Genomic DNA, 116,316 nt, shown 5'->3' on the forward strand with positions numbered 1-116,316 from the left:
CATGCCCCTTTAACTAAATTATTTAAAAAATGCACAAAATAAACATAAGGGTAAATTTATGATCCCCAAAAAAATAACTCACAACAGAACTCGGTCATTTCTTCATCAAAAAGGTTGAAAATTGGGCCATTTGTTTATTTCTATCAAAAATGAAAGTTTGAAAAAATGTTGATTGTATAATAAGAACTGTCTGGAAAACAAGTTACGTTAAAGTTCAATTTGACCCCAATTTGTTTCTCTTATAACTCAGATCAACTCGACAAACACAGGACAGTGATGGAAATTAAGAGTTGCAGGAGATTGAGGTCCAAAAATGCAGTTTTTACTAAAATACGGCTTACTAAAAATAAATAAATACATTTGGTATCAGTACATTAGTCTGACATTAGACTGAAAATAAGCCTCCAAATTATATATATAAAGTAAAAAAGTATATTATTTTATGGCTGAGTTATAAGAGAAATAAATTGGGGTCAAACTGAGCCCAGAGGAACTTCAACATAACTCTACAGGGAGGAACACACAAGGGTTAAACTAACTTATGACATTGGTTCATCTAAGACCGTATAAATGTAACAAAATGTAATGTAAAATAAATGCAACTACTTTTTAATCTTGTTAGTTAACCATTTCTATATGTATTACTTATTCAGGTTATAAATATTGCGTATGGATTTGCATAGATTTAAAGAAATGGCTGTGGATCTGTGTATCTCCTGATAAACTGATATTTTAAGACCATCATACCGTTTAATTGACGTTGACCTTGTCGCGGGCCACATAAAATGATGTGGCGGGCAGCATTTGGCCCACGAGCCTTGAGTTTGACACATGTGTAATAGGCGAACAAAACAGGAAGTGATGCGCCTGACTTTGTATAAACTTTATCGACAACCAAACCAATACAACACTGAACAGATAACTTGCACTTCTATGGGGTATTCACTCGCTAATGCACAACGAAAAGGCTGTCGATTCGATTCAGTTCATCTTTATTCCAGACTCATGGTTCATTTTTAAAACAGACGAGGACAAAGACGGTACAAACAGTGAACATTTACGTTTTAAAAAGACAACCACACCAGTGTCTCCACATCTCGATGGTGTATTTGCTCTTCTTATGTTTGTGAGTGACATTATTTCCTTTTCTGACTTATTCACCTGCAAATAAAACTGTACATTAAAGTTCTTAGTGGAGCAATTTGCAATTTCAGTTCAGTTTATTTTTGTAAAGCCCAAAATCACAGCAGCGGTCGCCTCTTTAGGGCTGAGCGTGAGAATTGATTTAACCAACAGAAAGTTAGAAAATCAACAATGAAACAGAAACGAGTAAATTCATCTGCAGGAAACGAGCAAATGGAGAAGTGTCCCTGCACATCCTTTGTCCTTAGACCCTTTTTCAATATTCTGCGCCTTCAACATGGAATATTTTTTTAAAAGTCTTGAAATTACAAGAACTGACTTCAATAGTTCAGTTTAAATCTATGTTGAAAGGTTTGGAAATGAAGTCTATGATTTGTAATTGCTTTTAAAAATCCATTTTGTGATGTGTTGAAATGTCTGTGTGTGATGTAAATGTAACTCTGCTGCTGTCTTGGCCCGGACTCCCTTGAAAAAGAGATTGGTAATCTCAATGGGACATTCCTGGTAAAGTAAAGGTTAAATAAATAAAAAAAATATATAGAAAAACAGTGGGGAAAAAGAGAAACCTCGAGGAGAACCACAGTGAAGGACAGATCCACTCCCAGGACGGACGGGCTGCAGATGTGTCCAGGACTAACGCGCATCTGTTTACAGAAAGAGTCCAAGTCTGTAGGACCAGTGTAGCATGTATTTGCGTGCCAACTTATATTTATTAATTAATTGTTAATAAAAAGAAAAGTTACTGTGTGAATTGGGCTGAGTTTGACTGAGATCAGTAGATTGAGATTCTGCTGGAGCTGATGTAAGAAATGCAGGAGGCAGGAATTATGTTGGTGCTGGTACCGTATATTGAAGTGAATTATATTACAAAATAATATTTACAGAAACAAAAACAGCAAAACACAAAATAGTAATAATAATGACAATAATGAAAACCCCCGAATATTTACAGTCGGCAGATTTAAACCGGTAAGATGTGATAGATAAGTGCACTTTAAGTTCTAGTTGGTTGAGATGAGTCGGTTGCAACAAAAGGAAAAAAATGAACAGAAATAATCCGTACAGGTGGAGTCCACTTATTACTGACTTTTCAGTATTTGAGAGTATGTCTTTGCTTAGTATCCATTTGTATTGTTCATTAGAATAGTGTCCATTGGCTTTGATTATAGTTAAAAAGTCAGTAAAAGATAGAAAGAGTGGAGCTGTGTCACCTCCTACCAGACCCGTAGGTGATGAAGCTGTAGGTTCTGGTCTCAGCTCGCCATCGTAATCAAGAACACCTGACCTGTATTTGAATAAACACGACTAAATAAAAATCAAATGTCTAAAGTAATTAACCTTAGCTGAGTCACATTGTTCAGTTCCAGTGTGTACACAAAAAAATTTACATTTAAAAAGGCATTAAATGTGTTTTACAATGAGCACAAACAAGAAAACAACGTTAGCCCGAGCATGCTAATGCTAAGCTAATTAGCTTAGCATCGGATGCTAGCAGCACTTTACATTCATTCAAACTCACCAATTCCCCAGTTTAACATCACATGATGGCGGTGACTCCCCACGGACCGGAGGTTTAGATCTACAATGTTCAGAGAGGAACTACTGAGTTTGTTGAAGCTTAGAAACACAGAAAAGAGCGAATATTGTAAATAGTTTGGGACTGACCTTTTCACACCTGCCTCGGGAGCTTCCCCCACAAACTCTGACCCGGAAGAACCGACACAGAGTGAAAAGACGCTCTGCTGTGATTGGCGGACTCGGGTCACGTGATTAGGGGTGCGGTTACGTAAGGCACGTATGAGACACGGAGGGCAGAAATAAATATATAAATGTAGCTTTTATATAAACAAGATTTAACGGCAGGTCAAAGCAGGAGTTTAATAAAACATTTTAATAAGACAGAATTTTAACCTGGTTACACCAGAGTCACTCAGCTAAGAGACAGAGAGGGGTCCACCACCCAAGGCAGGACGGGAGCCACTACAGCCAGGCACCGGGTCATCCAGCCAGGAGAGGGAAGGGAGGGTCCAGAACATCAGAGCACAGGAGGGCATCCAGGGTCCAGTCATCACCGGGCGATCAGCGGCCAGCCAAGGTGTTCGCAGTGATAAACATCTCAGTGGCACTAGTCCATTGTGGCCTCTTGAAGAGCACCTGTAAAGCCTCATTATAATCCTCCTGCAGCCTTTGGAGAATGGCTATATTACTTTAAAACTAGTTTGTGTCATAAAACTGCATTCTATTGTCAGAAAATTGCATTCTATTGTCATAAAAGTGCATTCTATTGTCAAAAAACTGCATTCTATTGTCATAAAACTGCATTCTGTTGTCAGAAAACTGCATTCTGTTGTCAGAAAACTGCATTCTATTGTCAAAAAACTGCATTCTATTGTCATAAAACTGCATTCTATTGTCAGAAAACTGCATTCTGTTGTCATAAAACTGCATTCTATTGTCATAAAACTGCATTCTATTGTCAGAAAACTGCATTCTATTGTGGCATTAAAATCAGCATCAAGTAGACAAACCTATTCCTTTGTATTATCAAGTTTGAAATTTTAATATCATGGCAATACTAATACTGTGCATGTTTAAAACCTAAAGAAAACATAATAAACTAAATGGTCCAGCTAAGGTTGGGCCCCAGGAGCTGCACAGCTTCTGACACTTCGCCCCAACAGCGTTTAAGGACGTGTCAAATGCATAGGACACATTTCCCTGCAGGGACGATTAAGTACTTTACAGTAACACTTCAAAAACGTGACGTAAATCATGCTATGTCAAGTTCAGGTCACATAAGTTTGAAATCCAACCATATAATCATTTCTTAGAATCAGACGTGACATAGTGGTAAGATCTTAAGCCCGAGCCCGAGCCGACCCGACCCGAATTTCGGTCCGGGTCGGGCCTAAAATGTCAATCATTACGTTTGGGTCGGGTCGGGCCGGGCTTCTCTCTACCTGACTTTTTAAAAATAAATATATGTTTATAAAAATGTATACTAAAACAATGTGTGGATACTAAACTTAGGAATACTTGTTATAAAAAAAGTAATTTGGATAAAACAGAGAAGGCGCTGTAAGGTAACTGCTATTTAACTACTAAACAGGAGCCGCAGAGCCAGAGCACACTCTGCACACGTGAACGCCCCCTCTTAATAATCTTCACCTCCGCAAGTCCACATCTATTTTGACCTGGTATCGCTGATATGGAGCAGCAAGAAGTAAAGGATAAACTAAAGACAGGGGAACTGAAAAGGCAAACACGCACCGGCAAGAGTGAGGTGTGGCTTCAAATTGATTGTTGAAAATGCTACAGAAACTTGCGTTGGCTTCGCTGAATGTAGTCAATGTGGCGCTTTGCTTTCACACGAGAGCAAAAAGACTGGCACCTCGACGCTGAGCAGACATTTAAACAGCTGTACTGGCAAAAGTGATGATCAAACATCTATATTATCATTTGTCCCACAGACCGCACCTCTTCGCGCTAAGCAGACCATCACAGACAAGTGCGTGGACTTTTGCTGTCAGGACCTTAGACCATTTTCAGTAGTTAGTGGCAAAGGTTTTTTATTAGTAGGCTTATTTTTACGCATGTTTAACTTTGTTTGGTTCTTTATTTTTTTTATTTATCCTCACAAATAAAATATGAAATTTCGGGTTTGCTTCGGGCTCGGGCCTGCAAATCAAGTTAATTGGTCGGGCTCGGGCCGGGTCGGGCTTTAATACCCGCGGGCCTGGGTCGGGTCGGGCTGGATTTTTTAGGCCCGATCTTACCTCTAACGTGACATAGTAATATATGGCAGTGAATGGTATGTTGTTTGCGTTACTACAGCGCTGTTAGCTTCAGGCCGCCTCTGAAGAAGATGGAGAGATATTCACTGCTGATAATTTACAGCTCTGATAATTGAGTTAAAACTGCTGACATGACGAGCGTTTTGACGCCTTTGCTGGGGTCAGGCTAGGGCGCTGTAGAAAGTTAATATGAGGAAAAGTCCGTAGAATACTTGTAAGAGATGTTGTTTGCTGGAGTAAAAATGTAAGTTACAAAATTAGTAGTAAAATCTGTTGCACAATTCTTAATGGGTGTTTTCACAGATATTAGCATCCTGGCTAGCTCTATTGTTTCCTTTGTTTGCTTTGGGTCTGAGGATGGAGTTATACATGGGGGATAGATGATGCTAAAGGATTGTCTTTCCTAACAAAAATTGAATCTTTAACTCTCCTCTCAAACCATTTCTTTTCTCTGGCTCAGATCTGAACTTCACTATCTTCAGAGGAGTGGTCAGTGTCTTTGAGATGGAGATGAACAGCAGATTGTGGCCCTGAGCTGCTCTCACACCGGTGTTGGTTTATTCTCTTATGAAGTGGTTGTTTAGTTTCTCCAGTGTAACACTCACTGCGTCTTCTCTTCACTGAATGGAGTCGACACATTACTTTGTTTGTGTCTCGGGGTTTGGTCCTTTGCGTGGACCAGTTTCAGTCTTAAAAGTGTTTGTAGGTTTGAAATCGACTAGAATTTCACACTCTCTGAAGATTCTGTGAAGCTTTTTGGACATACCAGCTGTATAAGAAATAGCCAACCTTTTTTTTTTTAGCTCTCTTAGATCTATTGAAAGCCCATTTTGGATGTCCTTGAGTCGAGAGTTCTTTCTCCACATGTTGCTCCTCCTCCGTTTTTCCCTGTGTGTTTGTGGACACTGGATCACTCCGACTTTGTGCTGCAGTGGATGGTGTGAATCAAACCGCAGGTATTGGTCAGTGTTCGTGGCTTTTACTCAGACATTTTACGCAATCAGTGATTCTCAGAGTAGATGATCTTTATCTCAGCAGAAGGTTAAAAGTCCTGCACCTAAATTTTCCCATGTATTTGAGTAACATTTTATAAGCAGCTCTTCAAAATATGATTAGACCGCAAGCTGCAAACATAATTTAGTGTCTGATAATCGGGAAGTGAGCGTTAGTATGCAAGTTGCCTTTAGCTAACAAGCAACGAGCACGCACCACCTTCTGAAAGTTGTGAAAAGTGCTTATAAACTTATCACGGTGCATAATTACGCTGCTCAGAATGCATAAGGTAACTGAGGAATAACTTTGGGCCGTTTTTTACCGCAAAAAATGCCGCAAAAATCAGGTTCAGCGCATTTAACAAAGTCGCTATTTCTGCTATTTGTGTCCACGTTAGCCCCCGGTGGACGAAACACGACTCAAAAGGGTTACGAAAAGTATAAATAAATAGTTTTTTTGTTATTTTAAGTTCATTTTAATGTACTTTTAAATGCCAAAAAAACACCTCCCACGCCCCAAAAACAACGTTACAACAGAAAAGACAAACCGAACAAAAACCCCACACAGGGTCGATATCACTAACCCAAACTAACGTTATCCAACGGAAGGTGAAAACAGGACAGCCTCAGAGCATTTGGAAGCGTAGATTTCGAAATGCTCCCGCAGAGAAACCAGGTATTGTTCATACTGGCACGCGATCGTACTTAATGGACTAGAAAAGTGTCCGTTCGCATTAGCCCGCTGTGAACGGGACATCAGTTGCCGTCTTGTTGCGTCTTGCCTGTTTGTTCACGGCTGTTTTTCCCTTAAGGATTTCACACTTTTCTCATGTAGTTATTCATTCACACAGACACTGCTTCACATAATTTATCTCACAGTTTGACGAGGCGTTGACATTTACAACTACACATTTTGTTTTTCTATTCCCTGAGCGGGACAGACAATTTATTCTAACTGTAATTATTTGAACGTATGCCATGAACGCTCGTGTCAGTGATGGATCCATAATTAACAGCGATATGCCAAAAACTTAAAGAGCCTGTCCCATTATTTGTCATGTATCTGAAGCTCTTGAGGTCAAAATAAGTTACTGTACTGTCTGTGTTTAAGTTTAAAGTGTTTTATTCACCGATAATCAGGAAGTGCATGTTAGTATGATAGTTTTTGTTGGCTTAGCTGGGACAGATGCTTGGACTGCATGAGTTAAGTGAAGAATAACTTTGTACTACTGCAAAAAAAAAACAGGTACAGCGCAGCGTAATATCACATTTTTTTAGACTTGTTTGCACTTAAATGTGTGTAAATGTTCGTCATATATATAATCAATAACATCTGCAGCTTTTTAAAATCTAAAAAACATTTAAAAAAACAGACTTACAGAGACTTATCCTGCATTTGTGTCCAGGAGGTTAGACTCACTGGCCTCTCCAAACGAGCCTTAAAACAGAACAGAATATCCAGAATATCCAGAACACTGCTGCTCGAGTCAGGACTAGAACCAGGAAGTACTTCACACATGTGTCCTGTGGCTCAGGTCTAGAACCAGGAAGTACTTCACACATGTGTCCTGTGGCTCAGGTCTCTGGCTCCTGTGGCTCAGAGACTTTAAAGCAGCTCAGTGTGAACAAGTCTCTCCATGGACCAGCACCAAAGAACATCTCCCACATGAGCCACAAGAACCATCTCACATGAGGAGGACTAAACCAGGACTAAACCAGGACTAAACCAGGGGTAAACCAGGACTAAATCAGGACTGAACTAGGACTAAACCAGGACTAAACCAGGACTAAACCAGGACTAAACCGGGACTAAACCAGGACTAAACCAGGACTAAACCAGGACTAAACCAGGGCTAAACCAGGACTAAACCAGGGCTAAACCAAGACTAAACATGTTGAATCAGTGTTTCAGTTTTCTGCAGTTTAAACCTGGAACATTCTTCCTGAAGATGTGACTCAGACCTCGACTTTGACAATGTTTAAATCCAGACTCAAACGGTTCTGTTTATCTGTGAATACGACTGAAAGGGGTTTATTCTGCACTTTTCTCTTTTAATCTTAACTTTATGACAATTATTTATGTTTTTATTTGTTGTATTGTGTTGTTCATGTCTTTTTTTTATTCTGTAAAGCACTTTGAATTACTTTGTGTACCCTTCCTTTGCTTTGCCAGAGCGGAGTTTCGCCGCCAGGTTAAAGCTAGCAGCTACTAGCATGATAACGCACATTTCCTAATAATCAGACAAGAAAACGCCTCATAGTTGCTAGTTGATGCAGAAAGTACACAACAGACATATTTTGACCTCAAGACCAACTTATTCAACATATTTGTACTGGGGCGAGACATTTTTTTGCAGATCACGTGAGAAAAAATCCAGCGTAAACATCCACCCGACACCCAGGGCTGTGTTTCATAATTATATTGGTTCATTCATGTAATTACACTCATTAAATCCACACCTCTTCCAGACGCCTGAGACGACTGAATCAAAGGTCGTTCTCATGAGTTTTTCTTTAATCAAACCGGTGACGATCACTGAGAAATCATCAGTTCATTTCAGGATGTAGAAAACGAGCGTGCACCAGTTGTTTTTGTGGATATTTGTTCGAGTTTGTGATGATGCGCTTCCCCAGAGTCAGCTCAGGTTAGCGCTATTCGAAGCATCTGTGTTTTAGTAAAAGAACTGTTTTTTCTTTCTCTTTATACAATGAGAGCACGTAGACGCTCTTTTTCACACAATATAAACAGAAAAAAACAGTATTTACGTCAAATGATCTGGGGGCCGCAGGAGGCAGAGTCTGGGTGAAGTATTCCACAAAAAAGCTTTGTTAAAATCTTCTCAAAAGTCATTGCTGTTTTCAACGTACATGAAGTAAATATGCAAATTATTGTGGATTTTATGAATAAACATTGTTATTTGTTGAATCTTTTGTGACGGGAGTACACAGCGCAATTGACACGTGCGTTTGGGGTTTACCGATTTGGCGGAACCTTCTACACGCAACATGGTAATTCCACAGTAACACTAAACTTTCATATTGTCCTGCGGGCCACAAAATATTGTCTCGCGGGCCGCAATTGACCCCCGGGCCGCAAGTTTGAGACTCATATAAAACATTAAAAACAGGAGCAGGTGTGTGTATAAATGTTCGTTACCATCGTTCGTTATTAAATTGTGATAGTTTTTCGCTTTTTATTGTAGTGTTTTTGTAGATTTTGGAGTAAACGTAGCTAGCATTAGCATAAACATCACGGACGCTCGGCTACTTCTAAAACTGTGGGTCAGAACTTTTGTTTTGTGATGGAGAAACGAAAAAAAAATAAACTGGATTTGATTTATATCCCTTTTCGGTGATGTTATTGTTTATCGCTTTGTCTAAAATGTCACACTGTATGGCATTTAACTTAAACTTCTCCATGGAGACGAGCAGGTGACGGCAGGAGGTCGGGTTACAGGTCGAGAAGACGCGAGCAGCAGACAGTAAGAATACATGATTTTTTTTTTTTAAGGGATTTTCTTAAACCGTATAAAAACATGTGTGATGGAATAAATGCATAGAACGTTTAATGTCATACTCTGGAACATTACGTGCTTTGTCCTGGCTTTGGGGTTGTTAGGCTGATGATCGGGTGAAACTTACCTGTGCTGTACTGTATAAAAGGAGCAAACCTCAGTCTGTGCAAAGTGAAGTTCCTGTGTGTACAAGAGGTTACTACTATGTTGATTTTTTTTATTTTTTTATTTAATTTTCCTGTTTTTGTAAATATTTTTGGTGTTGGACAATAAATGCACTTGAGTCTGCACTGGACAAATTGTCTCAGCTCTGCTCTGTTCCTCGTCAGACCCCTAAGTTTGCTATCAAAGTCTAAATACAATTACTGCTAACGTTTACTTGACTTTTTTTGGGTTGTTTTTTTGTTTTTTTGCATTGGCTACTACCGCAAAATTCGCAGCGTTCTCCTAATTGACCCTGCATGACCTTCAAGTATTTCTTTTTTTACATCCATCTTCCACCACTGAACCACTCAAGAGCTGCAATCTGAAGGCCAAATTCCCAGACTTCCACCTCCCCAGACACTTCACGCTGCGCTCTCACAATGAAGCATGACACTTGAGTGAAAATGTACTTTATTTTTACATTTTGAAGCGTGTTATGTGTTTTCGTTAAAGAGTAATTTGTTATTTAAATGAGTTTTGAAGGAGGCAGCTCAGGACAGAAGTGCTCTGCAAAAAGATTAACCAATACTTATGTTACTTGTTTATAAGTCAAAGCTGATTGAGGTTTGATGAAACGTTTCCACCTGTTTGTTTACACGGAGACGTCATTACTTTGCCTGTAATGTATTGGTGTTTATCTTCAACTTCAGCGCCGGAAAATGCTCTTAATCATCTATTCATGATGCTTTTTAAACTGGAAAATTATGAGGTCCTGATTGTTACGACTCAGCTTGTCCAAGGTCAGGGAAATAGCAAAAAATAGATGGAAAAATGGTCAAATAAAGAAGTAATTTAATGAACAGGAATGAAAAATGCAAACTAAATGAAAGGGATCTAAAATATTGAAGTGAATGTACAAAAATAAAAGAACCAAAACTAAGAAACCAAAAATAACAAGTTCAAGAAATAGCAGGATTTGCGTCTCTCCTCTAGGTAAAGTTTTTAAAGTTGGTCTATCGCTGCAGCAATTCGACACTTTATTTCTGTCTTTTTCTCGTTCTTTTTTTCTCTCTTTCTTTCTTCGTCAGCGCCCTTCATTCGCCATTGACCCCACGGTGAGGTGGGGAAAGTTGAGAGCTTTCGAAAAAAGTATAATATGTCATTCTAATGTTTTCAGATATATTGTTTTTGCTAAAAATATATATATATTTTAAAATTTTTATTTCTTCCTCTTCTGCTCTTTGAGCAGGAATTTGACCCCTGACCCCCCACCAAATTTTGCCCAAAATTCTGGTCTGCTGAATTGGGCATAAAAAAATGGCACGACAGCGCCCCCTGCAAAAGTCAAAATACATTGCGTCAATGGGAGACGTCCTGACGTCAACTTTGCTGTAGAGCCACGAAATTCGGTACACATATTCTACAACTAATGCCAAACAAAAAAATGTACCCATTCATGGGAACAATATTGGTTTCATGGAATAATATGAAAATCGGCACAATGACTCTTCATGTCATCCTGATCAAAAAAGTCAATTGGACCCCACGTCATATTTTTCACTGGGTTGCCATGGCGATGCGCAAAACAACCCATGTTATCCTAATGGGGAAATTTCAAAGTCTTATAACGACTTATTACCTTCAATGACAAACATGACATTTGGCACAGTGATTCTTCGGGTCGCCCCCGTCAAAAAAGTCCTAAGGGCAAAGTTTGTATTTTCCACAGTGTTGCCATGGCGATGCCTGGAAAAAACATATTTTTGCATTATATCCATCTGCGCTTCCAATGTCTTTTGACTTTGTTTGGTGACAAGTGCAGCCCAACGGCGCAATAAAACAGAGGCAAGTGGCGTGTCAGCGCCACCCACAGGGAGTGCCGGGTCGGCCGTTCGATGCCGCTTGCAGCTTTAATTGTTCAATTTCCTCTTCATTGAAATAATATAAAATAATTTCTGATTTTCTTTTTTTTTTTTTCACTTATTGTAGATAATGTTTGTACATATTGTACATAATCAATGCACTGATTTCAAACCATTTCTAAATATTCCAAAAAGGATATTTTACTAAAGATTACAAACTCATAAGCTGCAGAACTTCAAACAGTCTTTAGTAAACATTCAAAAAAATTTGACCTGGCAAAATCATTGTCTTAGCTGCATAAACGCCTGACATTTTTTATAAGAAGGGCTGTGAAAACCTAACCCTAAGTATAATCTGCATAGTCCCTTCTATAAATATTGATTATTGTTCAAATATGTTTTATAAAGTGTTTCTGAGCTGGACCGATAGTTTTTTTTATGTTTGCTTGCATAAAAATTACACAAAAGTACATTCCTTTTTATATTTTTCTTCTACTTAAACTGGTATTACACACTTATTTGATGCATCAAAAGAAAAAATAAGAATGGATATGTAAAATAGAGGTGGTTGTGTGAAAAAGGGCAAAAGTACAGGCTGATACTTCATTTAACATGATTTTTATGGCTAAAAAAGAAGAAAAAAAAAAAAAGTCTAGGCGAGCTATAGTGGTCTATAATGTGCTCAGTCCTTAAAGGGTTAATAACACGCTGTCGGCTCCGTTACCATAGCAACCCGAAATCTCGCGATACCTCGTGGTTGCCCCATGCGGAAGTGTGACCTCGCGTGTAGAGGATAAACAGCAGATGACCCGGTGGAGATGGAGGTGGAGGTGGAGGTGGAGAGCAGCTGCAGGTAGATCTATAACTCCTAAAACTGTCAGTTCATGTTTTTTATGTTTATATGTCTGAGTTTGTGCCTCTGAACTTACAGACACGTCCAGTGTGACCGCATCACGTGAGGCCTGTGTGCTGTTCAAAGGAACTGGTGAGTGTGTCACAAACGGAGCTAATGCTAAACGGAGCTAATGCTAAACGGAGCTAGCGCTAAACGGAGCTAGCCGAAGCTAATGTGAAAGCTAATGTGAAAGCTAATGTGAAAGCTAATGTGAAAGCTAATGTGAAAGCTAATGTGAAAGCTAATGTGAAAGCTAATGTGAAAGCTAATGTGAAAGCTAATGTGAAAGCTAATGTGAAAGCTAATGTGAAAGCTAATGTGAAAGCTAATGTTAAGTTTAGTGTTTTGGCACGTCCTGCCTGTTTTAATCGTGGATGTATCTGAGTATTTAAATGTTAGCTAGCAGTCACTCGAATTTGACCCAGTTAATTCTGCTACTGTCCGTAAAGTTTGTTGTTTGTGACTAGCCGCTAACTGCGCTAGCAACTGTCATTCATTCATTCATTGAGGGACCATGTTTACACACTTATTTTGAGTAGTCTAATGTTTTTATACTGTGCAATTGTGAATTTATTATGGTAGTGTGATGTACATCTAGAATTATTTTATCTATTACAATAATGTTAATGAAAAGCCAAATACTGAAACTGAACTGGAAGTTGTTGTACTACTACTACTACTACTACTACTACTACTACTACTACTATTACTTGGATTGGATCTGAACTGTCAATGTCCAACAGACTACTACATGAACGATACTGCTAATGTGTCGGAGGCTCTGCAGCAAAACACATTGGCTCCACCTCCTCCTCCACACCTGGACACACACACACACACACACACACACACTCAAACTCTTCCTATCGTTTCCTCTGCCTGGTCTCCGTGGTGTGGATTATTACAGTGGACTGTATTGAACTGTAGAACTCTTTTAAGTAGAGCTTATCAAACTGAACAGTGCACTTTGTAAATATTGTACATACTTTTTTTTGCATACTTTTGTCACAATACATCGTACATGGGCACCACGTCCTGTTGCTGTTATTATTGAGTACTGTCTCTCTTCCCTCTGAGCCGAATCAGATCTTCTGAGCCCAAAATAATTTTTTTTGCTCACACAGCTGTTCCAACGGGTTCAGCCCTGGTTTTGTCCTCAGAGTGTGAGATGTTCATGTGGCTCTTACATGTTGGAGATGTTCTTTGGTGCTGGTCCATGGCATTCTGGATGTCCTGTTCTGTCTTAAGGCTCGTTTGGAGAGGCCACTGAGCAGGACGTTAGATTCGTCTAACCAACTGGAGACAAATGCATGGATAAGTCTCTCCAAGTCTGCTTTTGACAGTAAACCCTAGATTTTTGCAGTGTTTCTTAGATGTTTAAAAGCTGCAGATGTTATTGATTTGATGAGGCTTTTAAAGTTCAAGTTTGAGTCATAACATAAATAATGGGCCATATCAGTTAATGTTTGACTAATTGATTGATTGAGTGTTGTAAAGGGCTCTATAAATAATCAATGTGTCCAAAGTGCTTTCCAATAAAACCAACACCATATAAGAACATTCAAAACATTACTAACTGTACAAAGTGCCACTGCATTACTAAGTATTAAAAGACAGTTTGAATAAATACGTTTCTATCACAGGCCAAAGTCGGTGCTAGTGGCAAATCATTGGGAAGTTTGTTCAAAGTCTGAGCCCAGCGACAGAAAAAAACCCATCACCCCAGTGTGTGAGCCTGGCTCTGGGGACTTGCTTGGCCTTAATGCTCTATTTGAGCTGTGGACAGACAGGAGGCCAGTCAAACAGGAAGGAGCAAGGCCGTTAAGAGCTTTAAAAACAAACATATAAATATCAACTGGCTGGAGAATGAGTCTGAAACTTTGAAAGACCTATGCAATGGCCAGAATCTCACAAATCTAATTGATCTGATCTTAGAAATGTAAATAAAAACACACTCATTGATAAAATCTTAACACGCACACCCCATAACTATGAGGCAGATGGTCTTTTCGTATTGGATTTTAGCGAACAATTCAAAATACAAAAGTTAAAGAGACCGTGATCTTTTTGGGAGTTCAAATGTTGTCCCCTGAACCCAGCTGTTTTCTATTTTCCGTACAGAGGTAACGGAGGGAGCACGGTTTGGTCAAAGAATGCGCTCACAAAAGGACAGCACAAAAGCTTTGAAGTGTGTGTACTTTTACATGAATGGCCTGTGTCCAGTTGGCCTGGTCTGGGTTGGTTTTACATAATCCCCCTGTCTTTGGACAAGGGTGAGCTCAGGGCAGCTGATGTGCCCACTTTCACAAAAACACTGCAGTGTGTTGCTAATATCTTGGCAGTTCAACAATATGAGCACGTCCAGAAGAATTGAGGTGAACTTACTCAGAGCTGTGGGGTAACTTCTGAGTAGATAAAACAAACACATGTATCTTAAGTTACTCAGTTTGCATTTGTTTGTTTAAAGCTCTGTGGACTCTGAGTGAAACCCACAGATGTGTAAAGAAGCGAACTAAGTGAGTGTGACGTTACCCACAATGTTCGGCTTCAGTGAAATGAAGCTCATCGAGGCTAGCAGTTATAGCGGCGAATTTGGAGCCAAATTTCATACTTGAAATTACAATTACGTGTATCATAACAATCGAAGAACCAATCTGCAGTGACGTTCTTGAAAGTAACGCCCCTTCCTGCCCCTGGTTTAGGAGGGAGCGGGCGCTTAGCAATGCGGTCAGTCAAATCTGTTGCTAATGCTAGCAGTAGCGACCTTTGGAAGAGAAGGTGCCTTTTTTGTCTGTTATTAATCTTCATATCTTGATTTAGGGGGAAAAATGGCAAAATAAAAACACCAGGATCTGAATCTGAACATGACGAGACCAAAATGACGCGCCCTTCGTAGTGCCCTTCAATGCGCCCTTCAATGCGCCCTTCGATGCATGATTTAAAGATTGCAGGGGTCATTTTTGCATAATATACTGTAGGACCTTTAATCTCTTGCAATTTAATAAAAACAAATAAATACATTTGTTGGTATGCATTTAATACAGAATAGGACCATACAAAATATATCTCTTTTATGTAAATTGTGTAAATGCAGACATTCTATTGAAGTATAGTCCACATATGTCCCTCTTGCCCAGGGACACAATGTCAGAATACACTTTCAGGCTTGTAATCAGAAGTAATGGCACAACAATTAAAATGACAGTGAAATACATTGACATTTCATTATTTTTAGTACAAAAAACAAACAAATGTGCAGTGTTATTAACAGAACATATTATCACCATGTTACTTTTTAGTGTTTTGAAAAAGATTTATTTGCCCTAAACAACATATTAACATTAACCGTTTCATTTTTGACACTGAGTCCCCCCTCCCTCTCTCCCTTCAGCGTTTTCTCATTACGGGCCACATATAAAAACACAAAGGGCTGATTAAGGGCCATAAACTGGTCACGAATACAGTGAATACTTCAAAATCTGCATTATTTTTACAAGTTAGACTGAACCACTAGACCTTTATTCATTCTTATTACATCCTCAATAGGACACATTAAATATTTGATATGGGCTTGTTTCAGAAATGTGCAGTAAAAAGTACTGTTTAAACTACTTTAAACTTCACCCTGAAGCTTGAGGGCCAAGAAAAAATCAGTTTGAGGGCCGCATTCAGCCTCCGGGCCGCAGTTTGGGCATGCCTGCTCTTACGAAACTTCACATCACGTCAGGTTTGTGAAGTTGTAAGTTGTTGCTTGGGTGGTGTAAGGCTTGTGGGCGGAACTTTGCAATTTTCCATGCTTTTTCACAGTGTACGATCGTGCATTGTGTTCTGCGTCCTGATTGGCTAAGTGACCATTGTCCATCAGTCTCCTCCGTGCCGTGTCTCCTGTCCAGTACAGAATGTGTTCACACAAATTTACATAAACGTTGGATCGCAGTGTGACTCTGAAGTGCTGTACGTTTGCAATTTGTTTTCTCCCCGACAAAACCCACAATGTCGATGAAACGTTCTGCACCGACAAAGACGCCGACGAAGGTTTGAACTTTGAGAGAGTTTAAACGAGAGAGAAATGTGAGAAAATGTTAACGCCTGTGTGAGAAAAGTGTATAAAGTGTGTGGTGAGGGGTTTTACAGACAAAAACAAATAGAGGAGTAAAAAATAAAGCTGATACTTCGCGGATTTCGTCTATTGCGGGTTATTTTTAGAACATAACCCCTGCTGTATACCGTTCGGGTTCAAATAGGTAATTTTAAGGCATTTTTTTGATGAGGAAATGTTAGAACATGGTAGAAAGCTTAAAACTAAAAAATCAATGTGGCACAATACCGCCTCCTTAAAAAATCGTTTACTGTACAACCACATAAGGCATAGAGTTAAAAAAAAAAGACAAAATGTTTACAGGTGAGTCCCTGACATTCGAAAAGACTCGTTATCGTGAAACCAGGCCACTTGTGATCTTTAAAAACACTATAGAGTTAATACTAAATCATAATGCACATCATATCAACATGACTAACACCACATCTGTTCTTGTTGATTTCTTATCTTGGCGTTTCCAGAAGTTCTTCACGCTGCAAGCTGCGTGTTATTGGTCAGCTGTTTGAGTTCACTTGGATCTGGTTTGGTAACTGGCCATTTTTGATTCGAGCTGAATTCGTCCGAGGGCTGGCAAAGTTTCAGATACCGCTGAGGGGAGAAGACAAACAAAAAGACTTGAGATGAGTGAGTAAAGAACATATCTGGGGTTCAAAACAAGACACGAGTATATTTCTACGGACAGGGGGAGGAGATGGCGTGCTGGTTGTGTGGATTAGCAGTGGGAGAAGGTTAAATAAGGAGAAGAAATCTGTTTACTGCCAAGACGAACCCACACGACCCGTTTATACACAGCCCCCGTTCAGCGAGTGCACGACTTTATGAATGGGGAAAGAGTAAAACTGACCATACATTTAAAATACTTTATATAGTTTTACTTTTAAATGGATATAAGAAACAAAAACTGAACTTTAACGACAGGTGAGAAAGAATGGGCCTGTTTGAAGAATTTTAATATTTTCTATTTGAAATGACATAAAATTTGGTATCTGGGTAACTGCTTCCTCCAAATCAGTGTTGTAAGTAGCTAAAATGATGTTGGGTATGATAATGAGGACCTTTTGAGACCTTTGGATTGTACAAATTAAGCTGTAATATATATATTTTTAACTGTTCGTTGCTTAAGTTCCACAGTTCCAGGCCTTATTTCCAAAAAGTATTTGGATTGGTGGAGTTATCTGCTTGTCTTCATAAAGTAGATTTTGTCCTGGTTTTATCATGGTTTTATTATGGTTTTATCGTTGTTTTATCCTAGTTTTATCATAAGTTTTATCATGGTTTTATCATTGTTTTATTCTGCTTTTATCAAGGTTTTATCATTGTTTAAGGTTTTATCATTGTTTTATTATGGTTTTATCATTGTTTTATCCTGGGGTTTATTCAGTGCTGTTTGAGCCTGCTGTGGTCATCAGTACAAATGCACAAGCCTCTAAATCAGGGGTGTTCATTACGTTGATCGTGATCTACCAGTCGATCACGAAGGCATTTTGTGTAGATCACGTCCCGTCATCCATCCAGTCACATGACTAATATACAGGACAACAGTCAGATTACACCTGACTCTAGGTCACATCATGGGCGCTGCATAAACAAGTGCGAGTTAGTTTAACCCTATAGCGTCGGATCCTATCGTCGCCGTTAGACTCGCGGTTGCGGTTTTTCCAGCAGCGTAACTCCAAGCCCAGTCGTGCTCTCATGTAAATTCAAACGGCGTCTCAAAGCGGAGACATGGGGCTATCTAAATATTTTACCATCATTACGGTAAATCTGCCTCTGTTGTCCTGAAGGTGACGAATGAGAGCGCGGGGCTGCGGGGATTTTCCCAGTCATTTTTTCGATGCGTAAAAGAAAAAATACAGATGGATGTGTAAAATAGAAGTAGTTGTGTGAAAAAATGCAGTAAATTCTGATACTTCATTTAACGTGATTTTTATGGCTATAAAAAAAAGACTAAACCGTAATCAACATGATTAGCTCTGTTATCACTTTCAAACGAAAAATGCAATTTTACTCCTGGCTGTCAGAAGCTTCTGCCCGAACTCTGCATCCCTCACTGATTCTATTCAGTGTCAGAGCAGTAATCATCATTCAAGTAATTATGAACATGTAAGAAGTTCAGTTGTGTTGTGCAGTATTATCTCATGACGTTGTTCAAAGTACATCAAAATGCACTGTACATGTAAGAATTCATAATACATTTACAAATAAATATATGTTTAACATTTTTGTATTAGGTGGTAGATCTTTCAGACACGATCATTTTAAAAGTAGCTCACATACTGAAAAAGTCTGAGCACCCCTGCTCTAAATGAACCTGCCGCCTTCTCCGGGTGTAAAAGCATGTGTGGAGAATGTGGAGGGGCATGGCCTCCGTAGCACAGAACAACAACACAATGAAAGGACACAATGGACATCCACAGTAGATGCAGTTTGCTCAGTGGCCAGTAGGGTGTTTTAAAGAACACCAACTTCAAACATGCTCCAAACAGGCAGAAGTGAAGGAAAAACGAGGATGTATTTATAAACTATTTACCTTTTGACACACTATGATTTCAGATTGTGTTGGACTCACTGCTGCCTCTTGCTCACCTGTTTCAGAGTGCCCTTTCCGTGGACGAGCTGGTAGATGATGAACAGTGGGATCAAGGACAGGGACACGGTGGCGATGAACCAGCCCAGGATGTTGGCCCACAGCGGATAAACGTAAGAGTTACTGAACTTCAGAGGGCTGTACCTCACTATGGAGAACACGAACGTGCCCTGAAACACAACAACATGTGAGAATCCCTGTGGGAGTTGCTTCATAAATGCTAACAATCACTTAAGTAACATTTGTTAAAGACCAGATATTATGGAAAATTGACTTTTTTTGACCTTTTGACCATGTTATGCTGTTGTCCCGTCAACAAAAACACACCTGGAGTTGTATTTTTGCTTCATTCACACACATCAGTACCAGGCTGTGTGCGCATCACTCCTGGAAGTATCTTTAGCCTAGTTTTAACCTCAATTACTCGGTTTAAATTCTAGATTAAAGTTCTAATTGTAGTGCACACAGTTTGCATAGGGACTGACAACTCTAATGTGACGTAGGCTTAAAAATGTAAAGTATAGATACTGAGGTAAAAAGTTACTCAAGTAAAACTATCACATGAACACATCTACTTAAGTAAATGTATTTAAGTACCCATTTAAACATGTACTTTTAAAGTAAAAAGTACTTCAGTAAAAAGTATTTCACAGATATTTTGATAAAATGTTGTTAAATGTAGTGATATTGATTAAACATTATGCATATTTTGGTCAACAGTTGCAATATAAATCACTTATTTTTTCTCATGAATTTTGTGTTTATTTTTATTTATTTTTTTTCCGAAGCTTGAACTCAAAAACTTTAGTCAGGATGTTTCCACGAACATGGTAAAAATAACCCCTCAGATCATATGAAAAGTACTTTTTACTTTTGTCATAAACAAAATGTAGTCAAGTAAAAAGTACAGATACTGCTCTGAAATGTAGTGAAGTAAGTACTACTTGTACTTCATCACCTTTTACTTTGACTTATTTGCAGTACAAAACTTGGTGTTGTTAATACTCAAATGTAGTAAGTTACATAAACACAGAGTAAATGAAATACTTACAAAGATTACAAACGGCGTGACATATTTCCAGCAGTATTTCATGAATATGTTTGGACGATATCCAATCATGTGTGAGATGTCGTCATAGAAACGGTCTGCCCCTGAGGACAAAAGAACAGAGAAAAGTTATTTATTTAGCGTAACCAGGTGCTCTTATTACACCTAAAACATGTTAGTGTTATTATCTTGTAAACTTAAGAAGAACATATTATTACATACACCCTGGCTGTCCATTTTGATTATTTAAAGCTGCACTATGTAGCTTTTCTGATTAATACTTCTCCACTCCAGTCTGAACTAGGCATGGGACACTATTGAAATTCAGTGTCACGATAATCATGGCTAAAATAACTGCGTTTAATGATTATATCACCATAATTATTAATGTTGATGACAGTTTAAAATGTTCTGGATATAAATTATTATCATTTTAATCTAGTAATAATAATAATAATAATATAATACATTTTATTTATAATGCACTGTTCATTCCAAAGAATCTCAGAGTGTTACAATAAAACAAGAACTTTAAACCAATACTAAATTGCTAAATGCTAAAAACATCAACAATAAGCTTTTCTAAATAAAATAAAAAATAAAACTATGAATAAGTTCAACATTTAAAGAGCTGTGATGGTCTTGTACTTTGTCGTCAGTGAAAACAACTATGATCTAGCGCAAAATATTCTGGATGATCAGGGCCGTCAACTGAAATTTGGGGGCCCGGGGCAAGACGTCTCACATGGGCCCCCCTCTAATATAAATTAATAGGAAGAGAGTCCAATTCTGGGCCCCTCAACCCTGGGACAACAGACCTCTTTGTCCCCCTCGTTGACTTCCCTGTGGATAAGTTTTTATTAGTTTTTGTTTTTTTCTGCACATTCTGGTGATATAATGACAATTATCTTTGTTGGCAATTATCATGATTATATTAAATGCCCCACAAACGATTACTGTCGACCCTTTTTAAACGATTTATTTGTTTATTGTCCCATCTCTCTAGTCCGAACACTCTAAGAACAGGTGTTTTTAATAGATTTGTTAAACACCGTATTGCGAAACATCCCAGACAATAACATCTTAATGGAGAAAAGCAGCTGGCTCAACTGAACCAGAGTAAATCAAACCTTTTATTTAACCAGGATCAAGTCACTGTAGTGTAGGATTTTCAGAAACTTATTTTTTGTTTCCTTTGGCGTCTCCTGGACTCACCGTAGACCCATCCGATGCTCACAGCCTGGCAGAACGACAACAACAACAGAGTGGTCCCACTGCAAACGTGGTGGTCCAGCAGCTGAAGCAGGTACATGCCGCCCTGGAAAAATCAGACATGAGTAACTTCAAATACATCCAAAAGTACTGATGTTCTGTCACCAACTTTCTGCGGGGAGGTGACGCTAACTAGAGGCACTGCTAAAGCTGAACTGAAGCGCTGTTACTCAAGTTAGACGTTTATCAGAGCTTTGTTTTAACACGATCTGACGAAGAGGCCGTGGTGGATGAAGTACTCAGTTGTGTTACTTAACTAAAAGTACCGATACAGAGGTAAAAAAGTTACTCAAGTAAAAACGACTTAACCTCCTGAGACCCGAGCTTTAATCAAATAAAAAAATAAAAAAATAAGTAAATAAAATAAAATAAAAAATACAAAAAAAAAATAATAATAAAAACTAATAAAAATAAAATAATTAAATAAAAATAATTAAATAAAAAAAATAAACAAAATAAATAAATATTCTAAACTCTTAGAAATATTCAAAATTGAACATGTTCTTGTTGCTGTTCTTCTAAAAATCTGCACTGTGGCCTAAACAACCCAAAATGTGTTGTCCACAGATGAGGACACCAGGTCTCAGGAGGTTAAATGAAAGTATTTAAGTTTAAAAATGTGCTTAACGAGTAAAAAGTAAAAGTATTTCGCAGAAGTACTGTTCATTTCTTATTAAATGTAGTGAAATAGATTAAAAATTATTCATATTTTGGTCACAGTAACAATATGAATCCATTTCTTAATCGTTTGTGTATTTATTTTTGTTCGCTCAAACCTGAAACTTGAACTCGTAAACTTTAGTCAGGATGTTTCCACGAACATGGTCAAAATAACCCCTCAAATCAGATGAAAAGTACTGCACATTCTGGTGATATAACGGCAATTATCTTTTCTGGCGATGGTCACAGTCATATAAAATGTCCCACAAATGATTATTGATTATTGTTGCACTTAATGATTGTGTGCTGCTTTTGGGTCCAAAGTAAAACTAGAACTAAGATTAGCCCAAATTTGAGTTCAATGTAAAGACGTTTATAGGTGTAAAGGAGGAAGTTCTTACCTCTGTGACCAAAGAGAGTCCCAGTAAACAGCAGACGGAGCAGATCAGCAGCAGGAGGAGCTCTCGTCTGAAGCCTTGGCGTAAATAAACCGGAAACAGGTCCACCAGTGAAGTCATGAGACACTCCAAGCCCACAAACTGAGATGACACAGGGGAAAGGTAGGGTTTTCTTTTATTATGGTAAATACGAGGGTCATTCAATAAATAAGGTGAATTTTTCAGTATAAGGACTTTTAATACAGTTAGAAGCTTACTTTTTTTTGTTTTTTTACTTGTTTTTCACATGGATTTAATTTCTTTTGCTGATTAAAAAAAAACGTTGAGAGTTTCGGCGATTTAACAAAGATGGCCGTCCAAGAAGCGTGCTCCAGGATTGGTCGGCCATCTTTGTTAATCGCCAAAGCTCTCAAAGTTTTTTTTTTTTATCTGCAAAAGAAATTAAATCCATGTGAAAAACAAGTAAAAAAAGAAAAAAAAAGTAAGATTCTAACTGTATTAAAAGTCCTTACATCGAAAAATTCACCTTATTTATTGAATGACCCTCGTATTAAGGATGTGCAATGTAAAAATAAAATGCTAAAATCTAAAACTGCCACGATTATTGCCATTTCTCCTGTGTTGTCCTCCCTGCACTGGCTCCCTGTCGGCTTCAGGACTGACTTTAAGATTCTGATGTTTTTTTTAATGTCTCCATGAGTCCGGCCCCTCACTGTTTCTTCCCAGTAGAATTTTGAGATCAGCACCAGATGATTTTGGATGTTCTAAGATCCGAGACTAAAGACTCAAAGGGCCTGGGCTTTTGCTGTAGCCGGTCCCAGACTCTGGAACAGTCTTCCTCTGAGTATTAGAACAGCCTAATCTTTAAATATTTGTACATATTTGTTGAAAACTCATTTGTTTGCACTGGGTTTTACCACAAGCTGAGCAGGACTCTTGTATTATCTTGTATTTGTATTGTTATATTGTGTTTTTGCATGTTTTGTTTTATGAGATTGCACTTTATCGCCTTTATACAAGACTTTGGGCATCTGGAGTCGTTTTAAATGTGCGTTAGAAATAAATTTGACTTGAGTTGACCAACAGTATGTGACCAGATCTATTTATATATTTGTTTATTTTATTTTTGATATTTTTTTTGTTTTTATCTTTCACATTTTACTAACCTGAATTTTAGGCTTTTTATTTAATTTTATTTTATTTTTTATCTTTCACATTTTACTAACCTGAATTTTAGGCTCTTTATTTAATTTTATTTTTTAAATATGTATTACATGTGGTCATATGTTCTTATTTTATCACTATTCACTTTTGTATAAAATCTCATCGGACTATAAATTATACAAATAGAGAATACCAGTGGTGGAAGAAGTATACAATTTTCTTAAGTAAAAGTAGAGATACTGGAGGAAAAAAATACTCATTAAAAGTAAAACTATCATGTGAAAAAATCAACTTAAGTAAAAGTATTAAAGTACCTGTTTAAAAATGTACTTAAAGAGTAAAAAGTAAAATAATTTTGCCAGATTTTGGTGTCATATAAAGCTTCAAATTTGGTGATTTTGATAAAGATTTTTGCTTTATTAATCAATCTTTTTTTTTTTTTTTTTAGTTTTTATTTGTATATTTTTGTTTGCTCAAATTATGAACGTGTTAAAAATAAACCCTCACCCTTTTCAGCAGGTCTTGGACAATAATATACTTTTACTTTTCAGTCCAGCTCAAAAATGTAGTGGAGTAGAAAGTACAAATACTGCTCTCAAATGTACTCAAAAGTGAAAAGTATGCACTCAAGTAAAGTACAGATGCTTTAAATGTACAGTACTTTTACTTTGTCACGTTCCACCACTGGAGAAGATGCCCAAGATGTTGCTAGCTGGCTAATGTTGAACTGTATATAATTAGCATTATACTTGACTGACGCTAACAGACGTACTTGTTTTGTTCTTCCCGCTCAGTGTCTGTACCTGGCTGTCGAGGCTGAGGAGGATGATCATGAGGAAGAAGCAGACGGACCAGACCTGAGGCATCGGCATCATGGCCACCGCACGAGGGTAAACGATGAACGCCAAACCGGGGCCTGTGCACGGGCGACACACAACACGAAGGCTTCAACATGACCGTTTTTCAAATATGGTTCAGTTAAACTCCATCAACTGCACGCCATTTTGAAATGAATAAATGGATAAATGCATTTTTTTGTATTTTTAAGTTAAAAATACACTAATAAATGAATAAAAATGATTGAATTGGCTGAGATTACTATATTAACTTTCAATACAAGAAAAGCAGGAACCTCTGTATTTATGGTAAGTATTTTTTCTTTACAAAAATGGGGAGATTTGGGGGTATTTTTGTTGTAATATAATATTTGAGCTCTGGAGGGGTGAGTAAGTGTCTTTTATGGCTAAATATTGGTACGTTCTGCTGTTTATTCAATTAAAAGACGTGAGCTGCAACAAATAGTCTATTGAAAAATGGTTTACTGGGATTATCTTACATTATATAAATCTTAATTGGCGCCATAAAGTGTCAGTATTATTACTTATCACGATATTTCTCTGTAGCGAAATATCATGCTTCAAAATGAGTTGCCGTGACAGATGTAGATAAGATAAATTTCAACGTTTTTGCTACATATTTGAGTCAAGTGTTCAAACTTAAGCTATAACGGCCTCCCCCAGATTTTTTTTCTTTAAATATTTGTACAAGTCTAGCCAAAAATAACAGTAAACCAGATTCATGGTAAATTTACAGGATGGAATTCCGACCTCGAGTATCTTAGCAACCAAAGAGCCAATCTGGGAGCAGGAAGAAATCGAGTAATCCTCCATCGACCACAAAGCCCGTGCCGAAATGGGACAGGCCTACACCACGGAGCGCACGTCGACCACCGTCTGTGCGCTTACGTTGCGTCGCTTATGTCGCGTCGCCTAGCAACCGTGACGGCCGCTGACTAATGAGCGAAATGCGTAAAATGGAAATATTTACAGTTTTATTTGGAATTCTTTACTAGTTCATTGAAGAAGAGTCAAAGTGTCGTCGTCACGGTTGTTTATTTCTGTTTAGATTGAATTAAGTGAGGAATTAATCTTTCCCTTTGTATATATAAATGGACATGGCTATTAATATTCAGTCTATGTTTCCACCACATTCGCAAATAATAGGACACAAATTAGGATATTCACTTTTTTTTCTTTTTTTTTACTTGACCTTTAACTTAATTTGAACTTCTTTTTTTTTTTTTCGCACTGTACTGTCGGGTCCCTGGAGCTTATAGACTCCATAAGAGGCTTTCTTCTGTCCATGTGACTAAATGTATGAAGTACAAAAACAACACTGGCAGACAGAAGGGAGCAGTCATGCCTCTCACAGCAGTGTTTGGGCTCGGTGCCAAAAGCAGATGGTCCCTTCTCAGGCCACACAGGAACCCAATAACATCATTTTATATAACGCAGTACGAGGTTAAGCTTTACTGCATGTACAACACAGACCAGGGACCCGATTCTTTACACTAAATCACATCAGAAATACCATAAGGATGAGGATTAAACCAAGTCCAGCCTCGTCCCGGTGCTGATTGCTGACCCCGAGGACGACCTTTGAGACATTTCCTAACTTAGGTCAATGCATAGACTATTTCTAAATGGACAAAGCTAACCTGCTAGCCGCCGTGTTCCAAATAGGAAGTCATCATGGGCGCACTTCCAGCTCCATCGACTAGTGTCTACAGTTTATGAGAACAACAGGGCTACCTCGGATGCTAATAGGTGTGAAATCACTCATTAGTGGCTTGAAAGACTATGCTATGTAGGACACACTTAGGCCGTGTCCCAATTGGCCGAAGTGCCCTTAAATGCGCAGTTCAAACGGTGCATTTAAGGGCTTATGTAACTTCCGGCTCACCCAATGAATGAAAATGTGCCCTGCGTTTCCATGGAGATCGACCTTAGCCGAAGCGTGCACCTGAGCCGACTACTGCTATATCCCATCATGCACCACGCCTACGCAAAAAAAGATGAAAATGGAGTACGCTACGCAATACACGTTCAAATGTAAGTACTGGTTTACATCACCTACAACAGTGCGACATGAAACTGTTAAAATGTGAGTAAAGATCTGTCTGAGGCGACTCAACCTCAGCGAAGTCGAGTTCATTTGGGTTTAATCACTGTGTAACTGACCAAACGGTGAGCGGAATTATCCCTGACACTTGTACATTAGTGTAGCTGTCGTGATGTTTAATATTTATCCTTATTTAAGAATATTGTTTTGTCTTTAGGAAGTGACGAGCAGACGGGGGGAGAATGGGCACTTATTCACTGGGGCCAAGTTCTCAGCGGTTGAAGTACGCTCCATGTCCTTTTTCGTCAGGCAGGTACTTTGAAGGGTACTTTGAAGGGTACTTCCGAGCGGTGCATTTGGCAAATTGGGATCACAATATACCTAGCCTACAAACAGAAACTAAACTATAGCTTTTTTGAGTTTGGGTGTAATTAGCTTCTCCCTTCAGACAGATTTATTTCAGTGTCCAGCAGTAATCTGACCAGAACTGAAGAAGCGACTTGGACGAGCAGCAAAACGGCTTCACTCCTACAACGTTTTTGTTCAGTTGACATAATTTTACTACTGAAGCAAATTTATGCCACTGATACAATTAAAATAAAACAAGATAATCCCGATCAAACATGTTTAAATAGACTGTTTCATGAAGAGACGTGAGCAGAATGAGAATAAATAGACAAATCAACCAATAATTAGCCACAGAAGTTACTTATTCAACACTGTACAGCTCAGATCTTATTATTACAACTAAATTTTGCAAAGAAAAAAATACTGATTCCACATTTTGAAAGATAAGTTGATATGTCATTACTTATGTTCTGAACTTTTGCTGCAGAATCAGGTTTTCCCATCGCTCCAATAAACCTACAAAAGACCCTATGATCAGAAGAAACCTGAAGACCACCTAAAATGCCCATATTTTCCAACATTTAAACCAGCTAATTAAAACATTTTCCTTTAGCGGTTCACTGATCCCGAACGGAAACACCACATCAAAAGTAACATGGGATTAGAACATATGACACCAGATTTGGCACCAGTTCAAGAGACGATAATACAATAATAAGACCTGAAGTTCTCACCTGATTCTGCCACTTCTGCGATGTCCAGCCCAGTTTCATAAGTCATAAATCCCAAAACGGAGAAAATGGCAAACCCGGCCACGATACTGGTGCCGCTGTTTAGAAGACACAGGTAGAAACAATCCCTGGAAAAAAAATGGGAACGGGAAGAAAATCAGACATAACTCACACAAACCTAACACAAAATGGACTTTTCAGAGCTTTTAATCACGTTATAGTTATCCGTTTCTTTCACTTTTACCCGTTCAAAGTTGTATTTAAAGTGATTTGCGCAATCTTTAATCGCTTATTTCCGAGACGCCATATTGCCGATCAACTCCTCTTTTCACTGTCCTCTGTATGCACCCGCTTCTTTGTACTTACTTCATTCTCCAATTTAATTTTCTTAAACAGCAATTTTTGTACAAATGGAAAAACATCAGCTATACATCGAAGGCGCCGACTCTTTGTCATGACGTTTTACGGTGACGTCAACTCCCACTGGGCACTGCGGTTTTATCTGTACTTTTAAGTAACAAAATGAAGTGCTTTTTCCACCACTTGTTTGCTGTTAGCGCTCGGCTCCAGCCAAATGAACCTAACCGAGGCTAGAGCAGTTATAGCGGCGAATTTGAAGCCAAGTTTCATATTTGGAATTCGAACCGCGAGTATCATAGCAACCAAAGAGCCAATCTGGAGTGAGAATGGAGCCGGAAATGCAGCCATGATCACTTCCTTTGTGGTACATGATGGCTAGCGCATTAGCTATGTCCATTTATATATACAGTCTATGTTTCTACCACAGAAGTGAGCGGACATGTTTCGTTAAGTCGTTTTAGATCAGGGACGTCAAACTCATTTTCACAAAGGGCCACATCAACAAAATGGTTGTTCTCAAAGGGCCAGATGTAACTAACTCTAAGATAAATGTCACTAAATGTAACCAAATTTAATGTAAAATAAATGCAACTACTTTTTTAATCTTGTTAATTAACCGTTTCTATATTTATCGCTTATTCAAGTTACAAATATTGCATATGGATTTGCATAGACATGAAAAAATGGCTGTTTGTTTTTAAGACAGTCATACTTTTTAATTTCCTTTGTCGCGGGCCACATAAAATGACGTGGCGGGCCGCATTTGGCCCACGGGCCTTGAGTTTGACATGTGTTTTAGATGAATATTTTGATTTAAAACATCCAAATTATAACGTGATGATCCACGCGTGTCATAAATGATAACTATACTGCAGACTATTACCCCTAACGAGCGCTAACTGGATATTCATTGGTTATTATAAGAGACGAGAGATGAAAAGGTAAGAAGTACTGTATTTTCCTCACTTTTTTCATAGTTTGGCCGGGGATGTGACTTATACTCAAATGAGATTTATATGTGATATGTTTTTTTCTTCATTATTATGCATTTTTTGGCTGGTGCGACTTATACTCTACAACATTTTTATCCCCATTAAAAAAAAAAGTCCATTCTGGCAGTACATACTCACTTGTAACAGTCATTTTGGAATTGGTTGTAACTTCCGAGTGACGTTAGAAACCCCAGCCCGATGGCGTAGGAGAAGAAGATCTGCGTCCCGGCGTCCATCCAAACCTACAGAGTCACACGTGAGATTAAACCGTGTCGATTTAGACTGAACGCTGTCATTAAAGGGACGGTTGTTGTTGTTGTCACCTGCGGATCAGAAAGACGTGAAATATCGGGGTAGAGGTAGTAAACGATGCCGTCGACCGCACCGGGCAGAGTCACTCCTCGGATCAATAAGATCAACAGCATCGCGTAGGGAAAAGTCGCGGTGAAGTATGCGGCCTGGAATTAAAGTTCAGATATTAGGAAACATTTTATAACAACAAGACGACATTCATAATCGAAAAAAATAAATAAATATTGAGAGTAATTCAGGATTAGCTTGATAATTGCGGCGATTGATTAATAAGTGATTAAGGGGATAGATTAATGAACTAATTACTAAGCCCTGTGTCATTCTTATTTGCTTTTAGTTTATTATGAATGAACTTTAAAGCCTCCAGTGCGGTTCTTTGCACTTTGATTGAGAAAATTTTTTTAGGTTATACTTTATTAAGTTTGTGTTTGACAGTATTAATTTTATAGATTATAGATTATAGATTTTATAGATTTTTTTTTTTGTATGTATATTTTTTTTACTATTTTTCTGAGCAAATCCCATGCATAAAATTGGAAATGAATGAAATGAAATGAATAATGATCATTTTGTAGTGTAAATGTTACACTTAAAATGCAGAGAATTGCATATAATCTGCTCAAAACTTCCAGACCCTTAAAAACACTTCAAATACGTCCACATAAATACAAAATGTTACATATTTTTTGTAATGTAATAGCTCCAAACAGTCGACTTACTTTTAAATGAATCGATTAGTCACTTTGTCTTGTTACTTGTAAAAAAAACATGGCTCTTTCTGACTTTCATTTGGTTTGAAATGGTCCGGCTCTTTTAAACTGCAGACGTCTGGACTAGACTATTGTAAAGTGGATCAAATATAATTGACTCAAAAAAAAATATATATATAAAAAAGAGAGAGAAAAAAAAATATATATATATATTATTATTAATAATAAAATAATAATAATAATATAAAAAATAATAATAAATAAATAAAAAGAATAATAATAATATAAAAAATAATAATAATATAAAATGAATAATAAATAAATAAAAAGAATAATAATAATATAAAAATAATAATAAATAAAAATAATAATAATAATATAAATAATAATAATAATATAAAAAATGTATATAAGTAATGTATGACTTTTTTTTTTTTTATTAGACTTTTTACTGCTAAATAAAATAACATTCTGCTGCTGTGAGCGTAGGTCACACATTTGGTCTGGTGACGTCGACCGCTTGTCTTCACGGAGGTAATGCCACACTGCTGAATAACATCTCCACGGAAACAAGCAGGTGACATTACGCTCCGCCAGAAAGGTTACATAGTGCATCTTTACATACGTGGTTACTTAGGTTTTCATCATATATCCAGACAACTTATTTGCTTTAGAAAACATCTTGTCTGTATATTTTACAGCAGATTTCACACAATGTCCATAATAAATCAGTTTTCTTGTGTAAATTTGTGTAAATATCTACATAATAAGGGGCATTTAAGTCTAAACACTGGGGGGGAAAGTTACCAAACTAGAACATCAGCTGATTTAATGCTCGTCTAATCAACTGTTTAACATTTTCTGAGAACTATAAGCTGTGTACGAAGAATGTTCACTGCTTTCAGATGCATTCAGTTCATTCAGACATTTTCAGGGAGCTGCAGTTTGTCTGAGCTACTGTGAGTTTATTTGTCACTATAATCACTATATCCACTTATTGTTCTGTATATGAAGCTGGAACAGTATTTTTGGGGTCAGTTTCTTCGCTGTACTGGGAAGTTTTGGATTATTTTTTGTCTTTATGATCAGATTTAAGCCGTAAAAAGCCTCATTACAAATACAAACTCAGTCCTAAAGTGTCTCATTTTGCTGTTTATTTATTTCCGCTCCTGATTTTTAACAATATTGCACATTTAGAATAGTTTCTGTGGTTTAAATCTGCTTTAAATTAGTTTCAATGTTACTGTTTATCGTCTATATTTACTTTAGAAATATATTAAACGTCATAATTTGAAACACAGCTGGTGCAAAGTAACAGGACTGACGCAATAAAGTCCCATTCACTCATTTATTTACCGTCATCAAACCTGATCGTTTCATTAGGAACTATTAAGAACTAAAGGTTGTGGCCTTTGCATCCCCCATCTTGGTTAAACTGCAGTACTTTTTTTTTATTAAAACATAGTTAATATTATCTTTAAAGTGGAACAAAAACACTAAATCCACTTTTTTTCACTCCTTAACTGTGTATATGGTCTTTTAATTTTGTTCCTTGGCAATTTTTTTGGCAATTTTCATGCAAACTTAGGCACATTTGCAGTTTACTGAACAAAAAGCTCTAGATCTAAAGTCTAAAAGTGCGTGCTGCCTCCAGTGGTCAATGCAATTTCAAGTACTATGTGACATCACGCGCCTCTGCCTTGATTACAGCCAGGTGTTTCAGATTAGAAACGCTTGGCTGCAGGGGGCGGAGTTTGACATGTGGATACCTGTTAGGCTAATTACACTGCTCCTTACGCCTCCAGACCCCGCCTCTCCAGGTACTGCTCCTCCTCCTTTAGCCCTCCAGACTCCGCCCCTTCTCTGGGTGAAGTTTATATGTTTAGTCCCACTTAGATTTTCCTATGAATTATGTCTAGTTTTGTCCATTTTTTTGGTTTTTCTGGTTAAGTTTATAATCATTTTACTTCCTGGTTCGACACGGGCAGTGAGTGACATACACACAGGTAATTCCAGTTGTGTTACCTAGCAACAATAAGCAGTAAAGCTCATCTAAACTATGTAACTGTTATTTTCACTGCGATAATTTAGAATACTATGTTTATTGGCGTTTTAGTGCTTTTATTTTGGTCGCCAGGTGGGAACTATTGTCGTTTTGTTTGGTTCCGTTGGACCATTGATAGAGACGCACGCCCGGTTTACGAGCTGTGGTGTGGCGCGTCTTCTGTCCAAGCCAATTACAGTAAAAATAAAGTTAATAAAAGTATATTTAAAGGTCATTCTAACTCCTAAGTTTGGGCCAGTCAGTGAGGTATGTGTAATTTGTAATTTTCATGTTTTATGTCTTTTATTTTTAAACATTTTTAATTGTAATTTATGTCAAATACTTTATTCGTTGCATATTCAAATTCAAGACTGTACAAGCCACAATAAAGACTAATCGAGCCATCAGTAAAATAACTCTTAATTGACTGGACGAGGAGGCAGTGTGACAGTTATAATTAGACTAATGAAGATATATGACACTTTTATTTAGTTAAATCAGTGTTTAATCTGTCAGAAAAATATGTGAAACTTTCCCTCTAGACTTTTTTTCCCCCACAAACTGTCACTTAACTGATGTAAAACCATGACAAACATTTAACGCAGAGACTCTCCCATCAAACCAGCCGAACAAAAACATAAAAACTTGTCATATAAAAACTCCAGAATGTCCTGACTTCATGTGCCACCCTTCAGTATGTGTGTTTTTTGTATGTATATTATGTACGCTCTGACCTTCCCCGTGGACTTGATGCCCTTCCAGACGCAGAAGTAGCAGATAACCCAGGTCAAAATGAGACACAGCACCAGCTCCCACCTCAGGCCGCCCACGTCCTCGATGCCCGTGGAGATCTTCAGCACCCGGCGCCTGCCAAACGAGACGAGCCACATCAGCATTAAACTAGAGAAGTATCACGATCTGTACACAGCAGGCGCTACAGTGTCGTACAAGTCAGTGGGTTAATAGGTGACAGGTTGGGACAGGGTTTAGACACGAAGGAGAAGTTGGAAGTCACAGAAATGATGCAACAACAGGAGCTTACTGCCAGTACTCCACCACGGGGAGAGTGGTGTTGTATTTGGATATGACACTCAGGCTCGCGTTGGGCTGGCTCGGGTCCAAACAGGAGGCTGTCAAAACAAAAAGGAGGCTGTCAATAAAAACAAGTCCTGGGAATCGGCAGTACAAGTCGGACACGTGAGATTTTCTTGTTTTAAAGTCATTTGTTATTATCAGACTATAAATTATGTTTTTACTTGTGCAACTTTCTTGGCTAGCGGTAACTCCTGTTGTAATTTTACCTTATAAACCTATGAACTAAGGCTTAATCAGACTTTAATCTTAATAGTGCTAAACTTTTTTTACTTTTTGAACATCTTTTTTTTATTATTATACTAAAGTTTGTGTTATTATTAATTCTTATGCAACTTTCTAGACTACAGGTAACTCCAAATCCAATCAAACTGCTATAAATTTACCACATTAAACTATGAACTAAGGCTTAATCGGACTTTAATCTTACTGGTGAACAATCTTTTTTACTTTTTAAACATCTTTTTTGTTTGCAAAGGGACTGGGTTAGCTGTACTTTCCCTGGATTTCAAAAACACTGCCCCATTTGTACATTTAAGAGTCATTTCAGACCTGTGTTCCACTCGTTTCCACACGAGGCCCAGGGCAGGTGCGCGCTGAAGGATGCAAACAGGTAAAAGAAGGCCCACGCCATAATAATGATGTAAGACGTGGCACTGAAGGAGATAATCAAGTGACTGGCATAGCCCATTCCTGGAATAAGAAACACTGCGTGAAAGTGGTCATAGCGCCAGATTTAGGAGCGTAAAACTGCCAATACTGAGCTTCTGTCCAGCGCATTACGCACAGCTCTCGCGCGTAAAGGTCACCACAGGTTCAATTTACCTTGAAAAAGCGGGCATATCTTTTTCCAACACGTGATTCCTCCTTGATTGGTGAACTGTCCCAGCGAAGTCTCGAGGAAAAACAGAGGAATCCCGCACGTGAAGATGAACAGAATGTAGGGAATGAAGAAAACACCTGCCGCAACCAGAAGAGGCACAAGTGCGTCAGATGGAGCAGTGCGTTATGATAGTTTTACCCAACTCAGAGCTGAAAAAACCACCTCCTCCGTTCCTGTAGCACAAATATGGAAACCTCCAAACGTTTCCCGGGCCGATGATGGCGCCCATCACCGTGAGGATAAACTCAGCTTTGTTTCCCCAGTATCCCCGAGACTGTGAGGCGTTTGGCTTCTCTGCGCATCCTCCATTTGGTACAGCCACTGTTGTTGCTCCTGGATGTTCGTCTTTAGTCATGTTTTATTCAATCAGCATAAACCAATCATTCAGAAATTCAACCTAACCTATCTGTGCGTAAAAGCAACCCGTGTGTAAAAGTAACCAATTTGTGCGTAAAAGTAACCCCTCTATGCATAAAAGTAACCTGTCTGTGTGTAAAACTAATGTATCTGTGCGTAAAACTAACTTGTCTGTGCGTAAAACTAACCTACCTGTGCTAAACCTAACCAATATTTGCGTAAAACTAACTTGTCTGTGCGTAAAACTAACGTGTCTGTGCGTAAAACTAACCTATCTATGCGTAAAGATAAAGTTGGCAAAATGGTCCTGGTGGAAACGTTTTCAAGTTTGTCCTCGGCACTCTCCTCTGATAACAGCGGACACAGACAGAGGCCGAAAGTTTTTAACTCAGAGGATGTGTCCCAGGGGGGCGGGGGCGGGGGCGGGTGTCACTCAATAAACCGAGTTGAAAACTGTGCGTAAGAGGCGGCGCTCGTGTGCCACTGGGGCCTTTCCTCCACGTGCGCGGGGGACGTAACTTTTACACTGTAATTATATATTTATAGACACTTAACGCGCGGGGATCTTCTCTGGGCAAAGGTGAGATTTAAGTCAGATGTCTGCTCCTGAGTTTCATGATGTTAACTTTTCTTGATTGCTAGAACTTATTTGATCAGTGCCAGTTGATATTTTCTGCTGCTTAATAATAATAAAAGACCTAACGAAATGAAATAAAAACTAAAATTCAATTGTGTTGTTGCTTATAGGCTGCATGCTTCACCTACATCCTGTTATTGCACAATATCAAACCTCGCCAGAAGGGGGCAGCAGCGCGTCTTTCTTTATTTCTTAGAGACACAGCTGTGAGTTGATGCAGTCGTCGGGATTTCCTCTGTGGGATTTTGCGCAACTGTAAAAATGTCCAGACTAATTAAAAAAACATCAGAAAATATCCAAGTATTATTTTTGTGCGCAAAGATTTTTACTATGTTTCTGCACTTCTCCCCTTTTAATGTTAATTCCATGATGATTATTTGTGATTATTTATGTTTTAATTTGTTGTATTGTTTAAATATCTGTTTTTTTAATTCTGTAAAACACTTTGAATTACCTTGTGCCATATAAATAAACTTACCTTGCCTTTCAGGTTGTTAAACGTCAAAGTATTTTTTAATTTTTAATTGTTAGCCAAATTGCGCGCAGATTTCCAACCAACAGAAATCATTTGTGCTATTTTTCAACACAAAATTCATAACATGTTAAAATCCTCACGTGGAGACGCCTCATATTTTGCACGAACTCGCAAATAAGTGCCTCTTTTTGCACGTCTTTGCTTAAATCCACGCATTTTCTTTGCGTAATCTGTTTGTTTTCCATTACTTTCCACAGGTATTCCACTTTACACGGACACGAGACACATTTCCACCTCGGCACCCACCTCCATCCGGACTTGTGGTGGTTCCCGGTACTGCCCCGGGGCCCAGCCGGTGTGTGAGCTCACTGTGTCAGGCTGCGCGCAGAGGAGGAGGAAGAGGAGGAGGAGGAGGAGGAGGAGGAGGAGGGCGGGGCCATCAGCTTCATTGTACCGACCGCTGCTGATGCTGGCACCGAGCGAATCCCTCCTGCCCAATCTGCGTGCGATGGACGAGATCTTACCCACAACCAGCCTCCACATGTGACATTCACGAGGTAAGGAACGTTACCAACAGAAAAAAACAACGTTGGGTTTGTTGGATTCGGTTTGGTTTGGATCCGGAGTGTCTGTGTGAGCACTAGCGGGGCCTGTGCTGCTGCTTCTTCTCGAGTCCGGATGTTGCTTCCTCTCGTGTGATAGGCTGCAACATATTGAGCTAATTTTAGTCCAGCGTTGATATCCTCCGAATTGCATCAGATCCACAATAATTCGCTTTGTATTTGATCAAATCTGGGAGCGTGAGTGCGGCGTATCGCGTGAGCCGGTGCGTTTTGCGTGTAGCTGCAGGGGAAAATGATGCTTGGCCTATGTGAGTGCTCTTCAAATGTGACTGTGGATGTAGGGCTTATGTTGCACTGGGATTTTCTCGCGTCTCGCCATCGTTACGCACGGATGCTCCTTTTGCGTTATGGCTCTTTTCGCGGTTTTACGCACGGCTGTTCCTTGTGCCATTTGCGCTCGTTTGAAGGAAAACGTCGTGTTCTCGTCGTTACGCACGTTGTGAGGAGGATGCTGCAGCAGGAAGGATGCAGGAAACCACGGAGGACGGGTAGGGGCCTGGTCTCTGTCCAGCTACTCGTCCTGGGGGGGGTGTGATACTGGCCTGGTTTTACCCACAACACATTGCGTTTGTCACTGCAAAGCCCATTAAAACGGGGTCAGTGCAGATATGGGGCTAGCAGGGACAGGTTCTAGTTAATAGAGTATGGATTGAGCACTGATGGAGGGGCCAATCAGTTATAATAAGCTATTGATCAAATAAAAGTAACGCGTGGAAAGGCGCAGGGTAACGTTGTGTCGAGGTAGGAGCTGAAGTAGTGTTGTTTTTCATACATCCATCAGCCAAATACTCAAAGGGAAGCCTGGAGAAGAAGATGAGAAGACCTACAAACGCATACATGTGGATTTCTCAGAGGGTATCCTATGTAGGCTTTCTTATCATCCTCTTATAACCACAGAAATAAGGATTTTGTATTTATTTTTGGACATTTTATGAGTGTAATTGCAATATTTTAAAAGGTACATTGTCATAAATATAACACTGTATTGTAGAAGTCCATACAAAAATGAATAGGCTATAAATACTGACTAGATTACGCAAAGTTTGTAAAATAAAAAGCTGGATTTAATGTTAAGTGGTTTATTTTTATATTTATTTTACGTATTTTGCGCTCAAATAACAGAATATTAGACCTGTCCCACCAGGAGGAGGCCCCAGGGAAGACCCAGGACACGCTACAGGGACTATGTCTCTGGGCTGGTCTGGGAACACCTCGGGGACCCACCGGTGGAGCTGGAGGACTTGTCTGGGGTGGGGGAAGTCTGGGAGGGCCTTCTTAAAGTGATGCCCCCGTGACCCGGCCCCGGATAAGATGAAGAAAATGGTTGGATGGATTGTAGAAATCAATACAAAAATAAATAGGTTAAATATTTACTAGGTTACATAAACTTTGATATTAAATCCAGCTTTTTATTTTACAGGTTGCCTTTTTTCAGTTTATTTTATTTATTTATTTTGCAGTCAAATAACATAATAAAAAGGACACAGGATATAAAAAAAACAGGTGCAGGAAGAGGCAAAAAACCCAAAACGGCTTATATGAAAGCCTCCACCTTGATGACGATATTCACGATTATCATGGTGAAAATAACTGCGATTAACGATTATATCTCGATAAAAGTGATTAAAGTTCTTATGGGTATGAATAATTATAACTTTAACAGAGAGTATTATAGATGAGCAGGGCTGTCGACTGAAATTTGGAGGCTCGGGGCGATAATCCTCACATGGGCCCCCTGTAATACAAATTAATAGGAAGAGGGTTCAATTCTGGGCCCCCTAAGACCCTGGGGCCCCGGACAACAGGCCCATTTGTCCCTAGTGTTGACTCTCCTATGGATAAGTCGTTTTTTCTGCACTTTCAGGTGATTATCTTTGTTGACGATTATATAAAATGTCCCACGAATGGTTATTATCGACCCTTTTTATCACGATAAACGATATTATTGTTTATCGTCTCATCCCTAGCAACCAGTAAGCGCTCATATGACTTTTTTCACATGTAAAGTCAGAGAAGTGCTGGTACACAGATGTTCACTTTGTAAAATAAAAATGGCAAAATAACTCGGCGTCAGCTCAAATATTTTCGCTTCACAATTTAGTTTCTGTAATATTTGTGACACTCACATTTGGCATCGCGACGTCGTTTCACAGATGTCAACAAAGCGAATGGATGAAAGAGGAGTTTGCAGAGTTGTGGTGGAAATAAATGAATGAAAAGACGATAATTTTCCACGACAGGACAGAAATCTGCAGAACCTCACCCTTTGGAACTATACATCATAACGATAATGTCAAGTGGAGCTGAATGACATTTCCACATTGAGATAGAGGGATGAAGAGCTCTAAAGTGCGACTTTTATTTTACAAAGTGAACCGCAATCTGTATGTCAGCAATCCTACCTTCTACCCGCACTGCTTTTTTGTGTCTTTGGGCAAAGCGTTTCCTCAGTTTACACGTGAAAAGGTCAAATATGCACTTACTGGCTGCTAGATTTCCATGGATATGTCCTATTCTTGCACATATGCCTAGTGTTTTTAAGATCATATTTCATGAATTTGAATCTACAACTAATGTAAATAGCGTTTTTCTATCTTTTAAGGCCCTCAAAGTTAGGTCTGTCATTATAACCACTAGATTTGAGCTGTAGAAGGTTGAAAAAGTAAGTTGTATGGCTAAATATTGTTATTGTATCAGTGGTAAAGTAATATTTCAGTATTATTGTTTAAAGGTTTAACACGTGCATCTTCTTGACCAGTTTAAACAAAGACTAAACCAGAAGTGTGATCAACTCAGGCCGTTTAAATTTATCCCAAGCCCGATTTAAACCAGGATTAATCCAGCAATAGACAAAACAAGACCAAAATCAAGACGTTGGGTTTCAATTTGAAGACCACATACGAACAATTTGCCATTTACAGTAGAGACGGACCAATATGGACTTTTTATCACGTCATTTATCAGCCTTAAATCTCCCCTATGAGCCAATATTTTTTTGTTTTGGTCGATCTGCTGCCTAGAAAATACACACAAAGCTTTATTTTAACACCTGTGTAATCACACTAAATTACACTGCTCTTTTATGGGTTTCTGGTAAAAATAAAAAAAAAGGGATTGGAGTCTATAGTGAATTTAAATGGCATAGTTGGGGGAAAATAATCAAAATTAGCTTTACATATTGGCAGAGATTATCAGCCATCTGTCGCTCTGTATTCTAAACAATCTGAATCGGCCATGAAAAAAACATTGTTCAGCCTTTAATTTACAGACACATTTATGACGCGTGGCCACCGTGTGATCAAATTACACTTATAGGGATCATATAAAATAAAATATGTTTTGTCATCTGCCATTACTAAATGTAGAACCTTTTTTGGCTGCGTAATACATCATAAAAATCTAATAAAATATCCTAATATGTCTGTTTTTTTAATAGAAAATTGTGTTGTACCTATAGACTGTGTAAAGACGTGGACTAAGTGAGTGTGAATATAGAGATGAGTTACATATTTGGAATTCCGACCACGAGAATCATAGCAACCACACCACTGGTTTAGCCGAGAGTAGGCGCTTAGGCTAGTGGGAGCGACCTCGGGGAAAGAAGTCACCCGATTTGTCTGTTATTAATGTTCAAATCTTGATTTACAGACACAATAGTGGAATAAAAACACCAGGATCACAGGATGTAGAGTGGGTTAATACGAACAGTTTTAGATTAAATGATGAGAGTTGATGAAGCTGGAAGTGCGCGTCATCAGCCTACGGGGAACGCGGCGGCTAGAGGGTTAACTGTGTCCATTTATATAAACAGTCTGTGGTTGGACCTGTAGTTTTAGACTCTACAAACATGTTCTGAAATGCATGAGATTCTTGTGTTAGTTTATCAGTTCATATTTGGGTTCTTCCTCTTCTATTTCTTCTACTTCTTTGACTTCTTCTTTTACTTCTACCTCTACTTCTATTTCTTCTTCTACTTGTACTACTTTTACTTTTTATTTGTTCTTCTACTGTTTCTTCTTGTACTTCTTCTTCCACTTTTACTTCTTCTACTTCGACTTCTTCTTTTACTTCTACCTCTACTTCTATTTCTTCTGCTACTGTTTCTTCTTGTACTTCTTCTACTTCTTCTATTTCTTCCACTTTTACTACTTCTACTTCTATTTCTTCTTGTACTTCTACTTCTTCTACTTCTATTTCTTCTACTACTACTTCTACTTCTATTTCTTCTTGTACTTCTACTTCTTCTATTTCTATTTATTCTTGTACTTTTACTTCTATTTCTTCCACTTTTACTACTTCTACTTCTATTTCTTCTTGTACTTCTACTTCTTCTACTTCTATTTCTTCTACTACTACTTCTACTTCTATTTCTTCTTGTACTTCTACTTCTTCTATTTCTATTTATTCTTGTACTTTTACTTCTATTTCTTCCACTTTTACTACTTCTACTTCTATTTCTTCTTGTACTTCTACTTCTTCTACTTCTATTTCTTCTACTACTACTTCTACTTCTATTTCTTCTTGTACTTCTACTTCTTCTATTTCTACTACTTCTTCTGCTTCTATTTCTACTTCTTCGACTTCTTTTACTTCTACTTTTACTTCTTCTACTTCTATTTCTACCTCTTCTTCTTCTTCTTCTTCTTCTTCTTCTTCTTCTTCTTCTTCTTCTTCTTCTTCTTCTTCTTCTTCTTCTTCTTCTTCTTCTTCTTCTTCTTCTTCTTCTTCTTCTTCTTCTTCTTCTTCTTCTTCTTCTTCTTCTTCTTCTTCTTCTTCTTCTTCTTCTTCTTCTTCTTCTTCTTCTTCTTCTTCTTCTTCTTCTTCTTCTTCTTCTTCTTCTTCTTCTTCTTCTTCTTCTTCTTCTTCTTCTTCTTCTTCTTCTTCTTCTTCTTCTTCTTCTTCTTCTTCTTCTTCTTCTTCTTCTTCTTCTTCTTCTTCTTCTTCTTCTTCTTCTTCTTCTTCTTCTTCTTCTTCTTCTTCTTCTTCTTCTTCTTCTTCTTCTTCTTCTTCTTCTTCTTCTTCTTCTTCTTCTTCTTCTTCTTCTTCTTCTTCTTCTTCTTCTTCTTCTTCTTCTTCTTCTTCTTCTTCTTCTTCTTCTTCTTCTTCTTCTTCTTCTTCTTCTTCTTCTTCTTCTTCTTCTTCTTCTTCTTCTTCTTCTTCTTCTTCTTCTTCTTCTTCTTCTTCTTCTTCTTCTTCTTCTTCTTCTTCTTCTTCTTCTTCTTCTTCTTCTTCTTCTTCTTCTTCTTCTTCTTCTTCTTCTTCTTCTTCTTCTTCTTCTTCTTCTTCTTCTTCTTCTTCTTCTTCTTCTTCTTCTTCTTCTTCTTCTTCTTCTTCTTCTTCTTCTTCTTCTTCTTCTTCTTCTTCTTCTTCCTCCTCCTCCTCCTCCTCCTCCTCCTCCTCCTCCTCCTCCTCCTCCTCCTCCTCCTCCTCCTCCTCCTCCTCCTCCTCCTCCTCCTCCTCCTCCTCCTCCTCCTCCTCCTCCTCCTCCTCCTCCTCCTCCTCCTCCTCCTCCTCCTCCTCCTCCTCCTCCTCCTCCTCCTCCTCCTCCTCCTCCTCCTCCTCCTCCTCCTCCTCCTCCTCCTCCTCCTCCTCCTCCTCCTCCAGCTGGAGTTATTTACGTCGTGCGCTCTGAGTAGAATCATGTTTTAAACCCGCTCTAAATGTTGCCCCTATTTACCCACTTAAATGACTCTCTCTTTTCACGTCTGTCCTGGATAAATTCAGTCGTCTCTCTGTCTCTCTGTCTCTCTGTCTCTCTCTTCTGCTGTTTTGGAGTTTTGACCTCATTTCTCTGACGGATTTGAAATAATTTTGAATCCAAACTAAAAAAAAAAAAAAACAGGGAGAGAGAGAGAGATAATGGCCTTAATCCGAACGTCCGAGTCGTCCGATGGTGTGGCTGTGGCTGTGGCTGTGGCTGTGGCGTGGCTGTGGCTGTGGCGTGGCTGTTGCGTGGCTGTTGACATGTCGCCGGGGCAGAGTTGGCATCGTTTTGACTAAATTCATCGACTTTCTTATGCAACATGGATTAACTAGAAAGAGAAATGTCATTAAAAGGTATTTCAAAGGAGCAGCTCTGACGTATGAGGATCAGATTACAGGAGAAATGTTTGTCTGGGGCTTTTTTAGGGCAGCTCTGATGGTAGACGAGCCTGTGGAATGATAAAGGGATTTCTGTGAAGTAGTTCCGGTTTGAATTATGATGCACGATAAATCGATTATGTTTCCAGACCAGGGTTTACTTTGTTTTCACACCCGACTGATTTAAACTTGTCCAGCCTCCACCGGTAGAAACACGGCGCCAAAACAACACCTCCGTCTGCGTTTAAGGGGCATTTTCACTCTCACACACCTGGAATACTGTCCTGAAGAAGTCGGACTGCAGGTGGCGCCGTCGTCCTGCCTCCGCCATAAGAACACAGCTCCAAAACTTGTTAAAATCAGCTGACCGGACACTTCGCAGCAACATCACGTGACCACTCTGAGGCGCTAGTGAGCAGTCCAAACTGTCAGGGATGAAAACAAAAACAAACTAAACCTTGGTCTTGAAAAAATAATGAATTAAAATAAATGAACGTAAAACCAGATGAATCTCTTTGGACTAGGAGATGTAACTGTACTAGTGTCCAGGTCTGATCCATGGCAAAAGACAAAGTTTTAAATCTTCCACATAACTGGACAAATCCTACAACGATTTGTCCAGTTGACAGATTTAAACTTCGTCTTCTGCTGTGTACGAGTGTTAGCATGCTACCGCTACTACAGTTGTTGTTTTAATAGTAAAACCTGTAAATCTGCACCTGTAAAACAAATAAGTTCACTTTTTACATCTGCCTGTGTTCATGGCTTATGGTTGATATATCTGCAGGTATAAACAAGTCTAAGGGAAGTACGTTTTCAGTGTGGCTTCCATTGGTGTTTTCCATTGGTGTTTTCCATTGGTGTTTTCCATTGGTGTTTTCCATTGTTTTCCATTGTTTTCCATTGGTGTTTTCCATTGGTGTTTTCCATTGTTTTCCATTGGTGTTTTCCATTGTTTTCCAGTGGGGTTTTCCATCGTTTTCAGTGTGGCTTCCATTGGTGTTTTCCATTGTTTTCCAGTGGGGTTTTCCATTGGTGTTTTCCAGTGGGATTCCATTGGTGTTTTCCATTGTTTTCCATTGTTTTCCAGTGGTGTTTTCCATTGTTTTCCACTGGTGTTTTCCATTGTTTTGCAGTGGGATTTTCCATTGGTGTTTTCCAGTGTTTTCCATTGGTGTTTTCAGTGTTCATTGGTGCCGTTATTTAATCCCAAAGCTGTGATTTTCCAGCTTCCATATATTAAGTTGATATCGTAATTATCATCACGGCGGGCCCACTGACCACTTTAATAATAATAATAATAATAATACATTTTATTTATAATGCACTTTACATTTGACATCAAATCTCAAAGTGCTACATTGCAAAAAGACTTTAAAAACAGAAGACAATTAAAAATCAGTGTAAAAACAATAAAACAATAGCCGGTGTTTAGCTGTAGGCCAGGGTAAAAAGGTGAGTTTTTAGTCCTCCTGAGATGGTCTGGAAGGGCGTTCCACAGACGGGGAGCAGTCACTGAGAAGGCTCTGTGGCCCATGGTCTTGAGCCGTGTCCTGGGCATGACTTTAATACTTAGGTTACATCTGTAATGAGTCGTAGAAGTGATTAATTCAACCTATTATAGCTTAAATCTGATCATAAAGCCAAAAAATACCCCAAAATATCACAATAGTGCAAAGAAAACCTACACACGAAGAATACGGACCTCAAAAATTTAGCGAAAAGTGTGTGCAATGGTTTATTGCTGTATGTTTTTTGCTGTAAAACCCCTCACCACACACTTTATACACTTTTCTCACACAGGCGTTAACATTTTCTCACATTTCTCTCTCGTTTAAACTCTCTCAAAGTTCAAACCTTCGTAGGCGTCTTTGTCGGTGCAGAACGTTTCAACGACATCGTGGGTTTTGTCGGGGAGAAAACAAATTGCAAACGTACAGCACTTCAGAGTCACACTGAGATCCAACGTTTATGTAAAATTGTCAAGCTGAACTGTTTAGTGATTATCCGGACAGGCCAAGGTACAAGATCGTTCTTTGCAGAAGACGTCTCAGCTGGAGAACGATGAATGGCGCGGTATGGATTCGCGTGACGAGGCCGTGTTTATACAGTAAGCTCCTACATTTACACATAAATTTGCACATTTACACCATAAGTCGCCCCTCTGCCTGCCACACGTCTCGAAAGCGTAACGCCAGAGGAACTCGCCGGAGCAGAGACGCTGTATAATGTCTAGCTTTAGGTTGGCACATCATTTAGAATCTAAACCGAATCAATATTCCTCTCCAGTTCTTTCGCTGGCAGAATCGTGCACGGTACCCACTCATGTCTCATTTTAGCTGTTTCCAAAATCAATACAAAATGGACACTTGGACCGCTGAAGGTAATTGGTCAGAGAAAAGCTTTTAGCCGTATAAATCAAAGGGAAATGTCCTATACTGTATTAAATCTGTTTACTGGACTAAACTAGGACTAAAATGAGACTTTAGCATGTTAATCTGTATACGCCAAAGAACAAACCCGGACTAAACCAGGTCTAAGACGTACCCAAAGAGCCCCATTTTAAGTTTTAAACAGAGGTGGAAAGTAACGGAGTAAAAAACTGTACTACTACTACTTCTACTAATAATAATAATACATTTTATTTGTTAGGCGCCTTTCAAGGCTCTCAAGGTTGCCGTACATCAAGACAATAAAACAGTGCAAAATGATTAAAAATACATAAAAAAAAACAAATATAGATTAAAGCAAATATAGATTAAAAGACAGAGCAGTTATGGTCAGAGTGGTCAGGGTGAGAAGGCCTTTCTAAACAGATAAGTTTTGAGTTTAGATTTGAAGTATGAGAGTGAGTGTGTGTTGCGGAGGTCATGGGGGAGGGAGTTCCAGAGCTGGGGAGCGGAGCAGCTGAAGGCTCTGCTCCCCATAGTGACAAGACGGGCAGGAGGGACAGTGAGGTGCAGGGAAGAGGAGCGGAGGGAGCGGGCAGGTGTGGAGATGTGAATGAGGTCAGACGGGTATGGAGGGGCCAGGCTGTGGAGAGCGTTGTATGTGAGGAGTATGATTTTGTAGTGTACACGGTGCGTGATGGGGAGCCAGTGGAGCAGGACAGGTGTGATGTGAGGGTGTGTGTGTGATAGTGCGGGCGGCTGAGACCACAAATGCAAAGTCCATTAACAATGCAGTTATCAGAAAAATCATAATTCATACGAGCAGCGGCTGCCAAAAAACTTCCGTTTCCGTTTTCTGTACTTAAGCAAACATTTTAGGTACTTATTTTATGTATCTGTACTTTCTACTCCACTACGTTTTTGAACAAGGCTGAGAAGTAAACGTATTTTTTATTATTGTTTGAAAAGGCTGAGGGTTTATTTTTAACACGTTTATAATTTGAGCATAATAAAAAATATACAATTAAAAACCGATAGGAGGAAAACTACCAGATCAGTTGTTTCTGTTGAACAAAATTCACACAAATTTATTTATCAAAATCACTACATTTGAAGCTGTATTATAGATATCAAAGTCTCTATGAAATACTTTTACTTTTTAACTACATTTTAAAACAGGTACGTTAATAATTTTACTCAAGTCGACTTTTTCACGTGATGCTTTTACTTTTACTTGAACTTTTTTATTGCTCCGGTATCTGTACTTTTAATTAAGTAACAAAATTAAGTACTTCTTCCACCGCTGGTTTTAATGAAGAGCTTATCTCTCAAGAGGCACATGTAGTTTCACCCATAGACTGAATAAACCCCACAGTGTTCAGCTCCGGTAAAATGAAGCTCCTCGAGGTTAGAGCAGTTATAGCGGCGAAACTGGAGCCGAATTTTGACTGCAAGTATCATAGCAACCAAAGAGCCAATCCGAAGTCTGTTATTAATGTTCATATCTTGATTTACAGACACAATAGCGAAATAAAAACACCGGGATCACGTAGAGCGGGTTAATACGAACATTTAAGACCGATCTACTGCCGGTCTTTTTAGTTCCTGCAGTAGATTTTGTTCACTCTTTGGCCAAAAGAGTGAGACGCCGAAGACGAGGAAAGCGGGCAGGGGCCTTGGTGCGCCTCCGGAGACGCGGCGCTCGCACGCCCCTACCTGGAATTTTCCTGTCTAACGTTCGCTCACTCAGCAACAAGACGGACGAACTGGCGCTGCTGATGAGGAGAAACAAAGACTTCTCTTCCTCTTGCGTCTTATGCTTCACGGAGACATGGCTCAATGAGCGTATCCCGGACTGTGCGCTTCAACTGGAGGGATTCCAGCTCCTCCGCGCGGACAGACAACGGGGACTCTCCGGGGGAAAGACGAAAGGTGGAGGTGTCTGTTTCTTCATCAACAACGCCTGGTGTACGGATGTGACTGTGATCTCCCAACACTGCTCTCCCGCCGTGGAATATCTTTTCATTAACTGTAGGCCTTTCTACTCTCCACGTGAGTTCACTTCATTCATTCTGGCCGCTGTTTACATCCCTCCGTGCGCGGACACGCACGAGGCCCAGCGCGTGCTCGCGGAGCAGATTCTGGATGTGGAGCGAACCTTCCCGGACTCTTTACTGATCATCCTGGGGGATTTTAATAAGGGAAATCTGAGCCAGGAACTACCCAAATATAAACAGTTTATTAATTGCCCGACGAGAGAGCAGAAGACGCTGGATCACTGTTACACAACGGTCAGTGGAGCCTACAGAGCCGTGACCCGCGCTGCTCTAGGATACTCTGATCACGTCATGGTCCACCTCATCCCTGCTTACAAACAACGGCTGAAACTCTCCAAACCTGCTGTGAGGACTTCTAAGAAGTGGACCAGTGAGGCTGTGGAGGAGCTTCGCACGTGTTTGGACACTACAGACTGGGATGTGTTTAAGGCTGCCACAGACAGTTTGGATGAGTACACAGATACTGTGACGTCATACATTCAGTTCTGTGAGGACAGCATCATTCCATCATGCACCAGGGTGACTTTTAACAACGACAAACCCTGGTTCACACCCAGACTTAGACATTTGAGGAGGGAAAAGGAGATGGCTTTCAGGGCAGGAGATCGTGAAGGCTACAGGCGTTGCAAGTATGCGTTTAGCAAAGAGGTGGAAAAGGCTAAAGCGAAATACAATACACGTCTGGAGCAGCAATTCTCCACCAACGACTCTGCTTCTGTCTGGAGAGGGCTTAGGCAAATCACCAACTACAGGCCCAAAGCCCCTCCCGCCGTGGACAACAAACAACTAGCAGAAAAGTTAAACGGCTTTTATGCGAGGTTTGAAGTTTCACACCCCTCCCCCTCCTCCCCCACCATCATGGACATTACCTCCAAACCCACCTCGGACCCCCCCTCCTCCCCCACTGCCCTCACAGTTGTGGAGCAGGACGTGACTAAGCTTTTCAGGAAGCAGAATCCCCGTAAGGCCGCGGGCCCAGACGGTGTCTCTCCTTCCACCCTTAGACACTGTGCTGAGGAACTGGCTCCTGTCTTCACGGACATTTTTAACACCTCCCTGGAGTCATGTCATGTCCCAGCCTGCTTCAAGCTGTCCAACATCATCCCCGTCCCCAAGAAGCCCAGGATCACTGGACTTAATGACTACAGACCTGTGGCGCTGACGTCTGTAGTCATGAAGTCATTTGAGCGCCTGGTCCTGCACCACCTCAAGTCCTTCACCTCCCCCCTCCTGGACCCTCTGCAGTTTGCCTACAGAGCCAATCGGTCTGTGGACGACGCCATTAACCTGGCCCTTCACTTCATCCTCCAGCATCTGGACTCCCCGGGAACCTACGCCAGGATCCTGTTTGTGGACTTCAGCTCTGCATTCAACACCATCCTCCCTGCTCTGCTCCAGGACAAGCTCGCTCAGCTCAACGTGCCTGACTCCACCTGCAGGTGGATCACTGACTTCCTGACAGACAGGAGACAGCGCGTGCGGCTGGGGAAGAATGTCTCGGACACTCGGACTATCAGCACAGGATCTCCACAGGGCTGTGTACTTTCTCCCCTGCTCTTCTCCCTGTACACCAACTGCTGCACCTCCAGCCACGACTCCGTCAAACTGGTTAAGTTTGCGGATGACACCACCCTCATCGGACTCATCTCGGACAGCGATGAGTCTGCCTACAGGAGGGAGGTGGACCGGCTGGTGTCCTGGTGCAGCAGTAACAACCTGGAGCTCAACGCCCAGAAGACAGTGGAGATGATCGTGGACTTCAGGAAAGTCACAGCCCCCCTGCCTCCCCTCACCCTGACGGACTCCCCCATCACCACTGTGGACTCTTTCCGCTTCCTGGGCACCTGCATCACCCAGGATCTCAAGTGGGAGCCGACCATCAGCTCCCTCATCAAGAAAGCCCAGCAGAGGATGTTCCACCTGCGGCAGCTGAGGAAACGCAAGCTGCCAGTCCAGATGATGGTGCAGTTTTACACGGCCATCATTGAGTCCATCCTCACCTCCTCCATCACTGTGTGGTTCGCTGGGGCCACTGCCAGGGACAGACAGAGACTGCAGCGCATTGTGCGCTCTGCTGAGAAGGTGATTGGCTGCAGCCTTCCATCTATTCAGGACCTGTACGTCTCCAGGACTCGGGGGCGAGCAGGCCGTATAGCAGCTGACACCTCTCACCCTGGACATGGACTATTTGAGCCACTTCCCTCTGGCAGGAGGCTACGGTCCATTGGGACCAGAACCTCTCGCCATAAGAACAGTTTCTTCCCCTCTGCAGTTTGTCTCATGAACACTCTATAATATCTGCACTAAACTGGACACTTTATAACACCGGTCACTTTAATAAGCCACTTTGCACTGTTGTTCTGATGCTGCTATTGTACATATTTTTTCCCTTTAAGTATTTCATTTGATTTTTTTAAGCATATCTTTTTAACTTTGTGCATGCTCTTATTTGTATTTGTATTTATTCAGTGTGTTTATGTTGCACTTTTTCACCATATCAAGTTCCTAGTTTGTGAACTGTGTTCACAGACTATGGCAATAAAAGTCTTCTGATTCTGATTCTGATTCTGAAAATGACTATAGAGCCTGTATTCACTTCCTGTTTGGATCGCGGCAGCTAGCAGGTTAGCGACGTCCATTTATATAAACAGTTTATGGTTGTACCTGCGGCTTAGACCTTTACAAACATGTTCTGAAATGCGTGAGATTCTTGTGTCAGTTTATCAGTTCATATTTGGGTTCTTCATCTTCTTCTACTTCTTCTCCTTCCTCTTCTTCTTCTACTTCTTCCTCTTCTCCTTCTTCCTCTTCTTTTTCCTCTTCTTTTTCTTCTTCAAACATGTTCTGAAATGCATGAGATTCTTGTCAGTTTATCAGTTCATATTTGGGTTCTTCGTCTTCTTCTGCCTCTTCTTCTTTCTCCTCCTTCTTCCTCCTCTTCTTTTACTTTTTCCTCTTCTTTTTCTTCATCTTTTTCTCCTTCAAACATGTTCTGAAATGCATGAGATTTTTGTGTCAGTTTATCAGTTCATATTTGGGTTCTTCGTCGTCTTCTTCTACTTCTCCTCCTTCTTCTACTTCTTCTCCTTCCTCTTCTCCTCCATCTTCCTCTTCTTCTTCTAGTCTTCCTCTTCTCCTTCCTCTTCTTCTTTTTCTTCTTCAAACATGTTCTAAAATGCATGAGATTTTTGTGTTAGTTTATCAGTTCATATTTGGGTTCTTCATCTTCTACTTCTTCTACTTCTTCTCCTTCTTCCTCTTCTTGTACTTCTCCTTCTTCCTCTTCTTCTTCTACTTCTTCCTTTACTAGCTGGAGTTATTTACAACGTGCACTCTAAGTAGAATCTGAGTAGAATCACTTTTCAAACCCGTTGCAAATGTAGCCCTACTTACCTTCTCTTTTATTAATGTTCATATCTCGATTTACAGACACAACAGTGAAATAAAAACCCCAGGATCATGTAGAGGGTTAATACAGAGAAAGGTCACAGTTTTTCAATAGAAAGTGAATTGGAGCCAGAATCGACGTAGCTAAAAACGCGCTCATGCTCACTTTCAGGTTAGCTATGTCCATTTATATAAACAGTCTATGGTTTCACCCCTCAACACCTTAAATCAGGACATTTTTTCACAACATTAACATCCTTTTTTTACCCGTCATCATCATAAAACATTAAACCGACGCAGTATTTTCCATCGTTAGCATCAGCGACTTAAGCATCAAAGAGGAATCCTTCTGCCCCCGTTTTCTTCGACGGTCTCGAAACCCCGGCTCATATCTCTCCAGTCAAAGTCTCTGCAGTCAAAACTAGGTCATGGTGCTAGTGGGCTCCGATATGTCGCTAATATTACACACATAAGCCGCGCAAATCGAGCACATACGCACAAAATGAGCCTTTCGCTTCACTGTGTCTGGAAAGCTTCCCAGTATTAGCCCCAAAGAACCCAACGCAAGGGCAAATTATGAGCTTTTTTCCCTTCTCGAAGAGTTATTTTTATATTTACTGACACCATGAACGAACGGTGTTATCCTTCTTTCTCTTTTATTCTCGTAGATGATCAGTTCTCCAGTGCGTCGCCGCTGAGCTGATATAAAGCGCTTTGACTTTTGGTTCAGTTCCTGATTGTCACAGACTGGACTCGATAGATTTTTTCGTGGACAAAGCGAGTCTGCTGCTGCTGAGTCCCAATAAGGAAGTGAGCAGCTGCAACGACTTGAGCTTTTAATTCACTTTCTGTCGTAAAAGACTCTTGCTAACTGCTGTCAGACTCATCACTGTCGTCTTAAAGTGTTCGTTTTAACTATAAACTGTATACCGTAAATTTCGGACTACAGAGCGCACCTTGATATAAGCCGCACCAGCTAAATTTGAAGAGAAAATCAATTTTGTACATATATAAGCCGCACCTGAATAAAAGCCGCAGGTTTTCATATTGTAACATGAGATATTTACACAGAAAGACGGTGCACCGACACGCTTTTTTTAAACTGTGCCTGAAAATTGGCACCAACACGACAACAACACGGGATGAACACATCTGCAGGTTTAGAAAATAAAGCTGCACCAACACGGAAAATCTGCTTTTATTTCCTCTGAAAACTTTTGTCGTCTTTTTACATTGACCAAGTTGGATTCATTGATGTCGAGCTTACGTGCAGTGGCTCTATTTCAGGGGTCGGCAACTCGCGGCTCCGGAGCCGTATGCGCCTCTTTCAGCCTTATACTGCGGCTCTGCGTGGCTTGGGAACTAACAGACACAGCTCACAGTCCTGCGTAAAGAGCCCTGATTTTCAGACGTTGTGCGCACAGGGGTCAGGAGCAACTTTGGCCCGTCCCTAATGACACACTAATAAGCTCGTCCGTAGATGTATCATGAAAATCCTGCTGGAAATCGCCACAGAAATCTATTTGATGTAGTAGCAAGTATATTATCTGCTCTTGTCTCCGCGGTGACGTATCACGTATAAAACATCAGACACGACGCACAAAAGTAGAGCCACAAGCGAGTGAAAATGAGCCAAAACAAAAGTCTTTGGAGATCTTTTTAACAAAGGGGAAAAGGACAACTGAGGAGCCAGAAGAGGAGACTACGACCTCCAAGAAAAAGAAAGATAAATTTAACAGACAATGCCTACTTAAAATCTGGGTTTGTCGCTACAGGTGACTCTCACGCACAGAGTCCGCTCTGCGTAACATACGGGAAAAGCAAATAAGGCAATGAAACCTTCAAAACTGCTTTGGCACATGGAGAATAAGCACCTGGGATTAAACGATACGCTACGAGTTTTTTTGTTGTTGTTTTTTTAAAGAAACTGCGGAGTAGAGTAGACATAATCACATAATCAGCGCGATGCATGATGCAGCGGTTTGGTGAGTTGTATTTTTTTAATGCACTTAAGTTGTTTTTGCCATATTTATCTGCCACGTGTAGAAGGCTTGTCCGTGAAAGTAAAACCTACATTATTCCGTTACATTATTGTTATTATACAGTGTTATCTTCATTTTAGATGTCAAAAAGTATTTGCGGCTCCCAGTGTTTTATTTTATGTGGAAAGTGGGTCCAAATGGCTCTTTGCGTGTTAAAGGCCGACCCCTGCTCTGTTTCCTTTCTGTTTCTTTATCTTAAAAACTGCATCATATCCATTTCATGATGCGCAAAATGATCGTTCAAAATCAAAACTAGTGAATTCTTCAGAGCAGAATCTTTCCCCACGTCTGTCTCACGTTTACGTTTACAGCTAGAGAGCGCCCCCCAGGGTCCGTTATCCAGTAAAATTCCATATATAAGCCGCACTGCTGTAAAAGCCGCAGGGTTCAAAGCGTGGAAAAAAAGTAGCGGCTTATAATCCGAAATTTACGGTATATGAATGGACATAGTTAAGCCTGTGGTGGCGTGAAGAGGTGGGTATCTTCACCAACCTCGCTGCTGATTGGCTCTTCGGTTGCATTATGGAATTTAGTACCAGGTTATTATATTTAGCCTATGACGATTCTTCTTGACATGACTATCTGTGGTTTTACTGTAAGACTTTTGGATGTTTACTCCTTCATCCTCGCTGTAGTACTTTGCTGATTGATAATAATAATGGAAAAAGATGAAAACTGCCTGTGGCTCAGTTGTTGTTATTTGAAAAACACGGATCCTCGGGGATTTCTCCTCAAAGCTGCGACACAAAGAGGAAATAAGCCGCGAGTGTCAGTCGTATCAAAATGCCATGTTGTGCCCAGGGCTCGGATCGTGAGTTTGTTCCTCTGTGTCTGACTCACAACTTGAGTTTTTATGAAGCTGTTACACTCTCCATGTTTTCTGAACTACCTCCAGTCCATGAAGATTTCCTGTGGCTTTAATTGGCTCTGGTCATTGTTCTGTTTAATGGAGGCTCGTTTCAGATGATGAAAAGGTGATTACCTGATAATTCCAGACTGACATCTCTGTGTATTTATGCAGTGGGACATCAGTCTGGTCCTCGCTCTGCTGCGTCTGGAGCTGAAACACGGCTGTGCAATCAAATTGTCAACATCAATAATATATATCCACTTATCATTCAAAACACGACAGACGACACGATCATTTTTGGGGTCAATATTTATGAGAAATGAGTGAGAAATTCGACATTGTGACAAACCAACAAAGGAGCCCATGGTCGTCTGTCATTTACAACAAAAATCAAACTTCTTTAGTTATTTATTTATTTTCCCTCATAAGCCGCAATATTTGTTTTGATATGAATAGACCATACATGTCCTTTATTGGCTAATCCACCTGTCAATCACACATCTGAACTCAGGGAGATGCTTCAGTGATCCACGCTGTTTTGGACTTGTGTTTTCTGGATCCCCGGCGCCTGATGACATACAGATTTATTCCTTTAAAAGCTTTCTCATCTTTGTTACTTCCCGCACATTTTCCCACAAATTGCAATCAGAAGGAAGTTCAAGGTTTGATTCCCAACACGGTTAACGCAAAATGTGTGAAGTTTGTTAGTTCTGCCCCATGTCGGTGCGAATTCTCTTTGGATATTCCAGTTGTCCCATCAGCCCAAAAACGTACAGGTCAGATCTCCAGCTCGGGGCCAAAACAACAACACCACCATTGACTCAAAAGAAAAGAAGAGAAAAAGAAGAGAAATAACTGGCTGAATAAACATTGCAGAGTGTGAGTTTCATTGTGAAATACGCTCTGGTGACCTCTGAACCAACACTGTTATTTCTCCAACACATGAAATTGTATTTTACCTCATCGGCCGTGACCTTTCGCATTCCTGCCTCAGTGAGCGACCTCCTCGACCCTAAATCTTGGAGCAGTCCTTGAACAGATGTTGCCAGATCTGAACTTTAAAATCCTCTCTCTGGCTTTAGCAGTGATACAGTTATGAGGCTGTAGATCTGTGACGGCAGTATAAAGCATCACTCTGTCACTTTCCGCCACACGGGCTGAAACTCGGAGCTTCAATTTTCCGCAGCTATAACGAGGTACTGTTTTACTTCAGTTTTTTTAAGGAATAAATAATTTGCTTATTAGCAAATTAGCCAGACTTCAGTGTTTTCTGTGTTTGTTTTCTCTTTTTGTGCAGCGTTTTTGAGATGCCATTTCGCAAAATAACTCATTATGACAGTTAAATTAAAAAAACGCTATTGTTATTTAGTCTATTTCAATACAATCACCTTTTAACACATTTATTTTAAAGTAAATCGTGCTCCTTTGTTATTAGAAGCAGGTTTAAAAGTCTTGAGTTAGCACGGTTACCAAAAACGTTTCGCTCCCTGCCATATCTGTGCCGTAGTTGCCGTAGCGACCCGTCTAAATCTCCAGGACGCTCCGATTGTGCGAGGATACGGACTTATGAGTATCTTGGTGTCTCTGAGCGCGTCTAACTCTGTCATAACCGGGATAAGACTCATAACGGGGGGGATACTCGTGCACGTGTAAAAAAAACCAAGAGGTCAAACACGAACAAATCTCCAACAATGGCCGTCAATAAAAGCGTCTTCTTTCTGCTTTCGAAGTGAGTATAGTGTCGTCACCGCTGCATAATCTTGTGCGTTTGTGCGACTATCCCAGCGGTGAATGTTTGAATAGATCAGTTTCTCTCTGGAGTTGATGTACTTTATATTTTCACCAGCACAAAGCCACAAACACATGAAGGATTTACAGTACAGTTGTCCCTCGCTATATCGCGGTTCACCTTTCGCTGTCTCGCTGTTTCGCGTTTTTTAAAATTTTTTTAGAGCTATTTTGTTATGTGACTCTGAAGTGCTGTACGTTTGCAATTTGTTTTCTCCCCGACAAAACCCACAATGTCGACGAAACGTTCTGCACCGACAAAGACGCCTACGAAGGTTTGAACTTTGAGAGAGTTTAAACGAGAGAGAAATGTGAGAAAATGTTAACGCCTGTGTGAGAAAAGTGTATAAAGTGTGTGGTGAGGGGTTTTACAGACAAAAACATAGAATAATTGTAAAAATAAAGCTGATATGCGGATTTCACCTATTTTCACACGTTTTCAGTTCTAAATTCAGATTTTTTCCTGCTCAAGGGTGAAGTAGAGACATTTACCTTTACTCAAAATTGTCCTAAACTACTCTAAAAGAAATTGAAATAATTCTCTTTGTCTCTATCTGGTTCCTTTCTGCAGCTGGAGTATTTTTAAGCTTGAGTGGTTTGTTTTGTACTCGACGTAACGAGATTTCCTGAGTGGATTCATATCTGGAGAAAACCCCTTTTTGGTCCATAGTTGGGACATTTGTAGGTTAATACAGCATCAGTGCGTCCAGACTGAAGTGTGGAAACATGAAACGTGACTTATTTTAAAGCAGAGTTGATCAGATTAAAGGTGCACGACGTAACCTTTGCGGTGGAGGGTCAGACGCCTGCTTTGTGGAATGTTGTACAGTACGGCTTTAAATTTCTGTATCTCCATGGAGACTAGCGGGCAACGATATCAGACCAAATTAATTGCCTCACCACACACTTTATACACGTTTCTCACACAGGCGTTACCAGGATATGTTTATATGACATTATAGATTTGGCCTGTAACATGTAGCAAAGGATGAAAATGCAAGACTCAATGTACAAAATGTTTTCCAAATGCATTCATTAAATGAATAATAAATTTATTAAATTTCAGTTAAATAAACAGCAGAAAAACATAAAAAATAAAATAAATAAAATATAATTTGGTCCTCCTCCACCCTTTGTCACCGGTTCTGTTCATTATATTTATGGACAGAATTTCTAGGTGCAGCCCCGGAGGGGGTCTGGTTCAGGGGCCGGAGGGGGTCTGGTTCAGGGGCCGGAGGGGGTCTGGTTCAGGGGCCGGAGGGGGTCTGGTTCAGGGGCCGGAGGGGGTCTGGTTCAGGGGCCGGAGGGGGTCTGGTTCGGGAAACACAGGATTTCTTCTCTGCTGTTTGTGGATGATGTTGTCCTGATGCTTCTTCGAGCCAGGACCTGCAGCACTGGGGCGGTTTGCAGCTGAGTGTGAAGCGGCTGGGATGAGAATCAGCTCCTCCAAATCCGAGGCCATGGTTCTCGACCGGAAAAAGGTGGTTTGTCCTCTCCGGGTGGAGAGTCTCTTCCTCAAGTGGAGGAGTTCAAGTATCTCGGGGTCTTGAGTGAGGGAAGGATGGAGCGTGAGATTGACAGGCGGATCGGCTCAGCGTCTGCAGTGATGCGGTCGCTGTATCGGTCCGAGCTCGGAGTAGAGCCACTGCTCCTATATGTTGAGAGGAGCAGCTGAGGCTCGGGCATCTGCTCAGGATGCCTCCTGGACGCCTCCCTAGGGAGGTGTTCTGGGCATGTCCCACCGGGAGGAGGCCCCGGGGAAGACCCAGGACACACCTGGAGGGACTATGTCTCTTGGCTGGCCTGGGAACGCCTTGGGGTCCCACCGGAGGAGCTGGAGGACGTGTCTGGGGTGAGGGAAGTCTGGGAGTCCCTGCTTGGACTGCTGCCCCCGCGACCCGGCCCCGGATAAGAGGAAGAAAATGGATGGATGGATATAATTTGGTCACGTTCTGCGGGCCGGATTAATAAACCCAAAGGGTTTAGTGACAGAGCAAATGTTATTCAGGAAAACCAAAAAGGCAGTCCTGGTTTAGTCCTGGTTTAGTCCTGGTTTAGTCCTGCTTTTAGAGACCTATTGCCATGTTAAAATGCTAGCACAGCCCTAGGTCTGTCTTAGTCCTGTTTTAGTCCTGTTTTAGTCCCGGTTTACTGCTCCAGCCCTCCGTTCTCTTCCTGTAAAACGTCATTCAGAAACGTCACCATTTCTCTGCAGGCCAAGTAGAAGTACAGCTCCGTGTAAACTTTTTGTATCGTTTCATTCTCTCGCCGCATTAGTTCATTTTTATGTTCCCGATTTAGATTTTTGACCAGCGACGGCTCCTGTTCTTTCTTCACCTTCCTCAATATGAAACGCTTCTTCTTTAAGTCGTCGTTTCTTTGACATTTTATCTTCTTGAGATCGTCGTTTACCGAGCGAGCCTCTTTGATTTCCCACTGCAGTTCATGAATTCCTCTGTACAAACTGTAGAGCCTTTCGTGCTGTTCTGTGTCACATCTCTGCTCCACTTCCTCAGACTCTCTAAGTTTGCGCAGTTCGTGGTGGATGTGGTGATGTTTCTCGAGCACTTCCTTGTTTTTAGCTTTCTTAAACTCCAATTCCTGGTCAAGTCTCTTATGAGTGTCAGATATGACTGTGCTGTTCATCATTTTGCTCTGCAGTTCGTCAATTTCTTGCTGGAGATCGTGATTTAATTTCTTTAGACGCTGTGTCTCGCGGAGTCTTTGGTCGTATTTGAACGCGAACACTTTTTCTTCGTCGTAATCTTTAGTGACTTTGCAAAGATAATCCTTCATCTGTCGAAGTTTGCTTTTCAGGTCGTCGTTCTTCATCTCCAAGTCTGCGTATTTCTTCTTCCAAACCTCGCAAACTTCCAAACCTTGCAAACTCGCTCCCGTTGCGTGAGATGGATCTTTATCTTTGACCATTAAAGGTTTTTGCTTTTGCTTAATCTTCAATAGTCTGGAGCCCTCTTTCTTTACGACGTCTTGTCTTTGCATCAGCACCTTCTTCTCATTTTGTAGCGTTTCCGAATGCACTTTTATCAGGCGAGGGTCTTTAATCTCCTTATTCAGCGTGTGGATTTCGTGAAGCAAGCCAGTGTACTCCATCCTCGCTTTATCCAAATCATTTGTATATTTCACCTTCTGAGACTCGACGATCTTCAGCTCGTGGCGAAGTTTCTCTTGTTCCTTTTGTAACTTTTTGATTTTGGCGTTGATCTTTGCCGTGTTCTTGTTTCTATCCTTACGACAATCGGACAAGGCTTTTAGGTGGATAATTTCATTCTGCATTGCTTCAATTTCCTGCAGAACATCATCATTAAAACACCGAAGATCCAATATCTGCAAGTGTTTGTGTTTATGTCCAAATTCTATTATCTTGTCCGCGTCGTATTTTTTTGTCATTTTCAGAAGATGTTCCTCTAATTGTTCATTTTCTTTAATCAAAACACCTTCCAGCTTTGCCAACGCTCCAGTTTTTTGTGTCAAATTCCTCTCCACAGCCAGTTTCTGTATCATGTTTGATATTTGGTCAGACACACGTTTGGCATCTTCTAGATTCTGCTTGTACTCAGTTACTAACTCAAGGTGGCGCTGTTTCCAGTCTTCACTTTGAGATAATTTGGATTTCAAGCTCTCAAACTCATCTCTCTGGCTTTTTAAGATCTCAGTCTCATCTTCTGGTCGTTCAATCGTGGGTTCGTATTTTTGCAGGAGCTGCTCCTTCCTCTCTATAAGGGCTTTGTTTTCTTTTAGAGCCTCTTCCACCGCAAGTTTGAGGAAAATAAATGCCTCTCTCCCGCTGCAAGCCTCTAGGATCTCTTGTCGTAGAGTGACATTGTTTTCTTCGAAAGAGTCCCTGATCGATTTAAAGACCTCACAAGAGTCGGTCAAGTCACTCAGATGTTGCTCCAAGACTTGACCGATCGAATGTTTCACTGGGTTGTCTCCCATTCCTAAATGATCCATTTTTAGCGATGTTTTTCGTCTCCGCTTTTGAATTCGTAGGTTAATATTTGACAAATAAATGCAAATATTGAATTAAAAGCTAAACTGACTCTGGGTAATATGAATTATCCTCAAGAATCGTGCTCGCTCTGCTCTGCTGTGTCAACTGTGGTGAGTTGATTGTTAGTGGTCTTGTCTCGGCACCTCACCCTTACTACGCAGCGGTAGTGATGTCTTTAAGTCCTTTGTGATGTCATAAATGAAGCCGACCAATCAGAGAGCTCGGAGTTCTACCCGGTTTCCAAGCAACCGAGAGGCTGCGTTTCCATGACGTCGTCGAGAGCTCTGTGATTGGCCATTTTCAGATTCTAGAACGCGACGACGTCATTCTCCCAAGAGTCAGATGAACATACAAAGATTAATTTTGTTTTAAAATATTGAATCGCTATGGAAACAGTCGAACTTTTGCATTCATTCTGAAACCCAGTGATCGAAGTAATGTACAAAAACAGACGATTAAAACTAAAAATGCGTTTATTCGATGTATTGTAATGATCTGATGTGTTGTTTTTTTAGCGCAGGGTCCACACCTTTTGTTTGTTTATGTGTCGTTGTTATTTGTATGTGTTGCTATGACGACACGTTGACATGCAGGTTCCACTTCCAGTTGCTGGTCAGTGCAGAGGATTTGTAACTTATTAATGTTCATATCTCAAACACAATAGTGAAATAAAAACACCAGGATCACGTAGAACGGGTCCACACGAACATATCACCACCAAAATGATGAGTCTGACAGCAGCAGTTACAGAGAGAGGAGACAGTTTTTCAATGTAAAGTGAATTGGAGCCAGAGTCGCCGGATGTGCAGCCCATGATCACTTCCTGTTTGGAACGTGTCAGCAGCAGGATAGTTATGTCCATTTATATAAACAGTGTATGGTTTCCTCACACCAGAACACTGCAGGATTAACATAGTGAATTTACACAAATCACTACGACTCACACACAAGCACGGAAATATTTATTTAAATTCATTGCAGATTCATTTTCCTATTTCAAGTCATTTAAACCAAGGCTAGAATTTTTGTGGTTTATAAACTTTTTATAATTTGAGTCATTTCAACTAGATTAAGTCCATAGTATATAGTTCAGGTTTAGTCCTGGTTTAGTTCTGTTTAGTTTAGTTTAGTTCTCTCTCTCTATGTATTTTTGTTTATATATATATTTATGTGTGTGTGTGTGTGTGTGTGTGTGTGTGTATATGTTTACTTTTATCCATCCATCCATCCATTTTCTTCCTCTTATCCGGGGCTGGGTCGCGGGGGCAGCAGTCCAATCAGGGACTCCCAGACTTCCCTCACCCCAGACACGTCCTCCAGCTCCTACGGTCGGACCCCAAGGTGTTTCCAGGCCAGAGCTTCGCCTACTTTTATCTATTTTAATATAATTTGGTCACATTCGGCGGGCCAGATTAATAAACCCAAAGGGCCGTGTGAGGCCCCCGGGCCGTAGTTTGCTCATGTCTGGTCTACAGTCCTTTAGCCAATCAGGACGCAGAACACAATGCACGTTTATACACTAAAAAAAAAACATCCACGAAACAGCGAGACCACAAAAGGTGAGCCGCGATAGAGTGACGGACCACTGTTTTGTCATTTTAATATTTTTCTTATTCTGTAAAACACTTTTGAATGACTTTGCGTACAAATTGTGCTGTACAAATAAACTTGCCTGTGCTGGAGATTTAAGTCTGATACGCTAAAAAGTCCAGATATCGACCTGATAAATCACCAACCAATATATTGATCTGTCTCTACCTCCAAACCGCACACACACACACACACACACACACCCACACACACACACACACGCACACACGCTGTAGTGTGTGCTCCGCTGGGCGTCTCACTGTCCTAAATTTGCCCTAATCCAAGTTTAGTTCTGCTTTTCGTTCCAGTTTAGTCCTAAATTTGCTGTGGTGTCTGTGCGAACGTCAACGCACCTTTTATGCTACAATAACGACACAAACTTTTACTGATTTAACCTCATTAATTTGTGCAGAGTCGGCTTTTAACACGCATAATATAACGACGTACAGCCGCTTTACGATGATAGTCTTTGTCAAACTAATAACTCATTGACAAACAGCTGATGGACGTCGGTTTGTCCCGTCGGTTTGTACACTCTGTGCCCGTGTCTGTGCGTCGTCTCCCTCACTGCGGCACACGACTCCTCCGCTCTCCTCGGGGTAATATTTACGTGCAAAACGCTTTAACGTCGACTTTGACTTTCAATGTGTAATAGGGGCGGCGTGCGGTTAGATAACGTCCGCTGCCGAAACTGTCGTAAGTGAAACAAACGTTTAAAGGAACACTTTCTGCAGCCACGTGTGACTCGGTGCATGTAATATTCTGGACCTGAGTCAAACTGGAGCCGTGTTTCTGCCCCAGTGAGTCCACAAAACACCTGACCGTGCACTTTTCTGGATTTTTCTACGCACATTTATGTTGTTTCTTTCGCCTCCTCTGTCGTATTTTCAACATATAGCCTGTTCTTTGTAACCAACCAGTGTAAAATCGATGCTGTTCTTGTGCCACGTGCAGTTTTAAAAGGCTCATTTTACTCTTTTTCTGATCTATTGTGTGTTATTATCTCGTTTCCTCGTCACAAACAGACCTGGAGTTGTGTTATTGTTTCATTCACACATGTTTAACACACAGACCCTGCAGATTTAGGCTGCGTTTTTCTCTCTCAAAAAAACCCAACACTCTGTTCCACCTTGTGATGTCATCATGCGGTGATACAGGAAGTGCTCCGCTGTGTTTTTAAACTCCACACACCTTCATTTCTAGAATCATTTGGATCATTTCAGCTGTGGAATTGTGCAATCTTTTCTGAACAATAGGTAAAAAAAAAAAAAAAAAGCTGGTAACTTAAACTACCACTTCATGACATCACAAGATTAAAGACCATGATACCTCGACTTTTTTCTTTTTTTAACCATAAATATCACGTTAAAGGAGGTGTCAGCATTTACTTTTGCCTTTTTTCCACAGAACTACCTCTATTTTACACCTGTATCCATCCTTATTTTTCCTTCGATGCATCAAATAATTGTGTGATACCAGTTTAAGTAGAAGAAAAATATAAAAACAAATGTACTTTTGAGTGTTTTTTTTATGCAAGCAAACAATGAAAAAACTATGCGGCCGGCTCAGAAACACTTTATAATACACGTTTGAACAGTAATCGATATTTATACTAGAGATTATGCAGATTGGATTTAGGGTTTGGTTTTTACAGCCCTTCTTATAAAAAATGTCAGGTTTTTATGCAGCTAAGACAATTCCCCATAAATATTCAAAAGCATGATACAAAACTGCGTAATACAACTTCACAAACCTGACGCGATTTGTAGTGATTCTGTTAGCGCGATCCACACTGATTGTACAGTAATGTGATAGTGCTCTGAAGTGGGAGCGACGTAACACAGAGAGCAAAGGCAGAGGAGAGTCAGAACGTCAAAAACGAAACTGAAACTTATTAAACGCGTTAATATATCCCTCTTTAATACCCCGTAGAAGTAAATACCTCCTCTTTAATACCCCGTAGAAGTAAATACCTCCTCTTTAATACCCCGTAGAAGTAAATACCTCCTCTTTAATACCCCGTAGAAGTAAATACCTCCTCTTTAATGCCCCGTAGAAGTAAATACCTCCTCTTTAATACCCCGTAGAAGTAAATACCTCCTCTTTAATGCCCCGTAGAAGTAAATACCTCCTCTTTAATACCCCGTAGAAGTAAATACCTCCTCTTTAATACCCCATAGAAGTAAAATACCTCCTCTTTAATACCCCATAGAAGTAAAATACCTCCTCTTTAATACCCATAGAAGTAAAATACCTCCTCTTTAATACCCCATAGAAGTAAAATACCTCCTCTTTAATACCCCGTAGAAGTAAAATACCTCCTCTTTAATACCCCGTAGAAGTAAATACCTCCTCTTTAATACCCCATAGAAGTAAAATACCTCCTCTTTAATACCCCGTAGAAGTAAATACCTCCTCTTTAATACCCCGTAGAAGTAAATACCTCCTCTTTAATACCCCGTAGAAGTAAATACCTCCTCTTTAATACCCCGTAGAAGTAAATACCTCCTCTTTAATACCCCATAGAAGTAAAATACCTCCTCTTTAATACCCCGTAGAAGTAAATACCTCCTCTTTAATACCCCGTAGAAGTAAATACCTCCTCTTTAATACCCCGTAGAAGTAAATACCTCCTCTTTAATACCCCGTAGAAGTAAATACCTCCTCTTTAATACCCTGTAGAAGTAAATACCTCCTCTTTAATACCCCGTAGAAGTAAATACCTCCTCTTTAATACCCCGTAGAAGTAAATACCTCCTCTTTAATACCCCGTTGAAGTAAATACCTCCTCTTTAATACCCCGTTGAAGTAAATACCTCCTCTTTAATACCCCGTAGAAGTAAATACCTCCTCTTTAATACCCCGTAGAAGTAAAATACTCGCTCTTTAATACCCCATAGAAGTAAAATACTCGCTCTTTAATAGGCCGTAGAAGTAAATACCTCCTCTTTATTACCCCATAGAGGTAAAATACCCCCATTTAATACCCCGTAGAGGTAAAATACCCCCATTTAATACCCCCTAGAGGTAAAATACCTCCTCTTTAATGCCACGTAGAAGTAAAATACCTCCATTTAATACCCCCTAGTGGTAAAATACGCCCATTTATAACCCCCTAGAGGTAAAATACCTCCTCTTTAATACCCCGTAGAAGAAAAATACCCCCATTTAATACCCTGTAGACGTAAAATACCCCCATTTAATACCCCGTGGAAGTAAAATACCCTCATTTAATACCCCGTAGAAGAAAAATACCCCCATTTAATACCCCGTGGAAGTAAAATACCCCCATTTAATACTCTGTAGAGGTAAAATACCTCCTCTTTAATACCCCATAGAGGTAAAATACCCCGTAGAAGTAAAATGCCCCGTCTTTAAATGACATATATCTCAGTGGGAGTTGCTAAAAACCTCCTGATGTTCATGAGACTTAAAAACAGCAGCGAGGAGTCAAAGCTCCGTTTGTTAACAGACCCACTAATCTCTAATCAGGTTATGTCATGTGTAAGATTAAAACGTCCAGCTCGTCCCGGTACATCTGCCTCTCAGTTCAACAGGGTTCAACCGGAAAAACTAAAAGCGTTACGTATTGTGTGTATTATTGTGAATGAGGGATGTATATATGTCTTGAGTTAATGAGTCCTGAAGCTTTGAATGTGCGGATTTGATAATTAACACGAGAGATTCAAAAAGAACACTGGAGTCATGGTCAGGACTGTGCGACTCAAGTTAATCTTCAGACGCGCATTCTCATTCAGAGCTTTGTCCTACTTTCTCTATAGAATTATGTCGCAAAGAAACAAGTTAAATAGCTTAAATTTAATGTTCAGATTCTCAAAAGTCTGAAGTATCCACACTTTTCTCTGTCGTCTCTCGATGATGAGCTCACATGAGATGGTTTTCACGTCACGGCTGTGCCTTGTCAGGGGTCAAGAAATGTCAAAAGTGCAAAACAGGGTCAAAGCAAAAGACTTTTTTTTGTTTTTTTTTTTTTTTGAATGTTCATTTCCAGTGAAAAAACAAAAATTAAATGTTATATCTTGGTCCCATGTGCGCATCCTAGCCCCCAAAAAAGAAATGTAAAACCAAAAACAACATAAATAATAACAATAAATCTGTACTGAGTGACCTGGACCCAAAGCATATTTTTTAAAAGTTTTTAAGCATAAAACATAAAAGCATGTATGATATGATAACCAGTTATTTTGAGTTTATTTTTTGTTTGCTACGTTCAGTTTGTGTTCATTCATAGTTTTGAGCGTTTTGTGAGAATCTACAATGCGACTAATCTTGGAAATAAAGAATAAATATAAAAAAAGTATGTCCAAACTTTTGACTGGTCATGTGTGAAAAATACTGTGTAACTAAAAACAGAAAGAAGCTACTGCACAGCTATTGAACTCAGGATTGAGGATTTTATTTTATTTATTTATTTATTATTTATTTATTATTTTTTTATTTGTTTATTTTTTTATTCAATTTAATTTATTTTATTTCATTTTTGTTTCAATTTTATGATTTTTTTATGTGTATTTTGTTTTATTTTATTTTACTTTGATTTTTTATTTTATTTCATTTGCTTTTTATTTTATAGATTTTTTTAATTGATTTTTTTTATATTTATTTATTTATGTATTTATTTATTTTTTGGAAGGGGTGGGTGTGGGGTCTTGATTTTGTTATACAAATTAAAAAAAAAAAAAGAAAAATGAAAGAACCTACTGTCCCTTTAAGTCGTGCAAAAGTCTCCAAACTCAACAATAATCATTACAGTAACATTATGTCCTCTGCAAACCTCAGAAAATGTTTATTGAGAAAGATGCACCTTGTTCAGAACTTAACAAACAGAAGGCCCAGAGGAAGACCAGAGATAGAGGACATGAACTTATTTGTTATTAGAGGAAGATGCAGATGATGCCGTCAGGTGGAAGCTGCAGATTTGTCGTGCTGGTCCCTGATTCGCTGCGTAAAATTGCGTTCACCAAATGTACTTTATGCTAAATGTAATCAACACTATGAAATTGTCTCATGAGAGAAACATCATTGATTTCCTGCTTTCCTGAGTCTATAACACCGTCCTGTGTGTCTGTCCCCGTCTGTCCCCGTCTGTCCTCTGCAGCTCTTGAGTCTAAAGGAGAATGAAGAAGAGGAGGAACTGGAAACCCTGGAAGCGTTGTGGAAAGTTTTGAGTCAAGTCTCCGGATGACCCTGTCTGAGCCGAAGCATTAGTGTTTTGGGTTGTTTTTTTTTTTTTTAAATGGCCAAGAAAGCCCGCAGCGCAAAGGGCGAAAAGCCTGAGGCGCTCATTTCCGCCCTGCAGGCCGCCAACGAAGACCTCAGATCCAAACTCACCGACATCCAGATCGAACTGCACCAGGAAAAATGCAAGGTACAAACACACACTGCCTCGTCGTTCATGTTTTTACTGTAAACTCACGTCAGGAAGTGAATAAATGGCATTAAAATACCAAAAACACATTCACAGGCCTTTCACGATCGAACTAAATGATGATGATATAATATTTGCATTAATTACACAAAGAATAAAAGCCAGATTTGATTGATTTGAAGGTAATATCTGTGTAACTCCTCAGTCCAGGTCTGATCCATTGAAAAGAAAAATTAAATCTGTCGACTGGACAAAATGTTGTAGGAGTGAAGACTTTTCGCTGCTCGTCCAAACCTCAGAACTGAAGAAGCGTCTTGGACGAGCAGCGTTTTTTGTGATTTGAGGGTGGCGTTTTAGGTGAACTCTGATTCAAACACAGCCGAATGTATTTGCTCTTAAAATAAATAAATACATACATGCATAAATAAATAAGTTATAATAAAATACAGTAAAATACAATTAAAAAAATACAGTAAAATATAATAAAAAAATACAATACAGTAAAATAAAATAAAAAACAATAAAATAAAAATACATTAAAATAAATAATACAATAAAAAATAAAATACAGTAAAATATAATAAAGTATAAAGTATAATAAAATAAAAATAAATAAAAAATAAAATACAATAAAATACAGAAAAATATACAATACAATAAAATAAAATACAGTAAAATAAAATACAATAAAATAAAATACAGTAAAATAAAATACAATACAATACAATAAAATACAGTAAAATAATATAAAACACAATAAAATACAATAAAATAAATATAAAACCATTGGCTCTGCTAACAGTAACTCCAAAAACTCTCTGAAGTCGTCTGCAGCATGAAAACACTTCTCACGTGACTGTAGACGCTTTAAGACGTCCAGAGATGCCTTGTGTTTTGCCTGTGAATGTTAAGTGTGAATTCCAGTGCGTGTGAATGTTAATAACAGAAGACTGAGCAGGTTAAATATTAATATTGTCAGATGTACAGTGTGTCCTCCACGTCCTCCTCACGTGGGGCTAGTGTATTTACATTTTAAGCATTTTTTAATGAAAAAAACGTACGTGGGAACTCTCAAACTGTTTTATTTTATATATTTTTTCTGTATTATAATTTAGCACCATATTTTACTGTAATAAAAGTAAACTCAATTCATATAAACTGTATATTTCTTTGCCAATACACATTTTAGATTTACTTTGACTCCAGTAACGGTGAGAGAGTAGCAGTACAGTGACACCGCTGAATATGTTTCTTTGTGTTTCAGGTGAGCAAACTGGAGCGCGACAAGGTGCAGGAGGTGAAGCGTGCGCGCGAGCAGGAGCAGCATCGGCACACGGCGGCGCTGACGGAGCAGAGGGCCAAATGGCACGAGGAGAAGCAGAAAGAGCTCCAGGCTTTGAGGGAGAACCTGACCAGGCAGCACGAGCAGGAGCTGGCCCGACACGCCAAGATCAAGGAGCAGGAGAACCAGAGACTCAAGGCCGCCATCAACGCCATGAGGGACGGCAGCGGGGAGAAGGTGAGGAGCGCGTGTAAACTACAAAATAAAATAACATTACTACGTGAGCGATGGTTCGTTTAAGAGGGAGGGAGCTGTGGATGGAGATGCGTTTTCAGGTCTGTTTTGAGTTAATGTCTGTGTCATCCCTCAGTCGTCCAGGTCTGATCCACGGGAAGAGCCCATGAGTCATATTAGCCTGAGTCACACTTAGCGGAGTCATTCAGCTCTTAATAAAAGCCAAAAGTAAAATGTTTGTTAAGAAAGACAATCCTTAAGCAGGAATCGAGGCTTTTAGACATCATCTATCTCCCTTCTATAACTCCATCATCAGACCCAAAGTGAACACAGGAGACAAAGAGAACAACAGAGCGAGTCAGGATGCTAAAAGGCGTGAAATCGCTCATTATTTATTGAGTTTAATTGACTTTTTTTAAAGGTGGTAAAGGTGGAGTCCCTGTTTAGACTGATGCCCCCGCGACACGACCTCGGATAAAAGGAAGAAAACGGATGGATGGATTGACTTTTTAAAGCTTTTGACTATATTTCCTCATAAGCAGCACAGTGTTTTTAATACTTACATCTTCTGCAGACTCGTTCTGATTATGTCTGATATAAAGACATTTAATAGTTACTAATTGGGGAAAAAAAAACAACAAATTGATACTTAGTTGAATATAATAATGCAGCTGGACATTTCCTGAAGCACAGTATTTGTTTTAATCATCACTGTGGTGTAAAAAACAGTGCAGGGTATAGAGCACATGTGTCAAACTCAAGGCCCAGGGGCCAAATGCGGCTCGCCACGTCATTTTATGTGGCCCGCGAGAAGATAAATTAAAAGGCATGGCTGTCATTTTAAAATAAGTCTATGCTGCTTTAATGTTTGCACTGACAATAAACTAATGAGACTTTCCCAGCAAGTGGAACTGACAAATATTTGCAAATAATCATCACAAAATGTTCATGAAGAGGAAAATTGTCGGCGTGGAAGGACGTCGACATTTTGACACCAAACACAGAGCTAAGTACGCAAAAGTGAGTCTGCAAGAAAAACAACAAATTGTCCAATAATTAAAAGGCTGTAAAAGGCTGAATTTGACACAGATACACACTTTTAAAAATGTCAGTTTATCACAGAAACCGTTATTTAACAAGTTAAAAAGTAATTACATTTATTTTACATGACATTCGGTTACATTTAGTGATATTTACACGGCCGCACAGTCACATCTGGCCCTTGATGGCGGCCATTTTGCTGATGTGGCCCTCGGTGAAAATGAGTTTGACGCCCCTGGTCTAGAGTCTGTTTCTCGTATATTATGTTAAACACTTTTATGTGAATGGAAGCAACTACATAACCTTTGGGCATTATTTAATTAAAATGTCCACAGCCGCTCTGCGTGAGGAACAACAGAGTTTGACACTGTTGTTATTAAAGACACACATCCTCTTTGGCTTGAAGACGAAGCTTTAGGGTGTACTACTACTACTACTACTACTACTACTACTACTACTACTACTACTACTACTACTGCTGCTACTACAAAACTCTTTAAAATAACCACCTCAGTCATCCATCTTAAGTCTGAAAATCCATATAATTCTGCCGTAGGGAACTGTTTCAGGGAAGAACTGGTCTATTCCACCAACACGAGTCAATCTGTTTATTATAAGCTCTATTAATCCTCACATTAGACCTGGAGTTATTTCTGTTTCAAATCAATAAGTTCAAACAATCAGGATTCAAAATATACTTCAGAGATCAGTTCTGCAGTTTTAGACCTACAGGATGTCCATAAAGTCTTTATACAGTATTAATTAGATTTGTTCTGTTGTACTCATTGGTTATAAACGTTTTTAATCACATGTGCAGTCGGATTATCGGTCCGTTTTTCTTCCATAAGAGCCCAGTCACTGCAGACCTCAGCCTTTTGACTGAATCTGCGGCACCACAACTGCAGGACCTTCAACCAACCAGCGTTTTCCAGCAGGATGGTCCCGCCACACTGGGGTCTGCATGTTCATGATCTCAGTGTAATCCCTCAGTCGTACAGGTCTGATCTATAGCAAAAGACGAAATTAAATCTGTCAGCTGGACAAAAAGCTGTAGGAGTGAAGACGTTTTGCTGCTCATCCAAGTCTCTTCTTCTGTCAGGTCTGGTCAGATTATTGCTGCTGGACACTGCCTTATATCTGTCCGTCTTAAAACATATTTATTCAGACACTTAATAATGTTGTGACACATTATCGTTATTTATATTTTGTTGTATTACTGTATTTTATTCGATTTTATTCTCCTATTTTACTGTTTTAGTATGATTTTAACTTGTTTTTAATTTGATTTTACTGGAAAGCACTGTGGTCACCGTGAGTGTTTTAAAGTGCTCTATAAATAAACGTTGACTGATTGAATGATTGAAAGCTAAGATCTGAACTTCACTATCTTTAAAGGAGTGGTTAGTGTCTTTGAGATGTAGATGAACAGCAGACTGGGGTCCTGAGCTGCTCTCTCGCTACACTGAATGGAGGAGACTGCATTACCCTACATTACATTAGCTCCTCCCTTCAGACAGATATAAGGCAGTGTCCAGCAGTGATCTGACCAGAACTGAAGAAGAAGAGACTTGGACGAGCAGAGAAACGTCTTCACTCCCACAGCGATTTGTCCAGTTGACAGATTTAATTTCGTCTTTTGCTATGCTCATGAGTTCCTTAGTCAAACATTTCCAGACCGTTGGATTAGAAGAGATGAACCAACTCCATTCGCACCACGTTCACCAGATCTCACACCTCTGGATTTCTTTTTATGGAGCCGTATTAAAGATCTCGTGTATCGAACAAAGACATGAGACATTACTGAACTAAACCAAAAGACACAGATGCGATTGAACCATTAATGAGTCTCTGCTACAGCGAAACACGGCGAGAAATCCAGCCCGGTCTTGATGTGCTTTTGTGTCGCTAATGAAGCCCATTTAGAGGTGGATTAAATGAGATAAAGACTTAGGAAACCACTGAGCACAATAGAACAAGTCTGATTAACATATCTTCTCAATTTCCTTTGTAATTTATTTATGGACACCCTGTATTTCTCTTATGAAGCAGTTTTCAGTCATCAAAATGTAAAATGATGATTTGTTTAATACTTAATTCTCCCCTAAAACTAATAATACGTCTTGTTTAGCCCAAAAAAACATGATCAGGTTCAACAAACGTGGATTTATTGTTTGCGTACGTCCTTGAAAAACAGCCCAGACTTCCCTCCGTCGACAGTTAACATACCGAATTATGAAACGCTGTTAACATCTTACATTTTCTTTTTCAGGTGCGCACGGCTCTGACTCTGGAGGCTCGGGAGGAGGCGAGGCGGTTCTTCGACCAGGAGCGGGTGAAGCTGCTGCAGGAGATCGCCGAGCTCAAATCGTCCAAAAAGCAAACGGACGAAGCTCTGAGTCACATGATCCAGGCCGACAAGATGAAGGCGGGCGACCTGCGAGTGGAGCACCAGCAGCACCAGGAGCAGATATCCAAGATCAAATGGGACTGCGAGAGGGACATACGCCGACTGGTACGCACGAACGGGTGTTGGATGACGTCACTACATCATATAGGCCAATAATATTTAATAAACAAGAGGGACGACTAAAATTAATATTCTTAAAATGCGGATTTGTGTTGTACTACAAGACGTGAATGGGTCCAGTCCATAGAAGTGAAATAAGTGAGTCTGACGTCACCCACAGCGTTCAGCTCCAGTCAAATGAAGCTAATCGGGGCTAGCAGTTATAGCAGTAAATTTGGAGCGCAAGTATCATAGCAACCAAAGAGCCAATCCAGAGCGAGGCTGTTAAAGGTAACGCCCCTTCCCGCCTGCACCGCTGGTTTAGCAGGGAGCGTGCGCTTAGCAAGAAAATGACACAAAAAAATAATAATTCAAACTAACAAATAAATTAATAAACTCAAAATAACTAAAAAAGAAAATGTCAACAAAACAAAACAAAATAACAAATTAATAAACTCAAAATAATAAAAAAGAAAGAAAATTACAAAAAAAATTCAAAATGACAAATAAATAAATAAACTCAAAAAAACTTAAAAAAAGAAAAAAAAATGACAAAAAAACAAAATAACAAATAAATAAACTCAAAATAATTTAAAGAAAGAAAATGACAAAAAAACAAAATAACAAATAATGTCAAAATAATAAAAAAGAAAGAAAATGACAAAAAAATTCAAAATAACAAATAAACTCAAAATAACTAAAAAAAAGAAAGAAAATGACAAAAAAACAAAATAACAAATAATGTCAAAATAATAAAAAAAGAAAGAAAATGACAAAAAAATTCAAACTAACAAATAAACTCAAAATAACTAAAAAAAAGAAAGAAAATGACAAAAAAAATCTAAATAACAAATAAATAAACTCAAAATAACTAAAAATAAAAAAGAAAGAAAATGACAAAAAAAAATTCAAAATAACAAATAAATAGATAAACTAACTCAAAAAAAAAAAAAGAATAAATAAAAAGGGCAGCGCTGTCAATCAAACCTGTTGCTAACGCTAGCAGGAGTGACTTCATGGAAAGAAGTCGCCTGATTCGTCTGTTTTTAATGTTCATATCTTGATTTACAGACACAATAGTGAAATAAAAGCCCCAGGATCATGTAGAGCGGGTTAATACGAACATTTAAGACCAAAATGACGAGTCTGACAGCAGCAGGGACAGAGAGAGGACAAAAAGCGGCTAGCAGGGTAGCTATGTCCATTTACATAAACAGTCTATGGTCTGGTCACTGACAGAAATGATCAGGTTCAACATTTGTGAATTTACTCTTTAGATATTTCATGGCAAAGTACAATGTAATTAATAGGAAAATTTGCTTCGTCCCATTCTTAAATCTGAAATCCATCAATGCAAACACAAATTACACAAGGAGTAATCACCAGGATGTTGCCATAGCGATACATCCATGTCTCTCCAGGAACCTGCAGAACTCCATATTTATTGTATATTGTGTAACTCTTTAAAGCAGCTGTACCCAATTGTTTTGTTATGTTATACAGCTAAATTTGTCTTACCCAAGTACAGTTATATGGTAAAAGCAGCACTTAGGGTCAAAATGAAACCGCTGTGCGCTGTTTGCATCTAATTATAAAGCATTTCTGTTTAAAAATGAGGACGAGATTTGGACCAGATTTGAACTAGTTTGTTTTTTCACATTTTTAAGACAGTAAAAATCAGATACAGCGGCTTTAACTACAGAAAAACAATTTTATTCATATTTTAGCTACTACTTTTCTATTAAATACCACGTTTAACTCATCATTAAACAAAGCAGCACTGCCACACCTGTATAAATCACATATTCTTTTTCTTTTTTTTACCTTTTTATTCAAGTTTTTGAGCATAATAGTTGGTAATAACCTTATATATGTGTTATTAATATAGCTTAATAGAAAAAAGTAAATTAATAAATAAATAAAATCAATATATAACATTTAAAATATAAAAAATACATAAAAAACATACAAAGATATAGTAAAATTAATCAAATAAAATAAGAAAATAAAACAAAGATATAGTAAAATTAATCAAATAAAATAAGAAAATAAAACAAAGATATAGTAAAATTAAACAAATAAAAGAAGAAAATAAAACAAAGATATAGTAAAATTAATCAAATAAAATAAGAAAATCAAACAAAAATATAGTAAAATTAATCAAATAAAATAAGAAAATAAAACAAAGATATAGTAAAATTAAACAAATAAAATAAGAAAATAAAACAAAGATATAGTAAAATTAAACAAATAAAATAAGAAAATAAAACAGACAAAGATATAGTCAAATTAATCAAATAAAATAAGAAAATAAAACAAAGATATAGTAAAATTAAACAAATAAAATGAGAAAATAAAACAGACAAAGATATAGTAAAATTAATCAAAGAAAATAAGAAAATAAAACAGACAAAGATGTAGTAAAATTAATCAAATAAAATAAGAAAATAAAACAAAGATATAGTAAAATTAAACAAATAAAATAAGAAAATAATTAAATTAAATAAAAATACAGGAGATGGCGTGGGTCAGGAAACATACTCTATACTATTTGGACATGTTTCATTACGTCATACAAAAAATTAGTGTAAATTTAGATTTTTTTGTTTCCAATTCAATACAATAGTCTTTTAGCCAGTTATGTTACAAATTTGTCAAATGATTCTTGTTCATAACTCACATATTCTTTGTCGTAGGTGGATGAGATCAAATCCAAGGACCGCACCATCTTCGCTTTGGAAAAGGAGCTGGAGTCCACCACCGGGTTCCTCCAGAAGCTCCAGCTGCAGAAGGACGCCCTGGACGAGCAGCTGTTCCTGGTGAAAGAGGCTGAATGTGGCCTGGGGAGCCCCAAACGAGAGATCCCCGGGAGAGTCGGTGATGGAGCAGAGCACTGTGGAAGTCCAGTAAGTCATGGTCTGGTTTTGTTGAGCCGATAAACCCAAACTTAGCTCTAGACTCTGGAAATATCTGCTCTAAGAAACACAGATGGGGTTGTTTACACGTGAGGGACGGGACAATAAACAATAATATCGTTTATCGTGATGAAAAGGGTCGACAATAATCGTTCGTGGGACATTTTATATAACCGCCAACAAAGATAATCGCCATTATTTCACCAGAAAGTGCAGAAAAAACGACTTATCCACAGGGGAGTCGACAGAGGGGGACAAAGGGGTCTGTTGTCCGGGGCCCCAGGGTCTTAGGGGGCCCAGAATTGGACTCTCTTCCTATTAATTTGTATTACGATGGGCCATGCGAGGCTTTTTGCCCCGGGCCCCCCAAATTTCAATCGACTGCCCTGCTCATCTTCTCTGTTAAAGTTGTAATTATTCATATCCATAACAACTTTAATCACTTTTATCGTGATACAATCGTTAAACGCAATTATTTTGACCGTGATAATCGTCACGTAAAATTTCATTATCGTCTGTTTTGTGCTTTTACTGTAGTTCTTTCTACAAGACGAGATGAAACATGAGATTTGGTCCATGAGCCGAGATGACAGTTTCACATAATTTATACTAAATAAATTGGACAGTTCAGTTCTTGCCCCATCTCTGCTGTTCTTCACTTCAATTCAGTTCAGTTCAATTTTACTGCTATAGCACATTTAAAATACAACTTAAGCTGCCCAAAGTGCGTCACATAAACAACAACAACAACAAAAAACAACAACAGATAAACATAAAATACAAAGTCAAAGAACAATAAACCAATAAAACACGGAGATATCCTGCAGAGCTAGAACCAAATGTCAGGAAGAAGAGGTGCGGTTTTTAGTCTGGTCTTAAACTGCTCTACAGAGGGAGAGAATCTGACAGGCAGAGGGCGCTGTGCCGTAGTCTGGGCGGTGCCACAGAAAAGGCTTGGTCTCCTCTGGTCCTCCTCGGGGCTGTGGGTGGAGTACAGGGCTGCAGTAACTCCCGAAGATAAAGAGGAACCCATAGAGCGCTGACATTTAAAAAAACAATCGGTAACATTTTAGATTTCACCCGATATGAAATAGGGAGCCAGTTCTGAACCGTGCTAGCCGCCGCGTTCCATCGTCGTCGCTCCTCTCTCTGTCTCTGCTGCTGTCAGACTCATCGTTTGGTCTTAAAATGTTCGTATTAACCCGCTCTACATGATACGGGTATTTTTACTTGACTACCGTATCCGTGGATCAAGATATGAACATTAATAACAGACAAATCAGGCGCCTCCTTTCCCTGAGGTCACTCCCGTTAGCATTAGCAACAGGTTTGATTAACAGCGTTGCTAAGTGCCCCGCTAAACGAACGGAAAGGGCCGTTACATTCTGGATTAGCTCTTTGGTTGCTATGCTATCAGAACTCGGCTCCAGATTAGCCGCTATAACCGCTCCGGCCTCGATGAGCTTCATTTGACTGGAGCCGAACGCCGTGGGTGACGTCGGACGCACTTAATCCACTTCTTTATACGGTTTACAGCGGGTGTGTCAAACGTATTTTCACAGAGGGCCACATCATCACAATGGTCGCTCTCAAAGGGCCAGATGTAACCAAATGTAATGTAAAATAAATGCAACTACCGTAAATTTCGGACTATAAGCCGCTACATTTCTTTCCCCACACTTTGAACCCTGCGGCTTATACAACAGTGCGGCTAATTTATAGATTTTTACTGTCTAACGGCCACTGGGGGGGCACTCTAACAGTAAATGCATAAGTGAGACATGGGGAAAGATTATGAACTGATGCTTTTCAGACACAATTAAACAAAAAAAAGAAAAAAAAAAAGCGTTTCCTAAATAAAAAAATAAAAAAAAAACCTGTTAACCGTCTTTCTGTGTAAATATCACATGTTACATCACAAAAACCTGCGGCTTATATTCAGGTGCGGCTTATATATGTACAAAATAGATTTTCTTTTCAAATTTAGCTGGTGCGGCTCATATTCAGGTGCGCTCTATAGTCCAAAATTTACGGTACTTTTTCGATATTTATTACGTATTCAAGTTACAAATATGGCATACGGATTTGCATAGATATGAAAAAATGTCTGTGTAACTGTGTATCCTGATAAACCGATAGTCATACCTTTTAATTTACTCTGTCGCAGGCCACATAGCATGACCTGGTGGCCCACATTTTGCCCACGGGCCTTGAGTTTGACACATGTGGTCTATGGTTTTAGACAAGTCTAAACCAGCAGCTGCGCCCGTCCCATCGTCTGAAACCCCCTGTGCCACTCTGTAATTATTTGTAAAGTAACCTTTGGCCCAGTTCTGCATCTACAGTTTACCCACGTGCCCCGTCAAAACTAACATTTTAATTATTGTTTCCGAAAGTCAACCATTACGAGACCAAACATGTGACAAATGCTGCGTTACATTTTGCCCTTTGGAGTCTCACACACAGCTTTACATTGAATTGGATTAACTCTTGAATTAAATTATGTGATTTCCTTCCAGGACATGAGGAGAAATCAGAAACGTGTCGCAGAGCTCAACTCAACAATACGAAAACTGGAAGATCGCAATTCTCTGCTGGTTGATGAGAGGAATGAGCTGGTAAGACGATTTTAAACTATTTTGTTTTGTTTTCAGATTGGGGCAGTGGTGCTATCAGTTTATCAATGGTGTTATATATGTTGTTAAAGACACTATACGCAATTTTTCCCCATGTATTTGAGCAAAATTTAGCTTTATCCAGTAGAGATAGATTGTACAAGCAGCTCTCGAGGTCAAAATAAGCTCTTATGTACTGTCTGCGTTTACTGTCATGGCAAAACTCCGCCCTGGGCTCTGACAGTTGTGAAAAGTGCTTATAAACTCATTGCTGTGAGTAATTAGGATGCTCGTAATGTACAAGGAAAGTGAGGAAGAGGAGGCCTGTCACAATAAGTAAACATAGACCAGAAACGATAATACTGAAACTGTTTTTTTTTTTGCCACTGACGCAACAATCCTAGAGCAGATTTAAACCACAAAAACTGTTCTTATACTGTTAAATAAATAAATAAATAAATAAATGTGAGATCCAATAAATAAACAGCAGATTGAAACACTTTAGTTTGCATCTGTAATGAGTCAAAGACGTTATTAATTCAATCTTTTACGGCTTAAATCTGATCATAAAGCCAAAAAATTACCAAAAAAGTGCAAAGAAAATGTACACACGACAAAGATATAGTAATTATCATGACAGGCGTAAGGAGGTGTAACATTAGAAACCCTTTAAAATGAACTATTTTAGTTTTTTCATTCTTTTAAGACATTAAACATTATGTACAGTGTGTTTATTATTATTTTTTTTATATTTGTTGTTGCTCTGTTTCATGTTTAACGCGTCATAACGAGCACAAATGCAGTCGTGCTTTTTCACAATAATGTTCTCTACACGTTAATTAATGTGCAGTGTTTTTATTCAAATAATTTAAATGAGCAGATATGTTGTTTTTTTTAACAAATATATCTTTTTATTAGTTGCGATTTTGATCTAAATTCTACACGAGCCATTGAGGATCAGATATAGTGGGATGATAGACCTTGTAATTAATATACTGTAAATTTCAGACTATAGAGCCTGTATATAAACCGCAGCAGCTACCGGTAAGTTTAAAAAGAGAATCAATTTTGTACATATGAGATATTTACACAGAAAGACGGTACACAGAGGTTTTTTTTAGTTTTAGTTTAAAACCGCACCAACACGGGACATCTGCTTTTATTTCCTCTGAAAACTTTTGTCGTCTTTTTACATCGACTAAGTTCTTCCCACTGCCGCCTCCAACGTCGCACCATCGTTTCATTGATGCCAAACTTTCGTGCAGTGGCTCTATTTCCTTCTTTGACGTCAGATCCATTGCCTTTATCTTAAAACCTGCATCATTTTCATTTCTTCGTGTGTTTTCCGTGATGAGGCTGTGACATGATGCGCAAAATAACAGTTCAAAATCAAAATTAGTGTATTCTTCAGCGCGTAATCTTTACCACATCTGTCTCACTTTTGCGTTTACTGCTACAGAGCGCCCCCCGGTGGATGTTAGTCAGTAAAAATCTATAAATTAGCTGCACCGTTGTATAAGCCACAGGGTTCAAAGCGTGGGGAAAAAAGTAGCTGATTATAGTCCAGAATTTATGGTACTAGTGACAAAGTTCAGTATAGTTAAAACGAGCTGCTACTCTTGTCTAATTTAGCGTGTCCTTATATTTCCACACGACGCTTCTAAATCAGACCTAAACTGGGAATAAACCGGGACCAGACCAGGTCATATATGAACGCTGCCTGAGAGAATTACATCATCATCTTGTAAAATGTGATATTTAATGCACAGGTGGTTGTAATCCTATGTGTTATCGCTATAAAGTCAAATAAAAACCCATTTGTTGTGTGTTTCCTGCAGGTAAAACGTGTAAGAGAAGGAGAGAAGCAGTGTAAGCCTTTGCTGGACAAGAACAAACTGCTCCATAAAAGAAACGACGACTTGAGTCAAACCATCCAAAAGCTGGAGGAGAAACTCAAAGCTCTGTCCAAAGAAAACTCAGAAATGGTCAGTTCACGGTGTGTAATGTTTTATAACCCGCTGGACTTGGACTTTATGTGAAATGTGTCTGTGCAGAAAGAGAAGATAAGTTCACATCCTCCTCTGAAGAAACTCAAGTCCCTGAATGATCTGGACCAAGCTCACGACGACCAGGAAATCGCCTTTTTGAAGCTGCAGGTCCTGGAGCAGCAGAGCATGATCGACGAGCTCACCAGGGTACGCTTTTAATTCATAACGGTCCTGTTCAGAGTCACTGTACGCAGCTGATTTGGCTCTACAAACAGCCCGGCTTTGAGATATGACGCAAAAATACAAAACACAAAACAATATTTGACAATTCTTACCAATATTTTAAGGTAGTTTAAGGTGGAAATGTCAGGGTGTAGGTGCGTTTGTGAGAGTCTGAGTGTGTGAGTTAAATTAGAGGAAATAAACTAAATGGTATGGACATGAAGGTGGAGAGGGAGAAGGTGCAGAGGGAGAAGATGGAGAGGGAGAAGGTGGAGAGAGAGAAGGTGGAGAGGGAGAAGGTGCAGAGGGAAAAGGTGCAGAGGGAGAAGGTGCAGAGGGAGAAGGTGCAGAGGGAGAAGGTGGAGAGGGAGAAGGTGGAGAGGGAGAAGGTGGAGAGGGAGAAGGTGGAGAGGGAGAAGGAGCAGAGGTAGAAGGAGCAGAGGGAGAAGGTGCAGAGGGAGAAGGTGCAGAGGGAAAAGGTGCAGAGGGAAAAGGTGCAGATGGAAAAGGTGGAGAGAGAGAAGGTGGAGAGGGAGAAGGTGCAGAGGGAAAAGGTGCAGATGGAAAAGGTGGAGAGAGAGAAGGTGGAGAGGGAGAAGGTGCAGAGGGAAAAGGTGCAGAGGGAGAAGGTGGAGAGGGAGAAGGTGGAGAGGTAGAAGGTGCAGTAGGAGTGAAGTGAAGTCCGAGCTCGTCTGTCGTCTGTTCTTACAGAGTCGCTCCCGAGCTCCACCTGCTCAGAGCAGAACAATTAAATACACTGCCACAAGGGGGCAGCCAAGATGGGGCCGTGACACTGGGTAACCAGAAAATGAAACTGTAATCATATTTTTTGATAATTATAATAATTATCTGGAGTATATAGAGTTAAAAACACATGAAAAGACTTTTATAACAAAATAATCTTTCCTTGCACCTTATAACAAATACTTTCTATGTGACTATAAGTATTAGGAAGGAATACTTATTAATGTAACCTTTTACTTTCCAGGACAGAGAAAAGCTTCTCCGAAAGAAAAGGCATAAAAGAAGCTCCAGACCCATTAAGGTAAACGTAGATATTACTCAGTAAATACTGTAAATACTGTAAATACTCGTGTAGTTGTCCAGGTGGTCACTCGTGTGTACTTTCACAGAGACATATCGTAGTGGACACGTTTTTCGGGTACGATGAAGAGTCCATGGACTCAGAGACTTCGTCCGTGGCCTCGTATCGGATGGACCGGACTCCAGCGACGCCCGACGAGGACATCGAAGACGTGAGTGATAAAAGTATAATGTAGTATAATGTAGTATAATGTAGTATAATGTAGTATAATGTAAGTAATAAAACCATAACGCTAACAGAGGCAGTACTCTGGGAATGTACTTATACACTATGTATTTGATTCATTTAAAGTAGTAGTAGTAGTAGTAGTACAACAAGTAGTAGTAGTAGTAGTAGTAGTACAACAAGAAGTAGTAGTAGTAGTAGTACAACAAGAAGTAGTAGTAGTAGTAGTACAACAAGAAGTAGTAGTAGTAGAAGTAGTAGTAGTAGTAGTAGTAGTACAACAAGAAGTTGTAGTAGTAGTAGTAGTAGTAGTACAACAAGAAGTTGCAGTAGTAGTAGTAGTAGTACAACAAGAAGTTGTAGTAGTAATAGTAGTAGTAGTACAACAAGAAGTTGTAGTAGTAGTAGTAGTAGTAGTACAACAAGAAGTTGTAGTAGTAGTAGTAGTAGTAGTACAACAAGAAGTAGTAGTAGTAGTAGTAGTACAACAAGAAGTAGTAGTAGTAGTAGTAGTACAACAAGAAGTAGTAGTAGTAGTAGTAGTACAACAAGAAGTAGTAGTAGTAGTAGTAGTAGTAGTACAACAAGAAGTAGAAGTAGTTGTAGTAGTAGTAGTAGTAGAACAAGAAGTTGTAGTAGAAGTAGTAGTAGTAGTAGTAGAACAAGAAGTTGTAGTAGAAGTAGTCGTAGTAGTCGTAGTAGTCGTAGTAGTAGTAGTCGTAGTAGTAGTAGTCGTAGTAGTAGTAGTCGTAGTAGTAGTAGAAGTAGTCGCAGTCGTAGTAGTAGTAGAAGTAGTCGTAGTAGTAGTAGTAGTAGTAGTCGTAGTAGTCGTAGTAGTAGTAGTCGTAGAAGTAGTAGAAGTAGTCGCAGTAGTAGTAGTCGTAGTAGAAGTAGTCGTAGTAGTAGTAGTAGTCGTAGTAGAAGTAGTCGTAGTAGTAGTAGTAGTCGTAGTAGTAGTAGTCGCAGTAGTGAGTTTTTTTGTCACATGTACTTTCATTGTCCACACTCTGTACATATGATGCACATTTCTGACCTATTTACCGTCACATTCCAGATAAATCCATAAATCAAAGACATGAACAATAATAACAGACCAAACAGCATCTCCAACATCCTGGCTCCTGATTGGCTCTCTGGTTGCTATGAAACACTCTCTGTTTTCCAAATATAGAACTTAGCGCTTGTGGTAGTAAAAAAGTCAGGAAATCACCCATACGACTCAAACGTTTCTAACCCTCCCATGACCTTTGACCTCCCTGTTTGCTCGTGACCCAGGCCGTAACGAACGAGGAGTCGGAGCTGCGTTTCCGTCAGCTGACCCGCGAGTACCAGGCCCTGCAGCGAGCCTACGCCCTCCTACAGGAGCAGAAGGGCGGCCTGCTGGACGCCGAGATGGAGGCCAAGGCGAGTCTGACAGTTTGAGACATTTGTACTATATTTTTATTACTTTCACTTTCATTTTGAGGAAATATACGACAGGAATAGTGCGAGAAAATGAATTAACGACTCTGTAAGGGATTTTTTTCTCTGTATCCGCGCAAAATTCGTCTCGCCGCAGCACAGATATTGTACGTTTTAAGCATTTCTTTAGGTTAAACGTTAAAAAAGTAAGTCCGCTGTGTATCTGCATGTAATTATAAAGCATTTTCCTTTCTAAAAATCAGGAAGTTAGCAGTTTACATGCTAGCTTTTGCTAGCTTGACTCCGCTCTGTTTTAGAAAGTTGTGAAAAGAGCTTATAAACTCAACATGGTGAGTCATTAGGATGTTCTGAATGTATAAATTAAATGAGGAATAACTTTGGACCACTGTAAACTGTTCAAAATAAACTCGTTCTGGTCATGTTTTAAGAAAAATCCCGCACAGTGGCTTTAATAAAATACATAAAGACATCCAGGAAGCTCTTGTCAGGCTTATGGAACCTGTTTTTTTGTTGTTTTTTTTCAACTAATCATTTTATTTTCATGTTTTTAGGCTCAAGAACAAATAAAAGGGGAAGTTCTCAGGTACAAAGCCAAAATAGAGGATTTGGAAAAAGAGCTGGCCCATAAAGGACAGGTGAGAACAAGAAAACAACACGAGTGACGGACGAATGTGTCGGTCTGTCGCCATAATCACTGTATCCACTCATGGTTTGAAACGTGACACATGGAACGGTCATTTTTGGGGGTCAATATTTATCATGGGGACTTTTTCCTTGTACAAATTGAACATTTTTGGTTATTTTTCTGTGTTTTGATCCGATTTAAGCTGTAGAAGTTTGAATCATGAACTTCTATGACTCGTTATAGATAAAACTAACTACCGTATTTTCCGGATTATAAGTCACACTTTTTTTCATAGTTTGTCCGGGGGTGCGACTTATACTCAGATGCGACTTATATGTGGAATTATGCAAGTGTAGAGTTTCACATCTTTGTTCTTGTGACACTTGTGTACCAGTATCACAGCCGTGTACCCCCAGAGCGGCGCTTCGTTTACTTCCAGAGCAAAAAATGCGACTTATACTCCAGAGCGACATATACTCCGGTGCAACTTATACTCCGGTGCGACTTATATTCTGGAGCGACTTATACTCCGACTTATACTCCAGTGCGACTTATACTCCGGTGCGACTTATACTCCGACTTATACTCCGGTGCGACTTATACTCCGGAGCGGCATGTACTCCAGAGCGACTTATACATTATTACGCTTTTTTTTTAGCGGTGCGACTTATACTCCAGAAAATACGGTACTTAACTGTTGCATTCTGGCGTTTGTTTATTTATTGCACATTTAGAATATCCAGCAGAGACCATACTGGGAATTTAGTTATAAGCTGTGTATTTGATTCATTTAAACACAAAGTAGTAGTAGTAGAAGTTGTAGTTGTAGTTGTAGTAGTTGTAGTAGTAGGAGGAGGAGCAGTAGCAGTAGTAGACGTCTTCTTACACAGTGATTCTCTAATGATTTTTTGTGTGATATGTATAATTTTATTGTGTCAGCTACTACTACCATCGACCCCTAGAGCGGCGCTTCATTTACTTCCGGAGCAAAAAATGCGACTTATATATGTGTTTTTTCTTCATTATTACACATTTTTTCACTGGTGCAACTTATACTCCGGAAAATATGGTACTTAACTGTTGCATTCTGGCGTTTATTTATTGCACATTTAGAATATTTTTATTATATTATTTTATATTATTGTTTATCGTCTATATTTACTTCAAAATGTGTTATCGTGACAGGCCTGCTAATATGCTAACTCGATCACGCTGTATGTAGCTGCATTGGAATACCGCCTGAGGAACCGTATAACTTACTCTGTTTCAGGACTCCAAATGGGTGGAGGAGAAGCAGCTGTTTCTACAAAGGAATCAGGAGTTATTAGATAAGGTTTGAAACAGTATTGATACTTTGGTTGATCAATTCTGCTTTTTTTTTTTCCACTGGAAGCTAATTTTCTGATCTGTTATAATGTTTCCTCGTCACAAACAGACCTGGAGTTGTGTTTTGTTTCATTCACATGTTTAACACACAAACCCTGCAGATTTACGCTGAGTTCTTCTCTCAAACACTCTGTTCCACCTTGTGATGTCATCATGTGGTGATACAGGAAGTGCTCCACTGTGTTTTTAAACTCCACACACCTTCATTTCTAGAATCATTTGGACCAATTCAGCTGTGGAATTGCCGATTTCTACTGAACAAAAGGTTAAAAAAAATAGCTGCTAACTTGAAAACTACCACTTTGTGACATCACGAGGTGGAACGGAGCATTTTGAGCTTTGAAAATGTAGACAGAGAAGAGGCAAAACACAACTCTAGGTGTGTTTTTGAGGAGGTAACAGCATTATAATATGGATTAAAGCTCACAAGAGTCATTTTTGTGACCTTTAAGACAGAAAAATCTTGTAGTTTGTGGTGTGTTTAAGTCATTTTCGATACATTTTGCAGTTTACAATGACGAAAACTTTAAATAATCCCAGTTTATTTTTAAGAAAGAGAAGAAAAATCATAACTTGTCTTGTTTAAATGCTGATTTTCTGTCTCTTTTTTAGCTGGACAAAGCCGAGTCCGAATGCAGTCGAGTAGAACAGGAGCTTCAGGACTCGAGGGACCAGAATGAACTGTTAGAGTTCAGGATCCTGGAGCTGGAGGTAAACGACGCTGTGAGAAGCCAGAGCGCACCAGGACGACCTGAGAACACCCAGAGCATTCACACGAGAAGAACACGTACAGAACATTAGATAAACTCAATTTAAACCATGTCTGTCTGCGGTCGGCTCCAAAATCATTTTACAGGCTCAAAATCAGGGACATGTTAGCGGACCGGTGTATGCTAAATCAATTCACAATTAGACAGAGTTTTATTTAATAATCTAAACTCTGTGAAACTGTTGTGCGCAGATATGTGTGGGAAAAACGACATTTGCTGTATTTATTGCATGTACTTTGCACCAGTACATTTTAATATTAGTAAAAACAAGCCTAAAACAGAACATAATACACTTTTAAATCTTCAGTCGCTCCTATAATTCTTAAGTTAAACTCATTAAATTGTAGCCGTAGATAAACTGAACCTTCTGAGATTTTTGGCGATATATACGGTTAGAATTGTTCACTTACACTTGAACTTATCACGACTTAAACTAGAGGAAGTAAAAATGTTTAGTTTTGCCCTGAACAGCTCGATCCAACACATTTTTCATAACATTTTCAGCATTTCCGGGCTTATGTCTCTTATTTGAGCCTCAATATCACGTTTTAAGTCGTTTATTAAGTCATTTATTCACAAACACCTTTTCTTTAAGATCGACCCACAGGAAGAAATCAGGACTAGTCAGGTCTGTGGAGATACTGCCCCCTGTCTTTGAAAAACACTTATTATTCCTTTAATGGCGTTTACGCTCGGGGTATCTCTGGTGTTAAAATGTCGACGGTCGTTCTAAACGCTCTGGAAAAATAAAAGAAAAATATTTAGAAACAAAAGTTATGAGTTAAGATTTTTGTTTGGGCCACTCTGTGTTTGGACAGGTGCTCACATGTCCGTCCAAAATCACTTTACAAGCTCAAAATCAGGGACATTTTAGCTTAAATGCTAAATCAATTCACAATTAGACACTTTTTTTATTTAATAATGCACAATCTATTAAACTGTCATTCATTTTTTAGCTCAGATATTCGTTGGAAAAATGTCATTTGTTGCATCTATTGCCAGTACAATACATTTTAATACTAAATTTATTCAAAATATTAACAATTATTAGTAAAAATCGAACCTACAACAGACGTTTTTTTGGACATAATATAAACAGAACATGCAGGGTTTGGACAAGCTGCTCAAAAATCATTGTACGGGCACGAAATCTTATGCTAAATCGATTCACAATTACACAAACTTACTCAAAAACGCACACTCTATTAAACTGTTGTGCATCGTTAGCTAAGACACAGATAGAAAAAGTGGCGTTTGTTGTATCTATTGCCAGAAACCAACTGCACCAATGCGTTTTAATATAAATTTGACAGAACATATTAACAATTCTTAGTGAAATTAAGCCTCAAACAGAGATTTTTTTTGGATTTATCACGTGTAATTCATGTTAATCTCACACACGACGCACAGAGGACATGCTGTTCCCGGTGTGGACTCCTCTGAGCTCGGACAAGGCGCTCGCACGTCCGTCAGTCTGAGGTTTCCTGTGTAATGTCCTTTGTGTGAGGCTGGTGCACTGCAGAGGCCGGAAAGACACGTGAGACGAGGCGCCCCCTAGTGAACGCACTGAGGAAGTGTCCTGAACTGTGAAATGATTTAAATAAGTAAGATAGAGGGAAAATTATACTAAAATCCGCAGCCGTTTTAAGTGTTATTATGTGATTTTTAATATTATGTGGATGCTGTTTAAAATTTAATGAAAACATATTTACTACGTTTTAAAACAATTCAATTAATGACTGTCCATCCATTCATCTGTCCAGTTTCTTGCCCGGGTCGTGGGGCATCAGTCTAAGCGGGGACTCCCAGACTTCCCTCATCCTAGACACTTCCTCCAGCTCCTCCTACGGGACCTCAAGGCGTTCCCAGGCCAGAGAGAGACATAAATTCATGACTATTCTGACCTTATTCTAACGCATCCACTACTTTTGCGTCTAAATGCTGCTAAAACACATTTTCATTGGGAGCATTTCTGGTTAAGCAGGAATCGTATTCAATTAAATGGAGAGTTTGGGAAATGTTTTGCCGCCAATTCTCTCTGAGGCTTTAAAATCGCTGTGGAGTCCGTCGAGAACTTGTTTCCTGTCAATGTCAGCGGCCTCATTTTCCCCAGAATAATCGAACTCAAATGACAATGGTGGAACCCAAATCAACTTCCATTCACATTAGAGTGAAAATGTGACTGTACTTTTACACAGGCTGTGGTAATAATCTCCTAAAACCTGAGATCTTTCATGGTTTTATTCATTTCTCTTTGTTATTTGGGCTGATTGGACCTGATGAGTCTAAAAACAAATAATTATCTTTTTACATTATGAGAAAAATGCTGTCCACACATAGAGGACATTCGTTCTACTTTTTAATCATTTTGATAGAACATTTGATTAATAATTTGTAAAAACTGTGAAGACCCTGAACACAGCAACGATTTAACTGAGTAAAAAGAAAATGAGAAGCAACAATTGTGCCTCTTGGAAGAATGTGGCATGAAGTTACATAAAGTAAAAAGACATTAAAATCACACAAATCAAAACATAAATAATCACAGATAATCATCATAAAATTTACATTAAAGGGGGAAAGTGCAGAATAAACCCCTTTCAGTCGTATTCACAGATAAACAGAACAGTTTGAGTCTGGATTTAAACATTGTCAAAGTCGAGGTCTGAGTCACATCTTCAGAAAGAATGTTCAGGTTTTAACTGAACAAAACTCAAACACTGATTCAACATGTTTAGTCCTGGTTTAGTCCTGGTTTAGTCCTGGTTCAGTCCTGGTTTAGTCCTGGTTTAGTCCTGGTTTAGTCCTGTTCAGTCCTGGTTTAGTCCTGGTTTAGTCCTGGTTTAGTCCTGGTTTAGTCCTGGTTTAGTCCTGGTTTAGTCCAGGTTTAGTCCTGGTTTAGTCCCTGTTCTGTCCTGGTTCAGTCCTGGTTCAGTCCTGGTCTATTCCTGGTTTAGTCCTGGTTTAGTCCTGGTTTAGTGACATAACGTGTTAATGTGTTAAATTCTTCTGTCATCACTAGGGGGCAGTATACTGTCCTCATATGTGGACACCAGGACCAGGACAAAACAAAATGAGTTGTAAAATGAATCTGTATCATTGTAAAATACGCCGTGTGTCCTGATCAAACGGACTTAAACGTTCTTGTAGCTGATGTTGTGTTGTTTTGCAGGAGCGTGAAAGACGGTCTCCTCCCTTTAACCATTATAAGATGCACCCCTTTTCTGAAGGAGTCAGCGCTCTGCAGATCTACTGCATGAAGGAAGGAGTCAAGGTCAGTGCATTTAAACCCTGAGGAGACGCATCTGCAGGAGGACGGAGGAGAGAGTGGGTTTATCAGAATGGTCCGGGAGAGGTTCAGTGGTGAGGAAAAGTATCACATGTGTAGAAGTGCAAAGAGTAAGATTTTAATGACTTGAGAATAATATCGGACAAAGTAGAGAAAGAAATCACGTCAGGGGCAGAGGGGGTGACGACACAGAGACATACGCAAATAGTGAATGTGATTAGGTGATGGTGTTTTACTGGTTAAATATGTGCATCAGAAAGAGTGGACAAAATGACAACAAATCAGCATTTTTCAAAAGTCTAGGTCAGGATTTTTATTTTATTTGTTTGTATATTTATTTATTTTAATTTATTATAATATTTTTATTATATTTATTTATTTATTTTTATATATTTATATTTTAATTATATTTATTTATTTATTTTTTATATATATTTTTATTTTAATTATATATATATATATATTTGATATATTTTTTTAATTTTTATTTTAATTTTTCTTCATTCCTTATGTGAATACCATACCCTCCACCAGGGGGCTGCTAGTTTTTTCTGAGGTCCATAAAATGCAAAAATTACAATATAAATTTCCTGTGCACAGTGAAAAATTTCAATTAATTTCAGTTTATTTTTGTAAATCCCCAAATCACATCGGCGTCGCCTTTTAGAGCTGAACATGAGAATTAATTTAACCAACAGAAAATTAGAAAATCAACAATGAAAGAGAAACAGACAAATAAATAAATCAACAGAAAACAGATGTAGAAGTGTGCCAGAGCGCCCCCTGTCCTTAGACCCTCCGTCTCGGCGAGGAAAATAAAAAAAAAAAATAAAAAAAAACAGTGGGAGAAAGAGAAACCAAGATTGTACAAGTTCATATTTACAACATAAATATTAAAAAACAACTTTAAATTCAGCACCGTCAAAACATTTACATCATTTACTTGTGGCTTTTTTTAAAATAAATTTGATACTGGAGAGAGTTCATTTCTTTAGCAGTTTTTCTACAGAGAATCGTTCTTTTGGGTCTGGGGACATTGCTGTTGCAGAGTTCACGCTGCTCTGTGATTGGTTAAATCCACCTGTCACTCACTCAGGGCAGAGGCGGGACAATAGGAGACAAAATACAGTATTAATCTGTCAAGTCACATTTCAGTGTTGTATTTTTACGTCTGTCCTCATAAATAAAGTCCAGTTCTCGTCTCTTTCAGGACGTGTGTATACCAGATTTGATCAAACTTCTAGACATTCTGGGAGACAACGGGGTGAGCCTCGTGAGACATTATAACGGGACATTTCCCTTTGAAGCTGTTCATTAAATTCATTTTTCGTTTTTCTTTTGCAGAATTTAAGAAACGAGGAGCAGGTGGCCATTATTCAAGCGAGTACTGTGCTGTCATTAGCAGAAAAGGTACGTCCCAGCGGCGAGATGTGAAAACACTGCAGCTCTTTTCAGTCTGTTCAGTTTATGTGAAATGTGTGTGTCGCCCTCTAGTGGATCCAGCAGATAGAAGGGACAGAGGCGGCGCTGCACCAGAAAATGATGGACCTCGAGATCGAAATGGTAAAGTATTATAGGTTTAAGCATATAATTATAATATTATTTTTTTATTAACGTTTTTTAATAGGTAAAGTAAAATAATAATAATAGTAAGTAAGCACATAAATAAGACAATAGACACATAAATAAATAAAAAAATCATAAAAATAAATGAAAAAAATAAAATTAAAATTAAAAAATAATAACACATAAAAAAATAATGAATTCGATATACAAATTAAGCACATAAATAAGACAATAGACATAAATAAATAAAAAAATCATTTAAAAAAATTAATTAAATTAAAAATTAAAAAATAATAAAACATAAAAATAATAATAATAATAAATTCAATATACAAAGTAAGCACATAAATAAGACAGACATAAATAAATAAAGAAATCATAAAAAAATTGAATAAAAAAAAAAAAAAATTAAATAATAATAATAAATTCAGTATACAAAGTAAGCACATAAATAAGACAATAGACATATAAATTTTAAAGATCATAAAAAAAAATAATAAAATAAAAAAAAATAAAAAATAAAAATAAAATAAAAAATTATAATAATAAAAATTTAAAAAAATGAATGAATGAATAAATGAGGGGCGGGGTTCATGTAACATACTCTATACTTTCATATTCACCTGTTTGTCAAAGTTCTCCAGAAACACGTCCCATGTCAAGTGAAAAATGTCCACTTTTCCTCACTTTTCAATTTTAATTTTTTCTAGTTGGACATATTTTATTATGTCGTACAGTAGATGAATGTAAATTGGAGGATTTTTTTGCTTCCAGTTCAATAAAATAAGTCTTCTATCCAATAATGTCACAAATTTGACAATTGATTTTCGTTCATTCCGAAGATTAGCAGTAACTGAGGAAACGCCAAACAGTACGAGGGACATCTGAAATATAACGGCATATGAAATATTTTTGTCCAGTGGGGGACATTTATGGACAACTCTAAAGGAACATTTTGGAGAGTCGCATGTTTGACAGATGAATATAAAATGTTAAACTGAAGAGTGGACATGGTCTTGTTCTTTACTCCATTGAATGACATTTATTTTCTCTCCAGTGTCCTGTTGTTGTCCTTTAGATCGTCCAGTGCACGTATATTTTCCAAGTCCAACAAACCACTGCAGATATTTTTTTAAACATTTTCACGACTAGACTGTTTAGTTAATGACATACACGTCAAATCAAGTATTTTTTGTAGTAAAAACTGCCTGTAGTTGAATAAATAAATGATAAACAGCCTGAATCAATCAAATTCAAGTACATTTTATTTCTGTAGCACATTTAAAATACTATGAAAACCTGTTTAGTTTGTGTTAAATACCAGGGAGAAGAGGTGGGTTTGGGGGATTGAGAGGATCTGAAAGGCAAAGGGAGGAAACAAAGCCAAAACAAGAAGATAAGAGTGTAAAATGTGCAGCTTACGTTATGTTAATGTTTATCTTTTTCAGGAAATGTTCTGTAAGCAGAAAGGGTATTTAGAAGAGGAGCTGGACTACAGGAAACAGGCTCTGGATCAGGCCTACATGGTGCGTCTATACTTCACTATCACTCATGTAATGTCAGGTAATAAGTGATGGAACAAGTACTCAGTGTTGTTAAAATACTCAAGTAAAAGTAAAAGTATCACATGAAAAAATCAACTTAAGTGAAAGTATTAAAGTACATGTTTAAATGTTTAATATTTAATGTATTTAAAGAGAAAAAGTAAATGTATTTTGTGCAGATTCTGAGTCTTATAAAGCGTCAAATGGAGTGATTTTGATAAAAAAAAATTTGTGCAGAATTTTGTTCAAAAGAAACAATTGAATGGATAGTTTTTTTCCAGCTGTTTTTATTGATCGTATTTTCTGGAGTATAAGTCGCACCAGTCATAAAATGCATAATAATGAAGAAAAAATACATATATTTCACATATAAATCACATCAGGTCTCAGACAATAAGAAAAATACTTTTACTTTTCAGTCCTTTTCAAAATGTAGTGGAGCAGAAAGTACAGATACTGCTCTCCTCTGAAGTAAAAGTAAAAAGTATCTACTGTAAAACTGACTTAAGTACAGTATTTTACTTCTTTTACTTTGTTATGTTCCAACTCTGCAGGTAACGCTCTGGGAAAACACTGTGACTTTGAGTTTTAATTAGAAAAACATGGTGTGAAAAAGCAACTAAAACAACTAAACACGCCTCACTATAATAACTCACTCTTATAACTCACTCTTATAATAACTCACTCTTATAATAACTCACTCTTATCTTTACAGCAAATCCAGGAGCTGGAGGCGACGCTGTACAACTCCCTGCAACAAGATAAAGTGAGTCGTGTTTTTGACACAAATCGAGGAACTGAAGGTTAAACTGGGGAAATATGGAAGCAACGTGTTCTATTGGATAAGACCACGCAAGTCCTGGTTTAAGCTTGTTTTTTTAGTTTTAGTCCTGGTTTAGTCCTGGTCTAGTCCTGGTCTAGTCCTGGTCTAGTCCTGGTCTAGTCCTGGTCTAGTCCTGGTTTAGTCCTGGTCTAGTCCTGGTCTAGTCCTGGTCTAGTCCTGGTCTAGTCCTGGTCTAGTCCTGGTCTAGTCCTGGTCTAGTCCTGGTCTAGTCCTGGTCTAGTCCTGGTCTAGTCCTGGTTTAGTCCTGGTCGTTAGTTCTCTAATCTACTGGAGACAGGTTAAAATGATATGAATAAGTTTAATTCTATATCGTGGGTAAAGCATTAGCATCTATATTAAGGCACCAGAAAAGTTACATGTTGCAGCTTTTTGTGGGGTAAATGACAAAACAATATGCCAAAAAAAAATAAACAAACAAAAAAAACGAATAAAAAAAATACAAGTAAATAGATAAATTGATAAATAAATAAATACATAACTAAATAAAAAAAATAAAATAATAATAATAATAATAATAATAATAATAAAAAATAATCTAAACTGGTTCAAACTTCTCAAATCACACCTGTAAATATACATCTTATTCTGATTCCTGGTGTAATATTTCCTGTCGTTTTTCAGGTGATAAAATACGGCGAGCCCCTGAACGATCTCCAGAAGGACGAGCTGAGGACGGCGGTGGAGAAGCTGAGGAGACAAATGCTGAGGAAGAGTCGAGAGTACGACTGTCAGATCCTCCAAGAGCGGATGGAACTACTGCACCAAGCTCACCAGGTACACGCAAAAACACTGATGTACACAAGAATAAAAACATAGTATTTATGTACACGCTGTGATACTTTGCAGAGAATCCGAGACCTGGAGGATAAGACCGAGATCCAGAGGAGGCAGATTAAAGACCTGGAGGAAAAGGTAAAGATTTTGATTGTATTTTACAGGTTATATCAAAATTTATACCTGATACAAGTGCGTTTATCGTACAAATACCAGCCAAACTTAAAGATACACTATGTAAATATTCAGGAGGGGGTGGGGGGTTCATTTCCTGCTTTTGTTCATGGAAATGTTAATGCTTTTCCTGGAATGTTCTATAGTATGGCGTCAAACGTATCTATCTAATCAAACATGCATCGTTCTTGCTTCGCGGGGTCTTCTCTTCGCTGATTTGTCATGTCGTGGTGTCACATGTTTGTTTCCACGGAGACTTAGACAAACTTCGATCCACAAGGGAAATGACTTGGACACAGTAGCTAATAGTAAAATAGTAAAACAAAGAACTACATGTTTTATTGGTACGAAAATGCAAAATAATTAGGAAAAATAGTAGCATAGACATTTGTCAAATAAGGTACAATTATACAGAAAAAATATATATGTACAAGTAGAATTAAAACCTTGGACTGTATAAAGACATAGACTAAGGAGGAGGGGCCACAGTTTCCAGTGTAAGGCAAGTTTATTCGTACACAAGGTAATTCAAAGAGCTTTACAGAATAAGAAAGACATTAAAATCACACAAATTAAAACATAAATAATCACAAATAATCATCATAAAATTAACATTATTACATTGAAGCCAGAGTCAATGGAGCTGAAGTTGTGCCCGTGATCCTTTTTATTTAGAACGCGGCAGTTAGCAGGTTAAATATCCATCCATCCGTCTAAGCAGTGACTCACAGACCTCCCACACCCCAGACACCACCTCCAGTTCCTCCGGTGCGACCCCAAGGCGGCGTTCCCAGGTCAGCCGAGAGCTCCTCCTGCGTGACCAAACTCCCCACTCTCTATCTCTAAAGGAGCGCCCAGCCGTCCTGCGGAGGAAACCCATTTCAGCCGCTTGTATCCGTGATCTTGTTCTTCCAGAGGCGATGGCAGGAACGTAGATTTGACCGGTAAATCGAGAACTTTGCCTTTGGACTCAGCTCTTTTCTTCCCTCACCCGTGAACAAGACCCCGAGATACTTGAACTCCTCCACTTGAGGCCGAGACCGTCCACCTGGAGAGGGCAAACTACGTCCATTTATATGTAGAGTCTGTGATTAAAACATATAATCAAAGTTTCATGTCATACTGTGGAACATTCCAGGCAAGGCAGTACTACCTCCACAGAGAAAAGCACTACTTCAAGCTTCAAAGTGCAGTGTACAGTCACCGTAGTGTCCTCTGGTAAACCCCTGGCCTGTGTCTCTTCTGTCACTAACAGTCTGAGTGTTGCATTAATTGTCTCCCTCTTCTCTCCTCCTCCTCCCTCCTTTCTCCTCCTGTCGTTTCTCCTCCAGTTTTTGTTTCTTTTCTTGTTCTTTTCTCTCGCTTTTATCCTTTGGCCTTGAAGTCGTGTGCCGTAGCAGAGGTGAGTGTCTCTGATCCAAGTCGTCGTCGTCGTTTCTTTCCTTTTATAATTTGACTAAACGATTAACCCTGACAGTAAAGCGTTGATATACTCAGAGGTGGGTGCTGCTTTCTTTCCCCAAATACTACAGTAATCTCTCGGACCATTACTCTAAACTTGTACGATCTTTGTCTTCTCTACCCACCTCTGATTATTTTGTTTGCATTTTTTTATTTGAGAAAATGTTAACACAAATGGAAAGTGTCGTCTTTTGAGGTTCTTACTTGTCACAAAGGCAGAAAACTCTTGGATTAGGTACATTTTGTGATGCTAACATTGCGTTTAAAAGCTTAAGGAAACTGTACGTAAGAGTTTGATTTTAAATATCGTAACTTTGCCGATCGTGATCCTAGATACAAGCTCGCTTTTACTGATAACTATTTGAATACTGATTTATTCTGAAGTTATTCTGATGTTATAATTTTGCGTTTTGGTTCTCAAGACGATCATCCAATCAGAAACCAGAATGAGCCTCACATGAGTCTGTTATTTGTATTGCCAGTTTCAATGCAGTCGGTTTAAACCTAAAATGACTCTCGCTGACCTGTCCATACTGTGAGAATGAGGAAAATGTAAATGTGCTCGCTGTCTGAAGGTTTAGGCGCTGGCAACCCGGGCTCAGTTGTGATTTTTAGTGTCCTTTTTAAAACTGTAAGAACATATCAAACTGTCAACTGGACAAAAAGTTGTAGGAGTAAAGATGTTTCGCTGCTTATCCGAGCCGCTTCTTCAGTTCTGGTCAGATTATTGGTGGACACTGCCTTATATCCAGGGCCGGTTCCAGCTCTCAGGGGCCCTAAGCTGAATGTGTCTCTGGGGCCCCTCCTGGTTCAGCTGTTGGTGATTCACATTTGACACATTCTGACTCTGCTCTCGTCACTTTGACCAGTTGTTTTTGTGTTTGAACATCAGACTGAAAACATCCAGAATGTGACAACAACAACAACACAACAACAACACAAACGTATAAGAACAACACAAACATATAAGAACAACACAAACATATAAGAACAACACAAACATATAAGAACGACACAAACATATAAGAACAACACAAACACATAAGAACAACACAAACATATAAGAACAACACAAACATATAAGAACAACACAAACGTATAAGAACGACACAAATGTATAAGAACAACACAAACACATAAGAGGGGGAACAAGATTTTTAAAATTCTAGACATTTTTTTTTCATTTCTGGTGGATTTTAGTGTGTTCAGTTGTGTGTCCAGTTGTGTGTTCAGTTGTGTGTTCAGTTGTGTGTTTCTTAAATTCACATTATGTCGGGTCGTTGCTCCGGTGTAAACACAGAGCTGCCCTCACCTCTGCACGACTCAAACACAAACACAGCAGCAGATATTTTACTACTATAGAAATAAAACAAATGTAATAGTTTTAGAGGAATATTTAGGCTGTAAACACACAAGCCCTGTGTCCAATAAAACTTGATATATTATGTTATTTTCATTATAAATGTATGGGCTCTTGGGGGCCCCTGGTGGCCTCGGGGCCCTCAGCAGCTGCTTGGTTTGCTTATAGTCTGAGCCGGCCCTGATTATATCTGTCTGAATGGAGGAACTAACTATAATGAAACCTTTTAGATATAAGTGAGTTTACAGCAGTAATCTGACCTGAACTGAAGAAGGGGCTCGGATGAGCAGCCAAACATCTTCACTCCTACAACTTTTTGTCCAGTTGACAGATGAATTTTTCTTGTTATATGGATCAGAACTGGACGACTGAGGGATTACACAGACGTCTTTTCATGTAAGAGCAAAGGCTACATACAGTTTTATAAAACACAGAAGCTTTAAAAACATTCAACCAAACGATAATCATCCATGTAACTTCAAAATACTTCTATGGTGCGTTCACACGTGCACACACAACATCACACAACATCACACAACACACAACATCACACTACATCACACAACATCACACAACATCACACAACATCACACAACATCACACGACATCACACGACATCACACGACATCACACGACATCACACGACATCACACGACATCACACGACATCACACGACATCACACGACATCACACAACATCACACAACGCGGAACTAGAGCAGGACTAAACCAGAACTACAACTGAACCAACCAACCAAGTCTATATCAGGACCGAACCAGGACTAAACCAGGACCAAACCAGGACCAAACCAGGACCACAACAAGAACCAAATCAGGACCGAACCAGGACCGAACCAGGACCGAACCAGGACCGAACCAGGACCGAACCAGGACCGAACCAGGACCGAACCAGGACCGAACCAGGACCAAACCAGGACCAAACCAGGACCAAACCAGGACCAAACCAGGACCAAACCAGGACCAAACTAGAACAAGTGTGAACGCAGCCTTTAGATTCTTAATATTCCTTGTTTGCCATGAGTTCATCCTTATAACCATCTTTTTCTTTAAATAAATTCCATTCTTTGATCATGTGACTACCCTCCGTCTCTGTTTCAGGTCTGTCCAATCAGAGTCCATGTTCCTGACCGCAGTGTTGTCTCCGGCGCTCAGTGGATTTTAACGTGTCACAAAGTGGTTGCTGTTTTTGGTGGATGTCAAAGTGCAAGTCTTCTGGTTCCTCTTTATTTACTGCTTTTTTGGGATCAGTTTCTCAGGACACTGCCAGGTTTGAGATGGACTTACCTACGTCTGCCAAAACCTACGTTAAACCTCCAAACATAATCACAATTCAGGTGCATTTAGGCGACGTCACTGCATTAAAGAGTCCCTGTAAAAACAGAGCTGGAGCCAGGTCAGAATTCTATGATGGATTTGCTGTTAAACTGTCAAATTGCATTGTTTTTTACCTTGTTTTGACCTTGTTTATGGTTAATATCGCTAATTACTGGGTCTGTTCATGTTAAACAAAAACTGGCACAAAATTCGACGTCTTCTTTATCAGCACAAATAAACTAAACTGATTTATTTTTTCCCAAACAGCTTCATAAAGTGATCGTTTTATTCAGCCTTTAAATTTTGATTGCTGTCAGGGGATTGGACTTTAAGCATAAGATTAATATGGAAACTTTGTGGAGCCCATTCCTCACAAATAATGACAAGTCTCAGCATTTCTGGTTTACAAGTTTGGAGATTTCGTTCAAAACCAGTGAATGTCTCAGATTTGTTTAAGCCCCGTCATAATTTAATGATGTAATAATTTCAGATGGAGCAGGGGTCTGTTTAACTCTATAGACAATTCAGGGTTTTTTGTTTGTTTTTTCGTATCAAAACAGAAGAGACACAAATGCTGAAGCTTCTCATTATTTGTTTGGGATTGGCTCCACAGACTTGGCGTATTAATCTTGTAGCTTGAAGTCATTTCAGTTGACAACAATCATGTTTTTGGAGTTGAATAATGGCATCACTTTCTGAAGCTACTGTGAAAGAATCATTTCTATCCATTCATTCTCTTCCTTTTATCCGGGGCTGGGTTGTGGGAGCAGTAGTCTGACCAGACTCGCCTCATCCCAGACACGTCCCTCCAGCTCCTCCGATGGGACCCCAAGGTGTTCCCAGGCCAGCCGAGAGACATAGTCCCTCCAGTGTGTCCTGGGTCATGCCCAGGGCCTCCTCCCGGTGGGACATGCCTGGTACACCTCCCCAGAAAGGCGTCCTAGAGGCGTCCAAAAAAGATGCCTGATTCACCTCAGCTGCTCCTCTCTACACAGAGGAGGAGCGTCTCTACTCCGAGCTCCTCCCGTGTGATCGACCTCCTCTCTTTATCTCTAAAGATGCGCCCGGCCGCCCTGCAGAGGAAACCCACTTTAACCGCTTGTATCTGCGATCTTGTCCTTTCGGTCATTACCCAGAGCTCATGACCACAGGTGAGAGTAGGAACATGGATTGACCGGTAAATCGAGAGCTTTGCCTTTTGACTCAGCTAAGAATAATATCATTTTGTCCATTTGTGCCACACAAAGACATTAAACTGTGTGTCAGTTTTTGTTTCATGAAGAAAAGTTCACTAATTGCAAAGATATTCACCATAAACCAGGTCAGCACATTTGCATCAGTTAAACAACAAAATTCTACCATAGAATTCTGATTTACAGCTCAACTTTTAACTAAAGGGACCCTGTAGTACTGTGATGTCACGTGAATGCAACCCATGTACTTACCACTTTGCAGACACACATATAAACGCTTTGACAAATCCAAACCGATGCCTGAGGATTCTACTCTCTGCTGTGCAGGGAAACGCCATTCACTGCTGTTCAGTCAGAGCCACAGACACTGGAGCTGTTCACACTGGAGCCAAAAATATGACTTAAGCTTGTTTAGAGAGTAGGTTCGGTTGGTTTTGCCTGTTTATTGTCCCAGGGCTACAGAAATGTGAAAGGAAACTCAGAAGAAAGCGAGATAGGAGAACTTGTAAGCTTTATCACAGAAAGGCATCGTGCAGTCGACTTTTTTAATTGCGTAAAAGCCGAGGTTAAATCTGTCAATGGAGTGAAGACGTTTCTCTGGCCAGTTGACACATTTAACTTCAGCTTTTACTATGGATCAGACCTGGACGACTGAGGGATTACAGAGACTGCTATTATTAAGGTTAAGACACTTTATTGCCCTTGTCCCCCATTGCATTTGACCCATCCTCCAATGTCACTGGGGCAACCTGAGCTAGGCTTGATGAAGACTACCTTGGTTGGAGGATTTTACCTATTGTGCATGTTTTTGGGTTCATGGCGGGAAATGTTGAGTGACCCAGAGGAAACCCGGTCCCTCAAGGCCACTTATAAACACCAAAATAGAAAGATGACACCTTTTTTTCTCTAGTGTGAACAAATCCATCAACACCAGACACTACAATCGTCCACTGCATCTTCTTTCCCGTTCTAAACCTGAAGACGGGTTTTGGTGAACGCGCTTGTTTAAACTGCAGTGATCCATCTCAGGGTCTGGAGCGCAGAGGCCATTGGGACAGACCGCCGGCCTCAGAGTAGGACTGGGTTCTGGACTTTAAAATAAGGACCACATTTTGCCCTGGCCTGGCTGTTCCAAACGGTGCTGATACAAACGGCTCGGACTCTCCACAGAAGGGGGCGCTCTTTTTGCATTGGACGGCTTCGATAGACCTTTTAAACACGGCATCAGGACACTCAGGTTGTCTTCATATTAATACAACAACTGAAGTCGAGAAGTCAACTAACCTACGGATCCCGGGATCTCAGCTTATCTCGGGTCTCTATAAAAAAACTATTTCCAGATTGTGAAAGTTCATTTTGATTTCTGAATGCCAGCGGACTGAACTAGCTTTACTGGTAATATATTTTTGACTTTTTTTTAAACAATTCCAACTATACAGATGCCCCAATATCCACCCATCTTTATTTATGTAATGTAATATATTTGTTCATATGTACATGTTCTTGTCGACCATAATTTCCTGTGAAAACGTTGCACTTTTCTTTGATTCTCCTCGAAGCAGCTCGAACAGTTGACACTCGACACGGAAATCTAAAGGTGCGTTGCGGAGCTTTTCCGGTGAAGTTTACGCCAATTGCTACGTCTCCATGGAGATGTGACTGCTTTGCCCGTACTGTTCCGCATTGTGACATTAATCGGACCTATCTAGCATTTACTTAACTATAGGCGTTTTTTATTGCTCCAAAAAAACAAAAACAAAAAAAAAAAGCACGCAGCTTGTGTCTCCATGGAGATAGAGATGTTTAATATTATTGAGTTCATTCTGGAAGTTGCCGTGGGCGTCGCCATTGTCATTTGGGTTGTTATTTTGCATGGGATTGCCAATCGTCACGGCAAAAACGGCGCAAAACGACCGACTTTACGTGATGTTGTAGCTGCAAAACTCTCCAAATTCTCCAGAAAAAGAGAAAGGCAAAAGTGGGAAAAGTGGGCGGGGCTGAATAAGATCAATACCGTAAAGCATTTCAGCAAAGCAATAACATTCCAAGACATGATTGTGGCGTAGCCTTCACCAGAAATGCTCCACAGTGCGCCTTTATTTTGCTGTTTAATTGTAGTGAAAGCTGCGAAGATTTTATTTAATCACTGGATTATGAATGTGGGGTCACTAATTATTCTCCTTTCCAAAATACCTGTCTCCTCTTAACCCTTTGCCATTGTCTATTCCCGGTGTTATTCCACTATCTGGCCTGCAGGGGGTGCTGGTTCCACCTATAGACGATCAAACTCGCCCTTTAAAAGTTCCACGGTGTCCATGTAAATACTGTCATTACCTTTGATTGGTGGAGGTTCTTCAACTTAGAGCTTTGTGCAATGTTTTTGAGTTAAATGGAAAGATATATAAACTTTATTGACAAGTTTCTCAATGAAAAGTGTTTTTATTTTACTAACTTAACCAACTTTGATACTAACAGTCCCGTCCGAGTAGATTTACTTGAGAGTTATGCCAAAATAAAATCTGCAGCCGATGAAATATGATCATCCAACTTGACCAGATCTTAACAATAACCATTTTTACTTAGTTTACTGCTACAAAAAGCATTTTAGCTAACCACATATTTGCTAATTGTACTGCTTTATGGCCATTTCTTACAATTCTTTCCTGGCTTGCCTTGTCTGGAATGTTTCACGGTGCGGCATTAAACTTAAAAGGCTCATATTATGTTATTTTATCATCTATTTTCTGAAGTTTCCTCGTCACAAACAGACCTGGAGTTGTGTTTTTTTTTTTTTTGTTTCATTCACACATGTTTAACACAAATCCTACTTTTTTTTTTTTTTAGACTGACTTTTTCTTCCCGCAAACTGAAAACACTCCGTTCCACCTTGTGATGTCATCGAGTGGTGATACAGGAAGTGCTCCACTGCGTTTTTAAACTCCATACACCTTCACTAGAATCATAATTTCAGTATTTCAGTCCTGGAATTGCTAATCTCTACTGAACTGAAGGTAAAAGCAGCTTGAAAACTACCACTCGATGACATCACAAGGTGGAACAGAGCATTTTGAGCTTTGGGGATGTTACAGACTAATAATAAAGAGCTACTCAAACATGTGAATGAAACAAAACGCAACTCCAGGTCTGTTTTTGAGGCGGTAACAGCAGTAGAACGTTGCTAAAAGCTCATAAGAGTCTATTTTGTGTCATATGGGACCATTTATTCTTTTCTAGGGCCACACTGTGGAATATTCCAAGCAAAGTAGACAAGCAGATCGTTGGCCTTCTACCAGGAAAGTGACATGGTACACCTTTAATCAGCTAAATCATGATAATTCAGTTTGGATATTAAGAATGTTTTGTAGCATTTGGCTAGCAGGCTAATGTCAACGCCAGGCCCAGTACGTAAAACCAGAGCGTTTAAGTCTCTGTACCTGATTTTTTACTGTCTTAAAAATGTGAAAATTGAACTACGAGTTAATTTTAAGTGATTTGCAGTGGACCAAAGTTATTCCTCACTTACCTTATGCACTCAGAACATCCTAATTATTCACCTTGTTGAGTTTATAAGCGCTTTTCACAGCTCTTAAAGACACCAGAGCGGAGTTTTGCAGCGATGGTACACCTAACAAGCATGCTAATCACTCAGTTCCTGATTATCGGACAATAACGTGCTTTTGAGTTAGACGCAGACGGTACGCAGCGGGCGTATTTTGACCTCACGCGCTGACGAGAGATGACTACAAAGACCCATTTAACTCACTATACGGAGATAAAACTTCATGCAAACTCGACCAAAAGCAGTTGCCTTAACGGACTTTCCCTCCTCGCATCCGTTTCCGTTTGTCGTATGGATCATGTAGTCGATCGATGTCAACACTTCAATCAGTTTATTATGATGCAATGTGTGTTTTTTATTTTATTTTATTCAGTTTTACTTTACCCTTGTTTGTCTTCCAATGAATATTCCCCTCTACTTTGGTCTAATTAAAATGAGTTATGCTGGTATATAAATAAAGATTCATAACCTTTGAGACTATGACGTCATTTTTACAAAGTTTATGTTTAATTAGCGGTTAAATTTGGGACTTCCTCGTCTGTATATATATTAATTAGCTTAAAAGTGAAGCGTAGACTGTATATATAAATGGATATAGCTAACATGCTAGCTATTGACTCTTCATTCATCGTCATTTTGGTCTTAAATGTTCGTATTAACCCGCTCTACGTGATCCTGGTGTTTTTATTTCACTATTTTTAGTCCGTAAAATCAAGATATGAACATTAATAACAGACAAATCAGGCGACTTCTTTTCCCAGAGTCACTCCTGCTAGCGTTAGCAACAGGTTTGATTGACAGCGTTGCTAAGCGGGCGTTACCTTCAACAACCTGGCTCCAGATTGGCTCTTTGGTACGGTATGATACTCGCTGCTGGAGTTCCAAATATAAGTTAGCTAGCTATACCTGCTAGCGTCGATGAGCTTCGTTTTACCGGAGCCGTGTAGTCCACTTCTTTATAGTCCATGAAGTGAACGAATATATTTTTTAGTTTTTTTTTTCAGCCTGGCGACGGATGAAGTCGACCGTCCAACCAGATGGTCATAGATTTGAATCTCATTTCCTGTCTTTTTTTTTTTACCTGTTATTGCCCATTTACATCAGCATAGTGTACTGTATGTGAACAATCGCAAGAGGAAGGGCATCTGACATAAAAAAACAAGTCAAATCAACTAGATCAAGGTCACAAAAGAGTTTCCAGTTTCCCGTTTAGGCCATTTTTGGATTTGGTTATTACGAAAAGCGCCCCACGTGAAGATGAAGATATTGCTTTGCTTAATGATAATCCGCAGTGTAGCTTTAAACATGACTACCTCGCAAACCCGATAGTGTCGTCTGTTCGTCTCCATGGAAACGGACACTCAGAACGTCCTAATTATTCACCTTGTTGAGTTTATAAGCGCTTTCCGCAGCTCTTAAAGACGCCAGAGCGGAGTTTCGCAGCGACGGTAAACCTAACAAGCATGCTAATCACTCAGTTCCTGATTATCGCACCTCCGAGTTCCATCGCTTTGTCGGTTTCCATAGAGACAAACAGACGACGCTATCAGGTTTGCAAGGTAGTTACGTTTAAACCTTCAGATCGGTGGACAAACGCTCCACCGATGAGCTGCCGTCGCCCGTTTATCCTCCGTAGATCACCCTTCAAAATTTGTTACAGAAAAGTGACATAATGCGCCTTGAATAACCACTTGCTTTTTCTCTCTTAAGCCTCGTATTTGAGACTCGTTTCAGCGCGGTCTGCCTTTTCACTTTCGCTGCGGTGGGCCGTCACTGCCAAAACCTCAAACGGGAGCGGAGTGCTGCTGTTTTTTTCCGCCGCGCTTCCAAATGCCAAGTCCTGTCGGTCGTGAAGTCGCGTTGACGTGTGTCCTCCTTTCGACGCCCACCCAGAGGTCAAACTCAAAGCGCTGCGCCAGACACTTTACTCTCCATCGAAAAAACAATTTGAAAGTGAAATACCGGCGTTAACACGGGATTCGTTTATGCTAATTCTTCCACGTTTTAGACCAAACTCAAATAATCATTTTTATCTAGCGCTTTTTTCAACTACGAGGCATTCGAAGCGCTTTACGTCAAGGAAAAAGTCGCTCGTTCCTTCCACCATCGTACGCAGACACTGTAGGACAGATGGGTTAAGTGTCTTGCCCGAGGACACGACGACAGTATTCATTAATTCTGTAGGAGCTGGAATCGCACCGGCAACTTGTGGGTTGCTGGATCTGACCGCTGGATTTGAACCGTCGACGTTCAGATCAGTGGGCGAATGCTCCAACTGAGCTACTGAGGAAAAAGTCGAAGTTTAAATCTGTGAACTGGACAAAAAGTTGTAGGAGTGAAGACGTTTTCGCCGCTTCTTCAGTTCGGGTCAGATTATTGGTGGACGCCGCCTTAAATCCGTCTGAAGGGAGGAGCTAACGACGCTGAAACTAACACCTGTCGTTTAGTTTCTGTTTGTACGCGAGGTCCGTTGAGCTACGCTAAGTGTGCACTGCGCCTGAGTCGGACTTAACATATTCACTCACGTCTTAATGGGTGTTTTTCACGTCTGTTAGCATCCTGGCTAACACTACTGTGAGTGTTTTCTTAACGTCTCAACAGATGTGAGTAAAAACAACCAAAAAAGTGCAAATAATGAAACGGTTCGTGGTTCAGTTCACCCGCTGAACGTTTCACTCTTTAAACCTACGTCGAGTTATTCCTCACTTAACTCATGCGTCCGATCATCATAATTATTCCCCCTGATGAGTTTAAAAGCACAACTCTCGGACACCAGCGCTGCGACAGTAAAGCTGATAACGCAACTGGCATGCAAACACGCACATCCTGATTATTGGACAACAAAATGCTTCCTTGTTGCAGCGTGTGACAAAATGCACCTTTGTCCCTTTAATATCACCATCATTTTGTTTATATTTACACATATGTTAATTTCCAATATTTTTTCAATATCCAACTAATCATAACTATCCTTTTTGTTTTTTGTTGTTTTTTTTTTTGGTTTTTTTTTTTGTTTAACCTTTCAGTTACTTTAAAGATGTTTTATTTGGTTAAATGTAGTCAATTCAGTTCAGTTCTTACCTGAATCTCCGCACGGTCCAGACACAGAGGGGGCGTGTCCTATGTCGGCCATTTTTAAAGCTTTATTGTTCTCTTTGTTTCCTTTGTTTCCTTTGGGTCTGAGGATGGAGTTATAGATGAGGCATGGATGACCCCCATTTCTGTCCTTTTTTTTTGTTTTTTTTGTTGACTTTGTGTATTTGTTTCAATGTTTAAGTATTTATAGTTTTATTTTAAACACTTTTTTGAGTTAAAGGGATTCAGACGCTCAAAAGTCTGAAGTGTAGTATAAAATCCTACGAACGTTGTACCTACCGCACGTGAGAAGTAAATGTTTTTTTTACATGGGGAAGGTCTTTCAGTCTTTTTCAGTCTTTCAGGGAGAATCAGGTAGCTGTGTACACGTGGGTTTTTTCTTATTTTCTTAATTTTTTTTCCTTTTCTTTAAGTTGAGCACCGTTAATTGTTGTAAATATGTATTATTTTTCCACAATATACCACAGAGAGCTGTAGTTTGCCTCCTACTTATTTATATTTTGTCCCTCGGTAAAACGAATTTTGCGCAAATAAATGGGGGAAAAATCCAGCTTTTTTAGTAATTACAAAACAAAATACTATGCGGTATCTAAAAATTGTGCTAAACCACCAGATTTGACTATGATCCACAGCTTTTATTGGTTTAAATTCATAAAAAATAAAAATAAATCATGACCTAATTCATCTGAGGCTCCAGTGTTTGGTGCTGAAGGGAAACCACAGGAAGAAGAGCGACTCCCTCAGGATAATCTCGTTTGAACAGCAGCTGGTCTGGAGCTAACGCGGCCGGATGCAGCTGCGGAGAACAGCGACCTCAAGCCCTAAACACGATTAAAGGGTCATTACGTCGCTTTAATGCCGTACCGCGGAACATTCAGGCGACGCAATGACGTTTTCATGAGACGAGCAGGAAAGATGCGTAGAGCGAATGTGAATAACGGGATAAAAACACGCGTAACAGAGCGGAAATGGACGAGATTTATGTTGTAGTTAGATTGATGACAGTTTTAAGTCAGTTATAGGTCAGATCTGTGGAGAGGCGAGCTCATTTCCAGTATTTTCCCAGCTTTCGAGTTTAGTTTTAAGCCGTTTTTAGCCGTACAATCTTCTGAAACTGACGAATTGATGGATGAATATGTTTGACACCCTTTTTCAAAGATTTATGTTGCAGTTAGATTAATGACAGTTGTAAAGGTACAGGTCTGATCTGTGGAGAGGTGAGCTCATTTTCAGTATTTTCCCAGCTTTCAATTTAGTTTCAAGAATGTTTTCGAGGTGTTTTTGGCCGTACAGTCTCCTGAAACTGATTAATTGAGAGTTGGGTGGTAAACATATCCATCTGTCAAGTTTGATTAATGACAGTTGTAAAGTTACAGGTCAGATCTGTGGAGAGGCGAGCCCACTTTGAGTATTTTCCCAGCTTTCGGTTTAGTTTCAAGATCGTTTTCGAGGTGTTTTTATCCGTACAATCTCCTCAAACTGACGAATTGATACATGGATATGTTCACCACGCAACTCTCAAGATTTATGTTGCAGTTAGATTAATGACAGTTGTAAAGGTACAGGTCTGATCTGTGGAGAAGCGAGCTCATTTCCAGTATTTTCCCAGCTTTCGAGTTTAGTTTTAAGCCGTACAATCTTCTGAAACTGACGAATTGATGGATGAATATGTTTGCCACCCATTTTCAAAGATTTATAATGCAGTTAGATTAATGACAGTTGTAAAGTTACAGGTCAGATCTGTGGAGAGGCGAGCCCACTTTGAGTATTTTCCCAGCTTTCGGTTGTTTTCAAAGTGTTTTTACCCGTACAATCTCATGTAACTGATGAATTCATATACGTTTAATGCTATAAAATGGAGAAATCCAGCCAAACAATAACATTTGGCGATGAACTGTCCATCTGAAAAGCTACGCAGCGCAGCTTTAAGTATAGTAAGAATTACATAGATATATTTACACGCTTTTGGAGTGATTGTACCAGATGCAAATAGGCTAAAAACAACACAAGAAACCAACTTCCGTACGTCAGTTTCATAGGATGTTTCTATTTCAAAGACCCGTCCGACCAAATTAAACCACCCGCCCCTCTGGATCTGAGCTAACCCTGGCTGCCTCTGCAAATGTGGCCTATTTACCCACTTCTTCAGGCTTCTATTCGCTGCGAGACGACTGGGACGAGCTCACGACAGCCCCTCTTTGTATGCCCTGTCCCAGCAGCTCAGTGAAAAGAGGAGACATATAGTTTCCCGTCTGCCATAGATTCCATTTATAATTAATATTCAGATGTAGGATCGTCTGGGGCCATCGATTTTTGAATAAACATGTCGTGTTTTGAGCGATAGAAACCCCCGTAAATCAATGCAATCTTAAGTTTATTCGGCCTTACGTTCGTGGTTCAAGTTGTTCGTGTTTTAAATGTTGTTTTGTTCACGTAACATTCAACTCGCGTCTTGTTTCTGTCACAATGTTCTCGTCACGCAGTTCGTTCGCTCGTGTTTGGCGACGCATTTCTAAGAATATTATCTGGATATTGATATCGTAAAGGAAGACAGAGGTTGTATTTAATAAGTTTTCTTCTTCCCACTCCTTTTCGAGGTTAAATAAGGAAAAAAATATGTGAAATGTTCATTAAGTGGACTGGATACGTGCGTTAATTAATCTATTAATCTTGAAATAAATACATTTAAAAAAGCAAAAAAAATAACTTTGCTACTGTCCACAAATCCCAAAATAAACAATACTATACATGTAAATACTTGTTTTATTTAGATGTTTCTTTCTTCTTTTTTCAGATAAAGGTTTCATTTGATTTCAGACCTGGTCACGTGACATTGCTGTGACGTGTCCTGTCAGATGATTTAAACCGATTTTGGCGCCATCTGCAGTCCGACTTCTTCAGGACAGTATCCCGGGTGTGTGAGAGTGAATAAAGCCCCCTCATCCTGGTTTAAAGTCCCGTGGGCACGTTTCCATACAGTTGTCCCTCACTATATCACGGTTCACCTTTCGTGGTCTCGCTGTTTAGTGGGGTTTTTTTTCCCGTGCAATTTTACATGTTTTTTACACCGTCTGAACGTGCGTTGTGTTCTTTGTCCTGATTGGCTGTTGGACTGTAGACCATTGTGTCGTGCGTCCTGATTGGCTGTTGGACTGTAGACCATTGTCCATCAGTCTCCTCCGTGCCGTGTCTCCTGTCCAGTACAGAATGTGTTCAGACAAATTTACATAAACGTTGGATCGCAGTGTGACTCTGAAGTGCTGTACGTTTGCAATTTGTTTTCTCCCCAACAAAACCCACAATGTCGATGAAACGATAGAGATGAGAGACAAGAGAGAGAGACGAGAGAAAGACGAGAGAGAGAGACGAGACAAGAGAGAGATGAGAGAAAGACGAGACAAGAGACGAGAGAGATGAGAGAAAGACGAGACAAGAGAAAGATGAGACAAGAGACAAGAGAGAGATGAGAGAAAGATGAGAGAGATGAGACAAGAGAGAAACGAGAGAAAGACGAGAGAGACGAGAGAAAGACGAGAGACGAGACAAGAGAGAGACGAGAGAGAGATGAGAGAGAGACCCAAGTTCCGTACAGTCACCTTTCACAGTCGCGCTGTTCAGACAAATTCACATAAACGTTGGATCTCAGTGTGACTCTGAAGTGCTGTACGTTTGCAATTTGTTTTCTCCTCGACAAAACCCACAATGTCGATGAAACGTTCTGCACCGACAAAGACGCCTACGAAGGTTTGAACTTTGAGAGAGTTTAAACGAGAGAGAAATGTGAGAAAATGTTAACGCCTGTGTGAGAAAAGTGTATAAAGTGAGTGGTGAGGGGTTTTACAGACAAAAACATAGAGAATAACTAAAAAATAAAGCGATAAACGAGGGACCACTGTATTTCAATCGGCTCCTTCGTCCGGCGATGATGTTTGTCGTCCTCTGTTGCTGTGATAGTTCTTTTTTTTCCTTATCTTCGTTTACACAGGGGAACCCGACGAGATCACGTGGATTCTCTTTTTCATGGACGCGCTGCTCAACATACAACACAAAACTAAAAATAAACAAATCAAACAAGTATATAAGTCCATATAAAACATTAAAAACTGACGTCTGCAGGAAAACCACATCCTCACAATCCAGTACAGACAGAAACGCGGATTTAACACGTTCTTTTCTGCAATTTATGGGGATACAATATTAGTTTCTATAATAAAATGATAATATTTGCTCCGTCTCAGTCCTTAACGTGTTTCTTTCTTTCACGCTGATCCAAAATGGCCGATTTGAGCTGCTCCTGTTCTGCTCCAATGACGTTCATCTGTTTTTTTCCACTAATTTACTTTTATAGATTCTTTTTTTCTCAGACCAAGGTTCAGTTTGTTTCATACCTGACAGTTTCAACAGCTCAAAACGCTGCTCTTCTGGAAATACGCGTTTAATTACAAAAGAAATCGTCAGTTATGTTATAGTTTTGCATATTTTGGAAGCCAACCTGAACCAGTTTGTGAATAATTTCCCAAATAAACGCATGGATAGACTGCAGTAAGCTGTGAGTATGTCAGCTTGCCCCTTTGTGGTTCTCACGGAGCCAAAATCCTGCAGCAGTGAGAAATGGAGCTACTTACCATATTGAACTGGTGGATGTGGTTTTACAGTTTTGGCAAATCCTCTTTTGAGAATACTGCCTTGTCACTTAAGCTCCGAGGCTTTCGAGACTGTCAGCGAGTCTGCAAGTAGCAATAATATCTGTCATGAACGATAAACTGTAACAGGAAAGAAATGTATTTTTGCAGCGTTTTTATTTAAAAAGCTCATTTTACGCTGTTTTCTGATCCGTTCTTATGTCGTTTCCTCGTCACAAACAGACCTGGAGTTGGGTTTTGTTTCATTCACACACGTTTAACACACAAATCTGCATATTTACTCTGAGAAAACACTCTGTTCCACCTTGTGATGTCATCATGTGGTGATACAGGAAGTGCTCCACTGTGTTTTTAAACTCCACACACCTTCATTTCTAGAATCATTTGGATCATTTCAACTCTGGAATTGCCAATTTATACTGAATAAAAGGTTAAAAAAAAAAAAAAAAGGGAGCTGTTAACTTGAAAACTACCACTTTATGACATCACAAGGTGGAACAGAGCGTTTTGAGCTTTGGAGATGTTACGGACTAATAATAAAGCATGTTTTTGAAGAGGTAACAGCATTATAACATGGATTAAAGCTAACAAGAGTCAGTTTTGTGTAATATAGGACATTTAAGACTGAAAAATCCTGTAGTGTGTGACGAATTTAAGCCGTTTTCAGTGAACAAAATGTAAAATAATTATAGTTTATTAATAGGAAACAGCAAAAAATCATAACTTGTCTTGTTTAAACGCTGATTTTCTGTCTCTTTTTTACCTGGACAAAGCCGAGTCCGAATGCAGTCGAGTAGAACAGGAGCTTCAGGACTCGAGGGACCAGAATGAACTGTTAGAGTTCAGGATCCTGGAGCTGGAGGTAAACGACCTAAGAACACCCAGAGCATTCACACGAGAAGAACACGTACAGAACATTAGATAAACTTACACAAAATCAGGGACATGTTGGAGCAGGAGGCAAACGACGCTGTGTCATGTGTCAGTTTTACGTAAAATATAGAACCTTAAACACAGAATGTAATTTAACATAGAAGAAATCCTAATTAATGCTGTAATTCTGTAGCTTTTCGTCTAGACATAACGAGTTTCCGGATGTGTTTTACTTGCATTTTAATATTTTTATTTTTTATTTAATTTTTGTATTTAATTATAATTTAAATTTTTATTTGATTTTTTTTATTTAATTAAATTCAAGTTTTATTTAATTTTTATATTTTTTATTTATTTATTTATTTATTTTTTAATATTTGCTTAGTCCTGAAAAGCAAAAGTAAAGTTGTCCGGCGCTAAACAAAGCTGAAACTCCAGTGTCATGATGCGAGTGTCACGTCCAAACTGCAGATGTGATGTTGTGTCGTGTCGTTGACTCAGCAGCTCTTCCTCTCTCTTCCCTCTGTCTCTTTATCTCTTTTTTCTTTCAGTCTATCCTGTAAAACCTGTACATGCACAGTCTCCTCATGCTGACTCTCCGGACACGTGTCTCATTTGTGCAAACGCAGTGATCACCCGGGGCCTCCCTCGTGAGCAAAAGTAAAACACGTCTCAGCAAAGAACGTGTCAGTGACGACGATAATCCCATGAATTCATTTTGATTTTACTAAAACGATGCGATGCCAATACATTTTATCGTATTTTCTGCAGCATGTCCCAACCAGGGGGGGATAAAGGGTGTTAGGGGGCCCAGAATTGGACTCTCTTGCTATTTATTTGTATTAGGGGGGCCCATGTGAGGTTCATCGCCCCAGGACCCCAACATTTCAGTCAACGCCCCTGCACATCCTTAATATTTTCTGTTAAAGTGTCTCTGTCCATGAGTGAAGTGACTACAGACGTGTTGTTTTCTGCTCTTGGTTGATGTCCATATAAAACATGTGTCAAACTCAAGGCCCGTGGGCGAAATGCGGCCCTCCACATCATTTTATGTGGTCCTCGACAGGGTAAATTAAAAGGTACGATGGTCTTAATATTTCATTTTATCGAGACACGGCAATATTTGTAACTTGAAATAGTAATAAACACAGAAACAGTTCATTAAAAAGTTAAAAAAAGTAGTTTAGATTTATTTTACATCTGGCGCTTTGAGAGGAGCCATTTTGCTGATGTGGCCCTCGGTGAAAATACGTTGGACCCCCCTGATATAAAACATTAAAAACAGGAGCAGTGCGTGGATAAAAGTTTGTTAGCGGGTTATTAAAGTGCGATTGTGGCACCAAAGTCTCCACTTTTGTATTTCTTTGCAGTGTGGTCCATTTTTCTGAAGCGAAACAGCTGAAACGCCGTCTTTCCCGTCTCGTTGTGTTGCAGCTCGACCTCAGGCTCACGCAGTCATGTGATCTGGTGTTAAACGTACCTGAGGCAAATCCTCCTCTCGTCTTTTTATCTTTCTGTTTTTCTCTGTCCGTGAAGTAACTACAGACACTGATGATATCGACTCTTAACCTTTATCATAATAACAAAACCTTTACTCTTATAATCTGCTTTACAGTCTCGAAACAGTCTCAAAGTTTTACCCTATGGTCATTATTCTAGACCAGGGGCGTCAAACTCATTTTCACCGAGGGCCACATCAGCAAAATGGCCGCCATCAAGGGCCAGATGTGACTGTGCGGCCGGATAAATGTCACTAAATGTAACTGAATGTCGTGTAAAATAAATGTAATTACTTTTTAACTTGTTAAATGACGGTTTCTGTGATAAACTGACATTTTTAAAAGTGTGTATCTGGTCAGAACCTTCAGCTCTGTGTCAAATTCGGCCTTTTACAGCCTTTTAATTATTGGACAGTTGTTTTTCTTGCAGACTCACTTTTGTGTACTTAGCTCTGTGTTTGGTGTCAAAACGTCGACGTCCTTCCACGGCGACAATTTTCCTCTTCATGAACATTTTGTGACAATTATTTGCAAATATTTGTCAGTTCCACTTGTTGGGAAAATCTCATTAGTTTATTGTCAGTGCAAACATTAAAGCAGCACAGACTTATTTTAAAATGACAGCCACGCCTTTTAATTTATCTTCTCGCGGGCCAGATAAAACGACGTGGCGAGCCGCATTTGGCCCCCGGGCCTTGAGTTTGACACATGTGATCTAGATAAAGGTGGTGAAGTGTATTGCCTAAGGACACATCTTCAGGTTGGCTCTAAGATCTGCCTTTATTAGTCCCACAGTGGGGAAATTCCAGTGTTGCACCGCACAGTTAAAGAACAGAAGGAAAATGGTACATGCAATAAAAAATAGATAAATAGCTTAAAATAATTTAAAAAAAAGACTTAAATATAAACTAAAAATAGACTCTAATATAATATTTTTTGTGTTGTGAACAATGATTTTCCCGTAGGCATCAGTCCTTCTTTAAATGAAGAAATAGTCGTTATAATTTAAGAGGTTTTGCTTCAGTTTGAATCTAAAATAAAAGCTGATCTGAGGTGAAGATGTGTTTGTTTGAGGAATAAGACTTTGGAATGAGCTCAGTGATGAATTTAAGTGAATTAAAACTCTGTCTAAATTTAAAAAACCTTTAAAACATGAACTGATCCAAACATTTACTCTGCTCCAGGTTTATGTGAGTCATGTCTGTGTTTAAGACACTGATTAAAGTAAATGGAGTCTGTTATGTGACTGTTTTGTGGAGTTACATAAACACACAGCTTCAGCACAATCATTTTGTGGTTGTAATTAATGAAGAAAATGTTTTGTTTTGTCTTTTTCATAAAATAAATAAATAAATAAATAAAATAAAATAAAATAAAAATAAATAAAATAAATGAATAAAAAATAAATAAATAATAAAAATAAAGTAAAATGAAAATAAATAAATAAAATAAATAAATACATAAAAATAAAGTAAAATTTAAAAAAGTAAAATAAAAAATAAAAAATAAAATAAATGAATAAAAATAAATAAATAATAAAAATAAAGTAAAATGAAAATAAATAAATACATAAAAATAAAGTAAAATAAAATAATAATAAAAAATAAAGTAAAATAAAAAAAAATAAAGTAAAATAAAATAATTAAAAAATAAAAAATAAAATAACTGAGACGCATCAGTGTTAATGCTAATGCACTATTAAGCCTACAAATGATGGAAAAACTCTCAGACTTTAGGTCTTGGTGTCCTCATATGTGGACAACACATTTTGGATTGTCTAGGCCACAGGACACATTTTTTTCTCTACACAGTCCTGGTGTCCACATATGAGGACATTATACTGCCACCTAGTGATGACAGAAGAGTTTAACACATTATAATTTAGATTCCAGATGGACTTTGTTAAAGGCTCATGTCTCCTGCTCCTGTCAGCAGCTCTTCACATGAGACACATTATTAATAAATATTTGTTTGTTTTTTTAATAAATCATTTTTGCAAATTATTCAAATGTGACTTTATTGTGTTCTATCAACATAATTACAACATAGAACATTTTTCCTCATAATGTAAAGAGATAATTCTTTGTTTTTTGGAGTGATTGGGACCTGATTAGTGTAAAAACAAAAATAAAATAAATGAATAAAGCCATGAAAGAGCTCGAGTCTTGGGAGACAGAGGGAGTTTGACATTTTCTTACCTGTGCAGACCCGGTGCTGAAGGGACAGCTCCACTACAGCTTCTAATTGACTCATGAACAATCCAGAAGCCATTTAGGGAACAATTTAAGCCAACTTTGATCTCATTTTTAACTAGGAACTAATGCCACTAATTAGTCTAATCACTGAATCCTCCAAAGCTCAACAACAAGCTCCTGTACAAGTTTTAAAATGACAGAAACGACACTTCTGAGCTTGTTCCTGTCGCTGTAGGAGCCCAGCGCAGTGCCAGCTCAGTGTCTCTGTGTGCGCACTCTGCAGTCTCCATCTCTCCACCTCAGTCTCTTTCTCTTCAGCAGCAGTGCGCGCGATGGCAGAGCGCAGGGCGAACCGGGACATCGCGGACGAACACGACCTGCCCGTGTACCTCGCCAGACCGGGCACCGCGGACCAGATCCCGCGGCAGAAGTACGGAGGCTTGTTCTGCAGCGTACAGGACGCGTTCGACGGGAAGAGCATCGACTTTGACGCGCTGAGTGTGGGTCAGAGCACGCCGAGGTCTGTGCGTAAAGAGAGCGGGCTCCAGGCGCGCAGCCCGGGCTCCGAGGGATGGAGCTCTCCGGGTTTGGAAAGGCGTGCGGAGAAACGCGCGGAGAGGAGTCTGGAAAGGGCGCTGGAGAGGAGTATAGAGACCAGGAGCGTCGTGAGCAGGAGCAGACGAGATAAAGAGGCGCTGCAGAATCTGGGAGAGCAAAGGGTAAGGACTTTCTTTTGTTTGTTTCTTCTTTTTGTGTCAGGAACCACCATTAATCTTACAAAAGAAGACATGATTTGTACCAGATTTAGCCGCACTTGGAACTTTCTAGTCTCTATTGCTGTGCGTAAGTGTGCACCTGCATCTCTGGGCTCTTATTATGACATGTTTTTACTCAAATTAAGCTAAAATAGCACAAAAACAACAACACAGCACCTCATATACTTGACTTTTTTAATACAGACTTATACATTTTCCATTTCTTTAGTGCACTTTCTCATTTGCTGCAGTCAAATTTCATATCCTGAGATCATTTTTGTATCTTTTATCTCACTTTTAAGCAGGAATTCTTACATGAACAACATTATATTAGACAACTGCTTATACGACATTCTCTGTTTTGTTAGAAGACACGCTATTCGATATGTATTCATGCAAAACATCCAATATGGAAATCCAAATCTGAGTAGGGAGTAGTGCACGAGTGACAGAGCAGAACCACGCCTCGTCTCCCTGCAGCCGACTTACAAATTTAGATCTGAAGATGTTTTTTTTTGCGTGGCACAGTGCTGTCAATCTGCAACAGAACCTGCACGTGCACAAAGAAAATGAAGCGTTTTTACTGTTCCAGAGCGTTACACAATTAAACTTAGGCTTTCGATTACGTTTGGAGCAATCACAAGACGACTGGGGTGAAGTTTACTCAGACGGTTTAACCACGATGCCTAAAAAAGGACGTGTGTTTGTGTGAAATAGACCCTGGACACGCCCTGATTGTCACGCTCTCTGCTGTCACTCAGAGGTTATTCCTTCACTCATGAGTTACTTCCAGGTCAGAGGAAGTTTGAAGTTTGAAGTCTGTGTCCGGGCCAACGTTAACGGGCACGACTGGTACTTTTCAGATTCTAAATGTGATTATGTCATTCTCCCGTTTGAGAGCAAGATCCAAGCAAGAGTTTTCCCCATTAATTACAAAAATGGGCCTTCGATAGAACAAAGAGAGATAAAAAACAGAAAAAGAGGACAACAGGGAATCTGAACCTAGAAGGAAAGACGTAACTATTTTCAGACAGTTTGAGATTCCGGTCTATTTTAAACCTACAAACACTTTAAGACAGAAACTGGTTCACACAAAGGACAAAACCCCGAGACACAAACAAAGTAATGTGTCGACTCCATTCAGTGAGAGTTACACTGGAGAAACTAAACACTCCATGAGAGAATGAACCGACACCGACGTGAGAGCAGCTCAGGACCCCAGTCTGCTGTACATCTCCATCTCAAAGACACTAACGACTCCTCTGAAGGTAGTGAAGTTCAGATCTGAGCCAGAGAAAAGAAATGGTTTGAGAGGAGAGTTAAAGATTCAATTTTTGTTTGGAAAGACAATAACTCCATCCTCAGACCCAAAAACACAGAGAACAATAGCGCAATAGCAGGGTCGGGAAAGGGCGTTACCTTCAACAGCCTCGCTCCAGATTGGCTCTTTGGTTGCTATGATACTCGCGGTCAGAGTTCCAAGTGTGAACTCTGCACCAAACTCACCCCTTTAAGTGCTGTAACCTGGAGCTGAACTGTGGGCGACGTCACACTCACTTAGTTGACATTTTTATACAGTCTATGACCCTAACTCCCTTTATTAACGCTAATTTAGATGTAGTTATAAAGTGGTATCGAAGGGGGTGTCTAAACGTCCAATGTGATTAATTACGTACAGGCTTGCCTCTCCACAGATTTGACCTGGTAGCGTCACCTGCTTGTCTTCATGTTTATAAAGAGCTTAATGCCTGAGCCTGTCACAATAAAAACTGTATCGACTTATCGCTCAATGCATGATCCAACGGAACGATATTTTTGGGGGACTTTTTCCATGGAGTAATGGGATATTTTTATTTTTATTTTTATTTTTTTATTTTATTTTATTTTATTTTATTTTATTTTATTTTATTTTATTTTATTTTATTTTATTTTATTTTATTTTATTTTATTTTATTTTATTTTATTTTATTTTATTTTATTTTATTTTATTTTATTGCAGTATGATGAGATTTGAGCTGTAGAGGGTTGAATAAATAACTTTGATGGCTCATTATAGACACAAATCACTTAAGTATCTGTGTAATCCCTCAGTCGTCCAGGTCTGATGCGTAGTAAAAGAAAAATATAAAATCATCAACTGTCAGAGGCCTCCATTCCTGTTCAAGGTTAGGATTGTGTTTCCTAACAAAATTCCCTCTTTAACTCCCGTCTTAAACCATTTTTCCCGCTTTGGCTCAGATCTGAACCTCACTGTTTT

The 116,316-nt window shown here is 39.3% G+C and overlaps 2 protein-coding genes across 2 annotated transcripts; one reads left to right on the plus strand and one right to left on the minus strand.

Moving 5' to 3' along the window:
* Window positions 1–16,912: 16,912 nt before the first annotated feature.
* Window positions 16,913–42,004, minus strand: LOC117381589 (sodium- and chloride-dependent GABA transporter 2-like). The gene is made up of 16 exons (XM_055226694.1): window positions 41,915–42,004; window positions 40,662–40,697; window positions 34,109–34,220; window positions 33,889–34,023; window positions 33,616–33,756; window positions 33,014–33,101; window positions 32,706–32,838; window positions 29,229–29,363; window positions 29,044–29,147; window positions 27,557–27,681; window positions 24,377–24,489; window positions 22,413–22,550; window positions 21,295–21,397; window positions 20,083–20,183; window positions 19,031–19,201; window positions 16,913–17,032 (listed from the first exon to the last, which is right to left on the minus strand). Exons 1-16 carry the CDS (start codon window positions 42,002–42,004, stop codon window positions 16,913–16,915), a joined length of 1,845 nt encoding a protein of 614 aa, XP_055082669.1.
* Window positions 42,005–65,492: 23,488 nt separating this feature from the next.
* jakmip2 (janus kinase and microtubule interacting protein 2) lies at window positions 65,493–96,110 on the plus strand. Its single transcript, XM_033978981.2, has 23 exons — window positions 65,493–65,624; window positions 66,889–67,143; window positions 70,451–70,693; window positions 73,384–73,593; window positions 76,122–76,220; window positions 78,056–78,202; window positions 78,272–78,412; window positions 79,416–79,472; window positions 79,561–79,683; window positions 80,973–81,101; window positions 81,671–81,754; window positions 83,015–83,077; window positions 83,743–83,841; window positions 87,073–87,174; window positions 88,400–88,453; window positions 88,534–88,599; window positions 88,684–88,752; window positions 90,204–90,281; window positions 91,015–91,065; window positions 91,765–91,917; window positions 91,990–92,055; window positions 93,423–93,493; window positions 96,031–96,110. The coding sequence occupies exons 1-22, from the start codon at window positions 65,493–65,495 to the stop codon at window positions 93,471–93,473; spliced, it is 2,472 nt and encodes an 823-aa protein (XP_033834872.1). The 3' UTR covers window positions 93,474–93,493; window positions 96,031–96,110.
* Window positions 96,111–116,316: the final 20,206 nt, after the last annotated feature.

Source organism: Periophthalmus magnuspinnatus, chromosome 14 (genome assembly GCF_009829125.3).
Source record: "Periophthalmus magnuspinnatus isolate fPerMag1 chromosome 14, fPerMag1.2.pri, whole genome shotgun sequence".
NCBI classification, from domain to species: Eukaryota; Metazoa; Chordata; class Actinopteri; order Gobiiformes; family Gobiidae; genus Periophthalmus; species Periophthalmus magnuspinnatus.

Excerpts from the sequence above, each read along its gene's own strand:
- LOC117381589 (XM_055226694.1), bottom strand. The coding sequence starts at position 42,004 with ATGTCAACAGCCACGCAACAGCCACGCCACAGCCACAGCCACGCCACA. Across the intron at positions 40,698-41,914 it reads CACCATCGGACGACTCGGAC|GAAGAAGAAGAAGAAGAAGA; the intron begins GTTCGGATTAAG and ends GAAGAAGAAGAA. Across the intron at positions 17,033-19,030 it reads GAAAGGGCACTCTGAAACAG|CGGTATCTGAAACTTTGCCA; the intron begins GTGAGCAAGAGG and ends TTCTCCCCTCAG.
- jakmip2 (XM_033978981.2), top strand. The coding sequence starts at position 65,493 with ATGGCCAAGAAAGCCCGCAGCGCAAAGGGCGAAAAGCCTGAGGCGCTC. Across the intron at positions 83,842-87,072 it reads TCAGGATCCTGGAGCTGGAG|GAGCGTGAAAGACGGTCTCC; the intron begins GTAAACGACGCT and ends GTTGTTTTGCAG. Across the intron at positions 91,066-91,764 it reads ACTCCCTGCAACAAGATAAA|GTGATAAAATACGGCGAGCC; the intron begins GTGAGTCGTGTT and ends GTCGTTTTTCAG.